Source organism: Peromyscus californicus, unplaced genomic scaffold (genome assembly GCF_007827085.1).
Source record: "Peromyscus californicus insignis strain IS unplaced genomic scaffold, ASM782708v3 Scaffold_14__1_contigs__length_90479793_seg_2, whole genome shotgun sequence".
NCBI lineage: Eukaryota > Metazoa > Chordata > Mammalia > Rodentia > Cricetidae > Peromyscus > Peromyscus californicus.
The window spans coordinates 26225208-26369386 of NW_026294436.1; the positions used below are offsets into that span (position 1 = coordinate 26225208).

The following is a 144179-nucleotide window of genomic DNA, read 5'->3' on the forward strand; positions in this document are numbered from 1 at the left end:
ACACATGACCTCTAGCTAACTTTATAAAATTTTGCTGACTGTGTTGCTATTTTCTCTGCATTGAAACATTTAAGGCTTATCAGGAAAAAAGCAAAATACATAAGGCTCAGCAAGCACTTGAAACTTACAAGGCCTGGGGAGCTCAGAAAGTTGCCTGATTTATAAGGGCCCTTCTCACAGGTTATAAAAGCAGTAGACACTTGGCCAGTTGAAGAAATTGTCCAATGTAGATTCCTGCATGCTGTGCAGGGAGCTACATAGGCAGCGCTTTCATGAGGCTTTTCTTGTATGTGTTTGGACTTTCCAGTGACGCAACTGCCTTTGAGCATCCATGTTACTGTAAGTAACTCAATAAAGGCATTAGTTCACTAAACTAGACTTAGATACAATGGTTTCCCTAGTTTGTTGTTGGTGTTCTGAGATAGGAAGATGGTTATTTATGCCTCCATGGCAAAAGTCACACAACACAAATGGTACCTGAAAAAAAAGACTCAAAAAACCGAAGTTGAACACAGGAGGAGTGGCTGCATTGGTTCTGAAATGGGTGGAGCATCCACAGAGTCAATCCTGGGGTGGCTTTGTTTACCCACGGGATAGCATGTGTCCTTGCCGTAGTGCTGATTGCTTGTCCCTGTGGTGAGTGGCAAGACGTGCAGCCTTGCCAAAGTCATCCTAGAGTAGAGTACTCTCTGGGGGATTCTCAGGGTGTCTGTCTTTCTGTCTATGTTATGGGAGAGTACTCTGAGTTCTTGATGAATGTAGTTTGCCATCTAAGTATGCTAATGCCACCCAAATGAAGTATGGGTTAGGAAATATATTGCAATCCCTAGTAGTGTATAAGGTATAGAATTGTAAGTAGGTTGTGGTGGCAGTTGTGTGGCTTCTGTTATGTGTGACAAGACATGTAACTGAGGTGTTGAGCTTTGATTTGATGGAAAAAGTCTAAAAAGGAAGAAGATGGAGATGTTGGTTTGTTATTTCTTACAGCTGGCAGGATCCAAGGGGCAGAGAGTAGGTACTGGATCTGTTAGAACATAGAGCATTTTGGGGTTCCAAAAACATGCAACTCATGAGAAAACTCAGACAACATGGGGGAAGAAAGAAAGAAAAGTGATGGAAAATACTCTGTTCATACATCTATATGTTCATACCTCTATAATCCATGCTGACACTGGCATTGCTCTTTGAACAAAACAACTGTTGGAAACAAGTTTTAGAATAGTTTATTGGACTTTGCTAGTCTTTGCTAGTCTTCCCTTAGCCATCCAAGACCAATGGTACTTGCTTGGAGCAGAGAGTGGGGGATCTCTAGGGATCCTCCTGCCCATCCTTTATAAGAAGGGTTACTCATTATATATATAATACCAACCCTACAGTGTCTTGCAGATCTGAAAAAGGTAGTTTATCATATATAAAAACAGTAGTTAAAGAGTTTAAGTGAAAGTGCCCAGTGTGAGTGAAAAAAAAAGCAATCAAAGAAAGTCATTAAAGTTTGGGTGAAATTCTCAATGCCAGGAGTGAACTGCCTTCCTACGGTTTTTGGACATTTTGTGTGAGAGATTTTACTGTGGATAACTAACACACATGTTCACTCACCCCAGATAGGGAAGCCGTAAAAGACCACAATAACCACCAAAGTCCAACTTGGTGAAACAGTGAGTTTTTATTGGAGTTACTAACAGAAGTATTGGCGAGGGATTTCTTATAGGAGAAGATGTGACTCAATCTCACCCCAGCAGAGGTGAGGACTGGGGAAAGCTGCAGCTCTGGATCTCTCTGTAGGACTTGCCAGTCTCTAACAGGTCTGGGAAATCTCCTTTGGGCAGCTTGGTAGTCAAGAGTCGTCTTGTCCAGAAGTCATTTGCTGCTTCTAAAAGCTGAACAAGGGCCATTCAGAACCTTGCAAGTTTCAGCTTTCCCAGACATGGGAAGTTTGTTTATCTACTGAGTTTCATGATTCTCCCTGTCCACTTTGATCCTGGAAGGAATATTTCAATTTAAGGGAAACTTCTATACGAGACTAACTTGTAGTAGCTACTCATGTCATCACCCAATAAGGATAATTTGACCTTTTCCTTTCCTACTTTATCGCCTTCATATCTTTCTCTGTCTAATTGGTGTAACTAAGACCTCAAGCACTGTACTGACTAAGAGATGGAAGAATGATCATACTTGTCTTATTCCTAATAAGAGAGAAAGTATGAGTTTGTCTCCATTTGGTATAATGTTGTTTATGGGTTTGTTGTATATAACACTTACTATAATGGGTCTCTATGGTAGGTACATCATCTATTTGAAAAGGAAAATGCCTCTTCTATGACTGGTTGAGGCTGACAGCAACAGTGATCTAAGTGTGCAACACAAATGTTTAGAAGGCACTTTGACACACATATCACATCCAGTTAACAAAACAATAGCTGTGGCTTTCCCAGCCGGGCCTGTGCCCTCCCTAGGCACAGGTTTTTGTTCTGATTTGCAGTAGAAGACATGAACTACCTCTTTTGGAATGGGGCTTAAGTTGATTGCACCCATGATAATGGTGCCACTATAGCACAAGCAGGCAAATCCTGCCTGACATTTCAATTCTGTAACACACAGGTAGTCAAGCAGAACTGTTTGTGACACTTCTCTCTAGCACCTGATAGATCTTTGTGCTGTTTCTACATTTTTACTATTATGAATCATGTGAATATTTTTGTATAATTTTGTGCACACATGATTTGAATTGTCTTGAGTATGTATGTATGTATGTATGTATGTATGTATGTAGAAGTGGAATTTCTAAGTCTATAGTAACTCTATGTTTAAATGTTGAAGGACCTGACAAACTCTTTTCCAAATGTGTACCATTTTACATTCCTAATAGTTCAAATTACTCAAAATTACTGCCATTGCATATTATAATTATTTAAAGTTATTTGTTCCCAGTGTGAAATGGTGCCTTACTGTTGTTTTGATTTGTATTTATACGTGGAGTAATGATGCCCAGCAACCTTTAAGGTTGATTAGCATCTATACTTATTTTCTTTACATTTTTCTATGTTTATATAATTGTGATGTGAATGTGAAATGTCCCTCCCACAGGATCAAGTTTTGAATGGTCATTAAGCTTGTGGTACTATTTGGAAAACCACTGAGCTTTATGAGTGGGATAGAAGAAGTAGACTACAAGGTGTGGTCTTTAAAGTCTTTTTAGCAGCCTCTTGTTCTGGCCTGATGTCTGTCATAGAGTGAACACTTTTCTTTATCAGACACTCCCACCACCAGAAACTCCAGCATACCTTTCTCATGTTGAGTGTCTGCAACTTCAGAAACCACCAGCAAAAGAGATCATTCCACACTTAACATTTTGTCAGGAACTGTGGTCATATTGAGGAGAGTCAGTCCATGGAAATATATCCATTCCAATCTCACATACATAGTCATAAAATCTGAGTCATCTTTTATTGCTTATTTGTAAATTCTTTATGTTCTTGATATGGAATTCTTATCATATAGAACTCATATGACTTTCAAATCTTCTCTCCCATTCTGCAGGCAATCTCTTCATTCTCTTAAGTCTGTTATTTCTTGATGGTGCTTTAATTAAATGAGGACTTTGGTTGTCGTTTTAGACCTGTTTTCCACACTAGGATGTTCTCAGATCACAGAGTGGTTCTTTTCTCACGGACTACAGGCATTGTCTCTCTTACTGACATATGGACACTGTCTCTCACACATGACACTTGTGCCTTCTTTGGGATTTACTTTCTAGCGGATCACGGCTCTTCTTTTTATCTATGAGATATATTGCCTTTATAAAACTTCCATTGTCCTACTTTGCAATCATGATGTGGCTCGGTATCTTTTTGATCATAGTATCACAATGGGAACTGTAATTATTTTGTATTCTTACAAAATAAAATTTATATCTATCAGATATATTAGTCTGAGTCCTTTAAAGGAACAGAACTGATAGAATTACACACACATACATACTGACACACACACACACACACACACACACACACACACACACATATATATATATATATATATTCTAATGAATCCCATATATATGTATGGTCTCAGCTGGTGTTCAGAATTCACTGGAATCCTGAAGAAGTGGGTTCTAATACCAGTGGAGGAATGAATGCTTCTCAGCAGGATATATGAAGGTTGCCAGAATGAGGACAAGCAGGCAAAATTCAAAAGCCTCTTTCTTCCATGTCCTTTATACAGGCTGCCACAAAAAGGTATGGCCAAGACTGAGGGTGGGCTTCCCAGCTCAAATGATCCATCCCCGTCCCCCCCAAAAAATATCCCTCATGGGTTTGCCCAGCAGTTTGGGTTTTTACTTAATTCCAGATGTAGACAAACAAGAATAGCCATCCCACCAGCTTAATACTAAAAAAGAAGCTCAAAATTATCCAGGAACAGTGTTATTGTTACTTTTGGCTTCTTTTTGAGGTATATTTGGAAATGTCTGAGTAGGCTTCCACACCACCCCTCAAATGCCCTTCAATTCTAGTTGTCTCTCCCCTCATTCCCTCCCTTAGTCCCAAACCTCTTCCCCCTTCCCATCTAGTGCAGTGGAGCTTTCCCACAACATATTAAGGTGATCCTAGTGAAGTCTCCAAATAACGAGGGAGATATAACTCCCACTGTCCATCTCTTGCCACCAAACGAAGCTTCCAGTACTGGGACCAAGTTTTATCCAATTCAGTTGTTTGTTGAAAGGCTCTTATGAAAATCCCCAAACAACTCCTACTGTTGCCACAACAATAAACTGCTCCCCACAAATGACTAGCAAGGCCCTGTTGCTGAAGACAACACCCACACGATTCATTGAACCTGCAGAGGTCAAGCTGGTGCTTACATAGAACCTTCATCCCAATGTTCTAGTGTCTATAACATGGAAAGGTACTCTGTAAGCTACCAAAAGAGAAATGTACACACCAACTTAACCATAAACTCTTTGATCCACAATGCTGTTCTGCCTGCAAAATATGCTAGGGCAATGGTGGCACAAAGCTTGTGGGAGTAACCATCCAATGTATGATTTGACTTAAGGCCCACTCCACGAGATGGAAACCATACTGCAACACTGCTTGGGTGATCAAGAACCAGAGACTAGATGGCCCAGAGACCTTCCTCTGCCATCATGGACTCTGATTCCCAGAAACCGGAAGTCTAAATGAAACACTTTCTTTGATGAGTTGCCTTGGTCATGGTGTCATCTCACAACTGAAAAGTAACTAATACAATCACTGCCTTAGTTAGTTAGGTTCCTATTGCTGTGATAAGACTCCATGACTATGAGCAACCCATCATCCTAACAACCTGGCGAGAAAAGGATTTATTCTATTTCCACTTTCACATCACAGTCTATCATCAAAGAAAGTTAGGTCAAGAATGCAAGATTGGAATCTGGAAGCAGGTCTGAAGTAGATGCCATGGAGGAATGCTGCTTCCTGGTTTTCTCCTTGTGGTTTGTTCAGCCTGCTTTGTTAGAGCACAGGATGGCACTGTGCACAAGTTGACCCCTCCCACATCAATCACTAATTATGAAAATGCCCTACAGGTCTGCCTACAGCCAGATTTTGAAGATTTTTTTTTCATTTTACATACCAAACTCAGTTCCCCTTCCTTTTCCTCCCGCCCCTCCCCTTCTTCTTTCCCTCCCATCCACTCCTCAGGGAGGGTAAGGCCCCCCCATGGGGAGTCAACGAAGTCTGGCATATCAAGTTGAGGCAGAACCATGCCCCTCCCTGCTGCATCAAGGCTGAGCAAGGTATCCTTCCATAGAGAATGGGCTCCAAAAAGCCAGATCATGCACTAGAGATAAACCTTGATCTCACTGCCAGGGGCCCCACAAACTGCCCAAGCCCCACAACTGTCACCCACATCACATTCAGAGGGCCTAGTTTGGTCCTATACAGATTCCCCGGCTGTCAGTCTAGAGTCTGTGAGCTCCCACTAACTTCCGTCAGCTGTCTCTGTGGGTTTTCCCCATCATGATTTTGACCCCCTTGCTCTTATAATCTCTCCTCTCTCTTTTTGACTGGACTTTGAGAGTGCTTAGCTGTGGATCTCTGCATCTGCTTCCATCAGTTACTGGATGAAGGTTCTATGATGACAATTAGGGTAGCCATCAATCTGATTACAGGGAAGGCCAGTTCAGGCATTCTCTCCACTACTGCTTGGAATCTTAGCTGGGGTCATCCTTGTGGATTCCTGGGAATTTCCCTAGCACCAGGTTTTACCCTAACCCCATAATGGCTCCCTCTATCTAGATAGTTCTTTCCTTGCTCTCCCTCTCTGTCCCTCCCCAAACTCAACCATCCCACTATCTCATATTCTCATCCCTGCCCCTTCTTAACCCCCTGCCCCCGAGTTCCCAATTGCCCCTCTTGGGGTCCTCGTTAGCTAGTTTCTCTGGGGTTGTGGATTGTAGCATGGTTATCCTTTGCTTTATGTCTAATATCCACTTATGATTGAGTACATACCACTGTGTTTGTCTTTCCGGGTCTAGGTTACCTCACTCAGGATTTTTTTTTTCTAGTTTCATCTATTTGCCTGCAAATTTCACGATGTCATTGTTTTTTTATCATTAAGTAATACCCCATTGTGTAAATGTACCACTTTTTTTTTTAATCCACTCTTCAGTTGAGGGGCATCTAGGTTGTTTCCAGGTTCTGGCTATTATGAATAATGATGCTATGAACAGAGTTGAGCAAATGTCCTTGTCGTATGATTGTGCATCCTTTGGGTATATGTCCAAGAGTAGTATCATTGGGTCTTGAGGTAGATTAATTTCCAATTTTCTGAGAAACCACCATACTGATTTCCAAAGTGTACAACCAGCTGTCAAGGAGGTATTTTCTCAATTGAACATCTGTCTTCTAAAATTGCTCTAGTTTGTCAAGTTGACACAAAAAACAACCCGCATACTCACCAACACTCGATATAGTGTCTGTGTATGTTCTGTTATAATATAATAATATAGTGTGCATATATTCTAGTATTATAATAGAATGAAACTAAATATAAAGATCTCTGTGCTTATCTTTTAATGAAGTGTCTTTTCCAGTGTTTTCTTACTTTATACTCTATAGCTCTACATATTTTACCATTTTTATTAGCTTTCCTTATGACATTCTAGATGTAGTTTCTTTGTCTGATACATATTTCAACTGCCTTCTTTTTCTAATCCATGGATTGTCCTTTGGGAAAAAAGTTAAAACTCTTGATGGTCTAGGCTGGAGAAATGGATCAGAGGCTAAGAGCACTTGCTGCTCTTGCAGAAGACTGTAGTCCAGTTTGCATGTGAAGCACGTCACAACTGTCTGTAACTCCAGCTCTGGGGAATCTAGTGCCCTCTTCTGGCCTCCACATGCAGCTACATTCATATGCACATACCCACACAGGCACATAGGCATACCTATAATTAAAGAATGTTCATGGACACCTAGGTTGTTTCTACATATTGATACCACTAATAGTTCTTTACATAACAATGATGTGCAAGTGTCTATGTGACGTGTTGATTTGGATCCATTGAGTAATTACTCTGGCATGGAATAGCTGGGGAATATGGTAGATTTAATTTTAGTGTTTTGAGGAACCACCATACTGGGTTCCATACTGGTTGACTAGTTTACATTTCCACCATCATTATATAAAGTTATCTATATATAAAGGAACATGTCATCTGTAGGAAAGTGGATGAAAGTGGGTATTAAGTCAAGCTCAGACACATATTATATGTCTTCTCTCATTTGTGGTTCCTAGATTTCAAATAAACTTATAAAGTCATCTATACACATGACATGAAAGTAGAAACAAACTGTTTATGGAACAAAGGCAGTAATAGGAAGAGGGATGCTTGGATTATACTCATTACAGATTAACTCTGAGTCACCAATAATGCATCAGCGTCATACTAAGGAAAGATATGGGAGCACTTCTCCCTGGAGTCATTTAACCAAGAGTGAGTCCAGATTTGAATTCTCTGTCTCATGTTCTCTGTGTCTTCCATCCTGTCTGTTGTGAGTCTGACTCTGTGTCTGCCTAAAGGCCATCTTGTGAATCTGTTTGTCCTTTTGTGTCTGTCTGTGCTATGCACCTGTCCCTAACAAAGGACTTTGCTCTGTATTTATTGAATGGCATAGGAAGCATCACGTGGGGGAATAGGACACTTTACAGAAAACTTTAACAGAGTTTTACAAGGGATTAAGTCACTGGTTTCAATAGATCTCAAATGACCCAGATAACGAACATCGTTGTTTGTCAAGCAATATCCATAAATGGTTGTTTTCATCCTTTCTGGTAGGGAGATGCTTTTAATTTCTGTATTTGCTGCTTTCAGCAAATGATGTACATGTATGATTCTGGGTCACGGGTATGGAAGAGTAAGATTATGGCTATACATTAGCTTAGGTTGTAAAAGTTGATTACATGGGAAAGTCAAGGCAAGTAAGGTTAGTTTTTAGATTGTTCTCTTAAAGGAAGGTGAAACAAATAGCTTGAGTACTCAGTAGACTAGCAATTTTAAGCAACTTCAAGGTACATTATTAACTCTGGCTGTGAGGTCCAGCAAAAGTTCCAGTCTCTTAGAATGTAAAAGATACTTTCAGAATATTGTACTGCCACAGGGGAAGAGGGAAGAAAGGGGAGAGTATGGAAGCATTAGTAGGAATATGCTCAAAGTACTTTATATATTTTAGGAGCATATGCTTATGTATTCCAATGCCATATACTATGTATATATGCTAATGGGGAGGGGGAGTTCAATATGAAGTCTAATTTACTGAAGTCTTTGACTCTAGTAATTTGAACACATCTTTGCAATAGTGATTTTTCCTTTTGTGATTACGGTGAATGCCCCATCCCAGAATGCTGACTGACACAAGAGCTCAGTCATTTCATGAATAAACATGACTTTAAAGGGTTGAGTGGAACTGTTCTAGGACTTTTAAAAAACCTTTCTGCCACTTATCACAAGAGATAATCTCTTTTTCTGTGTAAGGATAGAGGAGGGAAATGAGGAGGGAAATGGGCCCTTACAGGACACCGAATGCCAACACTTCATTCAATTTTGGATTTCCCACACTCTAGAAATGTGAGAAGTGAAATTATAGTTGATAAATTATCCAGTTTGGAGTTTTGTTATCCAGCACAGAGGGTCTAGGAGAACAATCTTCAGTTATTTGGTTGTTATTTTTCTGAGTGTGTCTGAGAGTTCAGAGAACAATGGCTGTTAAGCCAAATTTAACCAATGTCAGGCCTTTGTGTGGTTTATGGCGTAAAAGGATTCTTACATACTATGAGCTTTTAAAAACGCAGAAAAGGAGAAAAGGAAAATGATTAGTAACTGACCCCAGAAATTTTTTTTTTAGCCCAATTGCAGAGAATTTGCAAACAAGTTGATTATAATTAAGATCATTCCTAGGCATTTTATTTGTCATGCTATTGAAAAGCCTGTTTACTAAACTAGAAATGTCACATTCCAGTCACAATACAATTTTTCCATAGACATTTAAATGAATCAATGAAGAAAAGCCTTTTCATTTTTAGTGACAAACTCATGAAACATCTTTCGAGGGTGTTAAGACCAGGACATATCAGCAACACAAAGACACTGGGAATCTGTGGGAAGATCTTTCCTTCTTGGCTGCTCCCTCGGCTCTGTCCTTACCCTGCCCTTACCCAACTTGCTACCTTCTCAGTGGTACAGGACTGAGGAAATTGTCAAGACGTTCTTTTTAACTTTTGCTTCTTACTTTTTATCACTTGTGAGTTAGTCAGTGTTTTCCAAAAAAAAAAAAAAAAAAAAAAAAAAAAAAAAAACAACCCACAAACAATAGGATAGACAGGTAAGATTGACGTGATTTAATCCAGGGACTAGGTCACGGAGTTGTTGTTAGGTCTCACATTCAGGACAAATGGCTAACTGAAGTGCGTATTCTCAGCATCACAAGCACCCAGTACTGTACAGTTATCCTGACTGACATACCCTGCCCCCTACCCTAAATCTTCCCAGCCCTTGAGTTTCCCTTCCTTTTCCCCCGCTTCTCTGACACCGTATAATCCAAACGTTTGGGCTGCAAGGTCTCTCGGCTGTTTGGTCTCCTGGCCTGCTCACGGCCTCTAGGTCTGCAACTCCTCTCTGCTCTGTCTTCTTCCCTGCTCCCCGTGGCCCGGTTCAGTCTGCAGGCCTGGTTCAGTTTGGACCCTTCTAGATGCTTCTGGTTGTTTCTTCCCTCACATCTAAAATAAACCTTCTCCTCAACCATAGCTAGAAGCCGTCTTGTCTTCATTTTTTTCATTCAGCTGTGGGGACTGGCAAGTGTAAAATCCACAAGCCAAGCCAAATGGGCTTGAAATTTAGGTAAGAGTTGACCATCCAGGCTTCGCTTTGAATTGTTCTGGGGTGAAAACACATTCGGGGCTTCCCTGTCGAATGGTGAGAGAGGAATTGCTTATTTGGCCAATGTCCGTCTTTGCCAACTGATAAGACAGGGTGTACCACATTCCTAGAGAGTTATCTACATCAGTCTGTTCAGTAGATCTACAAAGCACCTTCATTGCAATGTGCACCCATCCATACTAAGGGAAACAAAGTTGAGGTATTCTCCCACTTCCCCTCCTCCTGGGTATTTCCTCACCCTATATCTTTTTGTTTTGTTTTGTTTTGAAGACAGGGTTTCTCTGTGTAACAGCCCTGGCTCTCCTGGAATTCACTCTGTAGACCAGGCTGACCTCGAACTCACAGAGATCCGCCTGCCTCTGCCTCCCTGAGTACCAGGATTAAAGGCGTGCGCCACCACGGCCTGGCAACCCTGTATCTTCTAATGAGAGGGTAGCCTTTTTCAGATTCCTAGTTATGTGTGAGTTATGACGAGGGTGGAATTACAGGTGAAGAGGGGATGTCCATTTCCTTTGGTCAGGGCCTTTGTGCCATTCTTCTTAGGTCTGCCCAAACAAGATCTAGAACCTTCATCGCCAGACGGGGCAATATCGGTTCTCTGTGCATTCTGTCGGAGATGCAACACGGTAGGCTCTGGTTCTGAGGCTCTAAGTCCCTTTAAAGGTTTGGTGGTCCTTTCTCTCAGCGTCACACCTACATGAACATTTTCTGTTCACAGTAAGTTAATAAAAACAAAGTGCACAATTGTACGTGCGCTTACATTTCAGGTGTATCTTCAGTCGGAAAGCCACACGGCGACTTCCAGCCCGCACTGGGGCGTTTGCCACCTTGGACTTGGCAGGCTTCCGGGGGGGCTCTTTGGTGACAGACTGGAAACACACCGGTTGTCACCAATGCCTCCTAACACAACAGAGCAATCTCCGCTTCCCTTCTTGCAGCTCAGCTTTGCGGGCTCAATCCGCGAGGGTTCCCCTAAGTCACCCACGAACACCGGGGGTAACGGATTTAGGACCTTGCGAGGACACCCGAGGGAGCTTACGGGGCATGCGCGGGGGGCCGGAGGCGCGCGCATGCGCTCCGGCGGATGCCCGGGTTCGCCGGCCTCTTGCGGCGGCTGGGCGGCTGCGCGCGGCTGACGTGCCTGGCGGGCGGGCGGGCGGGCGGCGGCGGCGGGACTCCGCGAGGGGAAGGAGCGCCGCCGAGGTGGATGAGGTGGGGGGCCGGACCCGGAAGTGGGTGGGCGCGGGCGCGAGCGCGCGGGGATCGGAGCTGGCTGCCCCGAGCCGGCGCGGGAGCCCGGGGTTCCCGGTAATGGGCCTGTGGGGGCGCTTGCCCGGACAGCCTGGGAGGGAAGGGTCACGGGCGAGCGCGGTCCCCGCCGACCCGGGGCCTGGGGAGGCTCCGCTTGCAGCGGTCGCCCGTGCTGATCCCGCTCCCGGCGCCCCACCTAGGGCCGCTCTGCTCTGCCCGGTGGGTTTCGGAAGGGCTGTCTCGGGGGAGCCGTGCCGCACTCGCCCGGGGAGAGCATGCTCATGGAGACTTGCTTTACCGTGGCCGCGCCGGTCTTATTGTCACGGTCCCCCAGCACCCAAACCGGGACTGCAGCCCCCGGCGTGTATGCTGCACGGTCCGCAGCCTCGGCCGCATCGTCCTCTCTCTGTTCTGTTCTCTCCACCTTATTCGTGAATCAGGCCTGGAAGGTGTGCTGTGCCTTCACTTAACACTAATTCTTTTGTTGGTTGTCTTGCCCTAAACCCAGCCCTCCTTGTTCTCCGCCCTCAGAATCTTAGTTGCTAGTGAATGGAACGTTGACTTTGTAATTAAGAGAGAGTTTAGGAAAGATTAGTTGACAGCACCTTTGGTTATTTAAGATTGCTTTGCTGCGGAGTTCTTAATGTATGATTCTCACTGTTTTGCAGATCATGAAACGGTGGGGCACGCCCCTTCAGAAGCTGTTGTTCAAGACAATCTAGTTTTGTTTCCTAAACCTCGTAAGTCACTTATGAAGTTTCTTGTTCAAAAATTGCAGTACTGCAATGAAGAAGAGGAGAAAGGTCACTTCAAATCTCGATGAGAAGATCCATCTGGGCTATCACAAAGAGTCTTCAGAAGGAAATGCTGCTGTGGAGTGTGGCCAAGTGACCTACACTCGGTCTGCAGGAAGACCAACTCCCGAAGCTCTTCAGTGTTACCAAGAACTTCCTCCCTCTCCAGATCAGAGGAAGCTTTTGAGTTCTTTGCAGTATAACAAGAATTTGCTGAAGTATTTGAATGATGACAGGCAGAAGCAGCCATCTTTCTGTGATTTACTTATCGTCGTAGAAGGGAAAGAATTTAGTGCGCATAAAGTAGTGGTTGCGGTTGGTAGTAGTTATTTCCATGCGTGTTTGAGTAAAAACCCAAGCACCGATGTCGTCACCCTGGATCACGTAACACATTCAGTTTTTCAGCATTTGCTTGAGTTTCTTTACACGTCAGAATTTTTTGTGTACAAATACGAAATACCTCTTGTTTTAGAGGCCGCAAAATTTTTGGACATTATAGATGCAGTAAAGCTGCTGAATAATGAAAACGTTGCAACTTTTCAGGCAGAACTAACTGAAAAGTCATCTCCAGAAGAAACACTAAGTGATTTAACTGGAAGACTGTCAAATAATCATCAGTGCAAATTTTGTAGCAGACATTTCTGCTATAAAAAGTCCTTAGAGAATCATTTAGCTAAAACTCACAGGTCTCTGTTATTGGGGAAAAAACATGGGTTAAAAATGCTGGAGAGAAGTTTTTCTGCACGAAGGTCAAAAAGGAATAGGAAGTGTCCTGTAAAGTTTGAGGACACTAGTGATGATGAACAGGAAAGTGGGGGTGGGTCAGACAGTTTGAATCAAGAAGGTTTTGATAAGGAGAAGTCAGATAGGAATGATTCTGAGGATCCTGGAAGTGAATACAATGCTGAAGATGATGAGCTAGAGGAGGAGATGTCAGATGAAGACTCTGATACTGAGCAAAGTGATAAAGATAACGATGCGGAAGAGGAACCCGAGGCTGGCGATTCAGCAGGAAGCATCCACGAAGGGCTAGCTCCGGTAATCATTCAGAACAGTAATAAGAAAATACTGCAGTGTCCCAAATGTGATAAAACTTTTGACCGAATAGGTAAGGACCGCCTGTTTCCTAGCTCTAATCTTCTACTATTTTGGAGGGAAATCATTAAAAACTAAACTTTGAAGGAACTTTTAAGAAGAGTTCTGTAGTAGGGAAGATGTTCTGATTTTCAGCACGTTGTTTATCTTGTTATCTTAAATTTGTTGTGAATCAGAAATTTGGTATTTAATCTTTTATGTTTTCTTCATTATGTCTTAACAGGCTACAGGTTCTGTATTTGGGAGAAAGACTCCAGAAAATCAGCAGTTATTATATATAGCTTTTGACTTACATGCCAGTTTAATTTTAGAAGTGCTGGTTTCGAGTTACATGTACATTGATTATGAAATTGTTAAGTATGTTCTGCACATAAAATGATTAAAACAGTTTAAGAAGAAGTGCAGTCTGACTTTGTAAAAGAAACCATGCAGTTCTGTCCAGACATGACTGTTTTGTCCTGGGTCATGTATGCTCTTCGCGTAGGTTAACATTTGGTTTATAAGGTATTTGTAATCATTTGCTATCAAAGTAGGCTAGTGGAATAGGTTAACTGGTTTGAGTGTTTAAACTTTTTCTTTTTGCTTTTATAGTACTTTTTGAATGTATTTCTAAGGATACTTTTTTCAGGACAGTTTAATGATTATTAGTAATTTTACTCTGTTTCATACACAGAAATAAGACAACTTCTGAACAACTTAGTCAATTGAAAGAGCTTATGTGTACAAGAAACTCGTTAGTCCTGGTAGTCAATGTCACTGTAGCTCTCTCAATGTGTGGATGTACACAGAGAGCAGCTTTTTGGAGCTGAGGTACCTGGGAACATTTTATCTTAGAATGTTTTATTTTTCCTGTACATCTTAGACTTTGAACTCCCTCCTTATGGTATTCTACAAACTTTAATTAGCCTAATTTGACTTGGAAATCAGTGAGCAAGGGTCAGTTCAGTACCAGCATTATAGGTCCAGCATGTTGTTCTCTTGAACAGTCAGTCTGTGAGGTACTTCATTGAGGGAGGGCTTTCAGTTCCACTAAGTTTGGGAAACTGTAATACATAGTCTGCTTTAACTTTATGCAATTCTATAATAATACTAGAAAATATATCTCTTAATTTTGCTTACCCTAGCTTTTCTTCAAGTCACTTTATAAATAAGGTACCTACTTATGAGTGCTTTTCATAATGTCCCCAGGAAACTATAGAGTTTTATGCACATGAACTGCCTAAAATTGAAGCTGATAAACCTACAAGTTTACAAAACGTTTTTTGCCAAAGTCACTCCATATATTATGAGAATCAATAGATTACAATGTAGGGTTATTTCCAACTTACTTTTCAGAATGAATTTTACATTACAGTGTTTCTCTTCTGTTGCTTGACTTGGGTTTCTTGGTGTTCACTCATTCTTCCTCTGGTGGAGTGTCTCTGCCTCTATGTATGTCTATCTAGTACTTGTTTATATCCACTTGCTGATTTAAAAGCTTGAGCTGTTGTAGGGTCATACTACTGGGTTTTTAAATCTAGGCCTCGTGTGAGTTGTTTAACCTATGTGTGGGGTTTTCACCCTTCATTAGTGAAATGAGGTGATGCTGATGTGTTGTTAATAATATGAATGGTTATGCTGAAAATTAAAAAGGGATGATTCTGGAGAATCACTTAAATGCTGCACAGAATGCAGGTGTTCAAGAATGTTAGCTGCTCTTAGGATTCATTAATTTAACATTGGATGCCTTCCAAGCTCGGTTAAACAGATATGAAATGATATGCTTTCTGTCCACAAGTATCTGAGTACATGCAAAGAATTAGCATAATACAATAAAGTTAATTTTATCAGGAGGACCAGGAAAAGGAGTGACTTCACAGAACTGGTAGTATTGAATATGAAACTTCTAAAATTGGGTGGTGTTTACAGGGTAGAAGGATCAGTGTATAAAGGCATTGAGGTATATGGTATGTTCTAGAAATTGCTAAGGTGTGAGTGTCTTTCAGATAAGAAAAGAGGCTTAGAAAAAAATGACAGGGACTAAGTAGGCAAATAAGGAAAGCCAGCTTTGGGATGGCTTGAATGCTATATGGAGTTTATGTTTTATCTGATGAAACTGCTGGGGAGGAGAAGCTTCAAAAGGAGAGAATGACAGCCAGTGAGTTATAGCCAGATTGTGTGGCTTCAGTGTGAAGAAGGAGACTGGGCAAGGAGACGAGAAAGCCAGAGGGGCAAGAAGGGGCATAGCAGAGGCAGAAGCATAATGCTGCTTGGATTCGGAAGTTGAGTGACATTGGCAGTGAAAAGTGGGATGAGGGTAGAACAGTGGTTATGGCGAATGTCAACAGAGCAACCGGCGACAGGTAGAATGAAAAGAGTATGTAGAAGATAAACTGTGAATGTTTGCCTGATCTCAAGACAATTTTATAGCTGTCTTTCATTTTTCTCATCTCACGCTCATTCCTTTTACAGGATTTTAAAATGTCCATCTTAAATTTTTGATTATCATTTTGCTGGTCTAACTAAATTGAGGCTGAAGCTTATATACTTTTGTGCTCGGTTAGTATGCTTTGGATATTCCAGGTCATTAACATTTGCCAGTAGCACTTACTGCCTTGAACTAAGTTTAAAGGACATTATCTGGTTTCCCATTGGCTTATACTGGCCCTGTTGGGCTTCTTTGTCATCTCCTTGCTTGGCTGCCGTAAAGTGTGCTCATGAGGGCAAGGGATAAGCTCTGAGATTTCTGCTGGAACCATTAGCTGCACAATACATAACCGAAAAATTGGATTCCATTATTGGGCTCTTTTATTCTTCTAGTTATGTCTTTCCAGAGGCAACCAGCTGTCCATTTCTCATCCAATTCTCATGCAAATAAGAGTCCTTTGACCTTGCTGCCCCTTATACCAAAAACCTACTGGGTAAAAAGCAGAATAGAGACATGACAGATGGGGTAAGAGAGGAAATTTGGATAATTTAGAATTTTTGTTTCCTTTCACAGAACTTTAAAGTCTTTGCTTGGAGTAAATCACAATCTCTTCTCGAGACAAAATATATTTTGTATCCCCTCTCCCTCTTTATTAAACATGAGTTTATTTAGTCTATTTGAATAGGGATTCTACTTGCTTCTTAGCAAATTGTAACAATGGTGTACTTTTCTACTTTACAGCTAAATATTTTGTTGATGTGCTCGTTACGGTGTGCTAGATGAATAGGTGCGATTGAGAGTAACAGTGTCAGATAGGAAGTATAGTAGGGTAATTTAGTGACGCTTCTCACCAAAACTGCATGTAAAATCTGAAAATAATCATTTTGGCTGAGCCATATGAGGGGGTAAATTTTGAAACATATCAAGACAAATTTATTCATTGAAAACATCTTTGGTTTGTGACTCCTACTTTTTGGTTCAGAAAACTACAGTTTTTCACTATATGATGTTTCCTATTTTTTACAGAGAACATGGTGATTTTATGCATTGTTATTAGAATCTCTTCCTCACAAATTATAGATTATAGATACTCTTTTTACCAAGGAGTGCCACTTCCATACCCCTAAACTCCTGCCAGTTGCTTTAAACATGAGATTTATTGGGGGGTTACATTTTGTTTTTCTTGATAAATCTCTGGAGACCCACTTGGATCTTCTGAGTCGAGCTTTCCCCAGGCTTGTCTGTTTTTCTTGTTCCGAATTTCAGCTCCATGGAGACAGTGGGCTCTGCAGTAGGGATGTGCATAAACTCTGAGTTTGTAACCTAAGTTTTTTCATGTCTGCGATTTGTAATGCTGTAGGAATTTACCTCGGTCTCTTGACATTATTACATTTATTTTGTTATTTTTTCTCTTTTATAAATGATTTAAGTTTTATTATAAAAATCTTGCAAGTTAAAGAAAATCACACAGTTACTCTATTTACTTCAAAAGGTTTTTAAAATCATTGGGTTTGGGGACTGGGGAAGAGGCTCCGCAAATATGAAGGCTTGAGGACCATGGCTGTGTGTACCTGTATGTCCTGGATTTAGAGGTGGAGACAGGTGGATGCCAGGAGTTGGCAGGCCAGCCGATTAGCTGAAGGGCAAGCTTACTGTTCATTGAGTGACCTGTCTTAAGACAACAAGGAACGCAGAATCAGGCAGATCTCTGTGAGTTCGAGGCTAGCTTGATTTACAGAGTGAGTTCCAGGACAGCCAGGGCTGTTACACAGAGAAACCCTGTCTTGAACTCAACCCCCCTTTCCCCCCAAAAGAAAAGGACAACAAGGTAGAGGGCTTGAGGAGGACACCCAGTTTGCTCGGGTCTCTTGTGTGTATGCGCATGGGCAGTCACCACCCCACCCAACACACACACATGATTGCACGCGCACACGTGAGCGAGCGTGCTTTGAGCTATTTAAGTTTAAATCTTTTCTATTAATCTTTTTAAGACTACTGGTCTAAGAAGGTGAGGTCAATTTTTTTTAAAATTTAACTGTCTATTCTATGGTTTTAATATCAATAATATATCTTAATTTTTATTCCAAGTAGAAAAAAATGTCTTGATCGTAAGTGGACTGAAAATGCTAGTAAGTACTAGTATAAGATCTTTACAACTGTAATATGTTTATAGAAAGTAAACAACTACTGCAATTTTTTTTTACATATATTTTTAGGTTCTCTTTGGGACCAAAAATGAGATTTGTGCATTAGAAAGTTGATAAATTATTTTCCAATCCTGAGAATCTACTAAAGATGCTAATAGTAATAGTGGCTAAAATTTATTAGTGTTTACTAGGTACTAGAATGTTTTAAGTATCATGTGTATATTAATTCATTTATTATATAACATTCCATAAAGTTTTACTAATTCAGGTCCCAAGGAGAGGCTAAATATTTAGCTTACTTAGGTCACACCTAACTGAGAAGGTGACCAATCACTGACTGTGTTTTCTTGACACTTGTGTAAAACGAGGATCAAATCATTCTGCAGAAAATTTTATACAGATTTTGTTGTTTGGATGAGGAAGATTTGAAGCAGAGAAGTTATTTGTCCCAGGTCACACATTCTACTATTTAAGGAGGCAGATTTGTGTCCTGGTCCAAAGATCCAACGTGGCCTGTGTTTACCTGTGATGCTTTTCTGCCTCAGAAATGTAGACATTTATGTGCTACCTAGTGATGGTAAGAACTTTATGCTAAATAGGAATGTAAGCAAATTAAACCAGTTGTATGCATTCACTTGCTTCCTTTCTCACTGTGCTTTTCTTGTTGAGCAGTCGTTGCAGTTTCTTGGTCATTTCTATTAGAAATACCTGTATTTCTCATTCTGAGTAGATGGAGAGCTTAGGCATGCAGTTCACATGGATGACTCCGGGTACCTTGTATGCCTGTTCATCTTTCTTACTAGCTTAGATTTTACCTGTGTGTGTTGGGTTTAGCATTTCAGTATTAAGCACACAGTCATCCTTTATTTTCTTGTTTCTTAAGGAGTTCTTAGCTGATTGATTTGTGTTGTTAATTATTTGTTAACTCTTCTAGGTTTGCTGCATTCTTCCTAGAATGCCTCTTGTGAAAAGAAAATAACAAAATAAGTAAACATTTCTTTCTTTATAATATTTGAATAAGAGCTATCAATTCTGAACACTGAGTTTGTGGGTATGCATAGGAAAAGTAAATTGTAGATATAATAAATGTTAAGTGATGAGTAGATATTTTCCTAAAGATTAGTTTTACATTTAAAAATACATTCAATATTTAGAATTTGTCCACACTTTTATAGGAAAATATCCGACATTAAGATTTATTTTATTTGTTTTTTTATTTTTTGTTTTCGAGACAGGGTTTCTCTGTGTAGCCCTGGTTGCTCTGGAACTTGCTCTGTAGACTAGGCTGGCCTTGAACTCAGAGATCCACCTGCCCCTGCCTCCCGAGTGCTGGGATTAAAGGTGTACATCATCACAGTCTGGCAACATTAAGGTTTTTAAAATACATGAATGAATACTTTTTTTTTAATGACTGAAGCTTTTGAGGAAAAGTATATTTTAAACAGTAAGCTTGAAGTGCCGAGTCTTTGAGGTTCATTTGAGTTAGAAATTTAGATAAATGTTTTTCTTTTTAGTTCCCTATATGCATTTGGGGGTATATATTAAGTTTATTAAACTTATAATTATAAATGAATTATAAATGAAAATTATTAAAATTTTCGTTCCTCTCTGAGATTTCAGCCACAGCACAGCAGATTTGTTGAACTTAATTTTCTTCTTCATTACAGGGAAATATGAGAGCCACACCCGTGTGCACACAGGTGAGAAGCCTTTTGAGTGTGATATTTGTCACCAGCGTTATTCGACCAAGTCTAACTTAACTGTCCACAGAAAGAAGCACAGTAATGAAGTAGAGTTCCACAAGAAGGAGCACAAGTGCCCTTACTGTAATAAACTCCACGCAAGCAAGAAGACCCTAGCCAAGCACGTCAAGAGGCAAGTACTGTCCTGCTTCCATTATGTATGTCTTGGACCTTCTAATGTAGACAAAAGGAAACCGGAAATGTCTACAGGGTGCTTATTTCAATTCCGTCCATTGCTTTATGGTTTTGTAGAGTTTACAAGTCAACAGAACAACAGCAAATGTTAGTTTGTTCATATTTTTTCCCTTTTGGAAGTGCAACAAGAATATGGCCCATAATGTAAAGTTTAAGATGCATTTTGATCATCTTTTTTTTTTTTTATTATTTGGTTTTGACAAGTATGTCTTCAGAAATGCATGACTTTAAAACTCTTAAGAAATTAGTTTTCATATTCATGTTTAGTGTGGAAAAGTTCGTGACTATATTTAATATAGTGCTGAATATTAACTCTAAAAATTAAAGTATCTGCACACATGTAGATTTTAAGAATGCATTTAAATATACTTTTCTTAATTTCTGTGTAACTTAATTATATGCATAAAATCTTTAAAATGAGGGAAGCTCTATTCTTACTACATGTACCTGTGTTTATAAGGACATTCAGGACCGAAGGTGGGTAAGGTGCTGATCACTGTAATCCTAGCTCCTGTGAGGCTGAGGCTGATGGATTGCTGTAAGTTTAAGGCCAATTTGGGTTATAGAGTGAGACCCTGTAATAACAACACCAAAAATAAACAAGTAATACCTAATTTTTTTTTTGTGTGTGTGTAGCAGAGTTTTGATTTGTAGCCTAGGCTGGCCATCAATACTAGCTCTTCCTGCCTCAGCTTTCTGAGTGTAAGGTTGCAGGCATGTACCACACTGGGCTAGTATCTGATTCTTGAAATCACCCTTGACAGATTAATGTGAACTATAGACGTAATTAGCATAGTTTTCCTAACATTTTCTCTCTTTTTTGATAGATTTCATCCTGAAAATGCACAAGAATTTATTTCCATCAAGAAGACTAAAAGTGAAAGTTGGAAATGTGACGTAAGAATTTGTAATTTCTATTAGAAAATCAAAGTAAATGTAATGTCTTTTGGGAAACAAAGGTAATTAGGTTTAAAGTAATGGAACTTATCTCAGTTTTAGAATCTTTTAAAGTTATTTGAAAAAAATTGTTTTTTAAATTTCTCTTGCAAACATGTTAGTTTTCAGATAGTAGACCTCAGAAATGGATATCCTGTTTTGGTTCTTATTATTCCTTGGTCTGTCCCCTTCATACAATTAGCAAAATCACTCTGGTTTGTATTTAGAATTGTGTATAATGATCTCTAGCATTACTATGGCAGAATATAGAATGTTAAATTGCCCCTCCTTTCCTGGTTGTCTGTTGCTGTATAATACACCATGTTGAAGCGCAAGGGTCCTTAGAGTGCTGTTTTACTGGTTTTCCCCTTTTGGTTGGTCAGGAATCCAAACGGGGGACAAGGCTTTGCTAGGTATTTCTTTAGTTCTGTGCTATGTCAGTCAAAGTAACGCAGTTGTTATAAATTACAGGATAAATTTTTCTGGTTTGGGACACATTCACAGTGACTTACTAATATAACAGTCAACTTAGTGATGCCTGATGGCTAGAATTAGTAAGGATGGATCAGGGAACAGGAGATTCCCTTCTTGCTCTCCTTGAAGCTGCTTGTGCTTCCTCCACCCTTCTGGTATAGCAGCTAGACTCAGAGAGACAGAGAGAGGAGAAGTGTGTGTGTGTATGTGTGTGTGTGCATGCATGTGTGCGTACATGTGCATGCCAAGAAGTGTAGTCAAGGCTTCAGAAGTCCCAGATCGTAACTTCTGCCACATGCTGTTGGTTAAATGGTCAGTTCTAGAACAGAGTGGCGGGGAGAGGAATTCAGTGGGAGTAGTAGCAGAGAATTTCTGTTTCTTCTGTCACACTCCTAAGGATTTTTGTCAGTATTTAGTTGCATATGGTTTAGTATTTAATACTGCTTATCATTTACATTGTTATTCTAAAGATTAACTTACATATGTAGCATACTTCCAGAATTGTCCCTAGTTCTCTGATTGCAGCTTCAGAAAACTGAAGTTAATTTCTTTGACTCTGCACAAGATGTCCACTTCACTTTATTAGGCTTTATCATCCTCAAGTCTAAAATGAGGACACTGTTACTATGTCTGCTCTGTAGCACTTTCTGAGCACTAAATAAAGTGATCTTGGACTTGTGCCTAGTTGGTACTGTTGTCTGTTGCTGCAGCAGCTTCACTCGTTTTAAATCCCTGACTTATGGTACATTTTTTATTTTTCAAGACCGTATTTCTTTGTGTACACCTGTCTGCCTTGGAACTCACTCTGTAGACCAGGCTGGCCTTGAACTCAGAGACGTGCCTGCCTCTTCCTCCAGAGTGCTGATATTAAAGGTGTGCACTTACCACCACCTGGCCATATATTGTATTTTTATATACTGTTTTCTTATTTCAGAAAACTTCCAGATAAAAGTTGAGGGGTTTTCTGTGATTTAATTATTGATAATCCTAATGAAATATATGGTAATAATGATTAAAAAAATCTTTTTATTTCTGATATAAATTTGGTTTTATTTTGTGGATTAAAAAATGGATATCCATGGGTGGAGAGGTGGCTCATCGGTTCAAAGGGCTACTCTTGCAAAGGACCCAGATTCTGTTCCCACTCATAACCATCAGTAAACTATCTCCAGGGGATTCAACGCCCTCTTCTGACCTCCGTGGGCACCAGGCACGCATGTGATGCACATACATACATGCAAACAGTGACTGAATAAAATAAAAATAAATCTTTTTAAAAAGAAATCGCTATCTAGAATTAAGATACTAAGAGTATGTTATAGCTTTGTTAAACATAGAATGAGTGGGAATTCATCTAACTTTAGGGTTAACTTAGCATAATTCTGAACTATAATGCTTCTAGTGTTTCTTATTTTCCCCCTTTTTTGGCAGTTAGAAAATTGATAATACTTTGGTAAGTTTTCTGTTGGAAGATGTTTCTCTTTACTTGAATTTGTATGTTTTATCTGTATTATGAGTTTTATATTTTAATTCAATCTTAAATTAAGGTAGCTACATTTTATATACACTTTTATTTAGATTTGTAAGAAATCTTTTACTCGAAGACCACACTTGGAGGAACACATGATTCTGCATTCACAAGATAAACCTTTTAAGTGTACCTATTGTGAAGAGCATTTCAAATCCCGATTTGCACGGTTAAAGCATCAGGAGAAGTTCCATCTGGGTAAGTTATGTTTTCGTAAAGTAGTCATCTGGTTACTGATTATCTGATGTAGAAGAGCTCACCACTGTTAAACTGTACTTTTTCCTCTTAAAAACCTTCATTGTTTGGAGGGAGTAAAGAAAAGGGGGAAATGGAGTAATTATATTATGCTCTTGGAAAACATCTCTTTTTGTTTAAGAGTAGTTTTAAATTCACAACACAATTGAGAAGGTGCAGATAGTTATTGTGTTGCCAACCTCTGTATGTACAGCATTGTCCCACATCAGCATCCGCACCACATGGTTATCAGCCTTTGTATGTACAGCATCATCCCACATCAGCATCCCCACCACATGGTTATCAGCCTTTGTATGTACAGCATCATCCCACATCAGCATCCCCACCACATGGTACAGTTTAAAAAATGGTTAATGTCCAAATTTTGGTGATTAATTATAAAATGGCTGTAGTTATCTGTTTGCAAGTTTTTTTGTGGACAAATTGGATGAAAATCTGAGAACATAAAGAAAAGGTCTATTGGATTGTTAGAATACATTCAGTTTGTTAGAAATTGCCACATTGTCTTCCAAAATGGTTGTACCAGCTGGATTAGAACTCCTGTTACTTTAGCATTTAACATTTGGTCTTGTCAGAATTCTGATATTTAAGGCACCACAGTAATTGCTTACTATATTGTTGCTTCATTTGCATTTTGCTGGAGATACGGTGTGGAGCATCTTTTCTCATGTTTGTCATTTGTCTTTGACGCTCTGTTAAGTCTTTAATTCTATGTTCTAGTGGGGCTGTTTTCATTTTTTTTTTTTGAGTTCTGAGAATTCTTTTTAAAAATAATTAGGTATTTGTGTGTGTGTGTGTGTGTGTGTGTGTGTGTGTGTGTGTGTGTGTGTGTGTGAGAGACATGTCCCTGTGTATGCCTGTGATGAGGTATTGGGACAACTTATAGGAGTTGTTCTCTCTTTCCACCATGTGATTCTCAAGGATGGAACTCAGGTTATCAGGTTTAGTGGCAAACACCTTTCCCTGCTGTGTTGCTGTAAGTTTTCTGTGATCCCACCTGGCTCCTGTGGCCCCACAGTCCCTCAGCCACTCAGACCCAAATAAACACACACAGGCTTATATTATTTTTAAACTATGGCCATGGCAGGCTTCTTGCTAGCTAGCTCTTATATCTTAAATGAACCCATTTCTATAAACCTATATTTGCCACGTGGCTTGTGGCTACCATTATCTTTACATCTTGCTTCTCCTGGCAGCGGCTAGCAGCGTCTCCTCTGCTCTCTTTTCTCCTTCCTTTCTCTCTGGTTGGAATGTCCCGCCTAACCTTATTTTGCCTCACCATTGGCCAAACAGCTTTATTTATCAACCAATAAGAGCAACACACATTCACAGCATGCAAAATGGCATCACCCATCACTGCTGAACCATCTCTCTGGCTTGAAAATTCTTTTTTTTTTAAGGAGTTATTTTTATTATTTTAAGTGTGTGTGTGTGTGTGTGTGTGTGTGTGTGTGTGTGTGTGTGTGTGTGTGTTTTCATGTTCTGTGTCTCTCTGGCTTGAAACTCCTTTTATTTTTTTAAGAATTTATTTTTTATTATTTAAATTGTGTTTGTGTTTTCATGCTGTGTGTGCCCATAACAGGGTGGAGTGTTGGATGTCTTGGGGCTGGAGTTACAAATGGTTGTAAACTATCCATGGTTGTAAGCTATCCAGCATGTCTGTTGGGAACCTAATGGGTCCTCTGGAAGAGCAGTATGTGGTCTTCACCACCTAGCCAACTCTTCAGTCCCTTTAGATTGCTTTATGTATTTTTTGTTACACTACTTTAGTAGTGTCTGGCTTGTCATTCGTTGTACTGACAAGGTTCTGTCATGGGACAAAATTCAACTTTCAAGACTGTCATATATAAACATTGTCAAACCTAACATCACCTATATTTTTGCATACATTGTTTGTATAAGTTGTATAATTTTCTATTTTTCCTATTTAGATGATGAGCCATTTTGAGTTCATTTTTGCAGAGGACACCATTTGTAGAGGACGATGTCTAGATTTGTGAGGTCTCTATTCTCTTTCTTGTGTACATGGTTGTCAAATTGTTTCAGCTTCACTTTTTTTAAGACCATTGTGTGGCCTTCACGCCTTTGGCAGTTCGCTTCATGTTTGTGTGTCTATTTACTGCTCTGCATACTGTCTATATTATTACAGCTTTACAGTAAGCTTTGAAGTCTGGTAGTGCTGGTCTTCTAACTTTGTTTTTGACTTCAGTATTATGGTGTCCATTCTGGAGTTCTTGTCTCTACATAAACATGAGAATCAGCTTTTCAGGCTGGGCTTGGTAACTCATGCCCAAGTTCCAGCACTCAGGAGCTGAGACAGGAGGATCAGCATAATTTTGCAACAGTTTGGGCTACATAGTGACTCTAAGCCAACCTTGTCTACATGAAGAGACCATGTTAAAGAAAAAACAAATGTAATTTATTGATACCCCTCAATTAATTTATCAGGAATGTTAGGGATGTCTTTAATCTTGTCTATTAAATCAGAAGTCCTGGTGTGCGTGAGTCTTCCTGCTTATGAACATTTGTGCAGTTTATTTTCATTAGAGTTTTGTCATATTTTTATCATTGTTTGTTTGTTTTATTCAACTTTATATCTTTCCTAATATTGTTAGGCTTTTTAAGCAGTTTCTTCTGGAGGATTATTGAAACACTCTTTTTGAACTTTGGTATTGAATTAGGGCAAAGGGAGTTGTACTTATTTGGAGTGATGCTATATATGTTACAGTTCCTGTACATCAGCAAATATGACTTGGTTTTGTTTTGAATAGCAAAAATGCCAGAGAATATAAACAGTTCACAATTGATCATTAGATAGATCTCATTAAATGCTTGAAACAGGGCATTTGATTTCATAAAAACTTTTCCTGAATATAAACTTAGTATATTTGGAATAGATGAGTTTCCTCCTTAATGCTTATGGCCAAGATAGAGAGAGACTTAGATTTTAAATTTGGAAGTATGGCTTGGTAATTTATGAAAGTTAATCCTCATAATGATTTATTGTCATCCCACATAGAAGTCTCTTTTCAGCCTTATTCCTTTTAGGCAGCTTGAATAATAATTTATACTAAGTAAGAATAATGTGGGTAAATAACTATAGATGGCATGAAGCTGATAACAGTATTTCATATACCAGAGAATTTTTTTTATAATTTTATATATATATATATATATATATATATATATATATATATATATATATATATAAAATTTAAAAGTATAGGTCATACAATAGTTGAAGACAAATTTAAAATTATGTATAAATGCCAAGTGGTAGACTTTAGTTCTTGGACTACTTGATTATGAAGCAGTCCATCCTCCAAACTCCTTTTCATATGGATGGGCTTAATAGCACAGGCTTGTTAGACAGAGGCATGGTGTGAACCAATAATGAGCTGACAAAACCAATGCAGATTTCAGCTTTATTAATAGTGTATATTCTTCAGAATTAAAGTAGTAATCTAGTTTTGAATTGATCTGGAAAATTGTATTAATTTCTGGGTCAGTGTATTTAAAATGGATATTGACAAATATAGAAGTGAGTAGCTTGGCTTGTTTTCATTTTCATTTTTGTGGGTTTTGTTTTTTGATACAACAGGGTTTTAAAATTATGTCCGTTAAAACATGTTAAAGGACCTTGAACTATTGTGCCTCAATAAAAGAGTATGTCTGAGCCGGGCGGTGGTGGCGCACGCCTTTAATCCCAGCACTCGGGAGGCAGAGCCAGGTGGATCTCTGTGAGTTCGAGGCCAGCCTGGTCTCCAAAGCGAATACCAGGAAAGGCGCAAAGCTACACAGAGAAACCCTGTCTCGAAAAACCAAAAAAAAAAAAAAAAAAAAAGAGTATGTCTGTTGTTAGATAACTTCAAGGCTATATTGTGTTTCAAGGCATATTTGATTTTTGTGATTATAATGTAGAAAGCTGCTTATTGGTAGAAGATAGAGTATATTTATTTTTTAGCTTAACCCTTTCCAAGTGGTTTTTGACTTGTTCAATCTTAGCAGTTCTAAAAAGGCATCATAGAAACAACTATTAAATATATTAAAAGTTCCAGTTGGAGACATCATGATTACATGTTACATGTGAGAAAATTATTTTTATACTTTATTCCAGGAATAACTACTTTGTGAATGTGCATTTGTGACTGTGTGGTGTATGCACATCTGTATATGCAGGTGTACCTGATTGTGCATGCAGAAGCCAGAGGAAGATGCTGTATGTCCTGTACTGCCACTCTCCACCTTATTCCCTTTAGACAGTATCTTTGACTGAGCCTGGACCTAGGCTGGTGGCCAACAAGCACCAGGAAGTCTTTGTCTTTGCCTGCCCCACAGCATTGGGGTTACAGTGCTGTCCTCTCCTGGCTTTTGACCTGGGTTCTGGGGATTCGAATTTAGATCTTCATTCTTGCTCAGGAAATGTTCTTACTCATTTCCCCAGCCCAGTACCTATGTACTTATTATTGGACAATTAGTGGCTTCCCTTCTTTTTGATTTGAAAACTATAGCTGATCTTTTTTTTTTAAAGTATCCTGGCAAAGAGATTTTTATAATTAATATATGGATTCTACCTCCATTTCTGTTTCTAATTTTCTATTTTAACTTCTAGTAAATGTATCGTTTAGTAGTCACTATTTGAAGAGTATCAGGTAGAAGTTCTAAGATACAAATTTAATCCACTATGTATTCTTATTTTAGAGCTTAAAAGTTAAAGTAACCTGTTTTATATAATAGTTTCTTTCCTATCAGCATATGCTGAGCTGGCTAACTCTTAGAGCTCTTGAAGACGAAGTTTCTAAAAATGGTTTAACTGGATTTTTTTTTGTTGTTGCTTGTTGAAAGATTACTTATTTTTCTATCATATTACATCTCAATTAGGGAAGTGTTGCAGAAATGGTAGAAAGTGAAATTTAATTAATGTGTTAAGCTTTAGTTATAAAGGACATTGAAAAAATACTCCAGGAAAAGGCACTGAACATTAAAAGTAGTACACATTTATCAAACAGCTGCTAGCCATGTAATGAGTTTTGTCTTAGTGTCTAGGGAGATTATGGCTCCAGATTAAATTACAGTGCAGTGCGTAATCAAGCAGGCCAGTAAATCACAATTCTCTGCTCACACATGCTTAGTTACTGTGTATCATTTACTAGGAAAAGAATTCATAGGTATTATGGTATCATGTAAATGAAGTGTAAGACTTCACAGTGAAGATATTTTCACTGTCATGCTCAGCCACCTACTATATGATTTAAAGAATGCTCATAGAGCTGTAGGTTTCTCATATATCAACGTTAATAAATGTTGCTGTGTGGATTAAAAAAGATTGTATTAGTCATGGTTCTATAGAGTAACAACGTATAAAATGAATGTCTGTCTGTCTATCTATCTATCTATCTATCTATCTACCTACCTACCTACCTATCTACCTATCTAGGAGATTTATTAGAATGAATTAAAGGTTGTAGTCCAGCTAATGCAACAGTGTTTGGCTCTGAATGGGAAATAAGAATTCAGAAGTTGCTCAGTCCACAAGGTTGAATATCTCAGCTGATCTTCAGTATACACTAAATCCCAGAGAAATAGTCTCTATGCCAGTGAAGGAATGGACTTGGTAGCAAGTCAGAACAAGCAGGCAAAGAGCAAACGCTTCCTTCTTCCATGTCCTCATGTAGGCTTCTAGCAGAAGGTGTGGCCTAGAATAAAGGTGGATCTTCCTATTTCAAATTAAGTAAAAATCCCTCACAGCTGTATCTTCCATTTTTGGATTTTAGTTAATTCCATATGTAGTCAAGTTGACAACCAAAACAGTCATTACAAAGGTAATATGTAATAGGTGTTAAGTTTGCATTCTCTTTCTCTGAATATATATTATTTCCAATATTATAGTTATTATTTTTAAGAACTCTGAAAAATCTATTTTTGAATAAAATAATGGGCTTATATTTTTCATAATATTTAAGAAAAAGATCAAACATGATAAACTGTATAGGTGATTGGTGTGAGTATTTCTGCTCTTTCCCCCCTTACATAATGATGCTAACAAATGGTGGATGGTGATGTGGCTCAGTACCAGAGCAGATGCATGGCATAGGAAGGTACAAGATCCATCCTTAGCACCATAAAGACAATGGATAGACCACAAAGGGAATGTTTAATGACATATGTAGTAGACCAGTTTTGAGCCTCACCTCTATACTTCCATTGCTGTGAACTGTTGTAAACTTCAGATGAGTGATTCACAAGAAACAGTGCAAGTCCCATCCCTTGAAGAGATTGTTGAAGCAGCCCGATCATGCTCCAGGGTACTTGCTTTCATAGGTCTGCTCTGCTTGTTTGATGGTGCTAGTGCTGCCAGTGCTGCCATCCACCTGGAGCAACTCTTAACTGTATTCAAAAATACATTGGTGCTGCCTGTTTTATCATTGTATATTGTGTTGAGTTAGAGAGAGTTATGGAAGACTTTTAATATATTTGCATTTGTAAGTGTGAGATTTATAGTCAGATAATCTAACTTTTAAAAGTCAGATCTTATAATTCTATCATGTGTACAGAGTTATTTTGAAGTGTTGCTTAATGGTAAGATTTTAGCATAGCGGAATAAAGAGTTGAGAGGAGTTTGACGACATGTAAAACTGAGTATCCAATATGGAAAAAAATTAAAAGTTGTTTTCTTCGAGGAACCCTAACAAGTAAGAACATGCAGGTGGATGCTGTTTCTTCCTCATCTTGCTGGATACATCAACTGTATAGAGAGTTAACAGGTTACAGAGATGTTAAGAATAGATGGTTAATGCTTCATTCAACTCCTGCCTGTCATAATAGGTTCATCGTGACTCTGCATCTCATCGATTTATTTTCAACTTCACGAATACTGCCTTTTCTTTCCCAACTATTTGGAGACCTTTTCTTTTCTCAGTGCAGGGATGGAGGAGGGAGTTTCCACAGTACTTAAAATGAACCAATAAATCTTTGTTGAATGAGTTAATATATGAGTAATAAATTCAAATCTCACAGTCAAAGAAATACAAATTTTAAATTAGAATATATTAAGCATGCCTGGTAGTGATACAGCTTTTGAAGTCTTATCTCATTTCTAATGTAGAAATTTCCTGTGTCCATGGATCAGTTTTGTTTTAAATAATCTCTGAGTCCATGTCCAAATTCTATATCTCTTCCCTGTGCTGTTATGATTAATTCCTATAATTCCTCCTTCAATTTATTCTTGCAAATTCTGAGACACCATCTTGCACATAGATGGTTTCCTTGAGCTGTGTCTACTATGCGTCTTTCCACCATGTTTTTCTTTTCGCTTGATGTTCAGTAGAAACTTATTGTCTCAAGTTACTTATTTGGTAAAATGGTGACGTGCAGAACCAGGAGAGGTCAGTATATCACCATGACAAGTGTGGGTTTAATATTGTAAGAGTGGGCAGAAATGGGTCACATTTGTTTTCAGTGTTCTCAGTGTCACTGATGAATTGCTATGTATGAACAGCAGGTTATTTCCAAATCATGAACTGTTCATCTTTTTATTCTTTCAAAAGTTCCCATTGCCCCTTTTCATAGAAACTGTGCTTATAGTATTTCTTACTTTGTTTCAGTCTAGTTTGAAACTAGAAATGGCCATTTAAATTATGAACACATTAGTGTATTCAGGACTTACATTTTGTTTTTTGTATGTAAAATATTGTGCTTAGGCCTAAGGTCTAGAAATGCCTTTCAGGAATAAACAACCTAGGAGGGAAGAGAATATAAACAAATAATTTCAGTATAGTAGAAATTTTGCCTATGCTGCTGATGTTGGTAGGAACAAATTTGTGGTACCTCTCTTGAATTTAACATAGTATATATTTTTAAACTTCAAATACATGCTTTTTAAAATTTTTTTTAGGTCCCTTTCCATGTGATATATGTGGTCGTCAGTTCAATGACACTGGAAATTTGAAACGCCATATAGAATGTACTCATGGTGGCAAGAGAAAATGGACTTGCTTTATTTGTGGAAAGTCAGTACGAGAAAGGTAACGTTATCTGCACACTCAGAAAAGCGGAAGCACTTACATGTGTTATAAATTATTAATCAGGGTTATAGGAAGTAGATAACTCAGGACGCTAGGTACTCGGATTATGCTTTAGCTTAAAATGTAAAAGACAAAAAAATTACAGAAGTCATACAGAAGCCAGGATTTGCAGGTTTAGATTGTTGGTTTACTATATCCTATTTCTTTGTTACTTTATTTTCTGGAATGTCAGGGTGGCCTTGTGAACTCTTGGAAAATCTGCAGATGGATTCCATCCACAGACTCTCTTCATAGTACCTTTTAAACCTTTTACTGATCTATTTGAGTGGCAATATTGTTAGGACTGTGTGCAACTCAGATTTTCAAAAGCATGTGCTATCTTGTATAATAGGATGTGTGTGAAAAGTAAAACAGAAAGGCATGATAAACATAAGTGGTTATTTCTGAGGAGAGAAGAGGAGAATAAGAAAAGTGAGGCATTTGACAGTATGGTAATGTTCAAATTACTAACCTGAGCATATGTTTAATGCTGTTCTTGAAAAGCAGGTGTAAGTTTTACATATTTTTTTTTTTTTTTTTTTCGAGACAGGGTTTCTCTGTGTAGTTTTGGTGCCTGTCCTGGATCTCGCTCTGTATACCAAGCTGGCTTCGAACTCACAGAGATCCGCCTGGCTCTGCCTCCCAAGTGCTGGGATTAAAGGCGTGCACCGCCCGGCAGTTTTACATATTTTTGAAGCCAAGTTGAGTGACACATGTCTGTAATCTCACTACTAGGAAGGCAAAGCAGGACGCTTACAAGTTTGTCATCAGCTTGAATTACATTGTGAAACACTATGCAAAAATTAAAACCTTCAGTATATTTAAGATTCATGGCCTTCAACTTAGAATTAGAAATGCTGATTTCATAATGCAGATTATGAATATGGTAGGAGAGTTGGAAAATCATTATGCTACTTAATATGAAATCATATTTATAGATTAGAAAATTATAAATTTATTATATGGATTATAAATTTCTTTCCCCCTTATAGAATTTATATAAAAACAAAATACTCAAATGAGCCAAGAAAGAAAAACAGAACAAAACAAAGATAACACTTCTTTGTTTATTCTAGTTGCTTTTATACATAAGTTTAGAAATATCTGCAGGGGTGTTTTCCCAGAGCTGGGCATCCTCTCCTGACTAGCACTTGTCAGGTATTGGTGGTTCTTGTACATGAGCGCCATCTGCTGGCAGAGCTTCAACTCATGGCCTGCCTTTTGAAGTCACCTGATAGGGCATTGACCTGAAAGCCAAGTCAGAGTGGGTGGAGAAGCCCACAGAAGTCAGGAACACTTTCTTCTACTTCTCTCTCCCTAAATAACTTTGTCTATCCTGATTCAGGCCTTTAAGTGCGTAGAAAAACTTTCAAAGTTAGAACTACAGGTATTCTGGCAAAATGCTTGCTGAAGTACTGGTTAAACTGTAGTTCTCTGTTCTAATAGGGGGTTTGAAATCTGCATTTACTATGTACAGTGGCATTAAAAGATATATAATGTGTGTATCTATATGAGAAAATATAAGATTAAGAACTCTGGAATATATATTATATATATATGTAATTAAAAATTTTTTTAAACATAGAACTACTTTGAAAGAACATTTGAGAATACATAGTGGAGAAAAACCTCATCTTTGTAGTATCTGTGGGCAAAGTTTTCGTCATGGAAGCTCATACAGGTAAGTTACCTTCCCTTATATTAAATGAGATAAAATTACAGGTCTGCTTTAGTTGTATTTCATTATAAGTGCCTTGTTCAATTAAAGCCTTTCTTAGACTTATGATATGCAGCTAGGAAAAACATTACTGACTTTTCTTTCTATAGCTTTAAATAATTATCTTTATCTCTGTGTAAAACATTAATATTTTCTCATTAACTTTACCAAAGTCTTTACTGAACTGTCATTATTTAAATATTTAACTATTTGTCTTTGGATGAAAACAGTATTAAAACTCTTTTCCAAGCTTTGTTTATTTCTTCATCCTTCACTGTAGAAGAATATACTTATATGGAAATAAGATTAAGGACTCTGGAATTCTCAGTTTTAGGTGGCCTTCTGTGCACTGTTACTTGTTTAATTTTTTTTTATGTCCGAATGACTGTAACTGAAGGTTCTGAATTTCCCCTTAAATAGGTAGGTACTTACTAAGAAATATGTATGATTTTAATTTTTCTTAGTTAATTCTAGAATTGTAACCTTATGGCTTTAATAGCCATAGTTTCATTTATTATCTCTTTAACTGTAAAGAGATTATTTTCTCTTTGGATGTAGTCTAGTCATTTGATTGTTTTAGTTAGTGTAAAATCAACACTTGTTTTAGAAACTTGAGTAGAAAAGCTATTCATTTCACTTTGGTATACACAGAACATTATAGAAGTAAAAGAGATTCAAACTAGGTCAGTTTCAATAATCTAAACCTTTTATTGTTTATCTTTGAATTTAAAGCACCATTTTTTAATGTGAAGTAGTAAAAATGTAATTTTTATAAGTTTGAGTTCTTTTAAAATATTGTGATTTATCAGCTATCAATTTATATATAGTGTCAGTTTTCCAGAGTAGTATAATAATCAGTTGCTATTATCAGCTGTCATTATCATGTAGTTGTTTGTATACTTATCCATTTGTCCAATTCTGATTCCTGAGAATTCCTTGAGGCTCAGATCAATAACATCCACAAACATTCGGTAGAGTCTGTGAGGTAAGTTTAATATCTAAGAACTTAGGAAGTATCTAGAACTATATGGGATATGCAAATTTCAAAGTGCTCTTTGAGGAGAGGTGAATAGGAACTCCAAGATCTTTGTTTAAAACATAGAGAAGGACTCTGAAAGTCCTACAGGCAGAGCAAATGATATGCTTGAGCAGACAGCCTGTTTTCATGTTTTTAATCATTTATTTATTATCAAGCATTTTCATTCCACACAAGTTTCAACAGTCTTTGTTCTTTTACGTTTATAGGCTTCACCTAAGAGTACATCATGATGATAAAAGATATGAGTGTGATGAATGTGGAAAAACATTTATTCGCCATGACCACCTAACAAAGCACAAAAAAATACATTCAGGTAAGTTCTATTTTGTATTGCTCTTTACAAAACTGTTTAAAAAACCACTGTAGAGAACATAATATTGCTTTCTGTGTATGTTAGCTGTGGTTTTAATAGTCGAACATTTGCTGGTCACCCCTTTATAATGATGTTTTTTAAATCCTTTTTGTAAAGGCATCTGGAAATAGGTAAATAATCATATCATAACATGTTTACTGAAATTTCAAAGTTTAGTTTTGAATAAATTCTCAAAGTTTATAATTCGCATATCATGCTGATGTATTTAGCAATACTATTGGCACTTCCCTGAAGAGAAAACCGTATTTCTCACTGTGATTATATTTGAGAAGTTAGTGAAAGTCTGGTGTTTTAAAGGGACATCATTATAACTAAGTGTTAAAGTTTATGTTGTAGTGGAATTTGAAGACATGTTTGGAAAAACATTCCTTTATAGTCCTGACTGATTTTCAGATATTTACATTATAATTTCATACTCTGGGGATTTCTTTCATGTTTTCATCTCAGATTGTTGTTCAGGAAATGCTATGCGTCAACTATGTGAGTACAATAATGGGAAAGAGCCATCTCTATGTGCACAGTAGAACTGGAGTTTATCATCAGTATTATAAACATTCCTTAAATAGGAAGTGTGACAGATGGGTTTCTTTTTTTTTTTTTTTTTTTTTTTTTTTTGGTTTTTTCGAGACAGGGTTTCTCTGTGTAGCTTTGCGCCTTTTCCTGGGACTCACTTGGTAGCCCAGGCTGGCCTCGAACTCACAGAGATCCGCCTGCCTCTGCCTCCCGAGTGCTGGGATTAAAGGCGTGCGCCACCACCGCCCGGCCCTGGATGGGTTTCTTAATGATCACAGGCAGGCAAATTGTAGCTGACCTTACTTCTAAGAGATTAAAGGTCTGATGACATTTTAATTAAGATAATGCATTTTCATTTCTGTGAGGGAATTCTAAGTTTGTAATTCTAGAAGTCACATGCATTAATTGCACATTGGTATTGAGACAATGGTGTTTAATGATCAACCTTTGAATGGAAATGTAATAATAGGTAATCAACTGGAGTTTTCATTGTATTTATACTTTTGCTCATTGCAAATGTAAGAAATCCTGGTAGATGAAATATACTTTTAAAATACAAAGATCTGAAAATGTTCAGGTATTTTTTCTAAGTACTGAAATAGTTCATCTGAATTTAATATATGTTCATTTGAGGTGTTTCATATCTAGATATGTTTTTCTAATCAACATCTTGGGTTTGAAGTAATTTTATTTATCTTGTTCTGCATTGAAAGGTAAGGTTAGCTGTCTACTACAAAAGGTTACTAATTTCTCCATGTGAGCAAACATCCACATTCATGAAATTAGGTATGAGTTCTTTGGGAAATGTTGTTGGTTGTTTTTACTATTTGCTCTTTTGTGGGGCCCACCACCCAGCTCCTGAATAAATCATACACAGAGGCTTAGTTTTAAATATAAATGCCTGGCCTTACTTTGGCTTGTTTCTAGCCAGCTTTTCTTAAATGATCTCATCTGTCCTTTGCCTCTGGGCTTTTTCCTTCTCTTACTTCTGCAATCTTACATTCACTCTCACTCCGAGGCTGCTGTGTGACTGGGTTGCTGGCCCCTGTTCTCCTCCTCCTCCTCTGGCTACTTCTTCTCTCCTCCCCTATTTCTTCTGTTTCTTCTCTCTGCCTGCCTGCCCTGCCTATTTTTCTCTCCTGCCTCACCATTGGCCATTCAGTTCTTTATTAAACCATCAGGTGTTTTAGACATGCACAGCAACACAGCTTCACAGAGTTAAACAAATGGAACATAAAGAAAAGTAACACACCTTAAAATATTATTCTACAACAGGGAAAGATAACTGAATGAATGATATAGAGGAAATAACCGAGATTAAAGGGTGGCTTTGTTTTCCTGGTATTCCATCAAATAATCTTACTGTTTGGTCATTATTTCTGGAGAAAAAAAGAAAATTTAAATGCCTATTATGGTAAAAGAAATATGTGTGCCTTTGTTTTCAGGTGAGAAGGCTCATCAGTGTGAAGAATGTGGAAAGTGTTTTGGTCGGAGGGATCATCTCACTGTTCATTACAAGAGTGTGCATCTGGGAGAGAAGGTGTGGCAAAAGTGAGTGAAAGAGGAACTTTCCTCTTTACTACTGTTGGCAGTGTCATGGAGGGAGAAAAATTTACATTTCCTTTATTCTATTTAATTTGGAACAAGTTAATCATCTCTCTCTTTCTGGTTTCTATATTCCTCTAAAGTCTTAAAAGAAGTGTCCACATACACACACAGACACACATTTGGGTGCACTGTTTTTACCTGCCTCAAAGACTAGCCATTGACTCAAATGCTACTCATTCTACAGATGTCATAGTCCTGACAATTAAAATTTGATTTTGACCTTAATATTTGTTAGGCATTCTACTATGCCACTAACTATGTTAACTTTGGGGCCAATTACAGATTTACTTGTATCTGTGTATAATAAGAAGAAAGGATTCACATTTTATTTCTTTTTATTTAGGCATGAAGTTTGGTAGGTGAACTAATGAGAGCCATGTAAATGTCATTCAATGAATGCAGCTTTTGAGATTATTTCAGTTTCTTTTAATCAGGCTCAGTATTTGTCTCTTTAATTAACTGAGTTATAATTTACTTAAGGTGAAACTCAGCCTGTTTAGTGTGTATTTCTACAGTCTAATAATCATTGCCATCAGAATGTAGAATATTCTAATTATCATAATTTTTTGTCCTAAACCTCTTTCCCATTTAGCCCAGTAGTGATGTATTTTTATTCTTTTCTCTACATTCTTTCCTTTGTTTATTTAATAGCTAATTAAAAGTTGGGTTGATTTAAGACATTCTGAAGTTTTATTCTTACAAGTGTCTTTTGAGAAGTTCTTCTATTAAATATAACTGGAGGAAGCCCCTTGTTTTAAAAGTACCTCTGTTCCTCCAGGCTTGTATGCTTTATGTGACATTTGTCTGTATAGTTTTAGAGTTTTCAATTTTTTTTTATTATTGATACAAGTTACATAGATGAACCATTTACTTTCTTAGATATAAAGCAACATTTCATCAATGTGATGTTTGTAAGAAGATTTTCAAAGGAAAATCAAGTCTGGAAATGCATTTTCGGACACATTCAGGTAAAACTTAAGGGAACTCTGTGCAGATCTTTGTGTAACTACTTAATAATACAATATATCCATATGTATTATTCTTGACTCAAATGTTTACATACAATATTTTTATTAAAGTTCATGTCATGAATAGGAAGTGTTTTTATTTTCTTCTCAATTTTAAGAATTTGGGAAACTGTTTTCTGTAGAGAATAGCCCAGGCTATTCTCTTTTCTCCTTTTCTTTTGCCCTGTGCTTCTCCTGGGTGAGCTCTGTAAGGGTTTCTTAGGCTTCTGTTGCCGTTATCTTCTCTTTGAAAGGAGTTGTGCACGTATCTCCTGACTCACAGCAAGTCCTAGTGTATGTGTTTGTTTCTCACACAGCTGCTTGTGGCCCTTAGGCAGGTGTGGTACAATTCTCTCCTTTTGATGCATTCCACTCACTCACCTAGAATGAAGTATAGGGTACATTGATTTCACTTTTCCCTCATATATGGAAATTGAAGATTTATAGTTTTTTTCTTAAATTAAGAAGTATGGCTGGGCAGTGGTGGCGCAAGCCTTTAATCCCAGCACTTGGGAGGCAGAGGCAGGTGGATCTCTGTGAGTTCAAGGCCAGCCTGGTCTACAAAGTGAGTTCCAGGACAGGCTCCAAAGCTACACAGGGAAACCCTGTCTCGAAAAACCAAAAGAAAAAAAAAATATGTTTATGTACTTAAAACTTCTTTGTTTCATACTCAATTTGTATATTTTAAGCTGCTGTTCTGAAAGAGACAAATTATATCATGAATGTTATAGTAGAAGGAGCTTAATTTGGATAATTTTAAATATCAAATAGTTTCTAGTAAAGATTTATTACTGATACAGTGATGTTGCTAAAAGCAAAATTATATGCTTCCAATGAACAAGTTTTAGGAGTGCATACATAGGAGTATAAACTGAAGAAACTTTGTTAATGCTGTTTTTCAGATCAGTCATAAGTAAAAACCAAATAGAACATAAAAAACAGATAATGAACACACAGAAAATTAAATTGAGACTATTGATAGTTTAATTCATAGCAGTTGAAATGTATCTGGCTATTACATACTTGGTGTGAAATAGAGACATCCTTCCAGTCTTTGACAGTTGAAATGAACCCTATCATAGAGTGAAACAGCTACTGTAGCTATGATGGAATATAAGGGGAAGAAATAATCTAAAGCAAAAGGCAGCAAGTATTTGTAAAGAGCCAGATAATAAATAGATACTCCAGACTGTTTCTGTCATAGTCACTTAACCATGTTCCTGTAGCACAAGAGTAGCTGTAGGTATTATTACAAGTGGATGCATCTGTGTTCATTAAAACTATAAAAGCAGCCATCAGTCTAGATTTGACTTCCTGAGATCTCTAGATAGGACTTGACAAAGTGACTCTTCCAAAAATGGATTACATAGTTTCCTAAATCCACAACCCAGCTTTATCTGAGCATGAGAGTTAATATTTTGTATACTTTGTGATGATCATTGAAAGGCATTATCCCAAATGTCAGCTTATCAACTCATATTCCAGAAAATGAGTTCTTAATGTTTCCTGGGTAGAGCACCCTTATTCAGGAAATAGAATTGCTAAATTTATGAGAGGAGGAATTGCCAATTTTTTTTTTTTTTTTTTTTTTTTTTTTCGAGACAGGGTTTCTCTGTGTAGCCTTGTGCCTTATCTGGAACTCACTCTGTAGCCCAGGCTGGCCTTGAACTCACAGAGATCTGCCTGGCTCTCTGTGATTAAAGGCGTGCGCCACCACTACCCGGCAAATTGCCAGTTGTATAGTAATTTTATAGTATGGTTTAACTAGAGGATGGTGAAGAATATTGAACCACCCTTACTGAAGTGACCAGCAGTGCCCCTTTGGTGATGCCTGGGGAGATAGATTAGGTGGTTATGTCCTTGCTTTATAAACAGAAGGACCCAATCTTGATTCCTAGAACCTGTATATAAAGGCTGATGTGGCGGCACCCATTGTAATTTCATCAAGGGAGGTGGTCTTCGGAGAAATGAAGACAGGCAGGTCCCAGGTCCAGCTTAGGTTACTTATACAGCTTCAGGCCAATGAAGATACTCTGTCTCAAAAACAAACAAAATAACAGGCTGGACATACCTGAGGTTGACTTCTGGCTTTCACAAATGTTTATACACACCTCTACCCACATGAACATGTATGCATATATAGACAATCAACGATTTTACTCTCTAGATTTTTTTTTTTGTCTTGAAATCCTTAGGGCATTACATGTTCTTGGGTTTTATGATCTCCTTACTTAGTTTTTTGTGATATGTTAGTATGTCATTTCTGCAACAAGGTACAATATAGGTTATTTTCAGTTTGAATTTATCTTGCTTTCCTATGACGAACATCTAGTCTTGCTTTCAACTACAAAAATGAGAGAAATTAGTTGGGAAGTTCCTAAGATTTTCTTCTACAGATAGATTATTCTTACCCATTTCTTTGGCTTGTGCAGTTCTCAGAATGTATACATACATAAATACATACATACATAAATACATACATACATACATTCTCCTCACAGTCTTGTTGGAATGTAATGTATTAGTTAAAATTAGCATAAGGATGACAAGATAGATGCTTAGGGCTTGATTTTCAGTTTCTTTTCTTTTTCTTTCTTATTTTCTTTTTTGAAGTTCAACATGAATTGTTCTTATAAACTATTTTTATTGAAGATAGCTCATAAAGTGCACAAATCTTAATGAAAAGTCCAGTATACTTTTTATGATGAATTCATGAATGTTGTCACTATTCTGATCATGTTATATAATAGTAGTAGGCTGTTAAAAGCATCCTCATAACCGCTCTTGCTGAGTAACATCCTTGAAAGATGGCTATTTTGATTTACATTACCAAAAATTAATTTTCCCTGCTTGAATTTCATATAATGTAATGTCTTTTTCTTTTTTGGGGGGGCCCGCCACCCAGATACCAAATAAATCACACATGGAGACATAATCTTACTTATGAACGCCTGGCCTTAGCTTGGCTTTTTTTCTTGCCAGCTTTCCTTAACTTAAATTACCCTGTCTGTCTTTTGCCTCTGGTCTTTTCCTGTTCTCTTACTTCTGTAAATCTTACTCTCACTCCATGGCTTGCTGTGTAGCTGGGTGGCTGACTCCTGGAGTCCTCTTCCTTCTCTGGCTACTGCTTCTCTCCCCCAGATTTCTCCTTCTGTTTATCCTCTCTGCCTTCCAGCCCCGCCTATCCTTTCTCCTGTTTTGCTATTGGCAGTTCAGCTCTTTATTAGACTATCAGGTGTTTTAGACAGGCAAAGTAAATACAGCTTCATAGAGTTAAACAAATGCAACATAAAAGTAACACACTTTAATATTCTACAACAATGTAATCTTATGTTTATTCCCTTTTCATTTTTCTTTTTGTGGTGAGTAAATCCAGCTTTTTTGTCTCATTTTTTGGGTGGATTTTTTTTCTCGATTAGTGTCTACTTTCTAGGAAAAATAAGATCATCACCTTTTAGGGTGCACAAATGCCTTTTAATGTCCCTCTTTTCCTTCCATAGAATTTAATTTTATAGGTATTTTAATAGAACTTGGGACATATGAGGACTTTTGGGGGTGTGGGGGCATTTGAAATTGAACCCTGGGCCTTACGTTTGTGAGGCAAGTCCTCTACCACTGCTACATCCCCAGCACAAGCTTAAGCACTGTTAACATTTGCTGCCCCTTCCTGTGTTACTGTTCTCCACCTTCTCCTGATAACACAGTTATCCTCACTGTGGCGTTCACCTTCCTTGCCTGCTTGCTCCCTCCCATTTTCAAAGCTAGCAATTTGGAGTTGAGTTCTGTCACATCTGACTTACCCTTCATTAATCATCAGCCACTTTCTAAAGTCTCCTGAAGTTATTTGGCTCCCTTGATAATCCAATCAATCTGCCCATTTTTTTTTTTTTTTGGATTTTTCGAGACAGGGTTTCTCTGTGTAGCTTTGCGCCTTTCCTGGAACTCACTTGGTAGTCCAGGCTGGCCTCGAACTCATAGAGATCCTTCTGGCTCTGCCTCCCGAGTGCTGGGATTAAAGGCGTGCGCCACCACCGCCCGGCACAATCTGCCCATTTTTAGTTTTAACTTTAGCACACTGCAAAGCCTGTTTTACTGTGTAAAGTAAATATTCATGGCTTCTGTGGATTAGAACGCATATGCCTTTAAGGGGTTATTATTCTGCCTAGCACTTTGGTTGTGCTAGGAATTTTTTTTTTAATAAAAAAATCAAAAGAAAACTACAGTGTAAGAACCTAACTGCAGAAGAATCAGGAACTGATTTGGTATTCTTAATTATTTTCCCCAATGAAATTTAAAAGTTTTGATCTCTTGTTAGAAACCAGTGTTACTACTTTTTGTTCACCTCTCCTAAAAAAACAAAAACAAAAACAAAAGTCAATTAAGAGTTTTTCTTTTGGTCTTTATATAGTTTATAGGTAGAAGGATATCAAATGTTTCAGTTTCAAAAAACTTTTGTGGTTTTTTTTTTTTCAGTAGGAATAAAGTAATAGTAAGCAATAATAAGGTTTATTAAGCACTCAAGACACTGAGAATAGGGCTAAGCAGTTACTTTACTTCCTTTTTTAGGCACTACATTGCAGGTAGGGAACTAGGCTTAAAAGTCTGTCTACTAAATAGTTTATTCAGGACTTAAGCCCAGAACATTTTGATGTTTAATTCACTATCTTTATGAATTTGATAGACTTTCTTCATTTATGATTGCTTAAAATACTACTGTTTTTACCAAGGTTTTAACAAGTATGCATGTGAAAAATTTGCTATTTAAATTACCATCTTATCAAATGGGTACATTATACATTAATTTTACTTTTGTTCATATATTTGTTTATTTTTCACAGGTGAAAAACCATACAAGTGTCAAATTTGCAATCAGTCTTTTAGAATTAAGAAAACTTTAACAAAACACCTGGTTATTCACTCTGATGCCCGACCTTTCAATTGTCAACACTGCAATGCAACATTTAAGCGGAAGGACAAGCTGAAATACCACATTGACCATGTTCATGGGATAAAATCTCCTGATGATTCTCTCAGTACTTCTGAGGAAAAACTCGTCTCTTTGCCAACAATAGAGTACTCATCTGAGGATAAGATCTTTCAAGCAGAGACAAAACAATATCTGGACCAGCCCAAAGTTTATCAGCCAGAAGCCAAGACTATGCTACAGAATGTGTCTGCAGAAGTATGTGTTCCAGTAACATTGGTTCCAGTTCAAATGCCTGACACATCCAGTGATCTGGTGCCTCATACCACCACACTTCCCCCATCATCCCATGAGATTCTGCCACCACAGCCGCAGCCAACTGATTATCCACGGGCAGCAGATTTAGCTTTTCTGGAAAAATACACTCTTACTCCTCAGCCTGCAAATATAGTTCACCCAGTCCGACCTGAACAGATGCTAGATCCTAGAGAACCGTCTTATCTTGGAACATTATTGGGCCTTGATAGCACAACTGCTGTCCAGAATATGTCCAGTAGTGAGCATCGCTCATGAGTAAACATTCCATAGACCTTGATGCTTGTATGCTGACAGCCAGAAACTACTGGCTTTTCAATTAGTAGGGCTGCTATTTTTTTTTTCATTTTTTTTTTCTAGTTTCTCAAGTCTTCAGAACAGCTTCAAATCAAGAAAAGTTTATTTCTATTGACTGAATACTTGGACACATTTTGTCATAATATTTGAAGTATGATTTTTTAAAAGATTATTTAGTACTAATTTTGAATGGATTTTTAAATTTCAGATTATTAGCTGCTGAAAATGGTGGAGGTATTTTTTAAATCATCAATGGAATTTTTCTATTCCTTTACCTTTTTTTTTTTTTTTTTTTTGAGACAGGGTCTTCGACTGTAGCCCAGGGTGGCCTCAATTTGTGGCAATCTTTCTGCCTTAGCCAACCAGGTGTGAGCCCCAAGCCAAAGTTTACTTTTAGTCAGCTCTTTTCTCCCTTCCCCATATTGCTATGAAGTTTGAAGGACCATGTCGCCTATAGGAAGGAGTGTAAGCATGTCCAAAATTGCAAACTTTTAATACTAATTAAATACCATTATTTCATTCAGATTTTCAAAGTTGAGATTTGAAATTTCTTACATGTTCATGTAAGAAAATCTTGGTATTTCTATCTTGTCATCTATTCATTATTTTTGTCATTATATTTGGGGTTTTCACAAGCTGAAAGCTAAAAGCTAACAAATATAAGATTAGGATGCTAAATAAAAGGTAAGATAATTATTTTAATCCAGATAATTGGACCTGCACTCAACTATGATGAATAATAAATACAAATAGATCTAGGCATTAGATTACCTAATTGAATATATAATAATGAAAAATATGACAGTTTTACCTAGATACCATCAAGACACATGCATGTCTTGTATTTGGTCATTTATTCCACATTCACAGTATGTTTCAGCATCTAGATGAGTATAGAAGGGACAGATGTAACTAAATTGATGACGGTTTAATTAAATAATGTATTTAGTGTCATTTACAAAATTTGGCTGACTGAAATAGGGAAATGGAACCTAGATGTTTTATATATAATGTCAGAAAAGGTGCCAAACCCATTCTCAAATTTGCCCCAAATTTAACATAATTAGTTTTTCAGCTGAATGCACTACTATCTGTATACAGATTTACACTCAAGCCAGAACTTTAATTTTGCTTCCTTATGAGATCTGTTTCTAATCTTCAGTCTTGTTTTTAGATGAGACAATAATTGAAAGCTTGGTGAAAGGAAATAGCAATCACAGGAACACCTCACTGGTGAAATTTAAGTGAAGAAAAAGCCTGCCAAAATTAGAAAAATACCTTTAAAGATGTGCACTTTGCATTTTTTTTCTCTTTTAACTCAATTTCTACTTAACCTAGGATGAGGTTTTCCTGGTGGGGTTGCTTGAGGGTTAGACTAGGCAGAGTTGACTTACTGTTAACATGCAGTTTGTATGTAAACTACTGGAAAATTAGCAGTTTTTAAAATTTTCTATTTCAATTTGTTTACACTCCTAATTGCTTTTAGCACTTTTTTGTGTGTAAACTGTAAAGTCTTGCCTAGCCCTTGTGGGTTTTGAAAACATATCACAAATAAAATAATGAACTTTTAGTGAATAAAACTTAATCAATAATGAGGAAAATGTTTAAGCACTTAAGAAATGAAGGTACTTTATAGGAACAGTTGCCATAGTGATGTTCAAACAAAGAGCATGTTGCAAATTGAGGCATTAACCAAAGTAGCTGATATAAATAATAAAGGTAACCTGAGTTTTGCCTCACTTATGGAAGTTTGGTTGTAATTGTCTTTGAACCAGTTGACTTAATTTCATATTATTTCTTATTGTTAAAGCATTCTTATTTACTTCGTGTGGAAATGTTCTATGGGAACTAATGATGGAGCTGGACTCTGAGGCACTGAGTCCTAGACTTTCAAATCAAGTATCAACACGGATTTATGATTTTTATCCTAAAGGCAGATAAGATTTTAACTAAATATCCTATTGAAATTAAAACATCATACCTATAAATATAGTTTGCCTTAGAGATAAGCTACTGCAGAAAAATTCGGGTTTATCAAAAAAGGCAAATGCCCTATATGTGTGTTATGTGCATGATATATTGTGTATTTTGGCAGAAAAGGAGGATACAACATTTCCACAGTGAAAATAATACCTGGGGTTTTGAAAGTATTTAAGATTCTTTTAATAATGATGTTCTAATACTTTAAATATATGATTTAATTTAGGAATTGGTTTACTTAGGACTTTTCAAGAATATAGCTCTTATGTAAAGTGAAATACAGTTGTATAATTGTACTTAGTTGTTACTGTAGATAAGCTGGAATACTGTATTATTGAAAACATTTTTACATGTTATCTCATTTGAACCTTGTAAGCAGTTCTGAACTAGAAAGGGAATGATGTATGTCCGTGTTATAGAGAAAGTACTAATTGAACTCTGGTGGCAGACTGCAATTCACAGAAGAAGAAGATGTAGCATTAATGAATGCATACTATGTGCCAGGCACTACATTCTTTTGTTCCTAATGCAGTCTAGAAGTAGTCAATATAATGCTTAGAAGAAATAAGTAAAACCACAATAGTGGGAAAATTACTTTGCTTCCTCTAGTTTCCAAAAATGTAAGAACATGGATTTGGATGAACTGAATGTATATTAGCTCTCAAAGTAGGCACGAAAATTATAAAATGAGCCCCACTCTTCTTAGTTCACCTTTCTATGACTCTAAAATCATTATTTTGTAACTAAGCTTAAAATTTTGAATCTCACAACTAAGTTTAGCCTCATTGTGAATATTTTATTTTGTGAGTATAATTTATTGTTTTAAATTAATTTTTGATAGATAACAGTTAGCACTTAATCTGTAAATTGAATAAGTTATTGAGTACAGAAATTTATTAACTTACTATCGCCGACTTAATGCACCAAAGATTTTGAGTAGGTATTGGGTAGTTTAAAAGAATTTAAATTCTTTGTTGTTTGACTATATCTTTGTCCAAAGAAGCACAGTTGAAGTCCTTGGATAATAGATTTAAAAACAATTGTTAGTTTGAATACTGAGATTAAGTATTAAATGTTTGTGTTTATGTGTATAAAATAAGTAGGGAAACTACTCTGGGAACAGTCACACTGACCAGCCAGTTACAAGTTAGAATACTCATTTCTCTCAGTTTAGTTGGATGCAGTTTTTTAATGAACACTATTGAATAATAAGCTTATATTTTACACTACATTACAAAAATAATTTCTGCCTTAGATTTTTTTTTTTCTCCAGATCAAGATGAAGTTATTTTTATAAGAAACTCTTTGGTTTTGGCAGCCTAAAATACCACTTAACCATAGGGTTTGTTCCTTAGGCCAGCAAGACACCTTCAAGCAACTACAAAAGTAGTACAGTTTGCAGACTTTTAATTTAGACCTTTACTGCTGGGGAAAAGAGGAATATAACTAGCATTTTCAACTGGTGCTTTAATAAAGTGACTGCCTTTTAAGTGATGGTAGCATAAAAGAAGTGTACTAATTTCTCTCAACCTTAAAAAGTGTCAAAAACACCTTTGTGGAGTGACTATAAAGTGTTAAGGGCTAATAAATACCATCCATTGTTTTCACTCAATCACATCCTAATTCAACACAATTAACCTGGTATGTTTATGAACTTGAATGTTGTTCTTACCATATCACTCTAATTTATTATTGACAGAAGAGGTTTGGAGCATTAGTTCTTTAAGAGTGTTCTTTTAGACCGTCTTTTCTGGATTGAGTACTTCGTACTTTTTCAGAGATTTGTAGTTTTGTAGTGTTGTTTTGGCTCCCTAGAGTGTACTGGTAAATAAATGGCTTGTTTGTTTTGTTTTATTTTTTGGTTCTGAGTCTTATGTTTGTGTTGCCTGCTGGCTGGGCAGCCTTTTACATAGTTTTATGTTAACTTAGAAAATTGGCATTAAGTGACAGTGTGAACATTGGTTTTTATGATTTACATGTCATTTTTTTAAAGTTTCTACTGTGGCCTTAATGGTTACTGGAGTCACTCCTCAGCCTGTCTACATGCTTAGAACAATCTAACAGCAGGAATAGTACCTCTGCCCCTCATGTCACCCTCTATCTCTGATTGCTCTCTTAAGTAACTTGTTGTCATGAGCACACAGCTCTGCACTGAAGACTTAGTTCACTTTCCCTGAACTGAACATGATTGATGGTGTGAGAAGAGCTGCTCTTAGGGAGCAGCAGCATCCCAGTCTACGCAGAACTTGAGTTGATGACTCAGAAAAAAGCACGACCTTTCAACAGAGTCATGTTTGGACATTTTAAGATTTAGTGCCAAATTGAAAAAGACTGAAAATGAATTATTTAATAAGGAGTAAGTAGTGTTTCTAAATCTTTAAGTGGAATTACGTTAAATGTTACCTATTAGCGTGAATAATGGATGAGAATAATTTTCTACACAGCATATAGGAACTAGACAGTTCTACATATTCCACTCATTTCTTTTGCACATTTCTCTTTTAAGTTTTCTGCAAGTGTTCCTTTTTTGGGTATCCTCCCATATTTATACAATTTTTACTTACGATACTTCCGCTGTGGTATCAGCATGCTTTCTGCGCTTCCTCTTTGGAAGTAGATCACTATGATAAAAGCAATAGGATTAGATAGTGTGGAAGATGAGAGGAGGGATGATTTTGTAGAGAAGGTGTGTTTATGTTTTAACTTGCTGTATATTGATCTTGAGTCTGTCCTTTGAAAGATCCCCAAACCAGTTAGTCTCTGCAGCCATTTATTTAGAGAGAATTTAAGGATGTTATTTGGAGAATAGATGTTATTCAAAGATGAAAACCTTTATAAAAGCATTTCAGATTCTTAAGTAAAGCCAAGTAATTTCAATGCTTGTGTTCCTGCTGGAGATTTTGAAATGTCTGGCATGAAGAGCATGTGCACATCTCACTGTCACCATGCCTCTCTGTTTGATGTTCCTGCTTGCATAAAATGAATAATGTACTGTGGTGTAATTATAGAAAGTCCTTTATTCAACAATCAGACTTTTCTCCTTGTAAGTAAAACTGTATTACAGTTGATGAGAGTGATTGCCAAAACATTACACAAGCTGGGTGTTTAGTTGCTCTATGTTGTGTCAAAACTGTTCTGTTTAAGGGAGGGATGATGCATATTAAAATGAAAATGCTTTTGTTTTCTGTTTCAAATCATAACTTTTGTTTTTAATTAAGGACATTTAAAAGTAATTACAAAGGATAATCTAAAATATCAGAATTCATTATTTTCCATTGTATGTTAAATGTCGAGTTTAGTAGATATTTTGTTTGTCTTGTGTTTCTTAAGTGTGAATGTCTTTAGAGCAGAAATTCAGTTCTTTGTGAGTAGTAGGCGTCATCTTGCATATTGAATTTGTTCTTTGTGTTATTTTGATATTTTAAATAAACAGAGTTCTTTGGTCCTAGTAAAGCATATCCAGGTTCCTTTCAAATTGTTTTCAGAGTACGGAACACAGTGTTCTGCATGCCTCTATAAAATGAAAACCATGAATAAGTAGAACACCAAATATCTTGGGGACATTTTTGAAACATAATTCTAATCAATTACATATTATTTAAAATACATTATTTATATATGTATATATTATTAAATATATACATTAGTAGACCTTAAATTTTAAGTGTTTTATATAAATTCAAGTATCAGTGGTGACTATTTTGTTTGAAATAGTCATTGATTTTGGAGAAGTCTAAAGTGTAGCTAAACTCTATTAGTGAAATAAGATATCCTATATATAATTAAAAATGAGCATTCTTAACCTCTCTCTTGCTCATTCCTGCAACTATTCATTCTGTTTTTGGGGAGAAATGCTTGCTGTAAAATGTTAGTGCCTCTATAGGATGCCACTTAAACCTTACAAACTAATCTCCATTTCTGTTACAGCTCTCATTGGGCCATCACAATTTGATCATGGCTATGGAGCAAGGCCCTGTCTAAAAACAAAACAACCCAACAACATGCTAACAGTTTTCTTTACATCTCTGTTCAGCCCAGTAAATGTACAGAGGAAAGCCGATTAATTCTGGGCAGGCATATCAGATAAGAAGGCATGGTTTATATAAAATTTCTTGGCTGACTTAACAGTTGTGTCTGGTTATGTGTGGCAAGCAGGAGTGTCAAACTTTCTGACACAGTGGCAAAATACTGGTAAACCGCACAAGTTATAAAAAAGCAAAACTCATATTGACTCTACTGACAGAAAATCAAAATTCTCACCTCAAAAGTGTCTTTTTCTTTTGGTCCCATTTTATCAGCTTATTCAGAAGTCAAATATGAGTGACCATGGCATAGGGACATATTTCTAGGTTATTCCAAATTCCATGTTCCAACGTGGTAACAATTTGATGAAGTTTTTACAGTACTCAAAGGCATTTTTCAAATAATAGGTGGAAACATTAAATAGGTATGTTAAGGCAAAAGGGAAACCTGTCACAGCCGCGGATGCTGGCAGTAGTCAGGGTTGGAAAACCAGTACTCTGTACGTTAGAGTTAATTTACACAATGGTCACAATGCTGTTAGGTCACTTACAAAGGATGACAAGACATGGCTATTAAGAGGGCAAACGATGTTCCCCAACAATTATTAGATTTGACCTCCAATTTCTAACCTTTCCATAATCTGACTTTCTAATTCTCCGTCTTGCCCAGCATTTGTTAAAGGTGCCAGTTCTTCCCGGGAAACTGTGGTTCACAAGTTTCAGTCAGTTATTCTGGACCGTATGCAGCCGTGGGTTGGACACGGTGATGATACCTTTTCCTCCATCGTAGCGTATTTAAAACATCAAAGGCAATTTCATTTCTAAGCCAATTCACGGAATTTTGCTGCCTTTTCAATCTCCAAGCAGCCGTGACAGTCTGGCCATCATTTAAACAAGGCGCCGCGGTCCCATTGGCCAGGAGCTCTCGCTCACTCATTGGTTCTTTAGTAGATGTGGGCGGTTGTCTACTCACTGATTGGCCAGCTCGCGAGGGGGCAGTGATCTGCTCTCTGATTGGTGCGCTAGCAAGGCGGTTCTCGGAGCTGCCATTGGTGGAGGCCAGATATTTGAACCGTAGCAAAAGCGGCTAGGCTACTTTGCTCGGGGTTTGGTGGTCTGTGGCTTTCTGATCTTTGTCCTGATCCCCGCTTTCTGGGCTGGCGGCGGGACGCGGGCAGCGGGTAGCAGACCGCCCGGAGCGGGGCGGCTGCCATGGCGACCCGGCAAGCCGCTTACAACCCGGAGGAGAGCGGGCGGCGCGCGCCCCGGGATCCGGAGACGGGGGATTCGTCCCCGCCGGTGCTGTTGCTCAGCCACTTCTGTGCCGCTCCGTTCCTCTGCTTTGGGGACGTCCGCGTGGGCACCTCACGGACGCGGTCTCTGGTCCTGCAAAACCCGCACGAGGAGCCTCTGCAGGTGGAGCTGTGGCTGCTGCGCGCCGCAGGCCAGGGCTTCAGCGTGGTGCCGAGCCGCTGTGAGCTGAAGGTGGGTGTGAGGGGCACGTCCCCGTGGCGTGGCGCCCTTGGCATACAGCGAGAAACTCGGAGAAAAACTAAGTCAGCTCCCAGCCGTGACGGTGGGGTATTCTGCTGTTTATGTGGGGCTGGGAGATGAAGGCACTCCAACCCTAGGTCAACTTCCTGTTTTGATTCTGGGACACTCCCTTTGCAGGGTAGGGCTGGGATTAGAGCAGGACCCTGACACCAAGTCAACTCCTCGTCTTGACTGTGGATGGGCTTTGGTGCTGTGTGATTTGTGTGAATACATGGCAAAAGTGGGCAGTAACTTGCTCGGGGTGATGAACCAAAGCGCGTGCACCTGCCATCCGTAGACGCATTTCAGAAACTTTCTGTTACACGTTTTTAATAGACTTTTGGCAGTCTTTGCAAAATATGTTTGGGGTTTGGCATTCTGTGTTTTGAGATTAGGAGTTGTACATTGATGGGAATTTTCTAATTGCTTCCTTTCAGCCATTTTAATATGCATTTTATTTTTCATATGTATGTTTAGAGAGAGTGGAGCTAACTACATTTCTGTTGCAATAATGAACTGTTTTGCTTAAACATTCACAGAAAACACTCTAAAAGCATCCTTAGAATTGTACTCAATATGTATATGGTTATGTGTAGGCACACCTTTGTATTTTACTCTTTTTTCTTTCTTTCTTTCTTTCGTTTTTCTCTTTGCTGTCAAGGTAGAGTTAAAAAGTTTCGTTCTGACTATGATTACTGTCCTTTTCATTGAGTAGACCCTCAAAAGCTGTGAAAACAATTAGCTGAGGAGGTCTGCACAAATCCCTTGGTAACAAGTAAGGAAGGTCTTCAGGGAAAGGCTAATCGAGATTGGCTGCATCATCAGGAGTCCTGGCACTTCAGAAACCGTTACCCCTCTGCCTATAGAAGGACTTTCTTTCAATTCTTTTTTTTTTTTTTTTTTTTGGTTTTTCGAGACAAGGTTTCTCTGTGTAGCTTTGCGCCTTTCCTGGAACTCGCTTTGGAGACCAGGCTGGCCTCGAACTCACACAGATCCGCCTGCCTCTGCCTCCTGAGTGCTGGGATTAAAGGCATGCACCACCACCGCCCAGCCCCTCTTCAATTCTTGTACTTACTCCATTTTGTTATAATATAGAAGTAAAGTTCTTATTTTTTTTCTAAGGATAAGTGCTGGCTTGTAGAGGAAAAATTCTCCATTATTTTTAATGAGCTGCTTGAAAAATCTATGATTTCCACTTTTCAAGAAAAGTTTATCTTTTTAAGTTAAGGTTCCTGCCACCATGCTTGGCAACTTAGGCTGCTCAAAGCATACACTTTACTAGTGAGCTAGGTCTCTAGTCCCCACAGCTATGTTTTTAAAACCAACCAATTAAAATGACTTGTAGATTATCAGTTTTTTGCTTTTGTGCAATTAGATTTTGTTATAATTTTATAGTTTTCATTTATAATTTTATTTTGTTGTGGGCTTTTATTGCTAGTAGTTTTTTTTTTTTCCTTACAATGAACTAGCATAGAAAAATAAAAGTAGCAAAAAAATATTTAACCCTATTAGGGTATTGTAACACTAGTTATATATAGTGCATTTGATTTTTTTTATCCAAACTCAATTTTTATTATTACCTGTTAATTAAATCATAATTAACTAAACACCCAAAGTCACAATTTCCTCACTGTAAAATGAATTAGGTTGAACTTCTTTTTTCTTTTTATTGTGCAATTCTTTTTAAAAAAATTTTTTTAAGATTCATTTTACATACCAACCACAAATCCCTCTCTCATCCCTCCTCCCACTAACCGCCCCCCCCTCCCCTTTCCTCCTCCCACCCATCATGCCCTCCTCTAACAGGGTAAGTTCTCCCATGAGGGGCACAGCTAAGCCTGGTACATTCAGTTGAAGCAGGACCAAGCCCCTCCCCACTTTATCAAGTCTGAGCAAGGTGTCTGACCATAGGTAACGGGATCCAGAAAACCAGCTCATGCACCAGGTATAGATCCTGATTACACTGCCAGGGGACCCTCAAACAGACCCAGCTACACATCTGTCTCCTGTCTGCAGAGGGTCTAGTCCGGTCCCATTCAGGTTCCACAGCTGTCGGTCTAAAGTTTGTGAGTTCCTTTGAGCTTGATTCAGTTGTCTCTTTAGATTTCCCTTTCATGATCTTGACCCCCATTTGCTCATGTAATCCCTCTTCCCTCTCTTCAACTGAACTCCCAGAGCTCTGCCTGGTGTATGGTTGTGGATCTCTGCTCTGTTTCCATCAGTTACTGCATGAAGGCTCTATGATGACAGTTAGGATATTCACCAATTTGATTACCAGGGAGGCTAGTTCAGGCACCCTCACCACTGTTGCTAAGTAGTCTAATCTGGAGTCATCCTTGTGGATTCCCTAGTACCAAGTTTCTCCCTTACCCCGTAATGTCTCCCTCTATCAATATATCTCCTTCATCGCTCTCCCACTCCATCTGTCTCCCAGCTCAACCATCCCATTCCCTCATGTTCTCATTACCATTCCCTATCCTCTATTGCCCCCCCCCCATCCCCATCCTCAGTTTACTCATCTGGATTTCCTCTGTTTCTCCTTCCCAAGGTGATCAATACATCCCTCTTAGGATCCTCCTTGTTTCCTAGCTTCTTTGGAGCTGTGAGTTGTAATCTGGTTATCCTTTGTTTTACAACTATTATGCACTTATGAGTGAGTTGTCTTTCTGAGTCTGGATTATCTCACTCAGGATGATATTTTCTAGTTCTATCCATTTGCCTGCAAATTTCATGATGTCATTGTTTTTTTTTTCATTCATGTCCACAGTGTATTTTTTTCGTTTTTCTTTATTAAGAATTTTTCTACTCACTCTACATACCACCCACAGATCCCACCTCCTCCCTCCTCCCACCCTCCAGCCCTCCCTCCCAAGCCACCCCACATCCCCACATCCCCCAAATCAAGCCGGGCTCTGCTGACTCCCCATGGGAGATCTTGATGTCACTGTTTTTTAAGGCTGAGGAATACTCCATTGTGTATATGTATCACACTTTCTTTATCCATTCTTCTATTGGCAGGCATCTAGGTTGTTTCCAGGTTCTGGCTATTATGAATAATGCTGATATGAACATAGTTGAGCACGTGTCCTTGTGGTTTGCTTGAGCTCCCTTGGGTAGATACCCAAGAGTGGTATCATTGGGTCTTGAGGTAGAGTGATTCCCAATTTTCTGAGAAACCACCATACTGATTTCCAAAGTGGCTATACAAGTTTGTACTCCCACCAACAGTGGAAGAATGTTCCCCTTGTTACACATCCTCTCCAACATAAACTGTCTTTAGTGTTTTTGATCTTAGCCATTCTGACAGGTGTAAGATGGTATCTCAGAGTCATTTTGATTTGCATTTCCCTTATGACTAACGATGTTGAGTAATTCCTTAAATGTCTTTTGGACATTTGAGATTCTTCTGTTGAGAATTCTGTTTAGCTCTATAGCGCATTTTTTTAATTAGATTGTTTGGTATTTTGATGTCTAGTTCCTTGAATTCTTTATATATTTTAGAGATCAGCCCTCTTTCAGATGTGGGGTTGGTGAAGATCTTTTGCCATTCTGTAGGCTGTTGTTTTGTCTTATTTACTATGTCCTTTGTCTTACAGAGGCTTCTCAGTTTCAGGAGGTCCCATTTATTAATTGTTGCTCTCAGTGTCTGTACTACTGGTGTTATATGTAGGAAGTGGTCTCCTGTGCCAATGCGTTCAAGGCTATTTCCTACTTTCTCTTATCAGGTTCAGTGTAATTAGATTTATGTTGAGGTCTTTGATCCACTTGGACTTGAGTTTTGTGCATGGTGATAGATATGATCTACTTGCAGTCTTCTACATATTGACATTCAGTTATGCCAGCACCATTTGTTGAATGTTTCCATTTTATAGTTGTGGCTTCTTTGTAAAAAATCAGGTGTTCATAGGTGAGTGAATTAATGTCAGGGTCTTCAGTTTGATTCCATTGGTCCACATGTTGGTTTTTATTCCAATACCAAGCTGATTTTATTACTATACCTCTATAGTAGAGCTTGAGGTCAGGGATGGTGGTGCCTCCAAAGGTTACTTTATTGTATAGGATTCTTTTAGCTATCCTGGGATTTTTATTTTTCCATATGAAGTTGAGTATTGTTCTTTCCAGGTCTGTGAAGAATTGTACTGGGATTTTGATGGGGATTGCATTGCATATGTAGATTGCTTTTGGTAAGATTGCCATTTTTACTATGTTAATCCTACCTACCCATGAGCATGGAAGATCTTTCCATTTTCTGATATCTTCTTCAATTTCTTTCTTCAGAGACTTAAAGTTCTTGTCATACAGGTATTTCACTTGCTTAATTAGAGTTACCCCAAGGTATTTTATATTATTTGTTACTATTGTAAAGGGTGATGTTTCCCTGATTTCTTTCTCAGCCCGTTTATCATTTGTATATAGGAGGGCTACTGATTTTTTTTTTTTTGAGTTAATCTTGTAACTTGCCACATTAATAAAGCTGTTTATTAGCTGTAGGAGTTCCCTGGTAGAATTTTTGGGGTCACTTATGTATACTATCATATCGTCTACAAATAGCAAAAGTTTGACTTCCTTTCCAATTTGTATCCTCTTGATCTCCATTTGTTGTCTTATTGCTCTAGCTAGAACTTCGAGTACTATATTGAATAAATAAGGGGAGAGTGGACAGCCTTGTCTTGTTCCTGATTTTAGTGGAATTGCTTTGAGTTTCTCTCCATTTAATTTGATGTTGGCTGTGGGCTTGCTGTAAATTGCCTTTATTATGTTTATGTATGTTTCTTGTATTCCTGATCTCTCCAAGGCCTTTATCATGAAGGGGTTTTGGATTTTGTCAAAGGCTTTTTCAGCATCTAATTGATGATCATGTGGTTTTTTCCTTTCCGTTTGTTTATATGGTGTATTACATCGACAGATTTTCGTATGTTGAACCATTCTTGTATCTCTGGAATGAAGCTTACTTGATCATGGTAGATAACTTTTTTGATGTGTTTTGGATTTTGCTAGTATTTTATTGAGTATTTTTGTATCAATGTTCATGAGGGAGATTGGTCTTTAGTTCTCTTTCTTTGTTGGTTTGGGTATCAGGGTAACTGTAACAACAATTTGAAGAGCATTGGTCTTGGCTCTTTTTTGAAATTCTGGTAGAATTCTGTGCTGAAACCATCTGGTCCTGGGGACATTTTTTTGGTTGAGAGACTTTTAATGACTGTTTCTATTTCCTTAGGGATTATTGGTCTATTTAAATTGTTTATCTGGTCTTGATTTAACTGGTTTTCAGCTCTTAATATTTTTTTCTTTATTCTGTATGTTTAGTGGTTTGATTATTATGTGATGAGGGGACTTTTTTGGATCCAGTCTACTTGGTGTTCTGTAAGCTTCTTGTGTCTTCATAGGCATTTTCTTCTTTAGGTTGGAAAAGTTTTCTTCTTTCTATATATTTTGTTGAATATATTTTCTGTGCCTTTGAGTTGGTATTCTTCTCCTTTTTCTATTCCTATTATTGTTAGGTTTGGTCTTTTCATAGTGTCCCAAATTTCCTGGACGTTTTGTGTTATGACTTTTTTGACTTTAGTGTTTTCTTTGACTGATGAATCTATTTCCTTTATCGTATCTTCAACGGCAGAGATTCTGTCTTCTATCTCTTGCATTCTGTTGGTTATGCTTACATGTATAGTTCCTGTTTGTTTACTCAGATTTCCCATTTCCAGCATTCCCTTGGTTTGTGTCTTCTTTATTTCCTCTATGTCAGTTTTCAAGTCTTGAACTGTTTCCTTCACCTGTTCAATTGGTTTTTCTTGGCTTTTTTTAAGGAATTTATTGATTTCTTCTAATTTTTTGTTTGTCTTTTCCTTGATTTCTTTAAAAGAATTTTTCATTTCCTCTTTAAAGTCCTTTATCATCTTAAAGTCATTTTTAAGATTGATTTTTTTTTTCCTGCGTTGGGATGTTCAGGTCTTGCTGATGTAGAACCACTAGGTTCTGGTGATGCCATATTGCTCTTTATGTTGTTGAATGTATTTTTGCATTGGCATCTACCCATCTCTTCCACCAATCAATGTAAAGGGTCTCTGTGTCTGGGGGAGCCTCTTTTGGTCCAATCTGCCCTCCTGGTCCAATGGGAGGTCTTGGTCCAATCAGAACTGGAGGAGTCTGTGTCTCAGGGAGCCGCTGTGATCTCAGAGGATGGGTGGGATTGGGCCTTGTAAGTTACAGGGTCCTGTAGGGGATGGTGATATTCGGGCCTGCCTGTGGGAATCTTGCCTGCTAGGATGCAACTGGTTGTGCCCCTGGGCCTAAAGCCTAGAGCGTATTTGATTACTATATAATTATATTATCATAATCATTTGCAATCTATCCTTCTTTCAGCCTAAAGAAAAAGTTACTGTTTCTGTCACCTGGACACCACTGAAAGAAGGACGAGTAAGGGAGATTGTGACATTTCTTGTAAATGATTTTTTGAAGCACCAGGCCATATTACTAGGAAATGCAGAAGAGCATAGAAAGAAAAAGGTAATGTTTTAATCATTCTGTGATTTACTGGGAAGGAATGTTTATTATAGAAAAATGATTTTGATGGAAGTCATGAAGTGACATGTATAACATCACTTATTTCAAAGTGGTAGAGAACAGCTTGCAACTTGTTTAGTGTATTTCATTTATTTTTACAGCGAGGTCTCTGGAATACCAATAAGAAGATTCCAGGCTCTTCAAAATATAAACGGACTTCCAAAAGCCAAAATTTTAATGAGGCATTTACTATTTCACAAAAAGTTGTCAGAATTAGGAGCCCACTGCAGGCCTGTGAAAATCTGGCTATGAGTGAATGCTGTTCTCCAACAGAAAATAATTCTTTATCCCTTGAAGAAAACAAAGTTCCCACCTCATCTATTAGCCCTGTTAAAGAATGCCAGAATGAAACTTGCTTGCCAGTGTGTTTCCACAAGTCTACTGCCTATTCATCTCTTCATGGATCCAAAAATGCACATTTCAAAGCACAAGATGCCAGCATTTCAAACGATTTTAATTTTAATGAGGAAGTCACAAATGAAACTTTTCTTAATCCCATTAGTATTAGTGGCCAAAGTGAAGAGAATAGTAAACTTCCTCTTGCTCCAAACTGTTCTTCACCTTTGAATATTACACAAAGCCAAATCAATTTTCTCAGTCCGGATTCTTTTGTAAACAACAGCTATGCATCTGATAATGGCCTAGGATTAGTGAGAAATGTTTTATCAGAAACATTTAGGAAAGAGAACTCAGAGTCTCTGTGTTTGGAATCCCAAACTGTACATGAAGTTTGCCAAACAATCTTAAGCCCAGAGTCTTTTTTGAATGATAATTATGGACTTAAAAAAGCTCTCAAATCAGATTCAGTCAATCCCATTTTATCTCCAACACAATTTGTAAAGGATAGCATGGCACACATAGGTCAGCAAACATGTAAGTTATCAGCATTATCAAATAAAACTTTCCAGGACTGGAAAATAAGAGAGGGTTTAGCATATAACCTTGAGGGTCTGCAGTCAGAAACTCCCAAGGTTAGTTCTGAAAAACAAAACCCTGTAGAAATAAAGTACCATAGCCTTGGTCTTACAAAACATCTCAGCGTTTCTAAGTTTCAAGATACTTCTCTTTGTAACCAGGATAAGCAACCAAAGAGACGCCCAATTCTTTCTGCCACTGTTACCAAAAGGAAGCCCACCAATGCTAGAGAAAAGCTACCTGAGATTGATAAGCCAAATGCAAAAAGATGTCTCAAAGGTATAGTAGGTGAATGTGGAGAAGTGGATAACCTAAAAGAGAGAGGTTGTCATTCTTATCTTCCAGTTGTAGAGCGAGTAGTAAGTAAACCTCCGGGTTATGAAAATGCAGTGACACCTTCAACAACAGTTTTAGTTTCTCGTAAAAGAAAGAGCAACGGAAACATGGAAGATGCAAATGGAAAACTGGCTGTTACACAACATGGGGACATGTGTGAAATCAAACGAATCCATTTTTCTCCTCTTGAGTCTACACTGTCAACTATTGCAAGAACCAAAAAGAAAGAAACACTTACCTCAAGACATATTAGCAACTGCGAGAAATCAAGCCTGAAGAAGAAACCTGGTAAGTTGTCTATAATATATTGAGTGAAAGTGCAGTTGAAGAACATACTTGGTTTTGTTTTAGTGGGTTTTCTGAATTAGTAAATCTGCTATTGATGAGCTTGTATTCACTTGTACTTTTAGCAGTTTGTTGGCACTTGTGATGTTGTGCTTTGAAATACTTATACTCCTGTCCCAGTTTAAATTTCATATTTTGTTCGTGAATTTTCTGTATAAACTGTAACTTCAAAAATACTGCATCCAAATGACCTTGGGCCTCCTGGTGGGTCTTGTTATATCTGCTTTTCATATCTATTTCCAAAGTATTATTTCTCTCCTTCTTCAACAAACAAATGAAAGAAACAACAAATAGATAGCTCAAAGCTCATCTTTCTTGTCTGTCTTTTGTTGGCTCAGTGAGTAGTTATTCTAAGAATGAACTTGGCTCATGATACTCTCTCCAGTATCTAATCTGAAGAATTTAAAATCCTTGTAGAAGAGTCTTCTAGTGATCTGGCCTTTTGGTTCCAGCATCTGTGGGCTCTGCTATCCTAAAAGCATCTCAAGTGCATGTTGCCATCTCTGATTCCAGCATTTATTCTTGAACAAAACTCCACCAGTTTTGCACTTTTCCAGCACCCACAATTCCTTAATCCACCATTGTTTCCAAGGCCCCACCTGAAGTGTCTGTCCTTTCCTTATTGAGCTTAAATTTCTTAATTCTTCAGAAGCACTTGTTACCTGCTTTCCTTCCTGTCCGTCTCAGACAGATTCCAACCAACCAACCAACCAACCAACCAAGTAACTCATCTCTCTCTAAGCTGATCTCCCTTGTCTACTCTATGTGTGAACGTTATCTGTAGGTCTTCCTGACTTCTAACTACTAAGTCCTTCTCTCCCCCCACCTTTTGTTTTGGCCGGAATTTTTCTGGCTGGAATAATTGGTATTCCATGTTGTTATATTATCCCTCTCTTTTGTCCTGAAGTCCTCTTCCCTCCTTTCATGACAGATGACAGTAGTTAACATTTCTTGAGCACTCGTGTGTCAGGTACCACAACTGTATTTGCTTTAGTGTGTCCTCCATTAGTAGTTATAATGTTCTTATGAAATTGGTGTCGGCTTTACCTATAGTACAGTTCTACAAATGGAAAGTAGGTATATTGAGAAGTTGAGCAGTTTTTCCCAGAGTTAGTGATGGAGCTGATGGTCTGCCTGGTACAGTGTCTCAGGCTAGTGTTCTGAACCTCTTTTTCATTAAGGAAATAGAAGTGCAGATGTTCTCCTCTCTTTAAGATGGCAGATCAGTGACCTTTCTGTTTGTGAGAAAATACCATGATCAAGGCAACTTAGAGGAAAGTTTTTATTTAGGCTTATGGTTCAGAAGGGAGAGTCCATCACGGCCTGGTAGATGTGGCCTCGAGAAGCAGGAGCAGGGAGCTGAGGGATCCCTTCTTTAACTGAAAATGTAAAGCAGAGAGAATGAGTGGACTCTAAGTGTGACAAGAGGGCACAAGCTCAGAGCCTGCCCCTAGGGATGCACTTCTTCAGGGAAGACTATACCTCTGAAAGGTTTTATGACCTCCCCAAATAATGTAAACTAGGGACCAAGTCTTTAAGTATATGAGCCTATGGGGGGTATTTTTTTTATCCCAACTCCCTCAGATGGGATATGTCTCCCAAAACCATGTCTGTGGAGTGTCTGTAGGCTGCTTAAAACTGATTGAAGTTTGTCCGGTAGATAGGGGAGGAATTAGAAATTGCCAGTACAAGCACCTTTCAGAACACACCTTTTAACCCAAGTATAACCCATACACAGAAAACTATACAAACAAGTACATAACTCAGAGAATATTGACTTTTCTAGGTTTTGCTTAAAAGAAGCAAGAGACTGAAGCACGGCCTGCAGGGATAGATGGTCCATGATGTCCAAATTGTAAATACAGTACTTGTTTCTTAAATCATCTTGAATCATCTGTTAGCAAACTATGTATAAATTTGAACCTCTACCTCCCTGGAATGCTGTTTCTTGCTGTCATTAGTCTTCTTACAATACTGGTGCCCCATCTGGTTCTCTTCTAGAAGTTTCTTACTGCCCTTATCTTTGCTTTATAAGAATATTTTTCATGTTCATTTTATAACATCATATGTCACAGTTCTGAATGCTAACTATGCACACGTATCTTCGTGTATATAGTTTTCAGGATGGACTCCTATAGTCAATATGATGTTTCTACTTGGCTTTCCAAAAGTCTCTTTCACTTGCTTTATACAAGCTGCATCCTTCCTATCTACTCAATATACACCTCAGTGAATAATGCTGCTAAATTTTTCACTGCTCCTTGGAATTGTCCTTAATTGTGGTTCTGTCCCATCCTTTCTATGTAAATTCCAATATAGGCCTGATTCTAAATATTTATTTATATTTGAAAATGTTACTAGAGGGAAATTCATTAGGCAGTGGAATTAACAAAAGTTAAGCTTTTAATACTCAACATGAGAATATGAATTACCAAGAACCCAACAAACACAGTAAGTGTTAGTAAGATACCTAGAATGCTAAGAAGACTATCATGACTATTCTACTGCAGAATCAAAGGCCGTCAGGCTGGGTATAGAGATCACACGGTGGACATCCTTAACTGATGTCATGAGGTAATAGCAGGAAATTATATAGGTTTCCTGCATAGGAAGTCAAAGTACCATTTATTACTATTTGCCATCAGCACATGAGAACTTGGAGGGCAATATGCCCTTCTAGTTACATTTTCAAATAGAAGTAAATTGCATATGCCTGTTAGTAGTATTTCATTAAATTCTTTGATTTTTAGGGAAATATTGATTTTGACCTTCTACAAAGTAGACAATAAGTGATAAGGAGAATCAATGAATTCATGAATAAATACAAAATGACCATGGAAACTTTGTTGCTCAAACCTACTGTTTATTTGAAGCAGCAACCTAGGAAGGCCTCTTTGCTAGATTTAGAGAGAATTATGTGCATTAGATTTTTTATTTGCTAGCTTGTGTAACTTTGGCTACAAAATTGTTCTAAGCCCCAGTATGTTAATTATATAAATCATGGATGATTATAATACTCTGATTTATTGTGAATAAGACTTTGAATTTAGTATTTGATAGTTTCTGACACAATATATTTAAATATGATTTGCCACTGTTGTTAATGTTGCTGAACGCTCCCGTTTTTGCCTTTCCTCACATGTAATCTTGGCTTTGTCAGTAGGCTGTATTCCTTAGATGGATCTTGGTGAGCTCCTTTAGAGGGGATTTCTAAGGCCCTTTGATGCTGCTGAAGGCTGGGACCATGCCTTCCAGTTCTGCATTTCCCTGCATGTAGCTCAGTTTGGAAGTACGCACACACTAAGCTGTGGTTACATCAGGATGCCAGCTTCTATAGGTCATTAACTGGTTTGTGGTCTGTAACTTGCAGACGTTATTTTTTACTTAATGAGTATGGATGTTTTGCCTACCGTGTATGTCTGAACAGTGTGCATGCCTAGTGCCCATAGAAGCCAGAGAGGGCAGTGGATCCCCTGGAGCTGGACTTAGAGATGGTTGTAGATCCCTGTGGGATCTGAGAATTGAACTTAGGTCCTCTGGAAGAGCAGCAAGAGCTCCTAACTGTGGCACCATCTCCCCAGCCCCCAGGGGTTGGTTGGTTTGATTACTGAAGTTCATAACATTAGCACTTAGAACACAGTCATTATTAGATATCTCTTTAATGAATATGATTATGAGGATCCTAAATTTGATTTTGAAATTGGTTACCTTTTTGGAAAATTCATTTTATTTTTTAATGCTATTGTGTTTTCTATTTTATTTTAGATTCATTGGTATTGAAAACGCCTCTTTCTAAAACAAAGAGAAGGACACGACCCATTGTTGCTGTAGCACAGTCTCATCTGACCTTCATAAAGCCATTAAAAGCAGGCAAGTGTTTTTACTTAACAAAGGGTTTTGTATGTAACACACAGGAAAATGGGATCACAGGGAAATAATGCATTTAGCCTTTGCTTTGACTATATATCACACTTTAGAAATTACAACTCTCTCCAGCAAATACCAAAAGCAAATATTGTTCAGTGTTTTAATGGTGATTTTGCTAGTACAAAAGTCCTTTTGATGTGTTTTAAAAAATAATTTAAAGGAAAATTTCTTATGCAGTAATTAATTATATTCTTAGCTATTCCTAGACACCCAATGCCATTTGCTGCAAAGAACATGTTCTATGACGAACGATGGAAGGAAAAGCAGGAACAGGGCTTCACTTGGTGGCTGAATTATATATTAACGCCCGATGACTTCACTGTAAAAACAAATGTTTCTGAAGGTAAACCGGCTTGAATTGCACACACTGTGTTATATTGTACTTGATGTTTCGCTAGCTCATTGTCATTCTGGTTTAAGGAGTGTGCGGGAAAGTTATGTAATTATGAGGAACCTGGAAGCCAGTTCGTGAGGAATTTAAAAATACTCTAATGCTTATTTTGCAGGAAGATATGAGTGTGGGCAGGGTGGAGAGAGGAGAAGGAAACTCCATTTGAGTGTTTTGCTGGTACAGAAAGTATAGGGTCAGTTTCAGGCAGAGATAATAACGAAAGAAGCTACTGTGGGCTTCCTTGTAAAGTGATTTCCTCACTGTGCAGTCACATACCTCACGAGTGCTCCTTTGCATTTCTCAGAGAGACTTCCATAGGATGTCTGCATTTGAGGGGTCCTTGAATTGCATGCTTTCTGCCAGTTGCTTTTCTTTCTTCAAAAGGAAGAAGTCGCGTCAAATTTTTAGTGGTTTTTTTTTTTTTTTTTCCTAAGATAAAATGTGTTTTATAGAAGTTTCAGATCCAGGTGGGGAGACAGCCCAATTGGCAAAGTGCTTGCCGTTCAGACCTGGAGACCCGAGTTCAGTTCTGGAAGCCATGTGAAAGTAGCCTAGAGTGTGCTGGGGTCGTGTAGACAGGCAGGTCATGGGGTTCCCTTGTCCACTACTTAGCCTGCTTGGTCAGTTCCAGGCCAGGAGGAGACCAGCTCAAAAATCATTAAGAAGGTAGAGGATACCTGAGAAGTGACAAACCCAGACTGTCTCCTTGCCTCCAACGTGTGCACACGCACATGCATACACACACACACACACACACACACACACACACACACACACACACACACACACAATTCAAATTGTCATAATTCAATTGAATCATAAGTCCTTAGAACTATGATTCTCAACCTGTGGGTCGCATATCAGGTGTTCTGCATATCAAATATTTACATTACAATTCATAACAGTAGCTAAAGTTACAGTTATGAAGTATCAAAGAAAAAATTTTATGTTTGGGGATCACCATAATATGAGGAATTGTATTAAAGGGTCGCAGAATTAACAAGGTTAAGACCGCTGCTTTAGAAGCTTAATTAATTCATAAGGAGATAGAAACAGAGAACTTGTTGGAAGGCCATTTTGCTAGTCTGAGTTAGCAGTGCTAATGTTTGGAGTTGTGCGTGGAGTTAATGAGAAGAAGTTGCTTTGGTAGGCATTCTGTAGATAGAGCTTGGTCAGAGGTTCTTAGTGACTAGTGAGTGATTGTTGTAAACTCAGGGGAGAGGACTTAGAAGATGGAGCAAATAGTCCTTTTTGAGCATCTGTCTTACCTTACATCCAGCTGCTGGGTTTAGTAAGGCATAGAGATGATGCATAATCAGAAGCATTGTCCTCTTGTTTTTACCCAGTAAATGCTGCCACGCTTGTTTTGGGAGTGGAGAGCCAACATAAAATAAGTGTCCCGAAAGCACCCACCAAAGACGAAGTTTCTCTCCGAGCTTACACAGCCAGCTGCAGGATGAATAGATTACGCCGTACAGCTTGCTCCTTGTTTACTTCTGAAAAAATGGTTAAAGCTATTAAAAAGCTTGAAATTGAAATTGAAGTTGGACGGTTAATTGTAAGGAAAGATAGACACCTCTGGAAAGATATTGGTAAGATCATAGAAATCTCAAGATTCATTCTTTTAAAATATTGTAAAGATTTTTTTCATTGCTTTTTCATCAGTTTTATTCAAGGGTAATTGACAAAAATTGTACATATTTAAAATGTAATGTAGTTTTACCTTGTGCAAGTGAATGGTGGTCACAGTCTAGGTAAGTAACATCCATAGTTACCTTAGTGTGTGTGTCTGTGTCTGTGTGTAAAGGGCATATAAGATCCACTCAGTAACTTTCAGCTCTGTGGTATAATATTAGTAATTACACTCTCCCGTGCTGTATAGCAGATCTCCAAAATTTACTCCCCTTGCATAACTAAAGCTTTGTACTTTTTTAGTCAACATCTTCCTGCCTCTGTCAATCACCATTCTCTGCTTCAGTGGGCATGATAATTTTAAATGACATATGCAAGTTGAGATTGTATAGAATTTGTCTGTGTTTCCCTGGCTTATTTTACTTAAGGTCTTCAGCTTCATCCATGTCATTAGAAAGTGGCAGGACTTACTTTTCTTTAGAATAGATTAATAGGCCTGTGTGTGTGTGTCTGTTTGTATATCAGTGTGTATGTATCTGTATTGTGGTAAAGTGTGCTTGCCTTATCATTCATCTGTTATAGACACTAAGATTGCCTCAGTTGGCTATTGTGAATGTTGATGCAACAAAACATGGAATTACATCATCCAGATACAGATTACGTTCCTTCCTGTACATCCCCATGAGATGCTGCATTTCTTTGCTGTCTAAAATCTAACAGATATGCATGTGGTCCTATGTTTAAGAAATGTAACTCATTGTTTCTGTTGTTCACTGATATATTCTCTGAAGAGGTTTATTTATTGTCTCTGTTTACTAATATGCACTTAATTTCTTTTAACCTATGTTTCAGGACAACGCCAGAAAGTCCTGAATTGGCTGTTGTCATATAATCCTTTGTGGCTTCGAATTGGCCTGGAGGTAAGTTTTCAGTTTTAGAAAACAGTTGATTTTAAAGATTATATGCTTTCGGTAGAATATACTCTTATAAAATTGGCTTTTGCTTAGAAAAGTTGGTTGACTTGATTCATCTTCCTGCATAAAATATAAGGTCAGTTAATAAATACGTATTGAGTGAAGAGATGATGCCCTTATAAGTTATTGGCATATTGTTTCAAAGTAATTTGCTTATGAATTATTTGAAGTTTTCAATCTACTATTATTATTAGTTTTTTACCCTTTTATTGAAAATAGATTATTTTTCTCATACAATATATCCTGATTACAGTTTCCCCTCCCTCTGTTCCTCCCAGTTCTTTCCCATCCAGATCCACTCCTTTTCTGTCGCCCATTAGAAAAGAACAGGCTTCTAAGAGATAACAGCTAAACACAACAAATTAAAATATAATAAGTTCAAACAAAAGCCATCAAATTAAAGTTGGACAAGGCAAGCCAACAGAGGGAAAAGAGCCCAAGAGTAGGCAAAAGAGTCAGAGACCCATTCTATCACACTGAAAATACTAAGCTGAAAGCTATACTATATGTGCAGAGGACCTGGTGCAGACCTGTGGGAGTCCTGTGCTTGCTGCTTCCATCTGAGTTCATATGAGCTTTGCTCAGTTGATTTAGAGGGACTTGTTCTCCTGATGACAAAATGAAAAAAGATTTTTACCAATTCCACACTCAATAGAGGACTAATATCCAAATATATAATGAACTCAAGAAACTAGATATCAACAAACCAAATAATCCATGCAAAATATGGGGTACGGATCGAAATAGAATTCTCAGTAGCAGAGTCTCAAATGGATGAGAAACACTTAAAGAAATGATCAACATCCATAGCTATCAGGGAAATGCAAATATAAACTACTTTGAGGTTCTATCCAATCTTACACCTGTCAGAATGGCTAAGATGAATAAGACAAGTGACAACTCATGCTGATGAGGATATGGAATAAGGGGAACAAGCCTCCATTGCTGGTGGGAGTGCAAACTTGTACAGCCACTCTGGAAATCGGGTGGTTCCTCAGAAAGATGGGAATCGATCTACCTTCAGATCCACCTATACCACTTAATTTTTTTTTTAAGCATTTTTACTGAAAAAAGTTTTCATACGATATATTTTGATCATGTTTGTCCCCCAATTCCTCCCAGAATCTCACTTCCTTACCCACCCAGCTTTATGTTCCTTTTCTCATTCTCTCTCAAAACAAACTGACAAAAACAAAACTCTTAAAGAACACAAAAATAAAAATGAAAATAAACCAGCAAAAAAACAGTAAGACGAAAAAAATTGAAATTGTTGTTTTTTGTATTTGTTTTGTTTTGTTTTGTTTTTTTGTCTGTGTGTTGGCCTCCTAAGCATGAGCCTGTAGACGAAATTCTGAATGATCTTATTAAATAAGAAACACAGAGCCAAATACAGAGTTAGAGCCTAAGAGATCAGAGCAAGAGCCAGGACTCCCTTTAGCTTACCACTCACTGTCATCTTTCCCCTGAGAGAGACCTTCTTCCTGTGTGTCTTGTGTTTTATTGCTTTCCTGTTCTGCCTTCTCATTGGCTCTAAGTCCAGCCACATGACTTCCTTGTCACTGCCTGTCTATACAGACCTCCTGGTCTCTATGGTTGGTACTGGGATTAAAAGACTCAAAGGTCACCACCCTTGGCTGTGTCCTTGACCACACAGAGAGTCTGCCTGCCATGTGATCGGATTAAGGGCGTGGGCTACCTACCACCACCTGACTTCTATTCCTGGCTCAGTAATGACCTCTGATCTCCAAGCAAATTTTATTTATTAACATACAAATAAAATCACATTTCAGCACAATTAAAATATCACCACATGAGCCTAATGTGTGTTTAATATACTCAGTAAGACTCCATTGGGGAAAACTGATTTTCCCTTTGCTAGTGGGTATCAATTGTAGGTAGCCTCTCTGTTAGAGGTGAGAGTTGTCCACTTCCCCCTCTCTGTGCTGGGACTCTGTCTTGCTTGGCCTTGTACAGGCTCTGTGCATTCTGCCAATGTCCTGCTGTGCCAGAAGACACTGTTTTCTGGAGTTCTCTGTTAGCTTGCTCTTAAGTCTTTTTTGCTTCTTCTCCATAGCTCCCTGAGCCCTGAGGGGAGGAGTTTAATGAAGACATCCCATTTAGGAATGAGTGTTCCAAGGTTTCTCACTCTCTACACATTGCCCAGCTGTGGGTCTGTGTGTTAGTTCCCATCTACTGCTGCCATTATAAGTTATTGGCATATTGTTAACATAATTTACTGTATATTCTTATATTTTGTACATAATTAGTTGTTGGGTTTAATGACAGGTGCAGTCATTTTTGAAATTTTTTATTATCTATTTTTATTTCTGAAATAAAAATGACAGCTAAGATGTTAGGTCAGGGTAAACTTTGACTATATATTAGTATGTTATCAAAGCACATGTTTGTAAGTGTTCAGATGGAATACTTCTCATAATAATGCCATGTGGATTTATTTATGTATACTTGGTTCAGTAATGCCTAGAGTTGAAACGGACTGATAGTCAGGTGTGTTGGCTCATGCTTGTAACCTTAGTATTGGGGAGATAGAGACAGTGAGTGAGTATCAGCAAGTGAGTATTGCAAGTGAGTATCAGCTATGTAGTGAATTCCAGGGTAGCCTGGGCTATACATATTGAGAACCTGTCTCCAAAATTTTTTTAAAAATTTAAAACTGACTGTGTTAGACAGCTACAAACTAATTATAACAGCATTGCACGATGATGTCATTTTACAATAGCATCATCACATGAGAGCTTCATTGCATGATAGTGTCATTGTATGATAGCGTCATCACATAAACGATAGCGTCATCACATGATAGTGTTATTGCACGATAGTGTCATTGCTAAAATGGTTTATTTCAATTGTTATCCTCTCCTTTCATTATTAAATAAACCACACATCATATGGCTCTGCTTCGTATGTCAAATAATTCTGGAGTCTCAATTGAAGTAGATAATGCCCTCCTTCCCTGAATTTGGGACCTACCCTTATTTTGTGGTAAAAGACATGAAAAAAATTTCGAGGTAGAAATTTGCAATGCCTTTTTGAAATTGTTGCTTTAAAATTAACCTTATTTATTTTTAAATTTATCTTTTTTTTAATTTTTTAACTAAAAGCATTTATTTTATTTATTCATTCTTCTCTCTTACAATACATCCCAACCACAGCCTCCCCTCCCTCGTTTCCCTCCTCCCAATTCCCACCTCCTCCTCTCTCCCCCGGATCTACTGCTCCCCCATTTCCCTTCAGGAAAGAGCAGGCCTCCCAGGGATATCAACTGAACTAGGCATAACAATATTCAATAAGACTGCACAAACGCTCATACCAAGGCTGGACGAGGCAACCCATTCGGAGGAAATAGGTCCCGAAAGCAGGCAAAAGAGTCAGAGACAAACCCCCACCCCCTTAGATTTATCTTTTTAAGTTATACATAAAAATATAAAACTATTATGTGGTGCTGTGTTATGTTTTGATATATATATATATATATATATATATATATATATTGTATATTATCTAATTAACTGTTAACATTTATTCCTCCAAGCATTTATCATTTCTTTATGTTGAAACTTTCAAAATTCTTTCTAGATCTTTAGTGGAATTGCATCATTGTTATTCTTACTAGTGTCACCCTGCTGTGCCGTGGCATCCCAGAACTTCTCACTCCAACCCAATGACCTTTGAAAACTGTGTAGATGTGGTTTGTGTCACTTCCATCCACATTGAGTTAGTCAGAGGACAGTGTCTGTCCAAGCACAGCCTGGCAGGAATAACTAACCTTTCACAGGAGATACAAACCCAGCAACAGGCAGTGGGATGTACAATCCTTTCACAGGGAAAGGGGGTATCAGGAATTGAACCCCAGTACATTTTATTTTACTCTGAGACTTTAGGATTCTGCAAATGGGCATGATATTTGATATTACAAAAACTTCAAAAGCCAAAAATTAAGAACATGAAGATAAATTTTTCTATGTTTGACTGTGATCAACTTTAATGATTGTACTTCCATCTTTCTGTGTTTTTCCATGTCGATTTACAAAATATAATTTAGTATATTTTTAGTTATTTCTAATTGTTTTGAAAATCATCAGTCAGCATGTTAATGTTAAACGGATTTCACATTTGCAGTTGGTTATGAGCATACCTATACTTCTCAATAATTTTCTTAGATTATTTATAGATAACTTCACATTAGCAATTAGAAAAGTTTATATAGGTTTCTGTTTTATTTTAATGACATGCTTCTTAAGACAATCACTAAATTTGAGCAATGAGCCTATACTTGGTAGGTCTTTAATTGAGAAAGAAACATTAAACTGTAAATGGCTTTCTCAGATGATGAGTAAGTTTGTCTTTCTGTTTGGGAGTTTATCAGGCACACTGAAAATACATACAGGCTATAAGCACAGTTTAGGGACACTTTAGCCTCCATGTCACTTCTGTGCTGTTTTATATTCTTTAGAAGACAGTAGTCTTCTCTCCTCCAGCAGCTTCCTCTTCCTTCTTAGGGTTAGTAACCCTGGCCTTGCTTTGCCTTCTTGTCTTTGCAGACAGTTTATGGCGAGCTGATCCCTCTGGCAGACAACAGCGATGTCACAGGGCTGGCTATGTTCATTCTGAATCGCTTACTTTGGAATCCTGATATAGCAGCTGAATATAGACACCCCACTGTTCCTCTTCTCTTTCGAGATGGTGAGTATCTCCACACACTATGCCAAATGGTTTGTTATCATCCCTCTTAGCTTGCATTTTACTGTCTTCAGTCATTTTAAATAGGTCTCTGTTTTGACTACCTTTTCTTCTCTTACCCTCAGTCTTTGCCCTTTCCTCCATCACTGGTTGTAAGTCCACTGGTTTCCTCCAATAGGTTGTAAGTCCTATGGGGACTGTATCTGCTTTAGTTTGGTGCTAACTATATAGCACCTAGCATGATGCTTCCAAATAGTAGTAGGTGTTCATTAAGTATTTGTTGAATAAGAGCAGCTAAATGTCATTGCAGTCACTATATTGTCCCTTCCATGGACTGGGCATATTAAATAGTACTTGTCCTGTGGAATTATCTGATAGACTCAAACCTGTAAATTGCTAAGAAAAAGTACATGATGATTTAGGTGTACTTGCTACTATTTCTGCTAGCATCTGATTATCATTACCTTCCATAGATAAACTTACCGGTGTTTTGTTTGTTTGTTTGTTTGTACTTTAGGTCATGAAGCAGCTTTGTCTAAGTTCACACTGAAAAAATTACTGTTGTTGATCTGTTTCCTTGACCACGCTAAGATTTCCAGACTTATTGATCATGATCCCTGTCTCTTTTGTAAAGATGCTGAATTCAAGGTATCATTTTCAACAGATGTCTTATATTTTCCTTTCCAAACTTTTTCTTGCTCTGGGGGTATGTTTTCTATCATAAAAAGTGTTCGTGTTGCAGTAAACACATTCTGAAGTGGAATGGGAGTGAGATCTGTGTAGTGGCTCTTTATCCCTTTCTCCTGTGTAGGACTCAATTTATCCATGGATGTGTCTCATTCTTGTCTTCTTATAATGTGCTTGTAGACCTCAAACCCCCAGACTTTGAATGCCTGCTTTTAGTTGAATGATAGTTTCCCATTCTTTTTTACTCTTAATTTTGATTTGAGAATAAACTAGGCTATGTTGTTGCAGAATTACCTTTGGGGGAAATATCTTCCCTATATTAAGTCATAGGTTACCAAATTAGCTTCTGTATTTAATTGTGAACAATTTTCACAAGGTTTTGAACTGGAAATATGAATTTGCATTTGCCTCGGTCATAGCCAGTCTCTTTACACTACTCATTATTTCTGTAAGCACAGAATGGATTAAAGATTTGTTGTTATAAATAAAATTATAATATTGAAACATAATTCATGCTTCCTGTTTATAGGCTAGTAAAGAACTTCTTCTCGCCTTTTCACGAGATTTCCTAAGTGGTGAAGGTGACCTTTCTCGTCACCTTAGTTTATTGGGATTACCTGTGAGCCACGTTCAGACACCACTTGATGAGTTTGATTTTGCTGTTACGAATCTTGCCGTGGACCTGCAATGTGGGGTGCGCCTTGTGTAAGTATAAGTTACAGATTGACTTTATGAGCTAGACTAAATTTTTTTTTGAAAAGTGTCATTTTCTGTACTAATATTTTAAAAGTAATCTACAATACAATAAATTCATTATTTTAAAAACTGCCCGAGATTTCTCTTTGAGAAAAATGATATATGAGTTATGCTACACATATTTGTTTTCTCTGCTGTTATGGGAAGAGGATCTGTGGGCAGGAGCTACCAATGTCCTAGAATAGTAGTCATAAGAACACAAAGCTGATTTAAATATTGAATGATAGTTTCCCATTCTTTTTTACTCTTAATTTTGATTTTAGAATAAACTGGGCTATGCTGCTGCAGAATTAACATTTTGTGTCAGCAGTGGGTGGCTTTTCCTGGGTTCCTTATCTCTTTAGGCTGATTTTAAGTGTATTCATCTTATTTATGTATAATAAAGTTCGAATAATGGAGATGCTGTCAGGAGTTGGATTTCAAATTCTGATGTATCTCTTTTAGGTAGGTACTGAGATATTTTCATAGTCATCTGCTGTGACTTGGAAACTGATGAAACATTTCAGCTTCCATCTCACTTCTGTCATTACTTGCCAGCTATGTGTCTGAGTTTACTTAACTGCTCTAAGTCTTGGTTCCTTCTGTAAAGAAAAAGACTAGGAGCAGTTAGTGTCGAATTCTGAGATTTACTTGGTGACTAAAATGAGAAGCAAGTCCTTGCTTGTGTGTGGAACATGCCATATCTTAACCCCTGCCCCACATTTTCCCCCAAACTCCTCCGCTCCTCAGCCGCTTCTGTCTTACTGTGTAGAACTCTATTGATTTGTTCATGTGTGCATGTGCCTTGTGTTTTTCTTTCTCACGTATTTGTAGGCCTCAAACCTCCAGACTTAAAATGAGAAGTAATTCCATTTGCTCACTGAAACAATGGAAATTTGGCATAGTGTCGTGGAGTCCTTTTGTCCTTACTGGGTTTATAGCTTTGTGGTTTACATGGGCAGTAACTTCATTTACATGAACTTTTTCTTGGACAGTTATGTAGAAGCTTCACTGAAAATTTCTTTACTGCTAGGCGGACCATGGAACTTCTCACACAGAACTGGAATCTGTCAAAGAAACTCCGGATTCCTGCCATAAGTCGAGTTCAAAAGATGCACAATGTCGATCTTGTTCTTCAGGTTCTCAAATCACGAGGGGTTCAACTAACCGACGAGCATGGTAAAAGCTGAACAGGAATAAAACTTAGGGTCCTTACTGAACCTTGATGTGTGCATACATTGTGCTAATGGACTGCCTTTCACTTGTAGGAAACACCATCTTGTCTAAGGATATCGTGGATCGGCACAGAGAGAAAACACTTGGGTTGCTTTGGAAAATAGCTTTTGCTTTTCAGGTATTGTATGGTCACCATACTTTTTTGAAGTCAATTTTGAATGCTGATTACTAAAATCATTTTTAATCCAATGAAGACTAGCAATAGTCACTATCACTTTTGGGGCTTTATTCTATGCTACGAACTGTGATAATTGCTTTACGTTTCCCAAGTTAATCCTTTTTATACTATGGACAATGTCAATATTGCTTCCTCCTTCATGAAAGAGCTGAAGCTAAGGTTTCCATCTTAGAAGAAATAGAGCAAAATGTAGAGCCCAGACTTGTGTAGACCCAAATTTTGTATTTTTTAGTTGTGAGCCTAGCCTTTAATGGCTGAGCCATCTCTTCATCCCCAAATTCCGTATTTTTAACCACTAAACATTTCTGTCATTTATATGTGGAAGCTATTTGCCACTAAAAACACAAAGTTTTTTGTGTTAAAATACACAGTTTAGGTATTTTTTGTTGGATTTAAGAAAAAAATTGTGTGTGTGTGTGTGTGTGTGTGTGTGTGTGTTTGTGTGTGTTGTATATATGTTTATGTGTGAAGAGGTAAGAAGTCAATGATGGATGTTTTCCTCAGTTGCTCATTTTATTTTTGATACAAGATCATTTATTGAACTTAAGGCTCACTAATTTGCTAGACTAGCTGGCCAGCAAGTTCCCAGGATGCATCTGTTTCCGCCCCCCCTAGAAATGGGGTGGCAGATATGTGCTGCTGTACCTGTCTTATACGTGGGTGCTAGTGACCTGTGCTTAGGTTTTCATGACTGGGCAGTGGGCCCTTTACCTCTGGAGTTTTCTCTTCAGCCCCTTTTGTTGTTTGGGGTTTGTTTGTGTGCTTGTTTTTCTGTCTTCTGCAGTTTATTTTGTAGAGGCAATTGTTTTAATTTTTCAAGGTTTAAAATGAAATATGAAAAACAAAAATGTATTTAACTTTTTTGTACTTTTCAGGTGGATATTTCCCTTAATTTAGATCAATTAAAGGAAGAAATTGATTTTCTGAAACACACATACAATATAAAAAGAGCAATGTCTGCCCTATCATGCCATTCTCAAGCTGTTACTAATAAGCAAAAGGACAAAAGGAAGAGTGGGTCCTTTGAACACTATGGTGACAGTGTGCAGTTATTGATGGATTGGGTAAATGCCGTTTGTGCCTTCTATAATAAACAGGTTAGTCTTTTTGTTTTTGTTTTAATTTAACATATTTCAAACCTTGGCTAAAGTCTAATGAATACATAAAATCTTTTTCTGTATTTCTTAAATATTTAGCATGTATGCATACACACACACATACTATGCACACTTTATTATTAGCAAACTGTTTCTCAAGAGAATGATTATCATCTCATAATTGAATAGTGCACAATAATCACCAAGAAAAATAAAAACCTTGATAAAAAGCAAATGTTGCATTGACTTCTATGATAAATCTAGATTTAAATTCATATATATAACAGCATATTTATATACACACATATATACATATACACACATTTGACACCAAATCAGAAGGGGCTCTAGAAGAGGGGAGGAATGACTGAATATCCTACAGTGATATATATGTGTGACATTTTGTCCTCAAAATTAAAGAAAAATTTTGATGGCAGATACTACATAGAATTGGGGCATGGAAATCCTGACCTTACTATACAGTAACATCCTTAGAAACACCATGCAGAAAGGAGTAACAGACCTTGCTTGAGTCTTTATAATAATTGATCAGGTTGATACTTTCTGTATAATACATCCTTTTAAGTATAAATACTTGAAAAACTCTCCGACATACTTATAAGCTCCTTGATAAGGAATCTTAAGCCGGACCAACAGTACAGATTGCATGTTAGTAGGGATATAGTGAATTGTTGCACTTCAAAGACTTGTTACTGGAAACATTGTTAGCTGTGTGGGTGGCCTATGTTTTAATCAAATCCTTCAGTGTTAAAGATGTGACCAGTCATTACTTGGGAATTTAGTGAGTAGCTGAAACGCATTTCTGTTTCTGAAGTCCATAGTGGCAGTTTGTCTGGTTGCTCACTGCAAGTGTTGAGGTGCTCATTCTCTGCTGAGGTTGAAGGACGTGCTCTTTCTGTCCTTCCTGTGGTCTATATGCTTTTTGTATTTTTTTCCTTTTTGATTTTCTGGTTTAAAACTGTCCTCAGATGTAGTGTTGAAGCACTGTGTGGCATTCCTAAGGGGAGACTGTCCGTCATATTTCAGGTTGACCACTTGGTAAATAAGCTTCTTGTTGGCATCCGTTCCAGTGCTGTGGGCCATGAGGATAATGTCACTTCATCCTGGAAACACGTGAACCACGTTTTATGATTGATGGAAATGTTGGAACTTAACCTGATTTTTCCATTAAGAGATTGGTTCACTTTCTTCCAAATTTGGTGTTCATGAGTAATGACGACTGACTATAATTCTTATAGTTTCCTAAAACCTGCCATAATGCATGACAGGTTACTGGGTGTCTTAACATACAATTTTATTCTTTCAGTAGTTGTAGAGGCCAAAAGTCTAAAAGCAAGGTGTTGGCCAGTCCATAGTCTCATTAAAGGCTGTTCTCCCCTGCCCTGTTCTTAAGTTCTGGTACAAGGCAGCCATCCTGTCTCTTCTTTGGCTTGAAGCTGCATTCGTTTAGTCCCTTCCTGTGCCATTACACAGTGTTCTGTGATTCTAGCTGTGTCTTTCTGTTTGTCAAATAAAGTCATATTCTGAGGCTCTGGGAAGGGTAATGATATTTTGAAAGATGCTATCCAACCAAGGACGGTAATACTATGATCAAACCCCACTTTTGAAATATTATTTAAGAACTGAAAGTTTGGTCTGACTGGTGTTAAATGCCAGCTGCATTATCAATTAATATGGTTTTAGCTCTTATAAGGAAATAAACTCCGAAATATGTTTATACTACCATCTAATTAGAACTGCTGGCTTCTCTGGTGTTTGTGTGCAGGTGGAGAATTTTACAGTGTCTTTCTCAGATGGCCGTGTGCTATGCTATCTGATCCACCACTACCACCCATGCTATGTGCCTTTTGATGCCATATGCCAGCGTACTACTCAGTCCGTGGCCTGCGCACAGACTGGGTCAGTGGTGTTAAATTCTTCATCTGAATCGGAGGGAGGTTGTCTGAATCTGTCTCTTGAAGCCCTGGATCATGGTTAGTCCCTTTGGTTTGATTAAGTATTCGGCTTCTTTGCTGTATCTGATTTTTGGCTACATTCATCTCTTTGTCTCTTGTGTATGTAATAGAAAATACTCCAGAACTTTACAAAGAGCTTCTAGAAAATGAAAAGAAAAATTTCCATTTGGTGAGATCTGCAGTTAGAGACCTTGGAGGAATACCTGCTATGATTCATCATTCAGACATGTCAAATACAATTCCAGATGAAAAGGTCAGTGAATGATTTCTTCATAGTCACTCTATTGTGTTCTGTTCTGTTTTTCTAGACAGGGTTTCTTTGGATAGTCCTGGCTGTCCTGGAACTTGCTGTGTAGACCAGGGTGGCCTCAAACTCAAGAGATCAGCCTGCCTCTGCCTCCTGAAGGATGGAATTAAAGGTGTGCACCACAATGCCTGGCTGATAATCACTCTTAATGAGGCTCAGAGGATGATTGTGAGTCCTAGTTCGCTCCTGACCCTCTGTTTTCCTTTTTTGTATTTTTCTTAGGTGGTTATTACCTATTTGTCATTCCTCTGTGCAAGGCTTTTGGATCTCCGTAAAGAAATAAGAGCTGCCCGACTTATACAGACAGCCTGGAGAAAATATAAACTAAAAAGAGACCTAAAACACCATCAGGTAATTGTGAAAAGTGAGAACAGGATTTCACAGGATTCCAGTGAATTTTACAAATAGATGGTTGAGGTAAACTTATTAATTGCATATGGTTTTGGGATGCAGAGATATAAATATAGTATACTCATGTATCTTCCTCCTCCACCTGCTCCCCACATAATATGCTGTAGGCCATAGATAACTTCCGCTTGTAAATTTGTGAAGAAAAAGCTGGGGGTACTTGCCTCACCTCTTCCCTTTTTCTACTGCACTCTACCCTGTCTCCAGAGATCAGAAACTGTCTCTCAAGGTCTCAGTTGTGCTTTGCATGGACTTAAGTTGTTAAGTTGACCCTCTGAGCCAGTCATGTTGACAACCAAGATGAGCCATCAAAAAGGCTAACTTAAAAGAAGTTTTAATGGTTCTAGTTACATTTTATTGGTTAATCTGATCCCTTCTTACTTGCCTTCTCCTGCTGGCTGTATTCTCACTCTTACACTGAGATGATGACAGCCATCTGTACCTATCTCTCTAATGGGAGCGTTGTGTAGCATCCTCTCTAGATCCTCTTAGGCATTTCCTGAGCTGCTAGGCTGATATGGATTATCCTGAGATACCTTTTCAGCTTTTAGAGTTTGCTTTTATGTTATTGCTATAATTAGTATAAACCCTCTATGGATAATAGAGTCATTCAAGCTGTGTGGTAACAAACTGGCAGGTAGACAGTGTTCCCTGGGTCCCCTGATAAGTTCAGCCTGTTGATTTTCCTTTCCATAAGTAGACACAAACTAAGCTAAATGAAATCATAGTATTTGGTTCGTGTATGGGGGAAATAAAAGAAACTGGCAGCTGGATGGTGGGATAGTAGGACGGCATTAGAATGATGGCCTGCTTTAGAGAAGGGTCAGTAATTGTAGATGTGCGCACGGTAGCCTTAGCTTAGGGGAGTTTTCTCGCTAACTCTTGTCGTGTATTTGCCTCCCTCTATTGTCAGCTCATCTAGGGACAGATAAAGTCGTGAGGTTTAGTTGCTTCTTGCAATTGAGTTAACTTTCATTTCACTTGAGTCTCTTTCATCCAAGATGCCCTTGGTGTTTTTAATTTTGAACCAAACATTCTATATTTCTGAGCTGTATCATTTCTAAAATCTTTTTTATCCATTACCATTATTTTAGTAGTGTGCTTCTAGTTGAATTTATTTACAGGTAAGTGCTTTCAGAGGCACTGAAAATGCTGTGTGACAGTCTGATCCCTTTCGTAGGCATCATTCCTCTGTCCCAAGTTTAGAATTGTCTAGTTTATTATTTTCTCCTCATTGTTGTGGTCTAGTACATGACCTTTCCTGTTTCTTGGTATTTGTGTTAATTTATTGCTTGCCCTTTTCATATTTTCGAATAACAATTTGGTCTGTTCCATAGTTGTGTTCACACACTGTGACAGCTTCCATACAGACAGCACCCATTGATGGTAGTGACTAGTACTTGGCATGTGTAGCTTGCTTCTGTGGAGCCCACCCTTTCATGTGGGATGCTCCAGACAGTACCATAAAGGGCGTCAGTCACGCTTTATGTTGTTTCTTTCCACCTGAGGAAATAATTCTCATATTCCAGTTTCTAACTCAGGTTGAGTAAAGAGTACAGCCAGGCGATTAAAGGCATGGGCTTTCGAGCAGACAGCCTAGTCAGATCCTGGCTGTCTATCAACTGGCAAGCCATTGGACTTTGTGCCTCCATTAGCCCAGGTCATATGCTGTATCTGTCCATTGTCCTAAGGTTTAAATGATCGTTGATGAAGTGTTAGATAGGAAATGCTTGGTGGTCGTACTAGTCACTTTCAGAAGTAATACAAGTGGAGATGGGGAGAGTGCTGGATGCTGTTCCTGGGCGGGATGCATGCTTCTCCTGGGTCACTCACATTGCCGCACCTCTCAGCACCAGTTCTCTCAGTGCAGACCGTGTCTCCTCTTCCTTGTGGGCCTTGGCTTAATGCCCCACGTGTTTTATAATGAAGGGGGAGGTATATTGTTTCTCCCCTTTTGTGTATTGCTTTGTTCAAATGTAACAAAGCAATACTACCTTATGCTGAAAGGCATGTTTTGTTTCATGCATGCAGCTCTTTTCCTGTGAGTTCACTGGATCCACATCAGAATCTTATGATTTGTGATAGACCAAACATGTCTGTGAACTTTATATTAGTTTAATTCTTAGGAATCCTTTTTCTCCCAAATATTTGCCTCTCTGACATGCCCCAAAGAATCGGTACCCCCAGGATGAACATAAGAAGCCTAGAGTAGGGAATGGTTTTTCCAGGATAAATTACCAATGTGGTTAATGTGTAGAAATTTATTGTTTTACAAAGAATAAAATCTTAAAGTAGTGGTTAACTCAAATTTGTTTTTCTTTTCTTTTCCTTATTAAAGGAAAGAGATAAAGCTGCTAGAATTATTCAGTCAGTTGTTCGCAATTTTCTAACCAGACGAAAATTGCAAAAAAAGACCCATGCAGCTCTGGTCATTCAAAAATGTTGGCGGAGAGTCTCAGCACAAAGAAAGTTGCGAATGCTGAAAAATGAAAAACTGGCCAAACTTCAAAGTAAATCAGCGTCACTTATTCAGGTATGAGATTTTGGAATTATAGTTAAACTTCAAACATTTTCATGGTTTTTTTCTACCTTAAAGGACATATGAGATGGGATTTTCATTGACCACATCTCAAGATTCATTTTCAAATCCTGCTGTAATTGGTGTGTCAGGAGGGGATGGTCCGGGTACCCGATGCAGATACCCAGACCTGGAAGTATTTTCATATAACTTCTGTACTTCCTCCCGTGTATTTCAAACCATCTAAAGCTTCTTTATAGGAGCCAGTCCTGTGTAAGTGCCGTGTGGATTGTAGCTGTGTGGATTGCTCAGGGAGCAGAGACAAGGCGAGTTTCTGCATATTCGGCCAGACACTTGCTCTTTCCTCGGGTTTCCCATCTGTCACTAGTTTCAGTTCAAGGATGTGAAACTGGAGGCCACAAGAACTGACTGCCCAGTTAACTAAGCGCTTGACACCCCCTTGGTGTCTGCTGAACGCTGCTGTATTCAGCATAAGGCTGGCACAGGTGGCCCCTGGCTGTCTTTGTTTTATATCAGAGCTTTGTGATCTTTGACTCTATGAGAAGTGCTGCCTGCCATGCTATTCTGCTCTCCTTTACTGTGAATCCTGGAAACTTCTCTTTTCTGAGAAAAATGCACATTTTCCTCTCTAGACCCTTTGGTTTGTCGCAGAAATAGTGCTTATAACCGGTTAATAGACTGCCTATCTTCTTTTTGTTTTAGAAACAAAAATGTTTCATACATGGATATCAATTAATTTTTATAATGAATTCTAACTATGTTAGTGAGATATACTATTTACATTCATCCCTTGTAAATGTACCTCTTTTAGAAATTTAAAAGCTTTGATTCTGTCTACTAAAAATGCTAGATGAATTTAATAAATTGCTTCTTTTGAATCTTTTTAAAAATGAAATATATGGAGGGTTGCAGGCAACAACATTATAGTGGTTTCTTACAAAATGAGTACCTGTGTAATTGCCTCCTTTACCAAAAGACAGAATATGGCCGGTCTCTTATAATGCCCCTGGCCTCCTCTCCGTGTTCCACACCTGTGTTGTGAGCTACCTCTGTACACACGTGTGTTTGGCAGGTAAAGTTACACCCCAGGTAAAACCACACTCATGGTCTCCATTCCACTTGCCTCTGCTGGCTGATCACACCACTGTACACACACCAAAGACAGAATATGGCCGGCCTCTTACAAGCTACTTCACAGTCAGTTAGCTTCTCTAGCCCAGCCACAGTTGACCATTAGCTGTTTTATACTCACAATACCTTTCTCATATGCATCTTTTCAAAGCAATGTAAATTAGTTATGTCCTTCTTTGAACTCAGATTTGTGTAAATTCTTTCATTTACTACTATTAAATTTGTGAGAATTTTCCGTGTTGTTGAGTATGCTGTGGGCTTAGTTTTCATTCTGTTGTAGATGGACATTTGATATTCCAGTTCTGAACTATTATAATTTAAAGGCTGTTTGAATGTGCCTTTTAGTGTGAACACATCTTCATCCTGCTCAGTGAATACCTGGAAGTATAGCGGTGGAGGTGTATTTATTTATTTATTCATTCATTTATTTATTTATTTTTAAGGAGGGGTCTTATTGCATTGTACTTTTCGGAGATATTGCCAGAGACTTGCCAAAGTGCTGTGGAGTATAACGCAGCATGTAATTTTGCACTAAGGTGAATACTTGGAAAGTTTCTTAGTAACTTTGATATGTAGTAGCATACAGAGCAGTTTTAATAATTTTATTGATAATTAATTACCTTTGTATTGTTTCGGGCTTTCGTGACAATCAGGGTTGAGCTAGTCTTATGTATTTTTCCTTCAGTATTTTTTTCTGTTTCATTGATCCTTTTTGTCTATTTAGTCTTGCTCCATAGCTTCACTTGAATTCTGGACAACTAGCAGCTAGAGCTTCAGGCTTTGTCAGTGACCGGCTAATAATTTCTTCTCATCTGTATCTTGTCTTTATTTTCTTGTAGGTATTTTGCAAAAGCTAATGTATTTTATCATGGGTCCAAATTTTAAATAGGAAGTCATGGAGCATGTAGAATCCTCAGATAGGGCAGTAAATCACAAGTCATAAAAAAGAAAGAAAAATTTCCTTTTTGATGGGTTCTTGAATTCTGTTTACAAGCATTTCATTGAGAATTTTTGTATCTATGTTTATGGAGAAGATTGGCCTATAAATACATTGGTTTTGAAATGTCTTTATTTGGCTTGGTATCAGGGTACATAGAAGGAAGTTGGCAGTGTCCCTTTCTGTTTTATGGGATACTTTGTAAAACATTCTTGTTGATTCTTTAAAGTTCTGGTAGCATTACACGGTGAACCCACCTGAACTTGGACTGTTTTAGTTAAAAGATTTAAAAAAAAAAAGATTTATTTTATGTGTAAAAGTATATGTTTTCATGTATGGTTATATACCATGTGTGTGTCTAGAGGCCAGAAGAGGACATCAGATCCCTTGGAACTAAGTTATGGACAACCGTGAGCCACCATATGGGTGCTTGGGACCAAAACCAAGTCCTCTGCAACAGTAACAAGTGCTCTTAACTGCTGAGCATTCTCTCTAGCTTTAAACTTGCTTTTAAAATACTGCTTTGATCTTGTTGCTTATTATAGATCTGGTTAAATTGTTTATCTGCTATTTTAATTTTCATTGAGTCTAGATGTTCATCCATTTTTTTCCAGTTTATTGGAAGACAGGTCTATTTGTGTAGTAATTATTTTCTTCTATCACTGCTTCACTCCCACACCTCCCCAGGGTGCCCCCCATACCTCCCAACTTTACTTCCTTAATATCTTTGACAACTCATTGTTGTGTGACTTTCCAAACAAATGTCTACTTACCCCAGATAGTGCACCAACAACAGACCAAAAATGATTCCAGCCTAGTCTAGGTTAAAAAAGAACCATTGCATTTTTTGGAGTTTAAAGGCTTATGGGTAATAAGATTATTCCTTATATGACCTTGGAGAGGGGCCTTATGAGCTTGTAATTTTCAGGAGTTTCCTGAGACTTGTGAGTTTTGTTTACTTCCTGAGTCTTAATTAGCCTCCCTTCAGGAGGGGAATGTGTCGGTTTGGAAGAAAGCTATATAGTTCCCATTCATCGTTTGTTAGTGTGTTCAGTCTCCAGTAGTTTGCATATGTTTTGTGTTTCTCTTGCTTTTGATTTCTTGTTCTGTTCAATTCTGGAGAGATAGAATATAAGAAATTATTTGAGTTTTCCTGTATTCGTGTCCTAGTATATGATGTATTTTTGAGGAAGTTCCACGGACTGTTAGGAAGAACATGTGCTCTGTGTGCTTGGTTTAGAATGTTCTGTATATGTTATGTCTATTGGTGTATATATTATCAGGATGACCTGTCTTTTGGTGAGAGTGTGATATGGAAGTCATCCACTATTTCTATGTTGGGATTAATTTATATTTTTATATCCAGTGGGGTTTGTTCTGAGAAATTAAATACAGCTATGTTTGCTGACTTTAAGTTTAGAAGAATAATGTCCTCTTGAAGACTACCTTGTCAGAGAATGGAGGGACACTTGCTTGTTTCCGAGTTTCATTTCCTTAGAATTACTTTGCTCATCCTTTCTTACTAAGGTAGTAGCGATCTTTAGTGGTGAGGTGCATTTTTTTTAGAGGCAGCAAGGAAATGGATACAGTCTCCTAGTCTTCAGCTTTTGATTGGTGAATAAAGACCATTAGCTTTCAGAGTTGTTATTGAGTTGTCTGTGTTAATTCCTGCCAGTTAGATAGCTTTGTAGTGTTTGGTCTATTTTTATTCCTCATGTGCTTATCTTTGGTGCTAGCATGGTTTATTCTATCCTTAGCTTCCTAGATGAATTTATCTTTCTCTTCAGTTTGAAGAATTCCTGTAGATGTCTTATGTAGTGGCAATTTAGTGGTCATGAATTCTTTCAACTTGGTTTTTTGTTGTTTTGTTTTGTTTATTTTCATGCACAATTGTTATTTCTCCTTTAATTATGATAGTTTTGCTGGATATAGTAATTCGGGATGGCAGTCTCTCCTATTAGCACATAGACTATGTTCTCTTCTCCTCTCCCATTGTCCTTTAGCTCCCTAACCTGGGTATTCTAAATTTGGCACATACACCTAAAGCTTTTCATTGTCTTCATGGTTCAGATGGTAAACATGTTTTCATGTATTTATTGGTCATTTCTTCTCTGTTGAGAACCACCAGTTTAGTTAATTTGTTTGTGCACTTCTTGATTGGACAACTTAGAATCTGGCTGTGTCCATGTTTGAGTTTTTATTCTAGATATTACTTCCTGCCAGGCATCTAGCTGACAGACTATGTCCAATTCTATAGCTGTTCTTTCTGCTTCTGTCCTTTGCTGTGAAGAAGCTTTTTAAGCTGATGTGATCCCATTTGGCAATTCTCACTTCTTGAGCACCATCAGATTCAGATCTTGCACTAAGGGCTTTATTTGAATTATTTCCTATGAGATGAGAGACAAAGGTCTAGATTCACTCTTCTATATGTAGATTTCCAGATTTCCCAGCACCATTCATTAAAGTCATTTCTTTAATGTATGTTTGTACACCATGGTTGAAAATCTATCTGGTGGCAGCAGGTACACAGGTTTCTATTTCCTCTGTCCTGCTTTTTGATCTATAGGTCTATTCTGTGCAGGCATCCTGCTGGTTTGGGTAGTGTAAGCTATTTATTTTTAGTTGACAGATACAATGTTGTGCTAAGCAGGGCTGATAGGCCAAGATTTACCTTCCTTAATATAAAAATTCACTAACATTTTAGAAACAGACTAATAGTGATATTGAAACAGCTACAGAGCTGTTTACACTCCTCAGTCTCTTTAGCTTGAGGAGTTTAATAGCAAATAATATAGTAAGGGACATAGATTAAAAGCTTAATATTTGCAAGTCTGAGCAGCATGTCTGCTTTACTTTGCCTTCATTTCAGTTATAGAAACACAATAATACTTTCTAAATAGCACGTCACTTTTAAAGTCATTTTGCCCAAATAAGCTAGAGTGTATTTGGATATATATTATAATTCCACATCTTGTTATGAAGATAAACAATATAGTACACATACTCTCTGGTCTTGAAAGCCCATGTAAGAAAGTAAACTTTAAAGCAAAGAGGTCAACAGAATGAATGTTTCTTTAGGGTGTGCTTAGACCAAGCATGGAGCCTTCACAAAGGACCATGCTGTAGGAGTATTGGGCCGGTAATGTTGTCGAGCCAAAAAAATTACTTCTTTGACTTTATATACAGTCATCTATATGTCTCATACACAGAGAATTTGTTCTAGGTCCCTGGCATATTCCAAAATTCTGTATATAAACAAGATTGTTATAAAATAGCATGATATTTTCATTTTCACAGTAACCAGTGTACTTAGCATCACTGGACTACCTCCTACAATAACTACTCTTCAAGAGTCATTGGCTTTAATGTCTAGAACATTATGTCAAGAAACGAGGAAAAAAACTCTGTTAAGCACATTTTCTTTTTTTCTTTCTTTTTGGAACATTACAACATTTGGAACATTGTGAACTGCCTGATGTGGGTGTTGGGATCCAAACTTGGGTTGTTGGACCTGGGTGGCTGAGCCATCTCTCCAGCCCTTAGCATGATTATTTAATTTTATTTATTTATTTATTTATTTGTTTATTTTTGTTTTTTTTAATTAAGAAATTTTTTATTCATTTTACATACTGACCACAGATCCCCCTCTCAACAACCCCCCCAGCCTCATTCCTCCCAACCCCTCCTCCAAAAAGGTATGGCCTCCCATAGGTAGTCAGCAAAGCCTGCCTGGTACATTCAGTTGAGGCAGGTCAAAACCCCTCCCCCTGCATCAAGGCTGTGCAAGGTGTCCCACCATAGGTAATGGACTCTAAAAAGCCAGTTCATGCACCAGGGGTAGATCCTATTCCCACTGCCAGGGGCCCCTTAAACAGACTAAGCTGCACAACTGTCTTGCTTATGCAGAGGGCCTAGTTCAGGCCCATGGAGGCTCCACAACTGTTGGTCTAAAGTTCATGAGTTCCCGATAGCTTGGTTCAGTTATATCTGTAAGTTTCCCCACCATGGTCTTGATGTCCCTTGGCTTGTAGAATCTCTTCTCTTTCTCATCAACTGGACTTTTGGAGCTCGGCCCTATTTAAGGGATTTATTGATTTCTTCCAATTTTTTGTCTTTTTCTCAATTTCTTCAAGGAAAATTTTCATTTCCTCTTTAAAGGCCTATATCATCTTCATAAAGTTATTTTTAAGGTTGCTTTCTTCTGCTTCTATGTTGTGATGTTCGGGTCTTGCTGTTGAAAAACCCCTAGGTTCTGCTAGGGTCATACTGGTTTTTATGTTGTTGTATGTATTTTTGGACTGGCATCTACCCATCTCTTCCTCCAATTGGTACAAGAACCATCTGTGTCAGAGGGAGCTGCTCTTGGTCCACTCTGTGCTGGCTGTGTCTGTGTCTCAGGGGGCCACTCTCAGTCCAATAGGGAGTCTTGGTCCAATCAGAGTTGGTGGATTCTGTGTCTCAGGGAGCTGCTCTTCGTCTTATCAGAGTTTTTGGTCCTCTTGGTCTAATCAGAGCTGGGGGATTCTTTTGTTTCAGGGAGCCACTGAGATCGCAGGGGGATGGGTGGGTTTGGGACAGGAAGTGGGTCTTGTAGATTGCAGGGTCTGGTCCAATGAGGGGTATTGGTGGGGATGCCTGCCTACAGGAGTCTTCCCTGCTGGTCTGCACCTGGGTCAGCGATGGGTGGGGGGAAGAGGGCACGGGTTGTGTCCTCAGTGTCTGGGTCCTAGAGACAGGACTTTTGGGATGGGAGAGGAGACACTCACCTCTTGGTCCAGTCAGAGCTGGAGGATTCTGTGTCTCAGCTAGCCTCTGTGTCTCAGGGAGCCTCTGAGGCCACAGGGGGATGGGTGGGTTTGGGGCAGGGAGTGGGTCTTGTAGATTATAGAGTCTGGTCCATGGGCTGTTCATGGGGATGCCTCTTGGTCCAATCAGAGCTGGCCGCATGGTTATTTTAAAGCAGAATGCTGGAAAAATGAGCATTTTTTGAATGGTAGGTTCAGAAAGCTATGTCTATTTTACTTCATTTCCTTTCTTACCTTTCTCAGGCTTATTGGAGAAGATACTCCACCAGAAAACAGTTTCTGAAGTTGAAATACTATTCAGTCATCCTTCAGTCTAGGATAAGAATGAAAATCACTCTTACATCTTACAAACGATACCTTTGGGCCACAGTTACTATTCAGAGGCGTTGGCGTGCTTGTTTAAGAAGAAAACAAGATCAACAGCAATTTGAAATGCTGAAATCTTCAGCCCTTGTAATCCAGCTTATGTTCAGAAGGTGGAAGCAACGCAAGCTGCAGCTGCAGACTAGAGCTGCAGTAACATTGCAGCGAGCTTTTAGAGAATGGCATTTCAGGAAACAAGCCAGAGAAAAATCCGCTGTTGTGATACAGTCCTGGTATAGAAGACATAGGGAAGTGCAGAAATATATGTATATTAGGTCTTGTGTTGTAGCCATCCAGAGAAGATTTCGGTGCTTTCACGCCCAGAAGTTGTATAAGAGAAGGAAAGATGCTGTCCTGACCCTCCAGAAGCACTACAGGGCGTATCGGAAGGGGAGGCTAGCACGCGCTGACTACCTGCGAAAACAAGCTGCCGCCATTCGGCTGCAGGCTGCCTTCAGGAGGATGAAGGCTCGCAATTCACACAGGCGCATGCGAGCCGCCTATGTTCTCCAGTCCTATTGGAGAATGAGACAGGAAAGACTTCGATTTTTAAACCTTAAAAAGACTGTTATCAGATTGCAAGCACACATAAGGAAACATCAACAATTACAGAAATACAAGACTATAAAGAAAGCAGCTATTATAATTCAAACTCGTTTCCGAGCTTCCGTCTCAGCCAGGAAGGTTCTAGCATCTTATCAGAAAACACGGTCTTCAGTCATCATTCTACAGTCTGCATATCGAGGGATGCAAGCCAGGAAAATGTTTAGTCATACTTTAACATCTGTTATAAAGATTCAGTCATATTATCGGGCTTATACATCAAGAAAGAAATTTCAGAGCTTCAGAAAGGCCGCGATAAAGCTGCAGTCAATTGTCAGGATGAAACAAACACGTAAGCGGTATTTACGTCTAAGAGCAGCTGCACTATTTATCCAGCAGTGGTACCGTTCCCAAAAAACGGCTGCACAAAAGAGAAAAGAGTCCATGCAGGTGCGAGAATCCTGTATCAGACTGCAAGCATGTTTTAGAGGATGCCTTGTCCGAAAGCAGATGAGGTTGCAAAGCAGAGCTGCCGTTTCTCTGCAGTCTTACTTCAGAATGAGGAGAACGAGGCAGCGGTACCTGAAGATGTGCAAGGCAGCTGTTGTCATTCAGCATTTCTACCGGGCCTACAAGGCACAAGTCAGTCAAAGGAAGACGTTCTTGCAGGTCAAAGCAGCCGCTGTTTGCTTGCAGGCAGCTTTCAGAGGCTACAGAGTCCGCCAGATAGTCAAGCAGCAGTCTACAGCTGCTGTTACAGTGCAGAGGGTTTTTAGAGGCTACAGGCAGAGGAGGAAATTCCAAAGAATGCTTCAGTCTGCGCTGAAGATTCAGAGATGGTACAGGGCACACAAAATTGCTTATGACGTGAGGACACAATTCCTCAGGACAAGAGCGGCTGTAGTCTCTCTCCAGTCTGCCTGCCGTGGCTGGAGGGTTCGGCAGCAGCTCAGGAGGGAACATCAGGCTGCGGTGAAGATCCAGTCCACTTTTAGAATGGTCCTGGCCCAGAAGCAGTTTCAGTTATTAAGAACAGCAGCAATAGTCATCCAGCAGCATGTCAGGGCATGGGCTGCAGGAAAGAGGCAGCGCTTGGAGTTCGTTGAACTCCGTCGTGCAGTTCTGGTGTTGCAGGCTACATGGAAAGGAAAGACACTAAGGAGACAGATTGCCCAGCAGCACAAATGCGCTGCCCTCATACAGTCATATTACAGAATGCACGTTCAACGAAGGAAGTGGAAGATCATGAAAACAGCTGCTCTTCAGATTCAAGCGCATTACAGGACTTACAAAGTTGGAAAAGAACAGCGCTGTTTATATTTGGAAACAAAAGCAGCTGTAGTAACTTTACAGTCAGCTTACCGTGGTATGAAAGTGAGAAAACGAATAACTGAATGCAACAGAGCAGCAGTCACTATACAGTCTAAATTTAGGGCTTACAGAACCCAAAAGAAATACGCAAACTATAGAACTGCAGCTGTTGTCATTCAGAGATGGTATCGGAATATTAAAACTGCAGCCCAGCAACATCAGGAGTATCTTAACTTCAAGAAAACAGCCATTAAAATTCAAGCTGTTTATAGAGGTGTTAGAGTGAGAAGACATATTCAACACATGCACGTGGCAGCCACACTTATTAAAGCCATGTTCAAGATGCACCAGTCGAGAGTAAGATACCACAGGATGAGGGCAGCAGCTTTTGTCATTCAAGGGAGATACAGAGCGTACCGTCTAGGCAAAACTCAGCGTGAGAAGTACCTGGCGACTCTGCGGGCCATTAGAACTCTTCAGGCAGGTGTTAGAGGAGCGAGGGTTAGGCAGACTGTGAGAAGGATGCGGATCGCAGCAACACTCATTCAGTCGTGCTTTAGAAGATACAGACAGCAAGCTTATTTCCAGAGGTTAAGGGAGGTGACAAAAATGGTCCAGCAGAGATACCGAGCGGTGAAAGAAGGAAGCATTCAGTTTCAGAGGTACAATAGACTGAGGCATTCTGTAATACTCATTCAGGCCGCCTTTAGGGGACTGAAAGCTAGGAGACATCTGAAAGCCATGCACGGAGCTGCCACACTCATTCAGAGGAGATATAGAACTCTACTGGTGAGAAGAAGATTCCTCTCTCTCAGGAAAGCTGCTGTTTGGATTCAGAGACAACACCGTGCAAATCTTCACACCAGGTACCACCGGCAGTTTCTGTTGGAAAAGGCAGTTACTAAGATCCAGTCCTCATACAAAGGATGGGTGGTGAGGAAAAGGATGCAAAAGATGCACAGGGCTGCCGCTGTGATCCAGGCCACCTTCCGAATGCACAGAGCCTGTGTGAGGTACCAGGGTTTGAAGCAGGCCTCAGCTGTGATCCAGAAGCAATACCGAGCACACAGAGCTGCAAAACTGCAGAGGCAGCTTTTCATCAGACAGAGACATGCTGCTGTGATCCTTCAGGCGGCCTTTAGGGGCATGAAAACCAGAAGTCAGTTGAAGACTATGCATTCTTCTGCAGCCCTTATTCAGAGTCAGTTCAGAGCTTTAGTAGTAAGGAGGAGATTCGTTGCCCTCAGAAAAGCTGCTATATTTGTTCAGAGGAGATATCGAGCCACCATTTACACCAAGCATGAATTGCACCAATTCCTGCAGTTACGGAAGGCAGCCCTTACAATACAGTCCTCTTATCGAAGACTGGTGGTAAAAAGGAAGTTGCAAGAAATGCACAGGGCTGCAGTTCTCATCCAGGCTACTTTTAGAATGCACAGAACATATGTTAGGTTTCACACTTGGAAACGTGCCTCGATCATAATTCAGCAGCATTATCGAACATACAGAACTATGAAACTACAAAGAGAAAAACTTAACGGACATATCGGACAGTGGGATTCTGCTGTGGCCATTCAAGCTGCACATAAAGGAATGAAAGCGAGCCAGCTTTTTAAAGAAAGACACCGTGCCGCTGTCATAATACAGAGCACATTTAGGAAGCACAGGCAGCACTGTTTCTACCAGAAACTTCGGTGGGCAGCAAAAGTGATACAAGAAAAATATAGAGCAAATAAACAGAGACAGCAAGCTCTTCTGCTCAGTGCCTGCAAGGAAGAAACAAGTCCTAATCAGATACATTTTCAGGATTCAAACACTACAAAACAAATTCAGCACCAGCATGAGGCTGCCGTGATTATACAGAAGCATTTTAGAGCCTTTCAAGCAAGGAGGCATGTGGAGTCTGAAAGAGGCTTCCAGGTAAGTAAATGTGCCACATAAGCACCTGGCTGCCTGCCACACTAGAGTCACTCTGCCAAGTGCATGTGCTAAAGCTGTTGATTGAGCAAAGAAATACATTTTTTGTCGTGGTGGTATAGCATTATTATAGATCAGGTTTGAAAGGAAAGAAAATGTTACCAATTCAGCAGACATACCCTTCATGGCCACAGGGATCAGATGCAAGAGTTTGAGATGATGATGAGCTCAGGATGGAGCACCAGACTGTAGTGTCTCACAGGTGTCCCATCTGGATGTCTACTAAGGCAGTTCACTGTGTCTGGAGGTCAGAAGAGCAGTGGATTTTTTTAGTTTGTTTTGTACATTTTTATCACATACTGATAATCGAACCTGTGGAAGGATATCTAGGAAATAGAGTGCCTAAGACTTGGATCTGGAGAACATAAGAATTTTAAGAGATTGAGCAAAGTCTACATGAGCCTAAGAAAAAAAAGAAGAAAACTAAGAACTTGGTATCAACAAGACAGGGATTAGGGGAGAATAGGAAGTGTGATCAAATTCCAGATGCTGTGAATCAGTGGGTGTTTTAGTTTTTAGTTAGGACCACATCAGTTACATGACAGCAAAGCCGAACTAATCTCATACAAAGTCAACTGAATTATATTTTATACAAATAGACGGCTTGGGAGCTATTTCATTTCACAGGATATTTATAAATATTAACTATGATAGTCCTACCATTTGAACTGTAGATCAACAAGTATTTAATTTCTCTGGTCCATAATTTCTTATTTTGTTACTATAAGGATTAATCATTTTTTAAATTTTTAATTGAGTAAGTTATATGTATCACTCTCACAAAGTTGCCAGAATAAGAAAATCTGGCTGTCCTTTCAAAATTCTGCTGCAGGCAGATCATATAATCACAAATGAAAGTGAAGAGGGAGCTGTTGCTCTTTCTCTGCAGAAAGTAGAGTTTATCTTATTTTTGTTCTTCTGGGTGTATTGAGGACAGTGAGCGTCTATCTGGCTTTCAACAAATCACACATAGCTTACAGTTTTAAACTTCCTCTTAGGCTGTGCGGAAGTGAACTGGCAGCCAGCCACACAGTGTGTATGATCAAGTGTATGCTGCACGTACACTATTGTAATAGCCACTGCCGTCAAAATGCTCACTGTGTGTCTTTCTAGTAAAGAGGCAGAATCCAACTTGATTTTTACAATTAACTTTTTGTTTCCATTAATTGCATATTAACTGTTTTTATATATGCAATTACTATAATATTAATTTCATAATATTTCAGTTTATAATCTTAGACCAATACTGTATCCTTATTGTATTTATATGCTTGATATAGGCTGTATGGAAGAAGTATAAAGCTAAGAAATACTTATCCAAAGTGGAAGCTGCCTGCAGGATTCAAGCTTGGTACAGGTGTAGGAGAGCACGCAGGAGATATCTAGCTTTATTAAAAGCTGCTAAAATTATTCAAGGATACTTCTGTGCCAAGCTGGAGAGAATGAGGTAATGTATTACAACACTATGGAAGTGTTAGTGTCTAGGTAAAGTAACACTGTTTATTTTCTTTTAAATAAATTTAAATTGCTATCTTCCATTTATATATTTTTTAAAATTGTGTATATGTGTGTGTTTGCACAAAATATATCTTTTGAACTTAGTTTTTTATGTAAAGTATAACTTTGATAGTATAATTTAGTAAAACATATGTATGTTCAAATCTAGAGGGATGAATGTAAGAACAGAAGATTGGAAAGTGAGTGAACTGGTCCAGTATTGATTTCTACTTCCTTTGTTGTTTTAGCCACTGTGGTAGAATATTATTTTAAGGTGTGTTACTTTTGTTTATGCTCTGGAACATTTGTTTAATGATGCAAAGATGTGTTACATTTGTTTGATTAAATAAAATTAACCTGTGGTCAGGAGGCTGCGTCAGCAAGTAGCTGACAGGAAGTAGTAGGGGGGATCCAGGTGGAGAAGGGCTTTTAAGTGGGGGCTGGGAGAAGGACGCCTGGCTTTTTGGGAGACTGGAGCAAGGAGAAGGAGGTGAGGTACTTGCTATTCAGCCTTTGAGCAAGCAGAATTCCACCTCAACCTTTGAATCTTGAGTTCTTTAGAGGGACAGAGATTTAGATAAGCTCCCTTGTAGCTTTGAAAGAGTGGGTTCCTGTGGGAACAGAATCCCCTCAGGCTGCAGCCCTTGCAGCCGAACTGCTGCTGGTAGCAGCAAGGGCAAGTGGTAGTGTTCCTTAGTTATGATAGAAAATAAATTAGGTGTAAAACTTTGAATTATTTTCTCTGAATATGCTAACTACAAATAGACAGAATATTGTAAATATAATTCTTACTTGGTAACCGTTTTTGTTGTGTATAGTTTTACTATGTTAAAGTTAAATCCTTTTTATTTAGACAAAAAGGAGGAAATGTTGTAAAATATTATTTTAAAATGTGTTACATTGCTTATGCTGTGGAATATTTGTTTAATGATGCAAAGATGCGTTGCATTCTTTTATGTTGCATTTGTTTAACTCTGTGAAGCTGTGTTACTGTGTCTGTCTAAAACACCTGATAGTCTAATAAAGAGCTGAATGGCCAATAGCAAGGCAGGAGAAAGGATAGGTGGGACTGGCAAGCAGAGAGAATATATAGAGGGAGAAATCTGGGAAAAGAAGGAGAGGAGGATTTCAGGGGCCAGCCACCTAACCAGCCATGGACTAAGAGTGAAGCTAGATTTACAGAAGAGAAAGGTAAAAACTCAGAGACAAAAGGTGGACAGGATAATTTAGGAAAGCTGGCAAGAAACAAGCCAAGCTAAGGCCAGACATTTATAATTAAGACTCCTCTTTATTTGGGAGCTGGGTGGTGGGCCCCCCAAAGAGTAAAAGACTTAAAAAATAAATAAATAAAACAAACAAACAAAAAAAAAAAACAAGCCACTGGCAAAAATTGTTAGTGTGTGTGTGCAATGTATGTGTGAGTGATAGGGAGAGACAGGTTATCACTGTCCACTTGTTTTTTGAGGCAGGGTTTTTCCCTGAGCTCACCAGTTAGCTAGAGTGAGTACCCAGCAACCTCTGCCTCTGCTTGTCTTCACATCTCAGTGTTAGGGTTATAGGCATGCTCAGCTTTGTCTGCGTGCCCAGGATCTGAATTCAGGTCCTCATGCCTGCACAGCAGATACTTTACTGTTGAGCCATCTGGGTTTTGTTTTTGTTATACAATGTATTATTTTCTATCTCTTTATCCTTAATGATGAAGAGCCTGATTATCACCTCTCTGTACAGAATTTATTTTTCTATTTCTACTTAATTTCAAAAATGTTCATAAAATTTTACTAGATAGCCTTTAATTTTTTTTTATGCCATAGTGTAAGAATTTTTCTTTATCCAGAATTGATGAGCCACTGCATCAGTAATTGCCTAAAATTTACTAAAAGGGACCTTCAGAGTTTGAGGAACTCCTTGACCTATACTGCTGGGGAAATGGGTTAATATAATATGCAGGTGATGTTTACTGTCAGTATTAAGGTATATGCTTGTATTTTCTGTTCCAAAATGGTGAGCTTTTCTCTCAGCCTTTCTAAGAATCATGGTGGTAAGAAAAACTAGTCATTCTTTTACTCAGTTTCAAGTTCATGTCATGGAGGCAATCTTTCCTTTCCGATAGTGTCCCTTTCTCTTTTGATCAGTCTGATTCAGTCACCACCTCCTTCATGCAGGAATTCTTCTAATTCCCAATAAGACTTTTGAAAAATGTACAGAACTCTTTGTCCTATTAGATTTCAGAGTTTATATTTTATATAATAGAAGATTGTTCATTGCAAAACTGGCTCTCATTGTATGTGTAAAAATCTGACTGCTGGAGGTGAAGTACAAGGTACACATTTACATTTTACATCACTCCTTTTCTTATGTTTTCTTTCTCCTCAGTACTGTGGGGCAACGCTGACTAGATTAAACAGATTTCAAATTACTTTCTAATCTCCTTTTCAGGTTCTTGAAGATGAGAACATCAGCAATTATAATTCAGAGGAAGTGGAGAGCTACACTCTTTGCAAGACTAGCTCATGAGGAGTTGATTTTAAAAGTAAGTATAAATAAAAGTCAACTCATTTACACAGACCCACATCAAGAAATGAAACAGAAAAAATGTTAAAGGTTGAACTGTGCATTTGTTTTGCACACATCTATTTTAGTCCATTAAAATTACGCTCACTTATTACAATATGATTTTGCCAGTATGTTATGTATAAGTGTGTGTGTGTGTGTGTGTGTGTGTGTGTGTGTGTGTGTATGTATGTATGTATGTGTGTATTAAATAATGTATTCTCAAACTTGAAATTTTCATGGTTACACTGAAAGTATGTTTCAAGAAAGAACAGAAATATATTTTATATAGTATAAGTCAAATATTTCGTAACATGCTTTCTAAGCCGTAGTTGATCTGTTTAAAGTATTTAAGCAGAGTTTTAGAGTAACTGTAATGCCCATGATCGGTTAGTAAATATAGCTTTTAAAATTGCTATGTATCAAAATTAGTTTTTGCATACATGATTTATATTCATATAATATTCATTCTAGCTACATAACAATTGTTTTTACTCTGACTACCAACAGTTAATATATGCCAGGCAGATAATGGATAATAAACTTTTATGGTAATTGCTATTGCTATGATCATGTTAAATTCTAGAAATTGTTTAGAGTGCTAACTCGCTGTGACTGATTTGTGGGTATGGGAAAATTTGTAAAGCCAACTTAGCTAGCTTAAGTGGATTCTAACCATACAGTTTTAATTGTGTGAACTTATTTCTGAAGATATTATATGATTGAGCAATCTAAGGAAGGTGGTGGACAAGCTGTGTAGTTCTTTTTTTTATATTTACTTATTTCTGGGTAGGTGTGTGTGCCTACTGTATATATGTGCACTGCATGCATGCAGGAGCCATATAGATCACAAACATGTTGGATCCCTTGAAACTGGAGTTGTAGAAGGTTGTAAGCCACCATGTCAGTGCTGGGAGTCAAACCCAGGTCCTCTGTCAGAGCAAGTGCTCTTAACCACTGAGCCTTCTCTCCATCCTGCATTGTAGCTCTTAAAGCCACAAACAGCTTTTTCTGTGATTAATTTCTAATGACTACTGTGCATTTCCCATTGTAGCTTGTGCTCTCATCCAGTGGGTTTGTCTTGTAATAATGTTCTTCTCTCCTTCCACTCACACACAGTGGATGAAAGGGAGAGAGCACCTGATAGCTATTGATCCTAGCTTGTACATTTCTTTTCTGCTGTAGATCTGTGTGGTTTTAGAAGTAGTATTTTTATCACTTTCCTGTGTCCAGGAAATAGGGCATTCTCAAACTATGAAAGTAAGGAATATTATGAGTATAGCACCTCACTTTACAGTGAGAAATCCCAGAACTTCTAACATGTTGAAAATCTTATTCCTGCCTATTAATGTTACTTGCACTTTTTTTCCTTATGAAGTCATCGACCTGCCTGTTTGATTTGATACAAGTCCATTTGAGAGATTATAAGGGGGGGCGGGCAGTCCCCTCTACAGCAGAGAGCCGTTGCTTTGATCATACAGAGACATAGGGTGTCTGGGAAGCGTGGAAGGATGAAATATATCAAATTTAAAAAGTGTACAGTTATTTTATAAGCATTGGTGTGTGGCCAGTTAGTAAGGAAAAGAGTAAGTATTTTAGAGCACAATCAAAGTATTTGATGTTAAGTGGTGATAAATTTCGGATTTTGGAGAACACTGTCAATTCAACTTGCAGAGCCATCTAACAAGGTCATTGGTTGTCATAGATTTTGTTGTTGTTGTTCCATGATCTTATTTCTTCCCGCAGATGGATGGTTACACCAAAGATCTAAAATGGATTTTTAAAAATTGTTAATGCAATAACACTTAACAAAAGAACTGCCAAGAGTGTGTGGGCTTTGTGTGTGTGTCCGGGGGGGGGGGGGGGGGGGGGGGGAGCTTTGTGTGTGTGTGAGACCGATTTTCACACAAGTAGCCTTTTGCCTCTCCAGCAACTCTAAGAACCGTTCCTGTGATAGCCACATTGTCACCAAGGAATCTTTTCTTTTAGGAAGGCCATGACACTGGGGCTAAGAATATGTGAGCTCCTGCATAGAAAGAAATTAATCAGATTTGCAGTTGAAAGGGAGAAATCTTGTATTCATTCAATCTAAATCAGAAATCGAGAGTCAAAGGTCCCGGTAGAAAGCTTTACGAGAGCCCTTCCTTGTACTTGTGCTCCATTATCTGATGCTGGAGAAATGAAATTTGTCAGCGTTCATATCTCGTTATCTTAACATCTCTGCTTGGAATGCTGTAATCTTTACGAACCTGATACCTGCCTCTCCCTGAGTACTACAGATCTGCCTTAAATACTGTCTTTCAGTAAGCTTGTTAACCTAAAAGCTGTTTTTCTTTAGTAAAGGGCCCCAAATTCTGCGTTTGTATCTTATTATATAAGATTATGTTATTATGTTCTATATTATGTTAGAACTATTGTATAGTAAAGAATTATAATTACTTTGAATTAAAATGAAAGTGACTCCTAATTAAGTTAATACATTTTGTTTATATAGTTTTATATGCTTAGACAAAAATACTTTTTATCTATGTATTTTCTGCTTTAAATTACATTAATGTATTTTGCCTATTTTTCTATTGGAATTTTTTCTATCTGTGCTTTAGGTTTCAGAAGAGAAAGCCAAAAATCGACTTCTCCACTTTACAGCAGCTGCATACTGTCACATGTGTGCTATTCGAATCCAACGAGCATATAGAATCCACGTGGCTGTGAGGAATGCTAAGAAGCACATTCATTCAGTCATCTCTATTCAGGTTAGCTTGCCCTCTGCATTCAAACAAAAGATAGTATTTTTTTGTTACTCATTTTTCAATGCGCTCACGTAAGGTCACAGAATATTTAGGCTGTTAAATTGTAGCTCACAGGATGAGTTAAGGGTTAGAAGCTGGCTGATGTTTTGTGGGCCAGAAATAGAGTGATCATCCACTGATACAATTGTACTCATCCACATCCCCACTCCGTGGATACTTGTTTCTCTCAGCCTTGTCCGCCAGTGGCCTCGGAAGACATGCTGATTTTGCCACTCTAATGAATGGGAATGGAATTACGTCCTTGTTTTGATTTACTTGCTTGCTGTCATTTCTAGTTTTTTCCAATTTATTAGTCATTTAAATTTTTACCTGAGTATTGTTTACTATTTAAAATATTTTAATGCACTTAGCCTATTTTTCTAGTTGATACCATATTGTAATTTATAGAGGAGAATTTTTTTTTTGTATACACTGATATATATTTATATATAAAATATTGGGGTAGAAAACAACTTGCAAAATGTGGCAGAGTTTGATAGAACCCATATACATTGTAAACTGTGCCCACACGTATCCAACAAGAACTAGAAAGATTTGCTCCAAGTGGAGTAAGAAAATGATGCCACAAGGAGGATATATCAATATTCCTTTCACTTTTTTGTATATAAATGTGTATATTCATACATGTATATGCATACATTTATGAACATCCATGCATAGAAATTGTGTGTGTGTGTGTGTGTGTGTATTTACTCAATTTACTCACATACATTCTGAAATAAAAGTGAAAAACCATGTTTTGAATAGAGATGGTTTCGAAGAAGATTGCAACGCAAGAGGTTTATTGAACAGTATCATGAGATCATAAAAACTAACCGTGAAGCTCAAGAACGTGGGCACCGGCAGAACAGGGCTGCATTGGTGATACAGAAGGCGGTGCGTCACTTTCTCCTGTGCAGAAGACAGGAAAAAGTCAATAGCAGTGCCACTAGAATTCAGGTAAGGTAAAGTCTAGTTTTAGCCCAAGGTTATAATCAAGAGTTGCAGCTTCAGTTCAAATGTAGGTTCAAAACGTGACCGCTGTCATCTTTAAGTGACTCTGTTATACCTGTTTGTTAAGGCACTGTGGAGAGGCTACTCTTGGAGGAAGAAAAACGATCGCACAGAAATTAGAGCTATCCGGCTGAGCCTGCGAGCTGTCAATAGGAACGTAGAGGAGGAGAACAAGCTCTACAGAAGAACTGCGCGTGCGCTGCATCACCTGCTGACGTACAAGCACTTGTCTGCCATCCTGGATGCTTTGAAGCACCTGGGTGAGTTCACTGTAGCAGTGCCATGTTTACCAGTGGGGACACGTTTCCTAAGAATGGGGAATAATACCCTGTTTCTCAAATTGTGTTTTGTTCCTGTGAATCGCCCTATTTATTTGTTTGCTTTTCTCTCAGAGGTCGTGACCAGATTATCTCCACTTTGCTGTGAGAACATGGCTGAAAGTGGAGCAATTTCTACGATCTTTGTTGTGATCCGAAGTTGTAATCGAAGTGTTCCTTGTATGGAAGTTGTTGGATATGCTGTTCAAGTGTTGCTGAATGTAGCAAAGGTAGCTTTCTGTTTTAATAATAAAATATACATTGTCAAGAAATATGACCCTGCAAATTAAACTCTTATGTTTGCTCATTATTAGATCAGGCTTCTTTCTTAAAATTCATTTATGTTCAAGAGTCTTCCTAGGGCTAGGAAAAAAGTTTAATCTATCAATATAGGTGTATATGGAAATACTAGTTTTTATATGATTAAATTTATTTTGCTCATAACATATGATTACCATTTACTATCTACATGCTAGTGATTTACAAGTTAGTTTTTTATAACTCTCTAAAGTAGTTCCTGCTCCATTTCACAAAGAAGATAGAGAAATAGGACTTACTCCAGTTACACACTGGCCAGGCAGTAAGAGGGAAGACTTCCTCCTTGGCCCATCTCCTGAACCACCCTCCTGTGTTGATGAGAGGTGGTGGATGCCAGAGTCTGGATTTTAGTTCTGGATCTGTGTGTTGTTGCAGATTATATAGAGTGTCTTCACTTCATGCTTTGCACCTGTAAAGTGAGTGCCAGCACAGGACCGCCCTGGGTGTAACTGAGAAGACAGTCATTACACAGGCACTTCTTCAAAGAGAGCACAGTGTCAGCTAGTGATGGCCTGTTATTTTAGTGCTGTGTACATTTCAATGTGAATCTAATGACATGGTTGGACAAATGAGCCATTGAAAAATGTATTCTAGACTCAGTATTAAAATTACCATTTTATTTTATAGCATTTTCTTCTTCTCAAATAAATACTCGATAGCTAACTGGATCTTCTCTTTACTCTCATCTTACCCTATGGTAATCATGGAAAGTTTCCTTATGAGAGTCTTAAATAATGATCTTTAAAAGCTTCTTTTTCTACTTCAAGATATTCTCTCTCTCTCTCTCTCTCTCTCTCTCTCTCTCTCTCTCTCTCTCTCTCTCTCTCTCAACTTGGGCTCTGATTCACTTTAAAACTGTAAAAATGGGTGGGGTAAAATGATTAAGATGGGAATGTATGTGTGATACGGGATCAGAACTAACGAAATGTCATCATTAAATCCCTTTTACTTGCTGCAGATGCTCCAAACATTTGGCTCTAACCTTATTTTGTGGTTAGCCTGTTTAAAGGCATGTGCTTCTTGTAAGTTTTAACTTTGTTCTGGTCTATTTAAGTATGAGAAGACCACCTCAGCAGTTTATGATGCTGAGAACTGTGTGGACACGCTGCTGGAGCTTTTGCAGGTGTACCGAGAGAAGCCTGGGGATAAAGTTGCCGAGAAGAGTGCGAGCATTTTCACGAGAACTTGCTGTTTATTAGCTGTGCTGTTGAAGACGGAGCATTGCGCTTCTGTGAGTAGTGATCGGTTGCCTTTCTCCTAGACTTTTAATGTCTTTGACTTGTATATTTTCTTTAGTTGTCACACTAATGTAGAGCTTTATGTGTATTCAAACCTGTTTTATTCGATGATAAAAATGAATTCACACAGACATTTTTCTAGTCATAAAGAACCTGACTCCAGGGCTGGAAAAATGGTTCATTAGTAGAGCACGTGCTTAGTATGCACATGGACCTAAAGCTCAGTTTTTAAAAAAGGGAAAGCTAAACTCTGAAAGTAAAATTTATTGCATCCATGTAAGCAACTCACTGGGAAGAACAACACATCCCAGCATGTTAGGGGCCAGGTTTGTGTATCTGTCCTAACCCTGTCCTGCTGCTGTTCCCATGTTTAAATGTCAAGCTTTTTAGTGCTGAGACCACTGAGCATCCAATTATAGCTGTTGACACAGAATAACCATAGCTTGTACCTATATTATAGCTTTTTTTTCTGAGTAGATTGAGAAGCAATTTAATATTTTATACCAGAGAATATTTTCAGTGTGAGTTTTGCTGTGGTTTTAGTTTTGGCTTTTGTGTATGTTTTGTTTTGAGACAGAATCTTACTTATGTAGCCCTGGCTGGTCTAGAACTGACTGTAGACAGGCTTGTGTCACCAAGCTCAGCTTTCCCACGCAGCTTCTATGTCATTCTAGCTGCTGAGAGAGAATGAATTTGGGAGAGCATGTGTGGATAAGGGAAACTTCAGGAAGGAAGGAAGTACAGACTGAAGTGTGACTCCAATTGTCTTAACCAATAAAAACCCAGAGTCAGATATCAGGGTGAAAGCTGAAACATCAGAGAAGCAGAGCAGCAGCCACTAGACACTTCTCAGACCCAATGGGCAAGTTCCTATCTCTACCAATCCTCAGACTGAATGGCTGACAAATCCTGTCTCCACCTGCCTAGTGCTGGAATTAAAGGTGTGAGCCACCACCACCTAGCTCTGTTTCTCTTTTAGACTGATTCAATCTCCTGTAGCCCAGGGTGGCCTTGAACTCCTGATCTTCCTGTTTCCTCCCCTCAAGTGCTGGGATTAAAGGTGTATGCCACTACTGCCTGGCCTCTATGGTTAACTGGTGGTTAGTTCTGCCCTCTGATCTCCAGGCAAGCTTTGTCAGAACACCAACAAAATATCATACAACAGCAGATGTGCCAGCATCATCTGGGTTTGTGTCAGTGACAGGAAGAGGTTCTTTTTGGGAAAATTTACAAGACTTGGTATCTGCACGTGATGGGTGGATTGACTGAAGTCTTTCCTTTCTACATTGCTCCTGATTCTTAGAAGCAGAAAAGCATAGTATTGATCCTTGATGATTTCCTACAGAGAAATTTAATTCTTACTAGTTTTTAACAAGTGTTAATTGTCTCTTTTTTTTTAGGATGTACAAAGCAGATCAAAAGTTATTGATCGTATTTATCGCCTCTACAAACTTACAGTTCCTAAGCATAAAGTGAATTCGAATACAGAAGGGTTATTTGATAAGCAGAAGCAGAATTCCTGTATAGGCTTTTCTTTTATACCAGAAAGATCTGTGAGGACCAGAATGGTTTCAAGGTAAGTGGTTAAATGGGGTCTGCAGTTCCATGTATGATGGATTCATTTAATAAATATTTACATTTTGAACAGGAGGAGAACACTGGCTCAGTGGAGATCTAAGTACATAATAAATCATCATTGCTATGGCTTTGGGCATTGCCTAGTTACTCAAAAAATGCCCTGTGTTAAGTAGCTAAAAAAGCATGCTAGGAAGCTGGTTTTAATTGTCACTTATTTTTTTATATTAAAGTAAGAATGCATTATGTATCAACTGTCAAAAGTCCCTCTTAGCCAAAATGTCAACCTCAACTCTTCCCGTAATTACCCCAACTTTCTAAATTTCTTCTCCTAGATAAGATCTTTGTAAGCTTTGTATTAGGTTTTTTGGAATGCTGTAATAATTACCAGAAGCTTGGTGGGTTTAAGCAATTATCACTGGTATATAATGTTCATATTGAGTTCCTGAAAAATGAAAAGTAAAGAAAAAGTTGGAAATTATGACAGAATGGGAAGCATTCAAATCATGGAATTTGTTTTGGGCAAGTCTGAGAACCATTGACACAGAAGCGAAATGTCAATAAGCCATTAGAAAACCAGCTCTGTGGTTGAGCAGGAGAGCCAAGGTAGCAACAGGAATCAAAGTATCATTAGTTTCAGGGTCTCTTTAGCATGGTCAGATGAAGGTGACCCTGGGTTAGAATCATGTTCCATTTTGTCAGTGAGATTGTTCCATTGTCTGTGTGTGCCACATTTGGTCTTCTTATCTGTGTCCAGATTCTCTAATTACTTAACAGGAAGGAACAATAAGATAGGAGGGATTGCTTCCAGAGGATATGTGTCTCCTCCTCCCCCATTTTTTCAGTCACTGACATGTGTGATTGTAAACTCAAATTCAGAAGTGCCTGAGAGGGTACCGAGACATCTGAAAATAAGCACGGAATAAAGTAGTCATCGTTGTGGAAAGAAGCGTAACTCTAGGAAATTTCAGATGCCCCTTTGAAACATGGACTTGACCAAGATGCAACCCAGATTGTAGTTTGCGTTACTGGTATTCATCTGTGTAGGAATGGAAAAGCAGACATTTTTATGCACTTTGGAACACAGTTGGATTTTTCAGATGAATGTTATAAGGGGAGAAATAAAGTTGATAGCATTTTCAAAGTAGATTATTGACATACCGATGCTAATGAAGAGTGCAGGCACTCTATCCTTACTAACTACAGTGGATGCTTAAGGTTGAAGGAATTGGAGGTCCTGGTGAGGTGGGAAATTTGGTTTAGAGGCTTCACTAAAGCACATGGCGTGATGGAAGTCAGAAGTGGGATTTGTACAGTGGAAGTCTAAGTTGAGACTAAGGCTCAGTGGCTGTGTGGTTTCTATGAAGACAAAGTGTAGTTTGTGCCTGTGAGAAAGGACAGTTGAATGGTTAAGGAAGTACTGACAGTATACAAGGGGTGGCGGGGTGAATAACATGGCCCAGGCTGTTGGCTCTTTGATCATATATGGATGCTGATGTTACGAAGAATAGTGGCAAGACCTCAGAAAAGACTTAACCAGTTTCACCAAGAATATCACCTTGAGAGTTAACAGGTGAACCGGAAAGGCATTTGTGGAGACAAACAGCAGAAAACTGCAGAGGCCAGCATCAATTTTTAGAAATAATATACAGGTAGTAATAAGCTATGGTGGGAAGCTCTCCCACATCTTAAAAGTAACTCTTTTTAACAAACACTTCATTGATGCCTTTTTTCCCCCCTTAAACAGACTTAAGCCACAGTGGGTTTTGAGGCGTGACAATGTGGAAGAAATCACAAATTCATTGCAAGCTATTCAACTGGTGATGGATACCCTTGGCATTCCTTATTAGTAAATGGAAACATTTTCAGTGTTGGACTATAAAAAAGAAATCTTACGCCAATCATGGATACGTGGAGCAGTTTTTACTTTCAGTGTAAACTTTTGAAATATTACTTTGTATAAAATAAAAATATATATTACAAGTTACTGAGTTGTTTATGAAATTCTTCGTTTTTACTGTTTTTTTTATTATCGAAGTTATAAGTTAATTACATTTTTCCTTCCATTTTCTTCCTCCAAACCCTTCCATATGCCACTCCTGCTCTCCTTCAAATTCATGGCCTCTTTTTACTAATTAAGCATGTATATGTGTATTTCTCTATGTGTGTATATTTCTAAATAAAACATGTTAAGTCCCCATTATGTTACTTGTATGTGTGTGTTCAGAGATGACTAGTTGGCAGTGGCTCTAGGCATAGCAAAGCCTACTTTGTCATGATTACAATATTTGTGTCTGTCAAATTATTTCTTTGAATGTGATATTCATAAAGGAAAAAATATCTCTAATTTATACATAAGTTGAGGCACACTTTTAAAGCAAATACTGGAAATTGAAGATGAGTCTGCAATCTTATATGAGAGAATATAAAGTAACCTCAGGTACCATATGCTTTAAATTTCCTTTTTCTCTTAGTTTTCTGTTGCTGTAAAGAGATACCATGACCACTGCAACTCTTATAAAAGAAAGCATTTAAGAATATATTAAGAAAGCATTGGGGCTTCCTTTCAGAGGTTAATCCATTATCATCATGGCTGGGAGCATGGTGGCATGCAGGTGAATATAATGCTGGAGAAGTAGCTGAGTTCTACATCCTGATCCGCAGACAGAGACTCTGGGCCTGGCATGGGCTTTTGAAATGTCATTGCCCATCCCCCCAGTGGCACACTTCCTCCAAGAAGGCTACGCTTAATCCAGTGGTTCTCAACCTTCCTATTGCTGCCGCAATTTACGGTTCTTCATGGGTGACCCCCCAACCATAAAATTATTTTGTTGCTATTTTATATCTAATTTTGCTATTTTGAATCATAATGTAAATATCAGATATTCAGGATTTCTAATGTGAGACTCCCAAAGCGGTCATGACCCACAGGTTGAGAAGCACTGATCAGGTTCTAATCCTTTCAAATACCACTCCCTGTGCAGTATTCAACTCTGAACCTATGGCGGCCGTTCTTATTCAAACCACCACACTGTTGCTGATACAAAAATAGCCCACAAAAGAACTTAAAACAGTTTATTTTGGCTTGCAGTTCAAGAGAGTAGTCTATCACAGCAGTGGAAACTTGAAGCAGTTGGTCATGTTTCACCCACTGTCAAGAAGCAGCGATCAATGATGAATGCTTGTGTTTGCTCTCCTTTTTATATAGTCTAGGATCTCAACCTAGGGAATGGCTGCAGTGGGTAGGTCTTCTCAGTTGCTGCAATCAAGATAATACCTAATGGGAATGCCTGGAGACATGTTTCTCAGGTTATTCTAGGTCTCACCAAGTTGACAATTGAGATTAACCATTACAACCTGGAAGGTGCTCTCATATGCATCTTTTGTTGGCAAAGCATTCAATTAGATGAGCACAAATTTGCTATTACAATATCACAGCTGGACTTTTTAGACACTAAAATTCTGAACTTTGGGTGAATTGGGGTTCAAATTTGAAAGTGATTCAACTTTAAAATTGCTTTCTTTACTAGTATCTGATCATTCTAGGGCCATGGGGAGTTGAAAGGTTGCAGATATGGAGCCAGTTTATCTTCAACTACCTTTAACCCCCTCATACCATTCATTGCCCACCTCTATGTGTGTTCTAACATCCTTTTCACTCTAGGATTAAGCTTTGGGCTGTCTTCATAGAAAACCACTAGCTTCTAGCAACCTAGAAGCTAAGACTCCATCAAAAACGTCTGGTGTTCACAGCTGAGTTTCATTGCTGTAACTTAGCTCCCTACAGTCCCACCTATGTACTTGGCAAATGCTCTCATTTATGATTTTCTTTTGCCACTATAACTCTATAAATCTTATTAAACCTCTTCTATGTTGGAACACGTTATTCAGCTACGACCAGAATCCATGGTCAGCCATGATCATAGATATTTGGCTCACTATAAATGACTGCCTACTCCGTGTAAGATGAAAGCTGTACTTTCTGTTGACAGAGTGAACTTGTGTGAAAAAAAAAAATCGTCAGGAATTCCTGAATTATATACAGGATGTGTGAAGCCTCCAGGCTATGGAACACATTCATATGTCAGAAGGTTGGTGTGATCCATCTCAAGGACAATGTCAGCAAGGATTATCTAGATTTTATGTGCATACTCAAATTTTAGACTATACTCTGCCATGTCCCTTATAGTAAACTTGTAAGCTTAAGTTACCTGCTTCCTTGAGCTTTGTGAGTATTTATACCAACCCATAAAATCCTGAGAAGGGCATTGCTGGAAACCTTAATTTATGGTCAAATTAGAAGTATAGATAACATGGTGACCCGGTGTCTGAAGTGTAATGCATAGTTTTTGGAGTTTTTTAAACTGGTTCATGATTTAATTGTAAGATAGCTAGTTGGCATGGAAACTTTTCCATATATTTGGCGTTATATGTTGAATATAGAGGAAGACAGATGGGGATGTACTGTGTATTTGTATGTGTGTACAGTTTATTTTTATTTGAACTGTAGTTTCTGTGTATGACTAGGTATTGTCAGCTCAAGACAGTCTGCTGTAAGATGCTCAGTGCTCCACGGTGGACACACTATAGACACACATCGCACAAATACACTAGCTATACTACAACGTAAAGAATAAAAGCATAGCATTACAAGGATAATCAGGACATAAAGCCAACAAGAAAATAAAACAATAACCAACAAATTAGTTAATTAAAAAATTATTCTTTGAAGTTTTCAAACTTACAGTGTATATTGATTATATCCACCCACTGTCTTCCTCAAACCCCCTCAGTACCTCTCACTCTCTTAACTTGATGTCTTTTAAAAAATTGTTAACTCCAGAATCCAGTTAGTGCTTTCCATATGCACACAAGGGTGTGGTCTTCCACAGGGGCATAGCAACCTACCAGTAGTCACATTCCCAAGTGAGTGACTCCGGCTCCCTCAGCAGCAATCAACTGCAAGTAACTCCTCCCATGGGGTGGAGCCTTTGGGGCCCTTTCCCCATCCATGCTAGAGCTTGACTGGCCTAATTTGGTGCAGTTCTTGTGCACGTAGCTCCAGCTGTTGTGAGCTGATGTGTGTAACAACAGTGTGCTTTCCAGAAGTCAGTATTTGACAGTTCCCTTCTGCTCGGCCACCTTTCCCATTCCTTCTGACTCTTCTGTAAAGTTTCCTGAGTTGAATAGAGGAAGGTTGATATACATGATCTGCTCAAGATTTGAGTATTCAGTTTTGTTGTTTGTTTGTTTGTTTTGTTTTGAGACCGGTTTCACTGTGTTTTGTAATCCTGGCTGTCCTGGAACTACTTCTGTAGACCAGGCAAACTCACAGAGATCCACCCACCTCTGCCTCCCCAGTACTGGGGGGATTAAAGGCATGTGCTGCCACCACCCTGTTTGAATACTCAGTTTTTATACTGGGCCACTTTCCATTACCTACTGTAAAAAGAAGCTTCTCTAACCAAAGTTGAGAGCAGCTTAGATCTAAGCATATGAACATAAATATTTAGAATGTGCCTTGACAGCCTGACCATTTAACAAAACCACAGGTTCTCCCCAGGGCCTATGATCTCTGCATTCCTGGGCTTTGACCATGCTTCCTGTACCAGGCATGAAATCCCTGCTGTGGTACAGACCTCAGTCCAGTCAGAAAACTGCTGTTTACCATCTCACTATTGTGCCATGGGACACATCTTACCCGTATGTCAGTATTGAAATATGCAGGGTCTAGTTCTGGGTAAGACCACTGGTGTTATTTTCTCCCCTGGAGCCTGCATAGCACCTTCTGGCTCTGTATCAGCCAACCATCAGAGTTTCCCAGTCTGTTTCAGGTTGATTTCTCTGTATCCTGTATACAAGATGAGTGGTGTCCTCAGCAGCAGAGTCTTACATTTAATTATGGTGGGCCACCAAGAACTGGCAATAACCTATGTTTGAGGGTGCCTTGGGTTTCACTGACCAATAACTCAGAATTATATCCCATGCCTAGCACTGAGGATTTCATTTAATGACCCATGTCTTCTGGGAGAAGCAATGTCAGCCACAAAGGTACTCCATGTATATATAAAATATTTATATATAATTAGCCTACAAACTAAGGGATTTCCATAAAGTGTTTTCACATACCTGTTAGGTTGTAGCTAACCTGTTGCCTACCATCTCCTATCCCCAACCACCGGTTCCCCACTTAAACCTTTAGTTCCTAATATTTCCCCCTTTCATGTCAATTGTGTTCTCCTATTTGCTCTAATTGAATATTCCTTGAGTTGCATGACCATAGATCCCCACATAACTTTTGTGTACCCTTCATTTGGCTAAATCCGCCAATACCTCATTTCCATACACCCCCAAACATCTCCAGTACTTGAACCTTCCTGTCCCCAGTACTGCCTCTCATTTGCTTTCTTTTTACTTCCCCTTGCCCCAAGCACCTCCCATTCCCCAAAGTGGCCCATTCCTAGATTGCTGGCTTCAACATACAAAAGACTCAAAGCTAGGAATTAATATTAGAGAGAACAGGTGCTGTTTGTCCACTGTGCATCTATAACCTCAGGATGATTTTTTTTTTAGTTTCATTCATCACAATAGCAATTTATGTCTTTTGATTATTGTAAATGAAAATGGGCAAAAATCTTTGATTTTGAGAACAATAGAGTAGGGACTGGACAAGAGGGCTTAATAGATAAGAGCATTTGCTGAGAACCTGGGTTTGTTTCACAACACCCATTCATAGCCATCCGTAACTAGAGTTCCAGGCACCCTCTTCTGGACTTTGTGGGCATCACACATGCATTTATGTGGTGTACATATAGGGACTGTATAAGGAAACACATACACGTAAAAATCTTCTTAAAAATAATTGAAGAAAATGGTTAAATGGATTTTATAAAACCACAACTATCCTGTCTATTATGTAGGAGAAACTCACATTGATTTAAGGATACAAACAGGCTGAACAAAAACATTCCATTCAAATGATAACCAGTGGAGAGGAAGTGTGATTACAGCAGACAAACACAATTTGAATATAACAGTCATAAGCTGATAACCAGTAGCATGCCTTTGGGCTTCAGAACTGTGAACTTAATAAACACTATTTTTTGAGTACTGAGCATCAGATATAGCAAAACAAATTGGATTATGATACCCATCAAGACTGAATCAGGAAAAATTAGAAAAACATTTAAGCAGATTTAAACTGGATGAGAAATTGAAAACAGAAAATTTCCCAAAGAGAAGCTTTTCTAGATGGACACATGGGTGGTTTCTACCAAATGTTTTGAGCTGAACTAAACAATCTCACTTGAATTATGATTATCCACCCAGAAAGAAGCAAAGAAGTTTCCAAACTCTTGTAACGCCAGCAGCACAGGATACCAAAGCCAGATAAGAATATCCCTGATGAACACATAAGTACCAATGGGAAACTGGTATATGCACCAGCACACTGAATGGAGTATACTCCACTGCTTTGCTCTTGAGATGCAAAGATACACTAACTTAGGAACCTAATCAATATACTACACCACTGACAAAAAATGGAAGAACAGTACAATAGTGTGCACTGGTATGTGTTGTATATGACTTCCAAATGATAGTGTATAGGACCCTTAATTCTGCAACACAGTAGTTTTCAGATTTGAGGCCTGGTGGGAAGCATCTGGGCTGTGGAGACAGGGACATTATGACTTGCCCATAGTGGCCATTCAAGACTTTCTCATACATGAGTGATACTGTAATGGCATTCATCTGCCCACTTCCCACAGAGCTCATACACACCGAATTTTGTGCCTTACTGTTTTTGATAACTTCCTGTCATATAGTTTGAGACAAGGTCATTTATGTCTTTGGGGACTGCAGTCCAAACAATGTATTTTCACATCAGGTCTCCATTACCTCACGATCCTAAGTTCATCTTTGCTCTGTCAAAGCTGGTAAACAACAGTGGGCAGGTGAACTTTGCCCTAGGAATATACAGTTGGGAATCTGAGTTCAAATGTACCCTTCTTTATTCGGACTGTGTGTGTTACTTACACTACTGTCATTGTTACCTTTGCTGCTTTATACGTTCTTATTGAACTCAGAATAAAAAAGATTGTCAGCTAATACCAGGACATTATTTTAAATTATTTGAGAATATTTTAAGTGAAATGTTCGCTTGTTCCAAAGGTGCCTAGACAGACATTGTAATTATTAACTTGTTTTCTCAGAAGTAGTGTGTACTTAGTGATGAGATCATGGGCACTTCGGGATTGTAAAAATCTTCATGAGCCATGCAACTGAAGATGAGGGTGAGATGCTTGCTATTTATTTTTATGTTATTCATCTCAGGAGAACTCTGTGCAGAAGGTAATGTTAATTCTTTTGGTATTCTTTGTACAGTATAAATGGAAAAACGAGAGTCTAACGGTCATATTACTTAAATTTTAACCTAATTATTTTGTTTCAATATACCAATTTGGTAATACCTGCTTTAAATAACTTGTTTTTAATATTTTGATAATGTTTCTTTGGACATAACTGCGGCATTTTTATAGTAGTGTACCTTGGACAATCAAAGCAAACTCCTTTCTTTCTCTAGATTTGGGGGCATAGGAAGCCAGGATCTAATGACTTTAAAGGGTTTTCTGGTTAATATACAGCAGTTTGGAAATCACATATTTGCCTTAATTATATTTTTAGGTAAGAATTCATCCATAATACTAACACTTGCATAATTTAGTTCTCTCCTCTTATAGCTAGAGTTTAATGAGGGAAATCTGAAAAAGAACAAAACCATCCTTCTCATGGTACTATTTTTCATTGCCTGGAGCTATTAAGTAGCAATTACTCTGAGGGCAATATTGTAGATTATAGAAACAGGAGCACCAGGGAAGAGAAAGGCTACAGAGGTGACTCTGTCACAACAATGTTATAAATTAAATTGTCCAGAGATAGCAATACTACAGATTTACTGTTACAGATCTTTATGGGTAGACTTCCCAGAGTGTAAACCAGATGTGAGTGAAAGATGGGCAATGTACCAGTGGGAGCTACTTGGGATATAGTCAGTGTCATTAGATGGTAAGGTTAAGTCTAGGCAGGCTAGTCAGTGACTAGCCAGAACTCCTCTAAATTAACATCTATAATTATAATTGTGTTTTAGTTGAATAGTTTATATAAATTTTCTACCAATAATATATAAATGAAATGATGTTACTCTTATTCCACACAAGTAAAGACAGTAATCTTGCAGACTGGAACAATATTCCTGTCCTAGTCACAACACCAGTTGAGAACCTCATAGGTAAGAAGTGACTTAATTCTACCCCTGATCTCAAGTTACATTTCTCCTAGGACCCACTCCAGAGTTTGGGCGTGCTATTATATATGAAAATGGCTTTGTAAAGTATGTATTTTTTAAAATGAGTTTTGCTATTGTTTGATGTTAGGTCATAGGTGCCACAGTACAGAGAGAAGCTCACCAAGGTGCTAAGCCTTAGTTTTGCAAAGGAGCAGAGGGACACAGCCTTCTTGGAAAAGACTGACACTCAGCTAGCTCCCTCTAATTACCTTATTCAAACATATGCAAAGTTAATTGGAGCTGGGAAAGGCTCCAACTACCAAAATCATCTTGTTCTAGCTTTCCATGAGAGCAGACAACCCACACACATCTCAGTCCCTTTTGATTAGGGCTTGCCATAATCAAATAAGTAACATTTAATAGTCTGCAAACACTCCCCAAAATGCAGCTATCAAAAGGCATAAAGCAAGATAATTAGGAAAAAAAGGGAATCACAGAAGTCTTAACATCCAAAGAAATATAGGAATAAATGTGAATAAACAAAAGAATTCCAGGTCTGCTAGGAGGGAGTGTTTTATGACCAAGGTTGGTGCAGCTGCAAGCTCTCACATAGTACCAAGTACAGATTCTCCAGAGGGGAAAAAAAAACATTTCTTCAAGGTTTAAACAGTCTCAAAACAACTTTTCAGCCTCTACTGATTAACCTAAGCATAGCAAAGGCTTTGCTGAAACATTTTCCTCAGACCAGACACAAAGGCTTTACTATACATATCACTACATTTTGCCCTCATAATAATGAAACCTTATTGAAGACTTTTATCTTCTAAATGTTTTACTTTATGAGATACTATTATTTCCACCTTGCTTTTAACTGTTGTAGAATTTCATGTATTTTATTTATCTGTTATTCTAATGATGGGCATATAGTTACTCTAATTCCCACTCATCCATGAATAGCTCTGAAATCAATATGGCCATATGAGCACATCATCTCTCTGACTTGTGCTGGACTTCTATGACACTTAACAATAGAACACTTTGCAAAACAGTATATAATTTCTGCTTCAGAGCTTATAATCTCCCCCAAATTAGCGTGTTATTCTTGCCTCTCATCCTCCTTATGAATACTTCAAATTATCCTATTTGAGACCCTGTCATTGCCTAGTGATTTCTCAGTATTATTTCTGCATGGTCCCTTGCTTCTTAGGAAGTTTGCACATTTATTCCTATATCTCTTTTGATGTTAAGACTTCTGTGATATACATTTTTTCCAATTATCTTACTTTATGCCTTTTGATAGCTAGATTTTGGGAAGCCTTTTGTGGACTATTAAATGTAACTTCTTGGCAGTTTTTGATCTTTCAAATCCTTTGTTAAACATTATGTGTATTTCTCATGGACAGTGTATTTTATCTAAAGTAATTCCTGATTTTGATAGTATAAAGTCCATCATTTGTCTCATAGTTTCTGCTTTCTTCTTTTTTTTTTTTTTTTCTTTTTTGGTTTTTTCGAGACAGGGTTTCTCTGTGTAGCTTTGCGCCTTTTCCTGGAACTCACTTGGTAGCCCAGGCTGGCCTCGAACTCACAGAGATCCGCCTGGCTCTGCCTCCCGAGTGCTGGGATTAAAGGCGTGCGCCACCACCGCCCGGCTCTGCTTTCTTCTTAAACCTCTGAAGCCCAGAATGTGATTGATGCCCCTGGAATTGAGCAATATAGGAACTTTGCCATCATAAAGAAGAAAATAAAAAGTTTTACATTTATTGTATTTATTAGTTGTTCCCCTAAAACTATTCTGCTATTTTATATACTTGATGGATTATTTATGTTGTATGTTTTTATGTTCAGAGAACCACTTGTCTTGTCTTCAGTCGCTCTATTTTTTCCTGATCTGTATTGCCAGTGTCTTTACTTATACATTTAAGGATACTCGTCATGCAGGTGTGAAGTTCTGGGCCTATTTGCAAAGCATGTTTCATCTAACGTTTATTGTGTAGTCTGTTGACTCTTTTATTATGGTGACTTCTTGACTCTTTTCTGGTGAGTTTCCATTCATTAAGTCATGTTTGCTGCCTCTGCTGGTGTTGGGGGAGCAGGTCCAGGACTGGGGACATATGGTATAACCCAGGACAGTCTGCCCATTGGCTGGTGTTGTCACTGTCCAGAACAGTGGCTTTTGGGATAATCACTGTTCTCCATAGCACAGCTATTTTGGGTCTTTCCATTGTAAACTCCTGGTGCTTGGGTATGGGAAATGCTGGAGTTCTTAGGGACTGTACTGCACGTGTTTCATTAGATGCTGGCAGTAGCATGGTGCCTATGATTTTTGTCCTGTTTTTCTCAGCCCTGACTGTCACTACCATTATTTTCTGCCTAAAGCAGCAGCAAAGCACAGAAGTAACCATTCTGACTTCTTTACCATGGTTTACTTTGCCTCCTCAAACATGAAACTAACTTTTTTTTTTTTTTTTTTTTGGTTTTTTGAGACAGGGTTTCTCTGTGTAGCTTTGCACCTTTCCTGGAACTCGCTTTGGAGACCAGGCTGGCCTCGAACTCACAGAGATCCGCCTGGCTCTGCCTCCCGAGTGCTGGGATTAAAGGCGTGCACCACCACCGCCCAGCCGAAACTAACTTTTTTTCACTCACTGTTATGCTTTTGAGGACGATTTGAAAATTGTGGGCTTATATCCAGCCCACTCTGTTATATGATTGTTTAAACTAGTGGTTCTCAACCTACAAGTCACAACCCCTTTGGGGTCACATATCCGATATCCTTCCTATCAGATATTTACATTATGATATCCTGCCTATCAGATATTTACATTATGATTAATCCCAGTAGCAAAATTATAGTTATAAAAGTAGTAACATAATAATTTTATGGTTGGGGATCACCACAACATGAGGAACTGTTAATATTAAAGGGTTGCAGTATTAAGGACGGTTGAGAACCACCAGTCTAAACTGTACCGTTATCTTTGCTGCCATTAAAGGGAACTTAGGTTGTTTGCAGTCTGATGCTGTTATGAACAGTGATCACATAAAAGTGATTTCTGTCTCTTTGAACTCACTGTGTGCCTTTCTAGGAGGTGACCTTGTGTGAGTTCTGCTTTAATAAGTATCTCCAATATGCTTTCTCATGTATGAGAGGTCCCACTTCTCCAGTCATTGTGAGAGTTTGTCCTTTACCTTGCAGTCTTTTTAGTGGTATTGCAGTATTGTAATGGTGGTTTGATGTGAATTTCCCAATCATTAATCAAGCTAAATATTTGCTCTCTGGCCGCTTAAACAATCTTGTTTTCGAAGTTATTGTTGAAGCGTTTTAGTTTAATTGATTATATGCCCCTTTTCTAAAAGAAAAGCCACTTATCATACAGTTGTATTCAGTTTTTATATCTCAGAGACCTCATTTGTTCTAATGTAGCATACACTAGTCACACAGGTTGGCAGCCTGCATCTCAGGGTTCCCATCTGTGGGCTCATCCAACTTCAGATGGAAATTAGTTTGGAAAAAAATTCCAGGAAGGTCCCAGAAACAAAGCTTGAATTTGAATTCACAGTCATAAAACACTGGGCAGGCATTGTACTAAGTATTCTAAGCATCCAGAGATGATTCAGATCACATGGGTGGAGGTGTGTAGGGTATGTGCAAATTTTTAACCTCAGTCTAAGAGACTGGAGCATCCATGGGTTTTGGCATCTACAGGGGAGTCTTGGAATCAACTTCCTTCTAGTATAGTGTCAGCTCTATGGTTACTGAGAAAGGAAACACAGCTGGTCCAAGCAGAGCTGTTCTGTGAATGAAATGCCTGCTGGATTGAAAGAGTAATCACAAAGAATGCAAAACACTTTAACACATTGGATTAAATAAAACCTATTATTGAAACAATCCAAGCTTTTATTTTCATTTTTACTTCTACCAGTGTGACTTCCAGAAATGTTAAGATTACATATGTGATGTCATGGTGTGTCTATGAGTGTGCTATTCTACAAAGCTAGAACGAGGTTCCAGGAAGGAATCACCTGTCAGTTATTCTGAGTAACACAGCTGTTCAGAATTGCCAGCAGATACATAGAGGGGAGGGCGTGATATTAGATATTTAGATAGTCACAATATCACTCCTAAGCTTGGGTTATGAAAGTAAGTGCAAACTGAAGAATCTGCAAAAAAGGAAAAATATTCAGGAATGTTGTTTGATCACAAGTTACATGGGTTTACATGTTTTTCCATTTACAGCTTGAGTTTTCCTCATTTCAGAGAAACCGTGTGATTTTCCTACGGTGGAAAATGGGAGGATTGCCCAATACTATTATACGTTTAGAAGTTTTTACTTTCCAATGAGCATAAACAAAAAGCTATCATTCTTCTGCTTGGCTGGCTATGCAACCGGACATGGGAAGAAAGAAGAGCAAATCAGGTGTACAACAGAGGGCTGGTCTCCGAAGCCACGGTGCTTCAGTAAGTCAGTGCATGCTGTCAGCGCGATGCTTATAAACTCGTTCCTGAGAAGAGAATGTTTACCTATATTAAATTCGAACAGTGGTTAAACTTTGCATAGATAATAGCAAAATTGCCATTATAAAAATACCAGACATGAAATTCTGTGCAGGATGCTTTTGTATCAATATGTCATTTCATCTGTTCTTAATAGTGCTTGTGAAGAAATATCTAAAAATGTTATTTTTCGTGATGCAAATGACAGGTGCATTTGGACTACTTTAAGTATGGAGGAACTTCTCATATTCATAATCTTTAATTGGAAGCCAGAATAAAATGTAAGGCCTGGTTTCATAAGGGATGAGCCATTCTAATGCTTTTTTGTGTTGTATTTGTCACTTATCTGCATGCCCACTTTCCTTTTTCCTATTCATTGAGAACCGAAGTTTTCTGCGTACTGACTTCAGATTTGTGAGTAGTATCATAATGGGCTCATTGTATTGCTTCATGGCATGGTGTGTCACTTTATCACTGGCTTCTCTGTGCTTATGTAAAATGTCTTAAGTCAAGAGTCCCCTGAATTCCCGTTTTCCAGAGCAAAGGGCTTACCTTAAGTCCTTTCTATTCAGAAGAGGAATTTTGGTATGGTAGTAGCTGTGATTGATATATCTAGTAAACAGAACTGCATAGGATAATCATTCATTCTATGACTTCAGGACACACCAGAATTTAATATGACATTTTTTCTATTAACACAGAACATATAGTATAAATTTCACTATAACATCATAGAAAGAAGTCACATGCCTTGAACTTGCTCTCTTAAGAAATAGAACATTGCAGAGATTGGCATGGGAGCATAATGGTCAAAATAGAATGTCTGCAATCAACTGATTGCATACAATTTCAGCACAACCCCTATGGAAGTGACTTCAAAATATTAGCTTGTTTCTAATGCAAAAAAAATGGAGTTAATGTTGCTTCAGTAGAAACTTTCACATAGAGGGTTTGTCACACAGCTCACACTAAATGTGTTCGTGCTAATATTAACCTTGGACAAGTCTTTTAACCTTTCTAGATTGCTTTGTCATAAAGGTTCAATAATATGGCTTATGAAAATGATAAGGATTTTAATGTGAAGTATTGTTATTATATTGTAAATTACTTTTGCATATATTTATCAAAATCTTGATTGTAAACTCAAAGGTTTTCAGTCTGACTTAGTCAGTCTTTGTACACTGACTGCTGGATCCTGTACAGTGAGGTGATCCCAAAATATTTTCTGAAAGAATAAATGAATAAAGGTTTTATAGTAAAATGTTTTAGAACTATTTGATTATACGTTAAATATGTTTTTGATTACATTATAAAACAATGGAATTAAACATCAAATAGATCAAGAAGAAATTGCTTTTGCTTGTGATTACTGACAATTAGTGAAAAGCTATTGGTGTATTTTCCAAAAGAAAATGCGATAAGCATAGGAGTGGCTATAAAAATAGAAATTTGTAAATACAAAAACAGTTAATGTCAAGCTGAATCTGTTTCCAAAGGGATTTTATGCAGGGCATACAAGATATTTCCAAAACTGAACTATATCAAGGAGTGAAAATTATTTTACTCCTCAAAGTTCCAACTAGGAGTAATATTATATGTTTGTGTTCATTTTTCAGTTTAGTAAAGCATAATCTGAATTCTACTATGAAGCAGATTGACATTGTAATTTCATCATGAAACTAAAGCACATTTACTTTCACAACACAGAAAAATGCCTGAAGCCTGTCCTAAGGAACGGTTATGTCTCTGATGAGAAAGTACTGTACAAAATTCAAGAGAGCATGCGTTATGGTTGCACTTCAGGATACAAAACCACTGGAGGGAAGGATGAGGAGGTGGTCCAGTGTCTTCCTGAAGGATGGTCTTCTCAACCGTCCTGCAGGAAGGAGCAAGGTACACACAGAATAATGTTATTTTCTGAAGCTGAGCATAAGATATTATGAGGTTAATGTTTCACTCGAGAGACAGTTTTATTTTGTAATAATTGATTTTCCACTGTGTCTCTTCTGTGTGAGAAGCTGACAGTATTTTGCTTTTCTCACATGCTTGGTGTTTTCTTAATCCATGGGTTCTCTCAACTCCAGCAAGTCTCTTGCCTCATCAGATCTTACTTTGGACTATTAAGAAAGAGCTGAAGTGTTCAAAGTGAAAGAACACTACTAAGCTTTCTGTATAATTCATGCAAATATTTTCCTCTTTGCTAGATAATTTGACAGTAGAAGTTGTTTAAACTATGCAAATCCACAGACGACACTTAATCAAAATATTTCTTCACTAGACTGCATTTGAAATGAGGCCTTTGGTCAAGTACAATGGACTGCTATTTCAAAGTAGAAGACTGATAGAGGTGGCTTACGTGAATATGAAAAGGAAATCACAGAAGCCAAGGCAGAGTGATGTTTTCCGTTTCGCAACAGTTGGCTTTGCCACACATTATTAATATTCAATGAGATACACTTTGTAACTTCTTTTTACTCTTCTAGGGTATTGGTGAAGCTTATCAAAGTTCCTAAGACAAATGTTTAACTTTTCAGAGACATGCTTGGCCCCTGAGTTGTATCATGGCAATTATTCCACGATGCAGAGAACGTTCCCAGTGAAGGAGAAAGTGCAGTACTCATGTGCTGCTGGCTACTACACCGCTACAGGGAAGCAGGTGGAGGAAGCAGAGTGCCACCCCCACGGGTGGTCCCTCACACCACAGTGCAACAGTAGGTTCTCACATCAGGAAGAGCTTTCGCTGCAGAGGTTCATCTCGTATATGTTGTCCCTGCCAGTAACTTTCCGTGACTCTTAGTTTTGTTTTCAGTTGTAACTTAGTTAATAGTAGACTTCGGTCATCTAAAGCTCTCAAATAGGAAAACCTCATTTTAGCTATTGTAACTAATTTCATTTAAACCTGCTGATATTTAACAAGATAAAAATATATTAATCAACTTGTAGAACAGAATATAGCAAATGTTATAATATCTATTCCAGATATGTATTGTATATAGTAAATTTCTACTAGGAAAAATAAATATGTTTTGTTATTTTTATCTATTCTTTCATTTTTTTTTTAGAATTAATGTGCTCTTCTTTGAGATTAATAGAAAATGGCTATTTTCACCCTGTAAAGCAAACCTATGAAGAAGGAGATGTAGTTCAGTTTTTCTGTCATGAAAATTATTATCTAAGTGGATCTGATTTAATTCAGTGCTATAACTTTGGCTGGTATCCAGAATCTCCCGTATGTGAAGGTAACTTTTAAAACTTTCATACTTAAAAAAAATGAGCTTTAATCGCTATGCTCTCTGAATGTTCACATCTAATTCTAATTCCAGAACTATTTGGAAAATAATTATTACATATCAAGTCTTCTCTCTGGAGAAACTAAGCTTTGTATACCTTTGTGTTCTAAGCATTATCTGTTATATTTAACATGTGTATATCTGAGCGCATATGTGTGTCGTGTGTGCATATGTTTGTGTGGGTGCATGTGCATGTGCAGTGCACATAGAAGCTAGAGGTTCCTGCCGGGTGTTTCCCTTGGCCCCTCTCCTTGGTAGTTTCGGAAGGCAGTTCTCTCATTGCATCTGAGCTTATTGAATTGGTTGGCCTGCTTAGGTAATGAATGAACATTGGGTTGCCTCCATCTCCACCTCCCTAGTGCTGGGTTACAGGTAACTGCCACTGCGCCTGGCTTTTTCACATATGCCAGGGATTATACTCCGGACTCCCTGTTTATAAGGCAAGCAACTTTATCAGTCTCGCTACCTCCACAGCCCTGTGTTTAATATTTTAAAGCGTCTGTCATACATTTTCAATCTGTAGCTGGGTGAGGCACTTTCTTAATTGGCCACACATTTCTTGATGTGAAAAATCCATCTCCAAAACAATGGAAGCACAGACAACAGAAGAATATTAGCCTGAAGGGGAAATAGAAAACGAGGTCGGTCATCTAGTTAGAGCAGTCCAGACACGTAATAGCTAAGGTTTGATTTCTATCACTGGTTGTGTTCAAAGGGGTGCTGTGATTACCTTCAGAAGATACCACTTCATAGCCATAGAGGGGCCTCATGTGGCAGAGGAAACTTAAGTACAAGTGTGTGAGTAAACATTCGAGATTTTGATTAGTACAGTGTGAGAGAATTCTCACTTCCATATTCATAGAAATGACAGATAATATTTGAACTGGGTCTTAAAAAATAAAAATCTGAGGATTCGATGAGGGATAAGAGACAAAAGGTACAATAGCCACTATTTCTGTAATCTAGGAAATGATGTTATTATTGACAGGCAGGCCAAAGACATGGGAGTGAAACAGGAAAGTGTGGTTGAAATAGATGTCAGCAGGAAAGGAAGAGGTGTCTGGACAGGACATGGGTGACAGTGCCTGTACCTATCATAATTCTGTAATGCAGAGAGCAATTGCTTTGAAGTTTTAGCAACCTTTTAGTTGAGCCCAACAGTCTTGGTATGACCGTATAGGGGGTTGGTAGCAAGTTGTCTGTAGCATATTGTCTCAAAAATATATGATGGACTTACTGCCTGTAAGCATGACCTATTAGCATGGCCTATTAGCATGACCACATGCCTATAATTTTATAAGTAATAGTTACTGTGTGCAGTGTAATAATATATTGAGAAATATACTTCCCAGCCGCAGATATCCTCATCCTAATCCTGGAGCCAGCATAGGAAATTCGTGTGGCAAAAGAAATTCGGGGGTTGACTAAAGATCTTGAGGTATGGCTATTATCTGAGCTTATTTATTTGGACCCTAAACACAATGACAGGTGTCCTTTTAAAGGGACCTGGAAGGGTACTTGAGAACAGAAGAGGACGTTGGACATGTAGCATTGGAAGAGAACAGTTTTATCTTTATAATACATGAGGAATTTGTTTAGGATGAAAGGGGACGGTGACTGTAAAATACTCAAGATAGGAGGCAGATCCAGGCGGATCTCTGTGAGTTCGAGGCCAGCCTGGGCTACCAAGTGAGTTCCAGGAAAGGCGCAAAGCTACACAGAGAAACCCTGTCTCGAAAAACCAAAAAAAAAAGAAATTAAAAAAAAAATACTCAAGATAACCCAAGAATATTGCTTGACTGGTCCTGTAGGTCAGGGTGTGGGCATGGCCTCATTGGCCCTGGCTGTTGAGCTACATCAGTGCAACTTGAAGGTCTGGCTTGGCAGTAATACTTCAGATTCATTGCGGGTGTTGGCGGCTCTCTGTACTTTGCAGGCTGCTGAGCCACAGGCTTGCTGACCTTTGGTTGAGGTAGTTCTCTAACCCTTGCCATCTGGCGTCCTTTATTTGGACTCTCATAGCGCAGCAGGTGGATTCTTCAAAGCCAGTAGGGAGAGGGTCTTCCAGGAAGAATGGCATTGCAAATCTATATTGGCCACCATGTCACACAACCTCATACTAATTCATCATTTTTCCTTAAGGAACAATTGACAGATTCCACTCGTGGAAAGGGATGCCATGTCGGAGAGCAGTCAGAAGAGGCTTTTCCCTGGTGCCTGTTAGCCATATTTTCTATGGTTCTTTACACCATAAATATTACCAATAAATCTTTATTATTTTTGATAATTACATGACTAAATAGGCTGATATTCTTTCACAAGGAAGAAGAAATCGATGTCCTCCTCCACCTGTGCCTCTAAATTCCAAAATTCAACCACATTCAACCACTTACCGTCATGGAGAAACAGTTCGTATAGAATGTGAACTTAATTTTGTGATTCAGGGTTCAGAAGAACTACTCTGTGAAAATGGGAAGTGGACAGAACCTCCCAAATGCATTGGTTGGTAACACCTTTTTAAGTTAGTTTTCATTATTATTTTAAGTTGTGTATTTAACAATGAGATTTATTGTGACATTCTTGTACATATGTGTCATTTTCCCTTGTTCTTATTCAGTCTACCCTATGCTACTCTCCCTACTTGGTAATATTTTGAATAAGTATCTCCTAAAATACTACATAGCTCAATGGTCTCTTTCTTTAATTGTACCTTACAGAAGAGAAGGAGAAGGTAGCCTGTGAGCAACCGCCCTCCATTGAAAATGGTGCTGCACAAGCACACTCTGAGATTTACTATAGTGGGGATAAAGTGACATATAGGTGTGAAGGTAGCTACCATCTCCGGGGATCAAGTACAATAACTTGTAATCGTGGCCAATGGACGCTACCACCTGAGTGTGTTGGTATGTGCATACTTCTATCATTTAAGCCTATGATGCTCTTTTCATCTGCTCAGTCTGTCTATGCAAGGCCAGACACTAATGCTTGCAAAATTTAGAGACACGTATCTACTGAATCTACTGTGTGGATTTTTGAGTATGTAGGTGTATTGTAGAATTTAGACCAAATTAATAATTCAGAGTCAAAACATCATTTAAAGTGGACTACTGCTAGGCTGTTGTGGAAGTTGTGTTAACTCCGTGGTTTGTGGAGTTTAATTGACCACACACATGTGAGATGTGTTTTATTAAAGAAGTAAACAGATGGATGTCCGGTTAGTAGCTGGCCATGAGTATGACCGCTTCACCTGCCCAATGTTCTGTGGTCAGTACAGGGCACTCTCTCCTTCTCCACAGGTAAATCCTGCTGATTGGAATTTTGCATCTTATCCTTCTAACCCTTGCAGCTTCTAAGGGGCACACCCTTGGTTTTGATTTTATTGAAGGATATCACAAGGCTAAACTCACTCCTGATAGCCATCTTTCCTACCATCTTTCCCATGTTTTGATTAAATATTGAATAAAGTTCACCAAACATGCTTACCTATTTATTACATAAGAAAAAAAAGAATTACAAAAGAGGTTAAATAAATTAACTGAAGAAGAAAAACTGGGAGAGAGTATATATTTCATCCATGTGTTAATTGAGAATAGTGATGAAAAGAAAGGAGAAGGAGCTGGGCGCATGCCTTTAATCCCAGCACTCGGGAGGCAGAGGCAGGCGGATCTCTGTGAGTTCGAGGCCAGCCTGGTCTACAGAGCAAGATCCAGGAAAGGCGCAAAGCTACACAGAGAAACCCTGTCTCGAAAAACCAAAAAAAAAAAAAAAAAAAGAAAAGAAAGGAGAAGGAGGAAGACAGGAGTGAATAAGGCCCAGTGCAGTTTCAGAGTGGACTGCAATCTTTAGGATCGTTCTAAGCATTTAAGAACATCCTTGTCACAGTCGCTTTATCATCAAGGAAAGAAGAAACAGACATGAATTTGTTCTTGCTCTTTCTACTTGATTAATATACTTCAAAAATATACTTAAGCTAAGAAGCTTTGTATTTCTGATTAACTTAGAAACAATTGTCTAAGTGATAGCACAAATATTGAGATACCGTGTTTGGATAGCTGTATCATTGTATTGCTATCAGTTTATTAAATTTCCAAACAATCCCTTTTCTTAGAAAATAAGGAGAACTGTAAGCCTCCGCCTGAAATAGCAAATGGTGCTGTTGTTGATGGCTTACTGGCAAGTTACACAGCAGGGTCCTCAGTGGAGTACAGATGCAATGAGTATTACTTACTGAGCGGATCCAAAACGTCTCGCTGCGAACAAGGGAAGTGGTCATCTCCACCTGTTTGCTTGGGTAAGCAAGAGAACACATAATTGAATTTATTTTGGTAGCATTTTTTAAAATAATGTTTACAGCAAAAAAAAATGCTTTCTTACGCATTTTCCATGATTTGTTTAAACAGGAGACCAGTTACATCCTAGTATGGATCTACATTCATTTTTTGCATTTTAATTTTATTATAAAAATATACATAGCATATAATTGGTCATTTTTGGCACACTTACTGTACAATCCAGTGACGATATTTAAACCTTGTGACCACATCGTTTATGTGTAGTGTCCTTCCCAGCTGCAGATTTCTCCTCTGTAGACCTCAGATCACCATTGGGAGAGAAGGGCACCCCCTTTTTTTTTTGTCAGAGTACATTGCTAAGAACTTCGATCCACTTCCTTCCTCACCCAATGGTGCTTTGTCATTCTTCAAATCTTGTCTGAACTAACTGTTGTGGGTGACTTAGATCACGTATACAATAGTATCACACACAAACAAGAACACAATGCAAACATGCTTTGTACTGTGTGTGGGATATGTTTTCTCCACTTAAAATGTGGTGTCAATCTGGTTGGATGGTTTCATGTCTGTGTAGTATTCCATAGTGTCTATGTACCATCAATAATTCAAATTATCACTTCATTGACATATATTCAGTCTTTTAACATTTTTACACAATGATTAATTTTGCAGCAAAATATTTTTGTACTTAAAATACTTACATTTTTCTTTAAAAAGTTACTTACATTTATTTTTTCCTACTTTTATTTTCTTACAGTTTTTCCAGATTTCCTGAATTTATATTTCCAGACCAAATATCTGAAATTTTTTTCTTAATTGTTGAATTGTCCTTCAGATATTTATTTCTGGTTTATAACTCTTCCATTAAGAAATTGAAGTTACAGTTTTCTCAAGCCTAGTTAAACTTTGTATATTTTAATTATCGTGTTATTGTTTATCTAATAATTACAATGATTTTAATTTTGTTTGTTTATGTATAATTTAGTTAGGCAGCTTTCAGTTTTCTAGTGGCTCAGGTTTGTTGTTTCCTGAATCATTCATCATCATTCAGCTTTCATGAGCACTGTAGCAACATAATTTATATTAACCATTGAGAATCATGTACATTGGAAATATTTTTCTTGATTTTATTTATAATGTTTCAAAACATAGACATCTTAAGTTTTAGCCTTTGTGGTTTCTTCTACCCTTCAAGTCATTCTGAGAATGCTGTGCCCATAACATCAAATACATCTGCAATTATAATTTTCCTGTTACTATTATATTGTCATAAATGCTTTGATAGTGAATTTTGGTGATGTGATTGATATTGTGTTGAACTGAAATATAGGCTTCCCGAGGACAGATACTCAGTTAAAATAGCAGTGAAACAACTTTATAAGGAATAGCAAGATTAACAAAAAAAATTCTGCTCCTGGAACAATTGCCATGAGACATTCTGAGCTAACACTAATGAATCAGAGCATACACTAAGCAAGGGTCACCTTTGTCAGCAGGGTACAAGGAGAGAGCATTACCATCTTGTTATCTGTTAGACCAACAGTTCTTCCACAGCAGGTTCAAACAGCAGCACAAGGGTGCAGCTTTCCATCTGTGTCAGTCTCCAGACATGAGTCTCTCTAGCATCTCCTTGTCCATCTCCTCATTCTTACATTGCTCCAGCAATACTGCTTTCTTTATCTTCGCCATAATTTCATTTTGGGATCTTTGTATTGATGGCTCCCTTCCATCTGAAAACAACAAGGTTTAAATTCTTAAACACCTTATCAAGTGTAATTCTCATTTAGGCTTACCGGAATCATTTTAATTCAGAGGACACACTCCCTTCCTTCAGCCTTTTTGATAGTCCTTCCTATACAGCCCTCTTAACTTACAGTGCAGCTGTAAGATGGTTACAAACCACAACAATTTATGTATTTATTTTATTTATGATTTATTATGGAAGTTTCTGTTTCAGTATGAGCTCCATGAGTTCTTATTGATAGGTATGGACTGAATGGAAGTTTCTCTATAAATATTTATAAATTAAATGCATATTCTGCTTGAAGGTAATTAGTTAATTTAAAAATTATGTTTAATATTGTTGATTAATGACCTGAAGTAATGGTTTAATTTTGGAAACTAATTGGTTTAAAAATCTATGACATCATGAAAATAAGAAATATATAACAAATTAATTTGGCAGTCATAAAGTATGTATTTTATTATTGATATTGTCATATCGTGGGCCTATGGTTTATGACCAGATAGAACAACTTATGTTGCCTGAATCTTGAGACAAAGAACGAAGAGGCCCATGTTGTGGTTGGAAAGCAAACCTACTCCCCTCCCTCTCTGCCACCTCCACAGAGGAGATCTACCATGCCTCTCCTGTGGCTTGATCTCTGTCTCCCGCAGATGGAGAAGGGACACATAAAAATGTTCTTCCTTATTTCTGCCCCTCCACACAGCTCTGTTGGTCAACCTCAAACCAGCTCCGAGTTGTGTCCAGGCTTCCTATCTAAAGGCTCCCAGCTAAGTGCTTCCAAGGCCAAACTCCCCAAGTCAGAATCCCTAGTAGTAAACCCATATATTACCTGAGAGGAAAGTTAAAAAATAAGTAATTCCGGCCGGGCGGTGGTGGCGCACGCCTTTAATCCCAGCACTCAGGAGGCAGAGGCAGGTGGATCTCTGTGAGTTCGAGGCCAGCCTGGTCTCCAAAGTGAGTACCAGGAAAGGCGCAAAGCTACACAGAGAAACCCTGTCTTGAAAAAACCAAAAAAAAAAAAAATAAGTAATTCCATTTGCCCCACAGAATCCTATATTTGTCTGTGTGCTGAAACCTGGAGCCAATGAGTCCGATGTAGTGGCCAGTGTGGAAATACCCCTCAGTCCCTGTCTGTGCCTCTACATATGTTACTTCTTCATCTAAGATGATGTATAGGCCCTAATAATGATGAATGTCAAATTATAATATTACTTTAGATGCCTATTGTAATTATTATTTTAAAATATATTGCTCACATATTTGTCAGATTATTGATAATTTTAAAAGAGCGTTTTGTTTTTCAGAGCCATGCACTATTGATGTGGATCACATGAACAGAAATAACATACAGATGAAGTGGAAATATGAGGGCAAGATTTTACATGGAGACTTAATAGATTTTGTGTGTAAACAGGGATATGACTTGTCTCCAACAACCCGGCTGTCTGAGGTATCTGTGCAGTGCAATAGAGGAGATGTGAGATACCCCGTGTGTGTTAGAAGAGGTAAAGGATTAACATTGGACGTGATGCTCGATTAGTGTCTGCAGCCTTGTCTTCTAACCACAGTTGGAAGTGACTCACTTTTCTGCTTCTAGTCAGCATACACACTCCCAAAGCATGACTATGCCAACAGATTTCCACTGAATGACTATTTATGAAGAGAAATGGAGAGGTTTCCTAAATAACCCCATACTGTCTGAGAGTTGATTTTCCTCATGCAGAAGCCCTGTAAAGCTTTGGTTTACTCAGGATTTGCTGGGAACCTTTGTCTCAAGAAAGGGTTTAGGGCAGAATATAAGAGATTTTATTTATTCCTTGGATCTAGGGGCTATTTCCTTTAACAGGAGAAAAGCAAGATAATACATATGGAAGGGATATGCTTTTGGCTTGACTAAAAGGGAAAATATTAAATCATATTGTTAATAGTTTGCTAATTGTAAATATGTATTCAAGTTTTACAATATGACATTCTAATTATGTATTATGATAATACATTGCGTAGCATGGTATTTATTGTAGAATTATCTTCAATACTAGAAGGTGTTGATAATTGCCCTAATAGCACTTTTAAATCAGTGAAGTATCTCATTTTATTTCTGTAGCAATCATCAAACACTGAAAGTTCATTGTAGCCATTGTTGTAATCTGTAAAATCATTTTTCAGAATCTAAAGGAATGTGTACATCTCCTCCACCGATAAAAAATGGAGACATTGTTAGTTCAGCAGTCAGCACCTATGAAAATGGCTCCTCGGTAGAATACCGGTGTTTTGATAACCATTTCTTACAAGGATCTAGGGAGGCCTATTGTGTAGATGGAGTGTGGACTACACCGCCATTGTGTTTAGGTATGTACCTGCTAAACACCCCTCTGTTTCACTCTGCTGTCGAGAAGTGCCGTGACACAGATGTAACATTTTATTTTCTTTACTTGTCTTATCGAATCTCCTATTCAATCACTAGCTTCTGATTTTCCTTTGTATTACGAATAACTGTAGTCCATTTACTCTTACAAATGCTTACTAAGCACAAACAGTGCATTACATACTAATCTGATGTTACATTTTAAGATGAATAAGCCATAATGTTGTGAGAAACTATTATTCAGTGTGTTGATACTATAATACAAAATAAAAGGAGCATTCAGAATACATTATATACATGCATGAAATTGTCAAATAGCTAAATTAATCATGAAAAAATGAAAAAAAAAGGTAGACAAAGAAAATCCTAATATCTCCAGGTCTTGAACTGTATGTGGAATTGGGGGCACAGCACGCTAACACAGTATGCGGGAGGAGAAAATAATGTCCAAGTGTCCTGAGGCCTAAAGAATAAAGGAATGAATTTCTAGTGAGTCTCAGAAACTAAGGTTTCATGATTTGTGTCTTCTTGTCAGTTACCAAAAGAAATACTGTGAATTCTTTGTACACTTAAAAGTTTTTCTCATTTTAATTCTTTCAGTTTTTCTTTTAGTATAGTGATGTACTGTTTAGTGATGCTGTTTTCTTAGATACACAAAAACCAAAGCAGATAAAATACCGCTGGTTGCTCTTTGTGATTTTAAGGCAGTACTCCTTTATCAAATAAAAATACTTTGCTTTTTTAATTTTCTTTGGTCAACTTTCCTACTTCATAGAGCCAGCTTTTGAAATTTATTTTGTATTTAATTTTTTTCATGCAGTGTATTTTGATCATATTTGTTCTTCCTCTCACCCAGCTCCACCAGCTTCTCCGCCATTTCTACCCTAACTTTTGTTTTTATTTAGTGCGTGTTTTGTGGCTTTGGGGGGAATGGAAAGGAGAAAGAGAATTAGAGAGAGATACAGAGAGAGAGAGAGAGAGAGAGAGAGAGAGAGAGAGAGAGAGAGAGAGAGAAATACATTAGCTTGTGCAGTAAAAAGTTTTCCATATTTTGATTTTTCACCCCTCTGGATTTGTATTTTAAGTGTATTTCCTACATGTAATGTACAGTTCATTTGTTTCAAAACATACTTATACAATCTGATAATATTTTTCTTTGTGGTAAAATAGTTAAATCATTGGCATATAAAATGTACTTACTGACACATTTGGGTTATAGCTGTCATTTACCACATTCATAGATACTCTATCTGTTTTATGCTCTTTTTTTCTCTTAAGGATAAATTAGCATTTTTGTTTTATGATATTACTGTCTATGAGTTTCTTTTGCTTTTCTCTGGTATTCCCTTAACTGTTACCATAAATTATATCATATTTCATGGCACTTTGATTTCTGAGATCTGATGTGAATCATTCTTTCATTTCTTCTCTAAGACTTTAGGACACTTTCTGTTTGCTTACTTTTTCCACACACTGTGTTAGTGTGCTGTGCCTTCTAGTTCTACATGTAGTTTAAGACTTGGAGATATTGTTAACATTATTTTTGTCTGACAATCTTACTTCTTTTTTTTGTGATCAAGTTAGTTATTTGACAATTTCATACATGTGTACGATGTATTCTGATGACTCTGCTTCTCCCACGCTTTCTTATCTCCCTCCCAGCCCTATCATCCCCTCATCCCAGCAAGTCCCTTTCCCAGTTTTGTGACTCGTTTAGTTTTACAAGGGCCATCTGTGTGACTATGATGTTGCAACATCTACTGGAGTCTGGTGGGGTCATCACTGGGTATACATCTGAAGGCAAGAATTTCATTTAGATTCTCTCTCTGAATCTATCAATAGCAAATTGTCCAGTAGTGAGGGGTAGGATCATCGAGGCCCTCCTCCACCCAGCCTGACTGTGGGTGAGCTCAGCTCAGGCGGTGACTGCAGTTGCAATGGCTGTCTTGCCCAGGAGACGACAGTTGGAAGCCCTTCTCTCGGTTTTTCAGGTCCTACCTTCTTTTCACACTCTCTTCTATGATGTTGCCTAGGTCTTAGAGGACACGGTATAAATGTATCAGCATTCACTGGAAAGAAAGGATTCCTTGATTTAGGCTGAGAGTAGTATCTGTTTTTGAGTATAAATTTAAATATTTTGGAATGCAGCTTGATGCTACATCAGTTTAGCTAAATAACAACATTCATTTCCCCCTTTCAACTATGAGATCTCTCCTACCACAGATTTTTTTTTAAGCAGGTTTACTGTTCCAGGCATGCATTCCCTCCTATGAGGTGGGTCTCAAATTTGATTGGAGTGCAGTTAGTTACCCCCAAATCACTAATGCCACTATTTTACAAGTTGGCACATCTTATTAGTAAGTTTGTGTCATACGTCATAAAATTCAGCTGGATGAGGCCATTCACTTTCCTACCAGTAGCCTGCATTGATTCTTCTGTGACTATGAAAGCTGATCAGTAGGGAGGAAGTTCCAAGTTCAAGTCTAGCTTACGTTCAATTCTAGCTTACATTCGCTGTATCATGCATCCAAGGTGTGTGGTGTTTTCAGCAATATGGTCTCCTCCAGTTCTGGTAGGTAACCATGAGGCATGGCAACAGTCATGTACAAGTACTTACTGATGTCCTGTGTCCCATCCTTTCCTCTCTTCCTCTGTTCTGTACCGGCCTATGACACCCCCCCCCCCCCCCCCCCCCCCCCGCCCAGCCATAGGCTTTCTTTTAGCCAGGATTACAACGCTAGCTATGAATCCGAATTCAAATCCGATCAGAAAGCAAACAGTCACGTCACTAATAAACCAGTGCACCTTTATGGTTATATGCAGAGTTGAATTATGGGCAAGCCTGTTGATGTGGCCCCCCTCCCCAGAAGCCTGCATAGCACCTTCTGGCACTCTGAAAAGTTTAGCTACTATTTTTCCATTTCTACAACAGTAAATGTTAGATGTGAGCAAATTTAGGAGTTTAGGACTGTGATCGTATTCCATGGAATACTTGTTCCATCCTTTGGCTAAAGGTTAAGATTGGGGTAGCTGGACTAGATCCAGTTGTGGAAGGTGCTTGTTTTCTATGGTTCTGCGCTGAGACTTTCCTTTCTTTGCCTCCTTCTAGACTGACAATGGTGTATGTGAAGAATACCAAATATGCAGCGTGGTTTTCAATCCAACCAACATGGCTCACTCAGCCTTCTGCAACAGTCACAAAACGATGAATACTTGAAAGGAAAAAAAACAGCTTAGAGAATTAAGCTCATTTAGCTACAGTCCAAAACTCTAAGTCACCAACTCCAGCAGACCCATTCATGCTTTTTTCTGCTCTCAACCCTGTGAGACTGTCAAAAACTTTGTTATATGCCTGTTATTGGTCATTTTACACTTAGCCTTTCAGCTGAACTGAGAATAAAAAACTCGCCAAATATTTTTTCTCTAGTGGTTTCAACTCACTGACTGCATATGTGGTTCTCAGATACCCGTATACTTATAGTTTTAATCTGTTTTTCAATTTTTTTTTTAGTTTTTGATACAATTTTTGGTTTTATATAAGGTACACAGTCATAAGTGAAAGCAGAAAGTCTATGAATCCATTTTAAATAAAACCTCATGGTTTATAAAACAGTACTATTTGGGGAGTGTCTCTGGAGTGAGCTCTCAGACACCAATAAGAATGGAAGAGAGGAGACATATTCACAAGTGGAGAGAAACCAGGACAGAGCCCAAAAGACTTCAGTTGCAGGTCTAGTTTGCATTTCCCTTTTATACTCTAAAACCACAAGGCAGGGTGAGCAGGCAAGCTGATGGGTTTTCCTGAAGCTTAAGCAGCAGCAAGCCTAGGGGCTTTTGCTTTCAAAGGCATACGCTGTAGTGGCCAGGTGTAAGCTTTTGTGGTCGGGTGGCTAAGGGCAATAACCTATTGTGTTTCATCTATTTTTCCAGGTTATTCTGTTCTAGGTAGCAAGGAGGTGAAGTCACGTTTGGCAATAAACAATACAAGCTAATCAATAAGTTGGTATCTAATAACTGGTATTTTCTACCTTCAATGCTAATTTAAATTACAATTCAATTTGACCTCATTAAAATAATATTTAACGAAGAGCCTGAAGATTCTAAGGACACTTTCCCATCATTTTTTTAACTTAGCATATTGCTTATAGTACCTCTCACATAACATTTGACCTATAAATACTCAATGCATTCTTTAAAAGTATCTGAATAAATATACTGGTTGTATAGTTGTATGTAACAATCTATGGTTGGTATGTTGCATTAACAACTCTGGACATCTTAAATCTACCCAGAAGGTTTCCCTTGGTTTTACATCATCCAGGAGGCAAAAAAGACACAAGGAACCCTATTTTGAAAATATTTTATTTTTTTTCAAAATTTTCAAAATGCTATTTTTACCATGGGGAGAAATCAGAGATACTTACTTATCTATTATATGTATTCAACTTTTTTGCCTTGATTTATATTAATACATAGTTGAAGGCAAACCTGAACACTTTTTATTATTTAGGATTTAAAATAGAATCCAGTCTCCGTACTCCTCAACTGGAAATTTAAAAGAGAGAAAATTATCAACTGCTTTGGATGGAGATAGGTCACAACATTTGAGAATCTAGCTTGTTTCTACATTGCTACCTTATTAGTAATTAATGGTTTATCTTGAAAAAATATATAATATTTAAAGGAATATTATATATTATGTAAATTATTTCATGGTATCAGACTTCTTACCTTCTTGAAAATACAGTAAAATGGAAATTATGTTTATAATTGACTATGCATATTAAAAACTAACTAGTGGGGATTGGGGATTTAGCTCAGTGGTAGAGCACTTGCCTAGCAAGCCCAAGGCCCTGGGTTCGATCCTCAGCTCAAAAAAAAACAAAAACAAAAAAAACTAACTAGTGGCAAAGTATATGTCCTACTCTCTGCAGACAATGAGTTAACTCATGGAACCATATGAAGACAATGAAGACACATTTACACACACACACACGCACACACACACACACACACACACACACACACACACACACACACACACGTATGTTCAAACCCCAGCATATGGGCTTGCTGGGGTTTGAACACAGGACAGGGTCTTATCCATGTTAGGTAGCTCTTTTTCACTGAGTGACCTCTCAGACACATTATTTAAACTTTCTGAAGAAGCAAAGGGAAGGGACTGTAAATGAATTTTTGTAACTATCTGTGTAGTCTTTGACTCAAGCACTACAGGAGTAAATGTCACACAGGTTCCTTTTGGGACTAGGAGTGAGCATATGTTTTTATTCCAACAATAATTCTAACTAACTTGCTTATCTCTGTCTGGAGTATGAAAGTTGTCCCATATGGGCAACATTGAAAGTGCTGTTAGTACAAGATGTATCAATATAGTTTTCATCTTAATTTCTTGTGTTTGTCCAGAGCCTTGCACATTATCATTTGCTGAAATGGATAAAAATTATTTACAGCTGAAATGGAACTTTGACAATAGACCACTCATTCTCCATGGCGAGTATATTGAATTTATTTGTAAGAGAGATGCGTATATAACAGAGACATCTATTAGTGGGTCTGAACTTCGAGTGCAGTGTGACAGAGGAAAGCTGAAATATCCAAAGTGTACTCAAAGATAAAGGTAAGAAAATGTACCGATGGTATTTTTTTGTCAAATTTCATTCAAGAGATTCACTATTTTATAATTTTCATAAATATTGTGCTCTACAGTGCTCTGTCTTTATGTCTATTAGAAGGAAAATCATATTTTCTTCATTTCTTAAACCCATAAACGCTGAAAGCTTTTGAGTTTCCTGGAGTCAAACTACTGTTGACCATTTGATATCTGTGAGATTTTGACAGTTGGAAAAGAAATCCATTTGTATGTACAATATATAAATGTGCAAAATTTGACTTATTTTTTGAGATAAGAAAAAAAGAGCACATTTATCAAACTTCTCACTGGTCATACATTCACAAATTATGAAATTTTGGAAATATGTGTACAGCTGCAAATGATGAGCCAACTCTGGGAAGTTCATGATGATGATCTTTAAAATGTATCTATGTGCTCTCTACAAACGCTCAGGGTGCTAGACTAGAAATATTTATGTTTAATTATGCCAAAATTAGAATAGAAGATTTTTGTACAATATTTAAAGCTTTGGTTTCTGAGATCATCCTTTCCAAGAGGGGGAAATAAAACAAATATTTTGAAGAAATTATAAACCTGGCACTAATGTATTCAAAAACATTAGTGAACATCATTAATTTTTTCAAACGGAACCAGAAAGGATGTTTTGTTAAGCTTGGCTCCCTCGCTGGTTGCTTCCTACTTAAGGCAATGCTCTCATGACATGTTTAGTGACTGGAGTTGTAAGAGGCACTGAATTGTGACTAACATTCTTTTACATTCTCTTCTTTTTCTCTCTCTTTTTCATCAGGGAGTCTGCCTTTTCAAGAAGCTTTACAGACACAAAAACAAATGGAAGGAAGATAAGGAGTATTTCAACACATCACGAGTCCTGCACCAAATAATTTTAGGAAGACTGTGCTGAGTTCAGTGTCCTGAGGTTTTATCTATGCATAAAAATTGTGCTCAATATTTTCCTTATTTATAAATCAAAGCAAAAATGCATCTCATATTAGTTTGATTTCACATTTAATCTGAACTTCATTGTATCTTTCACCTGTTAAATTTGATTCAGTCAGCAAATCATTCCTGTTTCCTATTGATCATTGCCAGACTCTATTGTTTTCTTGAGTTTATATGGAAAATACATCTGTCTTTATTATATTCATTAAAGTTAAGGTTTTCTGTCACTTTTAATTTAATATTTATATTAAAATCAGAGACAAATGCACTTGAAATAAGGTACCTGTCATGACATACTGGAAGAGTTACTTTACAAAATGAGGAAGGGACTACTTTTCAAAATGTAAATAACTTTTAAAATTAACTCTAATATATGCTACAGGGATAATGATCAAATTATAGTGTGATGTAGTACCTATTTGTTCAAATAATGGCTTTTGCTGTTTTAATAGTTTACAATTTCTGCACAGTATCTTAAGGTTGGGTAATTGTTGGAGTCATGTAGATTACACATTATGAAAGTGGAGGTTCTGTAGGCAAGGTGATCATGTCAGTTACCTAGCTCAATGGGTCACCTGAAATAGCAACACTGCTACCTTCTTTTTCAAATAAGAGTTATATTTCCAGTTTTGACTTCTGTTCACTCTCAGGTGTGCAGCATTATTATCAGGATCATGGTGTCCCCATTAGGACTGGCAGTTAGTACAAGCAGAGTACACACTTTTCCTGTACATTTCCCTTAAGATGTTAGTTTCTTATTTACCTGGCATTATTTAACCCCCAAGTTACAATTCTATATCTCTTGACTCGTTGTTGCAAAGCCTATTGATCTAATTCCAGTTTCTGAAGAAACGAGAGAATGAAATGCGTGAGCATGGAGACACACGATGTGGCGGTACAGAGGCAGGTGTGCCCCGCCCAGCGGTTGGGGATAGACTGGGAGACAAACCAGGGAGCACAAAGAGACTGGCTGGATTGGCTCAGTGGAGACGAGTGGAGACGGAACTAAAAATGCCGTTTTACGGCCTGGATGACCTCACAGGAAACAGGATTGTACGAACTTCAGACTCTTGTAGGTTGGAGAATAAATATAAGGCACAAAAAAAAAAAAAGTGAAGACGTAAATGTGAGTTTGTCAGTAAGTGGGGCCATGAATGAGGACAGAGGCATGAGAATAGAGGGGGGCTTTTTGAAATAATAGGAGAAATATGGACACATTAAAATTAAATAGAATTAACAAGGAACGACATGTAGAAAATTCTGGGGAAATATCACATAATACATGGTAGAGAATTTCTGAAAAGACAAGAATAGACACAGCCAAAGCACAGGGCAGGAATGACCTTTGTTGGGAGGGAGAATGAAAGTATGGGAGGATTGAGGACTGTTACATCCTATGGTTTCTGTTTCTTCTGTGGAAAAAAAAAAAGAGCAATTTACCTACTAAGGATGGGTCGTGATCACAGATGGGGAGAGAGATTCAGAGAAGCCAATCCAAAGTCAGGTAACCTGGCACATTGGAATAGTTTCAGTGAATTATCACAGATGAGTAAATGTTGAAAATAATGTTACAATCATCATCATTTGCTGTTCAAAGAACACTGTGTTCTCAGTTCCACCAAGAAGAATATGAAAAAGCAAACTTTGCTTAGATAATTTACCGTCTTTGTAGAACAAGGATAAAAGATCAAAGAAGCACTAACATGATGATTACCCAGGGGTATTACACAGTGTAGAAGGGCATTGCTTAGTACTTCACAGAGAAACGTGGAAGTTTCAAGAGGAAATTAAGAATTCATAGCTATCTACCCTTCTCTTCATAAAAAGAAAGATCAAAGCACTAGAGGACATTACATATTAAAACAGAGTTCAGGAGAACTCAGCTTGACTCCTTTGAGGAAAAGTGGAGAAAATGTGGCTCTAATAAGTCTAACCAAGTGGCTGAAGAGATGGCTCAGGATAAGAGCACTGGCTAATGTTTTAGAGAGCCAGACATCTACACGGCAACTCACAGCTGCCTGGAACCACAGTTTCACGGGATCTGATTCTGTCTTCTGGTCTCTGCAGGTTCTGTAAGCATGTGGTTCATATATATATACTTACGTGTAGACACAGCCATGTAAAATAAATAAATTAATCTTTTTGGCAGAAAATTTAAAAGTCGCCTCCCTATAGATCCCCACCAGTCATCCTTGTTACCTCTAAAGGTGGCAATATTTCTGTGTCTCTCCTGCATAACTCTGATTTGTGCTGCCTGTATTAGTGATAACTGTTTTCATGTAATTATTTATATATCATTTTGTGTCCAAGATAGCATGAGGAAAACTAAAGTTCCAGTACCTAAAAACAAAATCTGCAACCTCTTCACCTTTATATTTTTAAAAACTTATTGTCTATCAAAATTAATACTTGTTTTTTGGTAATGGATATTTTTAAATTACGTTTTGAGGTTTTCATACATGAGCATTGTACTTACATCATTCCTGCCTTTCCCCTCCTCTAACTCCTCCTGTGTCTGGCCCCCATTCACTCTCAAGTTCAGGACTTTCTTCTTTTACTATGTGAAGAAGTAAGTGAGTAACCCCAAGGCATGAATGTGAGCACAAATGAGGACAGGATGTCACACTTTTATTTTACCTTTGATTTAAAATTAGCAACATATCAAGGACTCTTAATATGTCTTGCCCTTGTTTCAGGTACAGCTTTCTGTGTTTCATTCAAGTACAGTTATTTTTTTAAGAAAGAAATATTTTCTGGGGACAAGACAAGATGTATGTACTATGAAGTAAAAAAGGGGCATAAAAAGTTGTTGCATAGACTACGTTTTTGTTACTGAAGGTTAACGAGCAGAAGGAATACTTATTCAGATGAGAATGGAAGGCACCCGTTAGTGTCATCCTAAGGTAAGCGATGGTTTCAAAACGAGGAAAGAAGGGAAAAACCAAACCAGAAAGTGTAAACCTGTTTCTGAAGGTCCAAGTAAGTCATTAACAGGTTTCTGAGATAAAACCTAAAGATGCTGTGTATATGGTTAATTTAACCAAAATTAAAGGACATTAAAATTTTCCCCAAAGTCAGATATTGTAGAAGTGTGTTTCATCAGTCAATTTCCTGCAGACATGAGGGGTGATCTTCACTGGAGGTCAGACTCTTCAATTTAACTTTTAAATTTGGCTTTTCTTGTTCACAATAACAGAAGTAAAGTGCAAGGATTACAAAAAGGCCCAGGGAAACAATTATAGACCCAAGAACAAGACTATCCAGAAATAAAACACCACAAGGGGAAAAAAAAACCCACAAGGCTGAAGAAAAAGGATTTTTAAAGGGATAGGCTTACCATAATTGTCAGATGTTTGGGTCATAGAAAAGAACTCCCCTCAGCAGAGTGAGTTCAAATAACTAGGACTTGGATCTGTGCCCTCTGCACAGAGGGAAACAACTGTGAAGGATGATGTCCCACCTTCCAAAGGGAAGATGAGCCTTCACCTCAGATCGCTAGCCTTCAAGAGCAAAGCTACAAGAGCTTCCTAGGTAAAAGTTCCACTCAAGGAATTGCAGACAAACATCTAGGCACCTTAGGTGACTCTTACATAACAAGTGAAAATGTTATTATTTTTCTTCAACACTGGGAATTTTTTCTATGCCTTCATTGACACTTGTGAACCCTTTTCTAAATGAACTTTGGAGCAAGGATTATTAATGGGAATGCTCTAAAACCAAAGGAGTTATTTGATGTCAGCCCAGCCTTTGTAAATGCCCTGCACACAGCTTGATAACAAGACACTACTTTGCTGTACTCTATGCTATTCTATTTGTCTTGAAATTGGTTTGCTACCATCAGCATGTACAATTTTGTAACAGCCCAACATTTCTCACCCCCAAACTCAAGAATAAAACTGGTCCATACCATCTCCAGTGCAAGTTACAGAAGGATGACTTTCCTGGGGAAATGCATGGTCATGGCTTTCCTGGTTTTTATCCTTTTCTGGCCTATTGGTTGGCATAATCACATTGCTTTTGATTGGACTCTGTGTTTTTAATACCCTTGTAAAATTTAACACTTCCTGTTCAATATATCATCCACACCATGGTGAAAATCAAAATGAACTTAAAAATGATGGAGGTTGTGGAGTGTAAGCAATAGCATTGGCAGCAGCCTGCTTTGATTTTGTTTTTGTGGTTGAGGAGTGTCTATGACCATTTGGCCAATGACTCAAAAAGATGTAACCCATTTCTGGTACAGGGAGTTTTACTTGGTAGCATATAATGTCTAGTTGGGACATTGTCTTGACCACTATATATTAACTCAAAATAAATTCCTTTCATATATATTTATATTTTAGGAAGCCTATATGGTAGGCTTCCACAGGGCTTTTCATAAAATCTTTAATATTAGCTATCCCTCCTTATATTTCCTTCTTTACCCTTCTTTCCTATCTCCTTCCTCATTTAATTCTAACTTCCCTTTATCCCTTTATAACACTATAATCTACTTCCCCTTTCTTGGAAGACCCACCTCCTTCCCCACCCAGTCCCCTTTCTAGCTACCTAACCTCAGTGAATATTCTGAAGGAAGCAAACACAGCTAAAGATGAAAAGCAAGTATCTACATACATTAGCAAGCATGCAATATTTGTCTCTCTGGCTCTGGGTTACTTCACTTAGGTTGACTGTTTCTAACTCCACCCACTTACCTGCAAATGTCATTTTTGCATTTTTCTTGGTAGTTGAATATTCCATTGTATAAATGTGCTGTATTTTATTACCACCCATTTATCAGTTGGTGGACTTCTAGGCTGTTACCACATACATATGTCATCAAACATGGAGAAGTTGAGCTAATGTCCAAATAGAAACTTCACCTACTTACTAGCATTCATATTGCTGGAAGATAGTATACACACTACCAGAGGAGAAAAGTAATAATCAGTCTCATGCAGCTGTGAACTCTGTGAGCTATACTGGTGACATGCCTACAAGATGTACTGGTCCAATAGTGGCACAAATGTCATGGGAATAGCCAGCCACTTTCCTATTGGATTTAAGGTCTGCTCCGTGAGATGGAACCAATACCTAGCACTGTTAATGAGGCCAAGAACCTGAGACTACACAGGTCATGGGCTTTAGGAAAAACCTACCATTATTCAGCTCAATGAACATTGTAGTAAAATGACTCATAATGCCATATTGATATATCCATACATAACTGTATCACTCAACCTTCATCATAGAAGTGCCTCCCTATAGTAAATAGTGCCTTCTTGTAGTAAATAGTAATTAACATAAAGCCCCCACAACTTAACTATTTGCAGAAAATGAGAGATGTTAAAGCATTCAGCTATAAATTGGATGCCATCATCAAACCCCTCCCCTCAAGGCTTGGAGATCTATGTGAGAGAGCAGATGGAAACATTCTAAGAGCCAGATGTAGTAGATAACTCCAAGGAAATAGTGTCTTTCAGACACAATAGGACTAATACACATATGAATTCACAGAGACTGTGACAGCACATACAAGATATATACAAATTCAAGCCAGACAAATTACCAGCATGGAAAAGGAGAATTGAGCACAAAGTCCCACCCATAACCAAGAAACTATTTGCACTGATGCTTTCTGGGAAAGGAAAACCAATTTTCTCCAATAATATTAGCCTTGGCATATAAACCACAGTTTGGGTCAGGCTTCATGCTCAGGAGTAGTTTGACCAACACAAAGTGGACTCCATGTTTTTAGTTTGTTTGTTTTTGTTCTTTTTTTTTGAAAGAACAATAAGTCATGTGGGTAGAAAGGGGAAATTATCTCTGAGGGAAATGAATATAATAAAAACATATGGTGTAAAAAAATTTTAAAAATAAAAACAAAGGAATTAGGAAAAATGACGGAGGAGGTAAATGAAGCCAGCACCATGGTGAACAGGAGACCATAACACTCGCATTTTTATTGCCTCAACAGTTAGTTACTTTTTGTTATGGTTCTAAATAGATAAGCAATAGACATTAAAATATATAAAATGTAGGAAAATAATGAAAATTTTATAGCATTCTCTTTTACTTTATAAGCCTATTACTCTTTAAGCATGTATAATCATTTTGACATTGTGTTTCAATCTTCCCACTTAACTATTTATATATTTTTCGATTTTATATGTACAATTTTTCTAGATTACTAAATTTCACCCTGTATATACATATCCCATTTTGATGAAATTAGACTATACTAGGATTTGTTTAAACTCCAAAATCTTTTCTTTTATAGAAGGTGGCATATTTAGTCTAAGCAAAGTTCACTATTTAATGGACACTAGAATCACATTGGAGAACATACAGATATTCATTAATGTTTGCTACAAGCACAAACAATGTGTTTTTGTATGTAATACTAATATCAACTTCAATTACCATAACATTTATTTTCACTGACATAAAGTTGATTAAAAAATACTACGGAATCATCTCACATAGTTTAAACAGGAGAATTTAGGTAGAATTCAGTGAAGTAAGAGCATATGTTTTGTGTATCTTATCACTAGAAGACACACACCCCAACAGGTGAAGCACTCTTATCTCTGCTTATACATTTCCAACTCTATTTGGAAGAATAGAAAGCAGTTTCAGGATTGACTGACAATAGAATCTTGATCACTCATGTGGTTACTTTTAAGAATATACTCAGGAAGTTACATCATTTCATTCATATATAGGATATTCAAATTTTCCTTCCTTACAAATTGTTTGAGATGATTGTTTTGGTGTCTTCTTTCTGTATGTCAACTTAAATTCAAATTCAACAAAATCCCCTGTTCTTGTATAAAGTTTTTCTTGTTTGTACACCTTAATTATATTTCATGTTGGCTCATCATTTCTTCCAATATTACACATGCATCTGAAAGAGGAAACAAAAAAAAAAACAAAGAAAATAAATCAAAATGTACGTTCTCCTTTCGCAGAAAAGTGAAATTTTACATAGGGATATTTTAGGGCTACATAAAATGTTGAAGATGGTAATAGTTAATATTTATTGAGCTATGTCACGTATGTTTTACCTACGGATATCATGTTTTTCCATAGAGGGCCAACAAGCGTTTCCTAGTGTCACATTTTAGTGAATGTGACTGCTCAGAATGTGGACTCTGAAGTGACTTCACAAACTGTTTTCTTAATTATTGTGCTTTGCCCATGTAAGGTACCACTTTAGATAGAGTTAAATGTAAATGTTTTATCAGAATTCTCATTATTCCTTTCTCAGAATTATCTTTACATCAGTAGATTCTGCAGTAGGCACAGCTTGCATACTGCAAATGTATTACCTCTATTACAAAATCACTGACTATCTTTCCATCAGATATGGAGTGCAGAAGGTGAATTATAGATGGAATACCTTAAAGATAATCATTCCTTTGAATATTCCTGGGGCACAATCTTGAAAACAATTATCAATGAGACTATCAGACTCTGTTATCTTTGATGTCTGTTAAGAATTCCTTGACACAATATTCTGTGGTCACGTCATCTGCGACCTCTCCTGGTGTAAACATGGCTTCTGTAGAAAAGTCATGCTGTCTTTTCCAACTCATTTCTGATTCCTTTGGTTTTTTTCTTAAGTTTGCTGTTTTTAACAAAGACATTCCTTTAGGTAAATAACACGATATGGTACCACTGAGTAGGGTGTGTGTGTGTGTGTGTGTGTGTGTGTGTGTGTGTGTGTTATCTCATTGGTCCATAACCCACCTGATATCAGAACTTTTCAAAAGATGCTGAAATGGGACTTGAATCTAATTTAAGGAGATATGCTAGAAGTAGTAACCAAGAGAACTTCCTTGTACATATAATGTCATAAGTGTGCAGGAGCTCCCAGGACACATTACTGAGTACTTCCATATAATGCATGGAAGAACAATTCTTTGCTGTTAAGGTGAAATTTCACATTTTCTGTAGACATGAGAGGTCATATAATGTTAGACATGTAAAATACAAGTCAAATTGTTTGGGGAGGTAAATATGATCAAAGTCTATCTTAGACTCCCGAGTCTCAGCATATTTTTTACTCAGACTTAAGTCTGGTACAAAATTAGCTACATGTTTTAGTTATGTTTGCATTATGAGGTTTAGGTTTTATTTTGGAATATTACTGAATACCGAGTACTCATCTGTTTTTACATTATTACATTATCTTTACTAGAATAATAATTTTCTTCAAAGAGTATTTTAATAGTTTACAACCTTGTCTTCAGCTAAAAATTGTAAGCCACAGTAAATATTTTCAAAATACTGTAATTTAAAAGAACGTTTTAAAGATAAAGAATCACCAGGGTCAACAAGATGTTCCAAACAAATCTCATCTGGATAGTCTGGTTCTGGTTCCCACTTTTTATTTATACAGACAGCTTGCATGCAATTTTCCTTTCCAAAGCATGTGCATTTTATTCTGTCATTATGATTAAATTTACTCAAATATAATATGATGAATAATCTTGCTCCAAGTTTTGATCCTTTGCACCTCTTAATCTGGTGTGTAGCCATAAAATTAACATATCCATAAATGATAGGAATTAAATACAAGCCAGGCTCTCAACTCTCAAGCATGTTAAGTATTAATAGTACCACTAAATTATGTTTGTGTGTGTCATCAAAATCACAATGATTCCTGAACTAGTTTGCACAATATGGTCTACAGTGTTCTATCAAGAAGCAAAAAAAGAAAAAAGAAAAAAAAAAGAAAAAAAATCACGAACATTTGTATTCTATCTCTGATTGACAGAAAAATATGTCAGAAAAATTTCTGGGAAATTCAAGCAGGAGATGATTCTCTTTGCCCAGGAGTTCAATAGGAGGGCATTCTTCCTGGAGTGTTAGCTGATTTCTGGAGGCTTTGAAACATCAGGAACAACGAAAGAGCAACTTTACCAACAGTTATACATTATGGCTCGTTGTCCTGTTGTGATCAGACAGCCTGATAAGAACAGAGCAACAGGCTGAAGAAACGATAGAAGGATTGACTGGATTTTATTACTTTCATGGAGAAATTACAGGAAGAAAATCTGGAACAGAATTATAAGATTTATAGGCACAGAGAGAAAAGGTGTAAAGCCAGTTTTGTTAATCCGAATCCCCACCCCTCCCTTGGTTATACCCCTTCCCCTTTCCTTGACACTAATCCCTCCCCTTTCTCAGTTCTAATGTCTCCCACTTCCTTATTTCTAATCCCTCCCCTTCCCTTGTTCCTAACTCCTCCCCTTCCCTTGATCTTAATCCCTCCCCTTTCCTTGATCCTATTCCCTTCTAGTTTCTTGACCTTAATCCTGTCCCTTTCCTTTCCTTGTTCCTAAGTTCTCCCCTTTCCTCGATCATACTATTCCCTTCACTTTCCTTGATCTTAATCTTCTCCCTTTTCCTTAGTCCCAATTCTTTGCTTTCTCCAAGAGACTCCAGACACTAGAGTTTGACAGAACGAAGGCTACACTGTTATTTGTTGATTGTTTCCCCAGGCAGGTTAAGGTAAGAATATAACAAAAGCAATTAAATGGAAAGATTAAATAGCAATTCATTATAGAAATACATTATCTAAATCTTGTACTAGAACTAATAAATGAATTCAATGGTATTTCTGGAAACAAAATCAATTCATATACTAAAAAAAATAATATCTACTGTCTTCCCTGCCAAAGATTTTAAAGTAACTTCTTAATAAGGGTACGAAAACATGGATTTTCCTTCTTTTGAACCTTTTATACTTGCTTATTAATCTTTCTAGTGTTAAGAGATAATTTGTCTTTTAAATATGTATTTACCCAAGTTATCAGAAATACTAAGTAATTTAGGTCCAGTGTGACATCCAGAACCAATTTTCTCATCAACCAAGATTGCCTTTGTGTGTGCGTGCATGTGCGCACGCACGCACACACGCTTGTGTAATCAATAGTTTTGTTCAAAAGATACAAATAGCCAAACAAATAGATTAATTAAATATCCCATTTAATGTAGGCGGAATTTTCCCATACTGGGAGCCACTTCCAAATTACCACACAGAGACTTATATTAATTATAAATGCTCAGCCAATAGCTCAGGATTATTACTAACTAGCTTACATTAAATGAACCCATTTTTATTAATCTATGTTTTGACATGTGACTTATGGCTTTACCTATACTCTTTCCATGTCCACTAACACAGTGGTT

At 38.0% G+C, this 144179-nt stretch overlaps 3 protein-coding genes and 1 long non-coding RNA gene across 7 annotated transcripts; 3 read left to right on the forward strand and 1 right to left on the reverse strand.

The window, feature by feature from the left end:
• Window positions 1-1640: 1640 nt before the first annotated feature.
• On the reverse strand, window positions 1641-11496 carry LOC128109749 (uncharacterized). Its single transcript, XR_008217916.1, has 2 exons — window positions 3282-11496; window positions 1641-1877 (listed from the first exon to the last, which is right to left on the reverse strand). It is a non-coding gene; the product is annotated as an uncharacterized LOC128109749 (long non-coding RNA).
• A 70-nt stretch (window positions 11497-11566) lies between these two features.
• Window positions 11567-48529, forward strand: Zbtb41 (zinc finger and BTB domain containing 41). Of its 4 annotated transcripts, none has more exons than XM_052737102.1 (11): window positions 11567-11623; window positions 12331-13564; window positions 19773-19980; window positions 20870-20939; window positions 23031-23178; window positions 31130-31259; window positions 32884-32979; window positions 34261-34367; window positions 36386-36491; window positions 37428-37516; window positions 42394-48529. In XM_052737102.1, exons 2-11 carry the CDS (start codon window positions 12448-12450, stop codon window positions 43050-43052), a joined length of 2730 nt encoding a protein of 909 aa, XP_052593062.1. In that variant the 5' UTR covers window positions 11567-11623; window positions 12331-12447; the 3' UTR covers window positions 43053-48529. The 4 variants fall into 4 exon arrangements, with proteins under 4 accessions (XP_052593062.1, XP_052593065.1, XP_052593063.1 ...); XM_052737105.1 differs by having other exon boundaries at window positions 11596-11614; XM_052737103.1 differs by having other exon boundaries at window positions 11614-11719.
• Window positions 48530-48754: 225 nt separating this feature from the next.
• Window positions 48755-103923, forward strand: Aspm (assembly factor for spindle microtubules). The gene is made up of 27 exons (XM_052737101.1): window positions 48755-50578; window positions 56987-57130; window positions 57289-58726; window positions 62549-62653; window positions 62907-63053; window positions 64448-64693; window positions 65586-65653; window positions 70270-70411; window positions 70926-71056; window positions 71625-71800; window positions 72864-73009; window positions 73099-73184; window positions 74120-74341; window positions 76128-76335; window positions 76428-76570; window positions 76847-76975; window positions 79371-79565; window positions 86688-90581; window positions 91919-92085; window positions 94572-94665; window positions 97289-97438; window positions 98243-98434; window positions 98556-98748; window positions 98881-99035; window positions 100178-100354; window positions 101762-101937; window positions 103684-103923. Exons 1-27 carry the CDS (start codon window positions 50306-50308, stop codon window positions 103784-103786), a joined length of 9300 nt encoding a protein of 3099 aa, XP_052593061.1. The 5' UTR covers window positions 48755-50305; the 3' UTR covers window positions 103787-103923.
• Window positions 103924-110224: 6301 nt separating this feature from the next.
• Window positions 110225-133044, forward strand: F13b (coagulation factor XIII B chain). Its single transcript, XM_052736576.1, has 11 exons — window positions 110225-110288; window positions 115478-115678; window positions 117422-117607; window positions 118249-118425; window positions 118777-118953; window positions 121327-121506; window positions 121722-121907; window positions 123113-123295; window positions 126348-126548; window positions 127210-127392; window positions 132833-133044. The coding sequence occupies exons 1-11, from the start codon at window positions 110225-110227 to the stop codon at window positions 133042-133044; spliced, it is 1950 nt and encodes a 649-aa protein (XP_052592536.1).
• The last annotated feature ends 11135 nt before the right edge of the window (window positions 133045-144179 follow it).

Coding starts and splice junctions, on each gene's coding strand:
- Zbtb41 (XM_052737102.1), top strand. CDS start 12,448: ATGAAGAAGAGGAGAAAGGTCACTTCAAATCTCGATGAGAAGATCCAT. Junction 34,368..36,385: donor GCACAAAAAAATACATTCAG/GTAAGTTCTATT, acceptor CTTTGTTTTCAG/GTGAGAAGGCTCATCAGTGT. Junction 37,517..42,393: donor GCATTTTCGGACACATTCAG/GTAAAACTTAAG, acceptor TATTTTTCACAG/GTGAAAAACCATACAAGTGT.
- Aspm (XM_052737101.1), top strand. CDS start 50,306: ATGGCGACCCGGCAAGCCGCTTACAACCCGGAGGAGAGCGGGCGGCGC. Junction 58,727..62,548: donor AAGCCTGAAGAAGAAACCTG/GTAAGTTGTCTA, acceptor ATTTTATTTTAG/ATTCATTGGTATTGAAAACG. Junction 62,654..62,906: donor CATAAAGCCATTAAAAGCAG/GCAAGTGTTTTT, acceptor TTATATTCTTAG/CTATTCCTAGACACCCAATG.
- F13b (XM_052736576.1), top strand. CDS start 110,225: ATGAGGGTGAGATGCTTGCTATTTATTTTTATGTTATTCATCTCAGGA. Junction 121,507..121,721: donor AGAACCTCCCAAATGCATTG/GTTGGTAACACC, acceptor TGTACCTTACAG/AAGAGAAGGAGAAGGTAGCC. Junction 123,296..126,347: donor ATCTCCACCTGTTTGCTTGG/GTAAGCAAGAGA, acceptor TTTGTTTTTCAG/AGCCATGCACTATTGATGTG.